The sequence below is a fragment of the Hetaerina americana genome, unplaced genomic scaffold (genome assembly GCF_022747635.1).
Source record: "Hetaerina americana unplaced genomic scaffold, ioHetAmer1.1.p SCAF_1, whole genome shotgun sequence".
Lineage (NCBI taxonomy): Eukaryota > Metazoa > Arthropoda > Insecta > Odonata > Calopterygidae > Hetaerina > Hetaerina americana.
This window is the reverse complement of record NW_027286069.1, coordinates 10,996,935-11,112,839: the sequence shown is the minus strand read 5'-3', so window position 1 is coordinate 11,112,839 and position 115,905 is coordinate 10,996,935. Positions and strand designations below refer to the sequence as shown.

The 115,905-nt window shown below is 40.3% G+C and overlaps 1 protein-coding gene across 2 annotated transcripts; it reads left to right on the top strand.

Moving 5' to 3' along the window:
- Positions 1-10,161: 10,161 nt before the first annotated feature.
- On the top strand, positions 10,162-94,678 carry LOC139700033 (uncharacterized). 2 transcript variants are annotated; one of them, XM_071598483.1, is made up of 9 exons: positions 10,162-10,226; positions 67,377-67,547; positions 77,754-77,867; positions 81,863-82,277; positions 84,425-84,663; positions 89,144-89,452; positions 89,932-90,225; positions 92,305-92,496; positions 93,622-94,678. In XM_071598483.1, exons 2-9 carry the CDS (start codon positions 67,445-67,447, stop codon positions 94,086-94,088), a joined length of 2,133 nt encoding a protein of 710 aa, XP_071454584.1. In that variant the 5' UTR covers positions 10,162-10,226; positions 67,377-67,444; the 3' UTR covers positions 94,089-94,678. The 2 variants fall into 2 exon arrangements, with proteins under 2 accessions (XP_071454584.1, XP_071454593.1); XM_071598492.1 differs by lacking the exon at positions 10,162-10,226 and adding an exon at positions 47,821-47,914.
- Positions 94,679-115,905: the final 21,227 nt, after the last annotated feature.

Below are 115,905 nucleotides of genomic sequence, written 5' to 3'. Positions count from 1 at the left end.
CAGATAAACCAAGACTCTCAATTGCTGCTTGGCAATTGTTTAAATGTGCCAGTGTGAGGGTTTTTGTGACAATAAAAAATTGAGTTTCAAGCTATCATTAAATATTTGTTTTTAAAAAGCATTATGGCTGTAAAAAGCAAAAGCAAGTGGGACGTTGTGAATGGGGAGCCTGCAGCATCATTTACAACCATGAAATTTCGGACAGCTGATTCAAATGTGGCCATACCAACTTGGCTGATGATAAGCATTTGGGATGGCCAAGAACTAAGATAACCATCGACAACATTGAAAAAGTTCACCAAATGGTACTAGACGACCATTGAATTAAGGTTAGAGATATAGCAGAGGTTATGGACATATTGGAAGAATGCATTTGTCATATTGACTGAAGGATTGGACATGCATAAGCTACTCATGGGTTGAGTCCTGCGTTTACTCATCTTTGACCAAAAACGTATTTAAATGAAATTTCCAAGGCCCTGTTGGAGCAGTTTAAGCTGGGCAAGTCAGATTATTTCGTGTCGATTCATAACTGTAGATGAAGCTTGGATCCACCACTTCACTCCTGAGAAGAAAGAGCAGTCAAAACAGTGGACTTCAAAGGGTGAAACGGCAATGATGGTTCTAATGGCAATCTTCATTGGTGGTGATGGCAACTGTTTATTGGGATAGCCATATAATTGTGTTCATCGGTCATCTTTTAAAAGATAAAGCAATAGTAGGAGAGTATTATTATCACTACTTGACGAGCTTAAGGCAAAAACCGCAAAAAATGACCGCATTTGAAGTATGCTCACATGCTCTCACTTCGGCAGTCACCATGTCTAAAATTCATAAATTGCCCTTCAAATTGGTTGACCACTCACCCTATACTCTAGATCTTACTCCCAGTGACTTTTTTCTATTTCATAACCTTAAAATCTCCCATGGAGGACAGATTTTCATCCAATGAGGAGGATTGCATGCATAAATGTCTATTTTGCATAGAAAGGCATCAACTATTGATTGGAACCTTTAAACAAGTTAGAGCATCACTGGATAAAGTGTATCAAATCAAAAGGAGACTATTTTGAAAAATAAATTCAAGAAAACAAGTCTCGTTTATTTGTTAGATCAGAAACATTTCAGACTACCCTCCTATACCTCTAGTGTATTTTAATGTGTGGTGATCAAAAAAGAAAGGGTTTGGAATTTTTCTATGCCTAACATATATCCAAATATTAATGAGGTATGACAAAATAATATGTAAAAATTGGACTTTTTACACTAGTATTTATAACTAATAACGTGGATCTGGATATGGACCCTTATTTATTAGTAAATTTTATTTTGGTGCAGTTGCTTTGGTGGTGGTTAGAAAATATGGCCTAAAAATTAAAACTCCTAAATTTTTTGGAATAAACCATTTTTAATTTTTAACAGTCCCCTGCCTGTTAGGCTGAGACATTTTGCCAACATCACTCCAGTTTATTGTTCCTTTCTTAATAATTTATTTGCTCCAACTAAGCTAGGTATTTGTTTCCACAATCACCTCATTTGAGTAAAATCTTTCCATTTCTTCAAATTGGAGAATCACCTTTGTGAAAGCAGCAAAGTGCCAGGTGGGGAAGAGTGGGAGTGGTATTGGTTCTAAGGGCTATGCGGGCGGTAATCCTTCCTTGCCAGACAGGTTGCGACTGAAATGACAGACATTGATGTGTCTCACAGCGATTAGGGCAGAGGGGCCTCATGCCCAGTGAACAAACTTCTCTTGGAGAGTGAACTTTAGTATAAATCCTGGAGTAGGATGGAATCAGTACAGATAAAGTACACTAGAAGCAATAAGAAGGATTTCATGGTATTTTATAGTAGCCCTAGTCTTAGAACTGGGTTATATGGATTCAGTTCCATGGTCAATTCAAAAGATAAGGAATGGTTTAATAAATTTTGAGCCACTATATAATATTAATGTGAAAAGAAAATTCCAGGGCATAACATTTTATAAGCTCTTGCCTAATCGTAGAAAAAAAAAACAAGAGGAAAAGTAAAACTTGTATGTTACACTGAATGGAAAATGTGAGAAAATACCATGCCAATATTTATCCTTAAAGATTTCAGTGCAAAAATTGATGAGAAGGATTTCCTGCAACCTGGTGACACAAAGAAATTTACGAAGGTACCTGGAAAATACCAGGAACAGGAATTATGAATAATTATAATATTTTATTGTTCACTGACCATACGTCATCCGACTGACATCTCATGTAGGTATAGGAGTCGTCAAATACAAAGAAAATTACAGTTACATTTTGACTCTATGGACGTGCTTAAAAAAAGAGCATATACATTAAAAGTGAATATAATGCATTATAACTGCTTGATAAACAAATAGATCATGTGCCATGTGTGAGCATGTCAGGAGATACTCGTCTTCGATACTAGATATAAGATCTAAACTAGGACCAAAATGTGACTCAGATCATTGCTTAGTGAATTTGGTTTTTAAAGTTGAGTTGTATATCTCAACATGTGTGCATGAAAAGTATAAATTCTTGCTTGACAATATTAAACTTATATTTGAGAGCTGTTTCCCAAAATAACTAATTGTTCCAAAAAAGGCAAGTAGAACAATTTGGGTAACAAATGAATTCAAAGCAGCTGGCCAAAAGCTCAAAGAGTTAGGTAGGATGAATGAATTCACTGTGGGAAAGATCTTTAAAGATGTACCTCAAGCCTTTGATTGTGTAGACCACCCTTTGTGGTTGGAAAAATAAGAACACTGGAATAAGGGGATATCAAACATGGTTTAAATCCTACCTCAAAAACAGAAAGCAGGTATTCAAGGTTATAGGTACCTACTCCAACAATATACAAAGCAGTTACTTATCCACTACAGGATCAGTAAACTTTTGTGTGCTGGGAGGAAGTTACTTGTTCTCATACTGTTCTTAATTTATATGAATGATTTAACAAAGGAAAGAATGATGAAATATTCTTTTTACAGATGACACAAATTTAATACTAAGTAACAAGAACAACCCTTTACTGGAGTATAATGTTAATAATTCTCTAGCACTTCTAGGAGACTGGTTCACAATAAACGAGAGAATGATAAATTTTGAAAAAACAAACTATACAATTAAAAATAATAAACCCCTGAAATGGATCTTTACATCAAAGATAATCTTTTGAAGAAAGCAGTACCAACTTTTTTAAGGCTTAATAACTGATGAAAACTAAAACTCAAATGATCATATTAGGCACTTATGCAGTAAAACTTCTGGAATTTCCTAAGCCCTAAGAAACCTAGCAAAGGTTGTAGATCATTCAGTGTTAAAAACAGCCTACTGTGGTAATTATCACTCTCAAGTGTGTTATGGAATTATCTCTTTGGGGATCTGTTAAGGGTGTTGACAAAGTCAAAAAGAGTTATTGAATAAATAGCTGAAATTCCAAAAAGAGAACCATGTAGACCTTAATTTTGTAAATCTTGAAATCTCATCTGTGACATGTTTGTACATATATCATGGATGTGCGTATGTTCGAGGAAACATGTCTATTTAAAAAAATGACTTTCCATAGATATTCCACAAGACCAAGATAGAAGGTACAGGTATTACAGTATTCCACTTCTTTGTTGAAAAAAGGACCTCTTTATGATGGCATTACAATTTATAATCATTTTCCAGCAGGCATAAAAGATAGCGACTCATGTCAGATGTTTAAATTTAAACCTTTTTTAATCAAGAGTTGTTTTTATGACCTAAATGAGTATTTTTCGTCATGGTATGACAAGTTGCAAATGTTTATTTATTGTTATAACTATTTCTCAAATGAATGTATACATTTTTTGTATGTTATATGACATCCAATATTTTAACTTTGTAAGATAATGAGATGAAATAATAATAAATAAATAAAAAAGAATGAATGAGAAAACTTCAAGAAAACCAATGGGTTTAGAAGCCATAAATGGAACAGGGAAATTTTAAGAGATTCTGTGCAAACTACTAGGTACAAACCAGATTGAAGAGATATACATATGTGAAAATATGTTACAATATTGTTTATTTCGGTCAAAACATCAGAATGATCGCTAGACTGATAGCTGTCTCCTATGCTAAGGAAGTGCAAAATGTTACAGCTAGTGTGGAAATCCTGGTAGTTTACAAAATTCTAGTTATTTTGTTTGAAAAATAGTTTAATATGATCTTTCATTTATTTAATGTGACTTATGCATGCCAAACTATGCAGCATTATTATAATTCTGCCAGTGAACATAGGCCTTGTATGGACACCTATTAAGCGGTACAACGATACATTTACTTGCCTCTCCTAACAACACAACTTGACCTCCCATACTACTTTCAGCTTGTCTTCAATTTTGCATACTATCTTCCTCCCTGCATTCGGCACAACATCCCTTTCCATTTTCTAGCTTTTCATCGTTTGCCTAATTATCTCCCTTTTATCACAGTCTTCAACATCATTCCTAATTAAATGCTCTACAGTCATTTTTCCTGCCTCCTTTGGATTTCTCCCAAAATCCTCTCTCCTCCTATTTCACATCTACATAATACCCCGCAAGCCGCCACAAGGGTGTGTGGCGGGGGGTGTTAGGTCACCACCCGTGAAAGGGAACACAGCCACATGCAAAACCAACACATACAAACTTGTACATGCAAACCCATACCCACAGTGGTGCATACATTCATGCAAATATATTATCTTGCTTTCATTTTACACGCATGCAAATACATATGCTATCATCTAACAAATAATTGCATCTCGGGATGCAGTAAGAAATTTATCCAATAGCATGCAAAATAGAACTTGAAAAACGAGAAGGCAAAATTCCACTACCGCATGAACATGCAACATACAACGGTCCCCTCCCCAAGGACACAGGTAGGGAGTGTGACCCAATGCTGCAGGTATGGGGAGGGTCCCCCCACAGAGAGAGACTTAGGATGGAAGGGGAAACTTAAAAACAGACAAGGCAGAATAAGCAATACTGTAAAGAGCACTACATTATTTGATGGCATTCTAATGCGGAAAAAAGGGTTTTTACAGCAAAACACTCGAGGTTAGTGAAAGTACCTACAATTGAGTATAACTAATTATTCCCTAGAAGCTGAGGGTGGCAAGGGGAATTTTTGTTAGCTGCTATCCCGTATTTTCCGTGGGAAGGAGTCCTTGAGTCTGCTAGTTATTGCCCGAATTTTGTATACTCGATCCAAGCGACCGATGTATGTTGGAGTACGAATAATTTGCGAGACCTCGGTGCTGAAACATGCGGATCTGAATTTATTTTGTAAGTTCAAAATAACATTGAATCGTATTTCTTCTAATGATTCCCACCCCAGCTCCAAAAGCATTGCAGTGACTCTTTTCGTCTTATTGTAAGAGTATTTAACGAAACGGGCTGCCCGGCGTTGAACCTTCTCAATTTCCTGAATAAAGCCTTCTTCACTCGGATCCCATACGCTACATGCACATTCTAAATGAGACCTTACAAGAGCGTGGTAACAACGTTCCTTGACCTTGGAGTCACTTCTGCCGACAATGCGTCTAATAAATCCCAATTTTTATATTCTTGTCCGAAGACTTGACGCATGTTGGTCCCCCAAGTTAACTCTTTAGTGAATGTAACACCTAGATATTTTACCGTATCAACTACTGCTAGGTCAACTCCAGCTAATTTGTAAACAAATCTCGTTGATATATTAGAGAAATATACCTCAGAACATTCCATAAGATTTAATAGTAATCCCCATTTTAAACACCATTTAGTAATGCACTCTAGATCTTGAGCTGGAATTAAACGATCCGCATCCCTAGATATCTCCCGATAAATCACCGTGTCATCCACGAACATCCTAATATTACTTTTCACTGCACGGTTCAAATCCTTAACAAAAATCAAGAAAAGCAACGCGCAGATTACCCTTCCCTGAGGAACCCCCGATGTCACTCCTACGCTGTCGGAACTAGCGCCGTCAGGGACTACCCTCTGTTCCCGTTCTGAAAGAAAGTCTTCAACCCAATTTTTCGAGCCCTTGTTTATACCTGCGCCCTTTAGTTTATGCCTAGCACTTCCTCGTTTGTTTTCCTTTTTGTCCAGTTCACCTTTTCCATCTTTCTTCAAGTTCATATTTCAAAAGCCTTCAATCTACGCCTATCATCCTGCTTCAGTGACCAATGTTTCCTGCCTCGTACATAACTACGCTCCATATCGAAATTACTCTCCTTCCTAGCACTTCCAATTCCGACTCTCCATATGCCACTCCCACCTGATCAGTCTGAGACTTATAGAGGTTGCGGATAAGTCTCCCATACAACCAATGTACTCTTACTTCCATTTCCTTTTCTCGTCTACGTTTATCTTTCTAAATCTTGTTTGCGAGCCATGGTTGCCTTGTCATTTTCCTATTTACTTATCCCTATATTTTCCTCTGCAGTTTTCGATATCCCTTTGTACTCATTTATCTTCTGTGCATAGTACCGAGCTCCCTTTCCTCACTCATGATTCCCTCTACAGCCTGCTGATATTCCTTTTCTGTCGTTCCGGTCAATGCTTCTACATTCCATTTTCCATACCGTCTTCCCTGTTTTATCCTTTTGCACTGGACGTTACATTCCATTATTCCTAAATTATGATCAGATTCTGCATCAGCTCCCGGGAAATTGTTCGAATAAATCACGTTGTTCCTAAATCTGCATCTAATCATAGTGAAGTTTAACTGAAATCGCTCTTAATCCCCATACATTTTACATGTATACCTACGACTAAGAATCGTATTATGGTGTTTAAACTGAGTATTCGTTATGCTTAACCCCTTTCTCCAGCAGAACTCTATTACTTTCTCCAAGCGGGCATTCCTTACTCCTAAACCGTAGTCTCCTTCCTCACTACCTTCTCTCCCTTCACCTACTGCTCCGAACCCCATGAAGAAAATTCTAAACCTGAATCTACCAAAATTTTCCTTCCAGAAATTCTCACAATGACACCCTCGGACTGATTTATGCCCTGACGACTTCTCACTCCCATTTCTTGGTGACATTTAAAATTGAACAATGACAAAATTCGTTAGTTCATATTTTACTCCTACGAATAATATTCGATCACTTGTTTATTCTACGCTAACCCCCCTTCTTCCTACCTTTTTGCTCAATACTATTGCCACCCTTCGCTAGCTATATACAAGGTCTGTATAAAAAGTATCGGTAGCAATTTTTTCCTGACGTGTGCGTGAAGTGCTGAATTAAGACCGTCGGTTTAGTGCGCGCATGATCGTAGATCGTATTGGTATTAATAAGATGACAGTGCACACCATTATTACTGACATCTGGCGATGCGAAATATCTGCTCTAAACTCGTCCCGAAGGTCTTGACGGAAAACCAAGAGCAGGGTCGAGTGTCTGGTTGCGAAGACCGTCTGCAACGTCACCGCGACGATTTCCTAACCCCTCACAGTCCCGACTTGTCACCAGCAGACTATTTCCTATTGCCATAAGTGAAATCCTCCCTCAAAGCACACCACCATTGGACTCTTAAGTGTCTTCATAGAAGCTTACACGCGTACCTTGAATGAACTTTCGGAATCCGCCTACCAGGGAGCCTTCGATTCGAGGCATAAGTGTTTCGACGCCCGAGGGATGTACTTTGAAGAATTTTGAGGCATTGTAGCAACGTCTGAAATAAACCTATTCTTCCGAAACTGTTGCTGATACTTTTATTGCTAATCTTGTATCTGCTTGCGCGCCACAAACTACTTCCTTTCCAGTGAGGCTACTGCCTCCGTCAAAATGTAATTGACCCCTTTCTTTTTTTTTTAATATTGTCCCGTCTTCGCTGAAAATGCGAATAATTCATCAGAATAGTTTTTCTTCGCTTATATATTTCCATTATTTTTTGTTTTTGGGGTCGATTTATATTTTGTACCCACAAATATTTTCCTTAGAATTTTCTTCCATTGTATTCACCCGGAAAATCGATCACCCATTTCTTAAACTCATGGATAGGCACACATTTATTTTCGAAGGCTTTTTTCAATTTCCTCTCTTTTTTCCTTTCCCGACGAATATTTAAACTTCTGCAATGCATTAGCTTGCCCCTTTCAGATATATTGGCATGGGATTACCTTTCAGCGTTCCGTTTTCCCATTCTTTTCACTGTTTTAGGCCAAAAGAGATTCTTCCAAAGGATTACCATTTGCAACTCTCATAACTGACTTGGGGAGCCCACTTCCTGGCTCCTAAGGAGAAACGTTTTGCAGGATGCTTAACGTAAATCAGCGGGGTCTGACGGCCGCGACATCATTGGTGGGAGCGAGGCACAGAATGAGACAGTAGTATTCGGTTTATGAGTCTTTATTTAACCCTTTTCAAGCTATGGGGTTCAGGCACCGGGGAGTAGGGACAAGCGAGAGGGGCAAGGCTGGGCATCTCTGGTGTGTTCGCAGGCTCGACCGACGGACTCAGAGGCAGGCTATCGGGGGAGGAATGGGGAAGGGAATGGTTCCCTGCTCCAATTTTTTTTTCAATTTCAAGTGTTTATTTATCCAAGTTGATGTACATACATTAACAAGTAACAATTGTAACAATAACATTTTATAAAATTTAACATTTAACAGTGCACCTAAAAGGAAGCCCTGTTTCAGGCAACACGCCTCTTCAGGGAAAACCAGGTCCCACCGAAATCCCTGCTCCAGGATCGTCTCACTTTATAAAGCATCGAACTAGCGCGGCCATCGCTCCTTTTGGGGGAGGGCAGATGACATAGTAGCTATATTGTAGCAAAAAGGGGGAATAGGGTAGCAGACATTGTCTTGTTTGCCGTGGTGTACTCCTTCTTAGGAAAGAAGATCGTTAGTGGGGGTTTCCGAGAAACCCGCACTACATCACCATACATTGCCTGGTATGCTGGGGGGTACTCCTTGGGAGAGAATCGTTAGTGGGGGATTCCGAGAAACCCATGCTACATTCGTATTCGTTGACCTTATCCTGGCCTGTGGATGATCTTATCCTATTCAGTCATTCAGTTGGATCACATTCATTACTCGTTTCATAATGTTTTTCGTCTTTCGCCTTCTTTCCTCGACACCCACGATATCGTTCCATAACAGAATGTGCTGTGAGTGAACTTGCACTGCGGGTGTTTCAGTGTGTTTGGTCTGCTAAGTGAATTTTCATCATTACTCTCTTTTCGTAACGTTTCAACAGGCCCCAGTGTCCTTCGGTTACTGCTCTTTCCTCCCATTGCAGACGCCTTCCACAGCGCAAATATGGGTGCGACGCGAGTTACATTCTTTGACTGCTACTCAAAAGACTCTCTCATTTATTCATTTAATTTCACTTCAACCTAGAATATCTGAGCATATCTAATATTTTTATTTTCTTTAGCGAGTGCACATAGTACATAGTACACCGGCCTCGGTGGCGGCGGGGTAACGTCCTCGCCTACCAACCCAGAGGTCGTGGGTTCGATTCCCACCTAGGTGGATTTCCCTCCACCTAGGGCTTGGTGGAGGGAAATCTGCAATGTAGGGTTAGGTGGAAGAAGGGACTATTAGTCTCAACCTCGCCCAATTAAGTCGATAAATAAATAGTACATTTAAGTAATATTCTTCACCCTCCCTCGGCCGCTTCCATATCCTTCGCGTCCCGCCACCTTCCGACAGGCTGACGTGGCTTGGATTTGGCGCTACTGGCACCCCTTCGCCTCGTTCCGCTTCTCCCACAAATTCTGTGAGATCTCCGGCGGAGGGGAGGGGGCTCTAAACCTCCAACCCCCCTCCCCTATTTCCCCCCGGCGGACCTGCGACGGAACGCTCCCTCCGTCCTTTGCGCATTCGAGCGCGGGGGAAGGGGAGAGAGGACGCAAGGGGAAAGGAGGGGGGCGTGGCGGTGGTCCGCGCACGGCATCGATCAGTTTTGGAAGTAGTTTCCCCCGTGGAGCGAGAGAGAGAGGACAGGCTGCCGAGGGAAAAAGGAGTAGTGCGGGAGGTGGGTGAGTGTCGCTTCCCTTCGTGTGCGGTGCCTTCGCTCCCCTGACGCCCAGTGATATGTGGCGTGAGTGATTGGTAGCGAGGACGAGAGTGGGGCCCACCGGGGGTCGGTCTGGCGCTGGGGCCCCCGTTCCCGGTGTCATGGGGCCTAGGTGTCCCCGCGAACAGCACACGCCGCCGCTGGCGTTCGCGCTCTTCGCCTTTGCTGCCGCTCGGAGGAGAGCGCTCCGCCGCTTGGTAAGCCCCCTATAATCACGCTGCGACGCCGGGATTCAGTTTCCGCACGTGCGTCTTTGATCCTGGGGGGGGGGGGATGAATGCCACTATCACTGCTCCACTACCTTCCACCGACGTCTACTGGTACGAGGACAGGTTGTTAGAAATGCGACGGCTCGTCTGGGGCCGTCAGTGGTAACTATTTGTAACCGTACCACTCTTAATTTTCTACGTTCCGAACGAAAGATAGTAATTAGCGTGTTAATGTTTACCGCTTGCTCGGCGAAAGCAATCAAAAGTGAAGGACATGGCCTTGGTAATGGTAAGAATAGCCTTGGTAATGGTAAGAATTTTGACGATGCTGAAACCTCGCTCCTCGTTGTTAATTGCAGGAATGAAGACATCCGAAGCGAGTTCAGAAACGAACACAAGAGTCATACGCGTATGAGATATCATGAATGGTATTGTTTGGATCTCATTGTTTCCCAGCAATGCAACGAGTAGGTTACTACGGCGCTCATTAGGTCTCCTTTTAACGTTATGATGCGGTGTGTCAGGACGGGGACTATGAGTTGCTGCATGTCCATGACAGTAGAATTTCCCCTTCTTACTTTCCAGTTCTGCATGGCCTGTTATTCTTGTTATGGTGTATGGTATAAATGAACGTGGTTAATTTTTATTCACTTTTCTTGTATAACAAAGAATTAGTTCCTTTGGTGAAATCAACACTTATTTTGAATTAAGTCTTCTTCCAGCTTGTATACAAATTTGAACGTTATTTGAGTTGTTTTACTGAGTATTTCTTCCCTTTTCCCTTCCCCTCCCTTGTCACTTACCCTTCCCACCTGGTGCATGCACTATTCCTACCACATCTTTTAGGTGGATCTCGGGGAATTCATGGATGCCACCACGATCGAGTCCAGGGTAAATGCAGGTAGGGCTTGAGTAAAAAGTTATTAATCAGAACAAGGCGTAAAGTGAACACAGTGAAGGTCACCACTTAACCTTTCCCGCTCCTTCAGAGAACCACCTACTACATTACTTTTTTCATATTTTTCGAGTTCTATGCCTCCAGCTCATTCCTTCACTTCCCCTTGTTTTCAATTTACCGTAGTTAGCCTTTGTTTTTTTCCAAACTGTGAGGGATGTCACACGTGGGTTATTCTCATCGTGGATGGTCGCCTACACCTACCTGACGGGAGTCGAGAGCCAGGTCATCGTAAAGAATTTTCCAACAAAACCTAAATCTTGGATGCTGGTTAATCCTTGTACCAATACTTTTTCAGTTTTATTTACGTGTTCTTTATTGATCCCTCAAGTGTTTGCTTTTTCGTGTGCTATAGACGAGCCAACTGTAAGCCAACACGTGCTGGGATGTTTCGCCAGAATATGGTCGTTGATCGTCGCTTATTTATCCGTCAATTTGCCCGAGATCTCGATATATTTTCTTGGGAACTCTAGGCAATATATGAAACATATTTCACGGCTACTACTTCTCCTTGCCTGCTACTTATTTGTTCACCAACAAAAAATAGCGCGTGAGGAGAAATCATTAGCGAAAAATAGAATCCTCTCGAGTACATTCTAATGGAGGTTCGCCGAGAATGTACGTAAGCCCTACATTTACGAACAAAGATTACACAGGACGAGCAGTGGAACCCTTATACGTAATTGTTGATGAACTTCTGAACACATTCATGATATATTATTTAAATCCCTATTGTAAACGACTCACTCTGCCCATCTACATCGACATAAATAAACCGAGATCCACCAAAAATGTGTATGGCGGGGTGTGCAAGCACCAGGTGGGAAGGGTAAGTGACAAGGGAGGATATGGGAGGGGAAGGGAAAAGGAGTAAATATTCAGTGAAACACCTCAAATACTTCAAATTTGTGAACATACTGGAGGAAGACTTTATTAAAAACAAATGTTAATTTCACCAAGGAAATAAGTTCCTTGTTACAAGAAAAAAAGGTAATAAAATGATGTCATTTATACGACAGACGTCCACTATAACAAGAATAACAGATCATACAGAACTGGAAAGTAAGAAGGGGAAATTCTACTATTTCATGGACATAAAAACTCATGGTCTCCGCACCTGAACGCACATGCAGAGATTGGGAGACACCGCTGTAGGCAGCGGACGGCGTGAGTCATCCCCACCCACAGAGACAGAGAGGTGCGATATGGAAGGGGAAGCTTGAAAACGACAAAGAAGGGTAGACATCATTGTACCGAGCACTAGATTCATAGACAGTCCCATGCGGAAAGGGATTTTCCAACTAAACGCAAGACATTAGTGGAAGTGCATGCATTTGAGTGAAACTAACTATTCTCTAGACGCTGTGAGTGGAAAGTGGTATTATTACATTATCTAACTCTCCAGATGCTTTCCCTGTTGGTAACGTCAAGATGTACTTAATGTGGTCCAACGCGTTTCAGAACTGAAAGTTACTCCACCTTCTTTTATCATTGTTGATATTATAATTGAATTAAGTTAGCAAATTTTTATCTTTTTCTCACATTTCTACAGGGTCTGAAAACTGCGACAAAGCATGACTTGTTTACCCCGTCTTTTCGCGGTGTGACAGTGGTAAAGCATGGGGTTGAATCTCTGGGTAGTTCGTTCTCACGTTCCATGCCCCCAGGCAGCGGAAGTAGGGAGAGGAGCTGGAGCTATGTGACACAATCTACGTGCCCTTTGCACTATTTTCCATTATCCAAATGTTATAAATGTCCTCAAATGATCCGACAATTACATTCTTGCACTTAACGGCGTGAACGCGAACATAAATGAATATGGAAACAATAATTTGAAACTAGTAATACCTGGTAATCAGACAGTTATAACCAATGTATATCAAACTACCGCACACTTTTTTCAGCCGATAAACATCATTTCTCGTAAGCCATAGGTGATCAAAGGTCAGTAAGTGGGTACGATTATGATTCTAATGGTTGAAATATTCAAATGAGCTACTTTTCTACTGTGTAAATTGGAAGGAATTGAGGGCGTGAAAATTATTGCGTGAATTCAAAAAGGTTTGTTTAAATTATCTAGAATTTCATTACTTTGAGATTGTGAGATTATGCAGAAAATAACAGAAATCATTTATTTATATTGTTTGTTGTCTGGCGTCTCACGTCCCACGTATCTCCTTGCCCATTTCCCGCCACTGCACCTCCCGTTTTCCACAGGATCATTTCCCCCTCCCTTTCCCGCCAAGTTACCCTCATTCCCGCCTAGTGTTTCTCCTAAAACACCCCCACTGTCCCCATCAAACGTACTTGCCCCTTGTTTCACTGTCTCTCTTGGTCTCTGCCCCACTCGAGCAAAATTAAAGGGCAACCTTGAAGTACAACTTAACTCGCCAAAGTCGGAAACGACGATGAAAGGATACCATCATGATGAACCACTGGCCCAAATTAAATAAAAGAGTGGCCGTGAAAAAACTAAACCAAAGACGTGTTCAAGAGACATTCGCTTCGAACTTTCCATCAGCTGAGTTAACGGGTGACGAATTTCCCTGCAACTTGGCATTTTCTCTCCTAACCTCTGAACATGAGCACAACTTTTTTAGATGACCTGTGATTCATGAGAAAAGAGCGTTTTGGTTCTACCAATAGTTTTCATTGGAATGAAATATTATTTTCATGCTCAGAATCGCTCGAGCCTGGTCTTTCGGCGGCCAGACTAGCCGTCTCGAGGAAGTCGCTAGTGTAATTTTTTCGGTTTGAATATCCCGACTATTATTTTTTAATTCAATTTCTGTTGATATTTGTGGAGAGACTATAATTACCGGGCTCAATATTTTCTTCTTACTCAAGATATATATTCAAATCTCTTTCTAATTTTTGTTTCGATTATTCCATCAAGTTTTTATTTCTACGTGTTATATCTGTTTTCTTTTCGTTAACGCGCTCGGTAACACCACTTCGTTTTCCATTCGGAAGCCTTTTTTAATACAACGCCCCCCTTAGCTGCATTTACATTTTCAGGGGATATTTCACCTGCTTCACGTGGCAATAAAATTCCCTGTAAGCAAAGTTATAACACCAGGCGGGCAATTTTAGAAGTTGAGGTTAACGATGTACTTACTAGCATCTACGGAATTATTTCGCTCAATTCACTGGAGTGAATAGTTCATTTTGAACTGCTCATTCTCACGAAATATTCATCTGTAAACGCTACAGTTGCTTACAGGTCCATTGAGAATTACAGGAATAAAATATTTCTGTTTTTAGATACCAACGCCAAAGATTATGTCGCAATATTTAACCGTAGTCACTACCAAGAGGGCAAACTAAACATATGACTAGAGGAAGTGTTCGAATGTACCTTCGAATTCTGGCCAGTGCTTTGTCCATCCAATTGATGCGGTCGAATCCCAGGTAGATTAATTTGCAAGTGCCATTGGGTGACTTATAAGTAGCTATAATCTTTTTACGAATTAACAAGTTATTTCTTGCACGTAAACTCATGTTAAGGAGTAAGTTTCATAGAAAAGGGAAGCATTCGAGTCTTCAGAACAAACTTCATGATATGCCAATCGTGAGAGAAAATCGTGGTTTCGACTTGGGGTGTTGGGTCTCATGGTCTAATCTTTCCTCCGCACGGGACTCTATTTGCCTCTGAAACAACCCCCAGCCGTACCTACACCCCTGTTTCTTAAAAAAACCAGACCTTGCCGCCCTTTACAACCTGCCCCATCCTCCGTGTGAGACACCAGTTTTCCCCAGACGCCAGCCAAAAGAGCCAACGAACCAACATCCCACACCCCAAGTCGACAAGCAAAGCAGCGAAACAAGTCTGAGCCTCTTGACAATAGCGAGCCTTTGGTACTCGGTAAAGGCCTCTCCCCCACCCCTAGAATCAACCAAATCAGCATCGTCACCGACTCTTCTAGCTTCTGCCGAAATCTACGCTGGCACGCTTATTGGAAATCCCAACCTAGTTCCCATCAACCCAGCCCTCACCCAATTCGTTCCAGCAACAGAAATTGAACCCAAACCAATCCAATTCAATAGAAATCTTCATCAACTTCCTCCTGAGAAAAGTGACCGATAAAAAATTATGGAATCCTTAAAGCCACCAACAAATCTTTCCCTCTCCGAGTCACATGCTCTCATACGTTAGCGTCAACGGAAGACAATATTCACGACGGCTATCCGTCGTCCTGCTAAAGAAAAGATACTACCTTACTGAGACATTGCGGCAATTGAAACGACCCATCTTGTCATGCGCCCCTGCCCCAAGATCCTAACCCTTTATACCAGAAGGATATTCTTTCCTTACTATCCAATTTTACACCCAAAGAAGGTCTCTCACCCAAAGTTTCGCAAGTATGCGACTTAGTAATCCTTCCCTGGCTCTTTAAGTTGGATATAAAAGCCCTGGTCGCGGGGTAAAAAGTAGTCGGTTATCTGGCGGTGACCGGTAGGACGCAAGGTTTCGGCTGTGTTACGCTCGTCGCCACAGCGGGCCTATTGCTGACTTAACTTCGGAAGAGGGCCGGCTCTGCCTGGGTTACGTGTCTCGTGATTGCGTCTATCCTGCCTTTACCCCTTCCTAGGTAATGTTCCGCCAGGCTAATGTTGTCCGTTCTCGCGTTAGGTTACCAAGGGTCTAGCTATCCATGATACTCAATTGCTTATACTTACGTAAATGCTGTAATGTGTCTGAGGGTGTGTATTACACCATGTTTTTCCTAAGACTCGGCGTATTCAATGTGACTTTCCCCGATACCCTTTGTGTCGCATTCGAAATGTCCCTTGCCACAAAAGATGTATATCTTTCTCCACCTAATCCCAAGACCCCCCAAATCTGTATTTGTGTATTTGCTACCAAATCCGGCTACCCTTACCGGATATCTTAAAATCCACAAGACCATCTACGGGGCCCCCGTCTTATCTCCGCCCCTCTTCGTACTGCGTAATCGCCCACGATGAAAATGCTGTCATCTTCTTCGACCCGCTACCTCCCTAGCTACAAAATCCCAACCTAAGATTAATTTCTTTGTTACCATCAGTTCCAAGAAATATTTTATACCGGCTCTCCTGTAATTTGTCTTGCCTTATATGTGGGTGAATGCGTCACCAACAATTCCCTCCGCCAGAATAACCACCGCTATTCTACTAAATCTACCACTTCCTTAATTATCCCTTCCCTATTTGCGCTGCTTCCCACGACCAATGAATCATTCAAAAACTTCTCTCTTTCGGCGATTGAAATCCTTGATTCCATTATATGCATAGAGTTGAGCACGCGCGAGATCTGGGTGCTTAAATCGTTCAAACCTACCGGGCTGAACATCGCCCATTATATATATATATATATATATATATATATATATATATATATATATATATATATATATATTCAAACACGAAATCCCGCCAAACGGCGAATAAATACTCATATATACAGAAACATATATAAGGAAAAGGGATAGGAACACGTATAAAGGACGAACACAATAGAGGTGGGGAAGGCGGAATCGAACGGATCACAAGAGTAAAAATATCTCCTCAACCCGGGACTCGAACACCGGATCTTTCCACTTGCCGGGCGGATGCTCTTAACCACTTGAGCTATCGAGGATATGTAATTTACCCTGAGATCTATATATATATATATATATATATATATATATATATATATATATATATATATATATATATATATATATAATGGGCTGACACAATATAACACAAATAGAAAAGAATAGACATATTTAAAAGAACACTCACACGGTAAATTGTTCGAGCTTTCGGCCCTCTCAGAGGCCTTCTTCAAGAGAGACTGAAAAGATATTTTCAGTCTCTCTTGAAGAAGGCCTCTGAGAGGGCCGAAAGCTCGAACAATTTACCGTGTGAGTGTTCTTTTAAATATGTCTATTCTTTTCTATTTGTGTTATATTGTGTCAGCCCATTATTGTGCCGCTCGTGTGAGTTTTTCCGTACAATCGTTATATATATATATATATATATATATATATATATATAAAGATGTATATATATGGACATATATGTATGTATGTATGCATTGGATAATGAAAATTGTCCACATGAAAATTTATGTTCGCATTAATTCAAATGAGATGTGTTTCCTGTGATGCCTTAAAAACGAGATGTTCAAATCATAAATTTTGCTTTATTTAAAATTTGTTGCTCCACTCTGTCCGAAAGTTCCTACAAATAATTTTCTGCGATGATGTGAGAAAATGATTGGGTATATTGTAAACCTATTCACCCTAGGCAGCAAATGTTAGTATAGTATTCAAACGTGCAAAGACCGAAGAAAGCTGATTATTTCAGTTGGGTAAGAGTGAAAAACCTCAACCCGTAAGATTAAAGGCAGTCCTGCAGGAATTACGGATCTTGTGGTCGCTGAATGAAATTTAACAAATGCCTGAGGTTGTCATAAATGAGCCCTTATCGTCTTTTCCTAAACATGAGCCCTCTTACTCTTAAGTCGTGCTGAAGGTCGATATCGGACCGATTAACAAAGATCAAATCTCAGTCAGAGCGTGGTCACAAACAATTGCACCGGTTTCCGAGTCCCATCGATAAGAGTCATCTACCAATGAGTGAGAAATCACTTTCAATCGCTCATTAATTATCGTCCCCTTGATGATTTATCAACACCCCGTGCTTGCCCTCCCCGGCGATCTTTGTCTGGGCAAGTGCCCCGAATTTCAAAAAGGGAAGCCTCAACACTTCATCCCCATAATTATTTCCGGCTGAGTCACGGTGGTCGGGGAGATTAATGACACGCAAATGGACGCGCGATGACCAGTCACGTCAACCTCAAGTCCTCGGAGAAAGATCAATTCAGTTCGATCAAATTGCTGCTGGGAACTCGTTCGCCGATCATTAGTAAAACTGTTTTTCCATCCTATTTTGACGTATGTTTACATCAAGAGTTGATGCATTTGTAAAATCGGGGGTGGATTCCCGGAAAGAAATCATATATTCCGATTCTTCTCGCGGCGGAAAATTTTTCGGTTGTCGATTTCAATCAGTTTGGCCGACGTGGGGTATCTTCCAACATCGCACAATAAATACAATTGGAAATCTAACATATTCAAGTTTGCGTCTTTAAGTCTCGTTTCGATACGTATTCGAACTCGGAGAGTGCACCTGATGTCTACGTGTTACCATAAGAGAAAAAAGAGGAGGAAAATAAGGGTCGCCTATCATATTAAGATGTCTTAAGACCGCATGACGAAGGTAGTCATTTTGAATCTTTCTGACGAGATGAATTTTTCTCTTTTTGATTTCAAATTCGTTCGCCCTCCTTCCCGATGATTATTGCGACATTTTTTTTTATTCGAAAATTAGTAATTACAGGCTTCCATTATTCCCTATATATTCTCTCGCCCTCCATTCTTCCCTGTATGTCCATGGTTATAAGGATTCCTATGGATATTTTTCAATCTCGCATTTTGCTTAATTTGTCCGAAGTCCCACTTAAGTCAAGCCATTGTGACTTTCCTGGTTCGCTAACAAAAATGACGATACATATCTATTAGCTGAGAAGACACAAGGGGTTTACTCTCTGCGCGCTTAGTTTCTCTTCTGGGAAATAGTTTCTCAGTGATCACTGTGTTTAAAATATTGACCTTCGGGATGATAGCTTTTATTTTTTCGTAAAAGTCCTCTATCGGAGTGTAATATGAATTAACTGATGAGCGGGGGACCCTCAGAGTTCATAGACATTCGGCTTTTGGCCCCTGGGACCAAAAGCCGAATCTTATGTTGCCCTAAAGCACTTCGTCCTTTATTGGCCGTAGAAAAAAATTCTTGGCATTACTCACACGTGACTTCATACTCTTGTCTTCACGTTAGTAAATTCTGCATATTCTTCCTCAAAATTCACCAAACTTGCACTTTCTTCTTGACATGGTTATTAAGTTTCTAAAATACTTATAAATGTGAAATAAACATTTTTAAAAATAAAAAAAAGGCTCAAAAATATTATTCATCAAGAAAGGAAGTTATATGTACTGCAAGTTTTCATAATTAATATTATATTGTGATTATTCGCTTTTATAATTACATGAAATCATAACCATCGTAAATTATCCAACCATGGTTCTTTTCGTGAAAAAATTCACAGACGATATGATGACGAATTAATTACCAAGAATGGGCATTTTGGACGTGAACTGGGCATAATATATTACTGATATAGGTGGAATGTACGGAGATTCACTCATTAAATTTTGAAAAGTGGGGAAACAACGCGGGAAGTTCGGAAGATTGAAAAAACAATTGGCGCGGAACGAATATCAGAAGCATCGATTACCTTTAGAAAATCGTCAAATCACTCGGCAATGTCCGCATTCATCAATCGTTTACTTTTTTCCAGAGTCACTGACAGTTCAATTTAGTGAATAAAATAATACAGTTCCTATTCCATAATCATAATGTTTCGGAAAGAGGTCTAGAAATCTACGCATTCATCTCCAGTTTTGACGGTGATGGTAGTAATTGTAATTACGGGTAAATGTGAGCGTGACGCAAAAATGAATGGAATAATAAAATTGTAATTTTTAATCACCTATTCCAGAATAGATATTAAGACTTCTTTCTTCTAAATTGAATGCGGAACTGTTCAGTGACACATTTTTGAAAAACAAATGTGACCAAAGCACGTCATTCACTACCGAAGTGATAGGCGGTAGGAAAGGATAGAAAATATATCCTATCGGCCATTGAACGTAAAAAATCCGATGCAATGTCAATAGCTGTTCTAACTCGGAGGAGATTGCGCTATTAGGTTGGAAATAACGATACAATCTAGAATTATTAGAGCATGCCTTAGTGTAAGAGCGCATGGAAAAGAAAGGGTACGTTTGCATCTCTTACTCAAGAGTACAGGAAAAAAATGAGCTCTGAAAGAGTACATGCACATATTAAAGAATATGTTGGATCATCCTAACCACACAAGATAACTATCTGGGAAGGAGAAACCTCTAAAAATGCATGCCACTGACAGGATTCGAACCTAGAGCCTCGGGTTGAAAGGCCAGGGCAGAAGACACCGCATCAAACCGATTCACACCGCATCAAACCGATTCGCAATTCTTCAATAGATCTGGCGGTCAGTAACCTCAAACTTGACGTAACTACCTTACTGCGCTTCTTACATAAAAAAATTAAGAAGGGCCAACAAAACATCTCATTCGGAATTTATTAATGAAAGAGTCATCGAATGATAAATTAAAACCTGATGACCAACGAAACCAATGCCATGCGGAGCATATACGACATACCTGTAGAAGAGGAGTTACGACGATGATTGAAAAAAAATCCATTTTTTGATCAAATATTGGGGCATTGTATGACGAGAAGTTTTATTATAACTTATGACATGAACACGAGACAACCTGCAGATCAACGAGCGTCCGAATGAAAGAACACCAGAGAGTTGCGGAGAAAAAAACATCAGCTCATACGCCGTCTCCGACCATGCGTAGGGTGAACCAGGGCATCACTTGGTCATCAACTTTATCGCAGCGCGATAAATGTGACAAGAGAGGCGATAGTGCTATGCTATATTGATGAGGGGCAATCGAGAGAGTAAAAACACAAGAATACTTCGACCGAGAAAACGAATATCCATTACCCAGCGCGTGGAAAAGAGTCATCTGGCAGTCAACCTATCAGAAGACAGCGATTGGACGAGACGGCCTTCTAAAGACGACGAGAATTGCGTCAAACTGTTACCGCCATCGCTCCTTCTTTATAGCGTCTTCCTTTTATTGCCATTTCTCCACGGATAGGAGCTTCTCCTAATACGGGGTTTCCGTTATATTTTGTTGATTTTTCCGAAGTTGAATTATTTTTTCAACTGTTATAACTCGTCATTTTGGGGACATAAAAACCTTAAAATCGAAATAGATTCTGCCATATGCGTTCGACTTGGAGACGCCAACTGGGATGCTGACGAAACTGTTGCCATCGAAAGTCAACAAATGCGATGAAAATCCGAGAACCACGACTCCAGGTAGTGGAAACATCCGAAAGAACCTCCCAATTATTAATTTCCGTCGTGAACTTTCACATTCTCGGTTACTATGATTTTTTTTATTCATGTGAGCGAAATTGCACAAAAGTGTTCGGAAGTACAGGGTGTGGCAACATAAATTCCTATTTTATAAAGAAAAACCCCTTAAAAAAAAGGAAGTAATGTGCCGCACCCTCTTCCACTGCGGTTGGGAGACAGCGACTAATGGGAAGTTCGGCTGAAGCAATGAATCAATGCTCCAACAGTAATTCGAGATTTGGCGAAGGTATATTGGTATATTGTAAGGTATTTTGGCTATACATGTATCAAAGGGTAAGGAACAGAAAACCTTTTTTGAAAGGTTAAAACCAAGTAAATATAATGTATGTATATACGTTCATTTCAGAAACTCTTCGACTTTTAACTTTGTAATCCTCCACAGGCTCTTCTTGGAATCATAGTAGCTTTATAGTTGTTCCAACTACCTCTTTGGATGTCCTAAAACTAGTATATTATGCCAAATCCATTCATATCTGACCTATGGGGTAATCTTATGGGGAAACAATAGTACTGTGACTAAGGCCTTCTCCATTGAAAAGAGGTCTTTGAAAGCTATGGCTACAGTATCTATCAGAACTCCTTGGAAACTACTGTTTTTTGAATTTGAAATAATGAAAATATCATGCATGTCAAGATTTTTTACTGCGTTGCTTGTAAAAAAATCCAGGTTTATTTGTGCCGCACTCATCCGTACATTGTCACCACACTCGCGGAAAAGACAATATATGCACATTTAATTTTAGCAGTCTTGTGCTGTACCTAGGAAAGGTCTCCATCACTCTCCTTTAATTGCTTTTAAAAATGCCAATGATTATAAAAGATAAACTCAGTGAAATGGTTTAAAACTGAACATAAAAGCTGTTATTAATCAAGTGCCATTACAGTGCGGATTAGTTTATGAGTGATAACGTGTGATTGTCGGCTGTGTTACATGTAAGGGAGGTGTACATAGTGCGTCATTGTATCTTTATAAATTTTTTGTTTTCGACTGCTACACGATATTTCATCATTTTTTCAAGTGTGTATTTTGTTGATTGTTCTAATTCTGTTTTCTGTATATATTTATGGCTATGTTTGATGTCACATGCCTGACTATGCCTGCGTTATAAATAAATAAATAGTCGCTGGGGCGATTTTCATTTGGTTCAGTCAGTTGCTCAAGATAACGTTTGCATTGACACGGCGCATACGTGTATGGAACCAAAATGTAGGCCTAAATCTATTGAACGTAATCCGGACTTTGGACATTATCGGTCTATAGAATATGGATGACCATAAACGTTATATTTTGTTTACTTTCGACGGTGTCAAAAGACCGTTAGAACCCGTCACATTTGCGTAAAATAGCGTTAAACCTGTACTCGAGATTTTTTCGAAAATTGTGGTACAAGTCTACCCGAACTTATTTTTAAAATTGCGCCGAATTAGACGTTTCTGCAATGGGTCTGTGAGATAATTTCATGTGCATTAAATATTTATCGAAAATTCAACATATCAATGTGTTTCACCTGCTTCTCGTAGCCAAGTAACCAAAGTTTCGTGTGAACGCCGTAAAGACTCGGCGACATTTAGTACGCCGTCTCTATTTGGTGCACGGTGAAAAATATCTGCCACTAACCTACATTAAACCTCCCCCGTCTCAATAGATGAGAAAACGGCATGATAGAGAGTTTTGCAGCGGGTGGGCCAAAGACAAAATATATAGGCGAAACAGGGATTCCAAACGGAGATGTGGCTCCAAGAACAGAAAACAGATCATAAGATGTGGAAGGTACGGATGGAATCGAAAGAATGGTAAAGGAAATCGATGAACAGAACGTCAGCCCACTAGCAGATGAGGAAATTTCGAGACGAGTAATTCTTATATCAACTAACAGGGAAATATGTGAAATCGATAAGAAAATCAAAGGTTTGCCTGGACCGCAGTGAGTCTACTCTAATATTCAGACTGTCGTTTCTGAGAGTAGCAACGATTCACTACCCTGTACTTCGGAGTAAACACCCACCCGAAGTCTATCTGTAATGGCGCATCATGGACTAGTTTTGTAAGGTAAATGATGACCTGATGCATGCGCGGTATCCGAACCTAAAGAAGTATTTGCGAAAGGGAATGAGGTTTATGTTCATAGAACATCACAGAAACTTCAGCTTGGGGAAAAATTAATTGAATGCTGTGAATGCAGGGGTGATGTAGCGAAACTGTCGTGACTAAATCTTGTTTCATTCAAGAGGGTTACAGCCCGCTGCGGTTGGCAGCTTCTGATAACCCCTGCAAAATCTACCAATCGCAAAGGAACTCGTGAGCATCTTGGAATTTGAGGGATTCACTTAAGTATGCAGAGCATCGGGATAATCAGTGTGAAGAAGGAACTTCTATGGAAGGGTAGCGAGGGAATCACTATTGGAAAGAAAGAAGGTCCCATCCCTCCCGTATTCTATCCGTATGAATGAACCGCCGCCGGAAGTGCTACGTAAATTCCTCGTGCTTTTTCGTTCGGGGTCGAGAATTAATGACAAACGCGAGCCTTCAGGGCTGGCGCACAGGGATTAGATAGGCTCCTATGGCTCATCATCGTCATTTGTTAGACCAGTATTTTTTGTAGGTTTTGAATGGACACAAACTTAAAACGAAACTAAAATTCCTAGCATCGCCAAGGATGACACACCGCGCTCACCTCTCTTTGTCTCCCGCTATGTATTTTCAAAGTTCCCTGTGCTCAGCATCGTCCTAACATTCCAAGACCATATGCTGTTTCAGCTCTTCTCTGTCTTCTTCTCTGCTGCTACCATCTGTTCCGCTTTGCAAGGATTTAGCGTGATGGCCACCGCGAAAGCAAAATACAATGAACCAAGTCCTTGAACCTTGGAGTCTGGGTTCGTATTCATGTTAGTGCTCTTTATAAGTTCTTGGGATAGATAGTTTGCAGAGGTTTCTCGTTGCTTTCGTCAATAGTGTTGTTAACGTGACACAATCCTTAATGGCCGCCCAACATAGATCAGACGCCTATGCAGCCTCCTCACACGCTGCGCGGACTATCTTCCGTCTGGCTCCTACCCTTAGACCAATCTGACATGACTGATCTTACCAGGAGCAGTTATCATTGCCTCCTCCAGCACAGCTCTCTGTGTAATTAGAACGCACCAGCCCTTCCACCTGAGGTAATAGTCAATGGGGAGGGACTTCTATGATATGGGTGACGTACTAAGACTACTGCCATTGTGATGTTTTGCTTAACTATGATTTTTTTTCTTGTTACATGATTTAATGTAATTTCAAACGTTTATTTGTTGATCAGTCGGATTTTAGACTCTACGAAACACTTAGACGGTAATTTTTGAAAAATAAACTTATTCCTGCATATGGTTAGCTGTTAGAATTGAGTCAGTTGGTTGTTTGCCTTCATAATTTTTAAATGCTCAATCTTTCCCAATTCTGTTGTTGAATTTTAACAGTTTTTCACTCTTATTTTCATTGTCAGTTTTCAGAGTGATGCAGAATTGAAAATATAAGATATTTTCTCCAAAAAGTGATTTTTAATATCATGTGGCTGTAATGGCTAACTTCTGTCCCTTGCCTTATGTTTTTTTTATCTATGTATGTTTCCCACAGTATGAAAAAGCGTTGCTCAATTTGAAAGGAATACAATGTTTCTTATGATGAATTAAATGACTACCTGAAAATATAGCGATATTTTATAAAATGCAGTGATTTTCTTATAGTTTCATGACGTTAACTTCTTCATAAATTGTGGAAAAGATAACTTGAAAAATTGACAAAATTTATGCAAATATCCTGGAAATGTCCTGTAATTATATATTGTATTGAGGCCAGTACCGTACTGTAGGTTCAGAAGATGCGTCACAGACAAGTCATAGGTCACACTAGGTTATACGAAAAATGCATTACCAGTGAAAATTGCTCCAATTCATACAAATGTTATAATTGTGCAAATATCTGCCTGAAAGTATTGATCAATTTTTCTGCTCTCAAGTTTCCCATTCTCAGCGATGTTTGAAGGATCGACAGAAAGGCAATTTTGAGAAGAAAACGGAGTTTTTCCTAAGGGACCGCAGCAAAAGTGCCTAACAACAATAACCAAACCAGACCAGGCTAATAAAATCAAGGCCTCAACATAAAAAAATCCAACTGTTGTAATCTCCAGGGTTCGTGAGGTAAAAGCGTCACGAGATGGTTTGGATTCGTTATCGTTCTATAGTCATATGCCCAACGAGGTTAATTTTCATTCTATCGATTGAATTGGTGGCGTCGTGAGACCTTCCGTTACTCCACTGAATATGTATTCCTCGGTTGCCTTATTTCTTTTGGGGGAAAGGAGCCCGGAAAAATGTAACTACGTACAATCACTTGAATCACTTTATATGTACAATCGCTTGAATTAAAATTAATAAAAATTATAATATAATAAAAAATAAATTTAAAAGCTAATACAAAAACAAAGGTTCAGAACTGAGTTCTATATTTACTCGGCGAAGGTGGTTTGGCCACCGAAAATTCGGAATACGTTAGTTTCATTTGTTTGTGTTTTTGTTCGCTAGCGCTACCTAGCTTCTCAATTTAAATTATATATATATATATATATATATATATATATATATATATATATATATATATATATATATATATATATACATTCAAACACGAAATCCCGCCAAACGGCGAATAAATACTCATATATACAGAAACAGAAAAGAACTTAGACCTGCAAAGTTAGACATAGAAAAGGAACATGTCGTAGAGGAAGATAGCTTAGGCCCAAGCATACTAGACGATGAGATAGAAAGGGCATTAAGGGAAATGAAACTAAATAAGGCCGTGGGGGTGGATAACATTCCCGCGGAACTATTGAAATGTTTAGGAAAATGTGGGAGGAAGAGGCGATATGGTCTGAGTCGTAGTATTTATGAGGAAGGAATCTGGCCGGAAGACTTGGTGAGATCAGTTTTAGTCCCTATTCCGAAAAAGGTGAAGGCTACATCATGTGAGGACTACAGGACACTAAGTTTGATATCCCACGCAGCTAAAGTTGTTCTCAGGATCATAAACAAAAGGACAGAGAGTAGGGCAAATGATTACTTAGGGGATGATCAGTTTGGGTGTAGGAAGGGGAGAGGTACGCGTGATGCCATTGCAGTAATGAGATTATTAATCGAGAGGAACATAGAACACAACCAGGAGGTATTTGCCTGTTTCGTAGATTTCAAAAAAGCGTTTGATAGAGTGGATTGGGAAAAACTAATGAGCATATTGCAGAAAATAGGAATAGATTGGAGGGAAAGGAGGCTAATCCGCAACCTGTACATGTCTCAAACTACACGGGTGCGAGTGGGAAACGGGGAGTCCGGTCGGGCAGTGTTAGGAAGAGGTGTAAGGCAGGGTTGCCCATTATCACCGTTGCTGCTCAACCTGTATGCAGAGGAAATGATTAAAGAGGCATGGGAAGAACTCGGGGTAGGAATGAAAGTGGTAGGGGAATTCGTAAAATCAGTTAGGTTTGCTGATGACAGAGCTTTAGTTTGTCAGTCAGCCAAGGGGTTGCAGGCATTGCTGAGTGAATTGGAAATTCAGTGCGACAGGTATGGGATGAGAATCAATATTAATAAAACAAAGGTTATGCGATTTTCTAGAAAGAAAAAGGCTAAGCTAAACATTAAAATAGGAGGGCAAAAACTAGAGCAGGTAGAACAGTTTACGTATCTCGGAAGTGTTTTGGACCAGCACGGTCAAAGTAGTAGGGACGTAAGGAGAAGAATTGCGCTAGGCAAAGAGGCTTTCACAAGGAGGAGGGAGTTGATGAGAGGGACGTTGAGTAGGGATATTAAGAAAAGACTCGTCAAAACTTTGATATGGAGCATAGCTATGCACGGTGCGGAAACGTGGTCATTGAAGCAGGAGGATAGACGTAGATTGGAGGCTTTTGAAATGTGGGTGTGGAGAAGAATGGAGAAGGTGAAATGGACCAAGAAGAAAACAAATGAGGAAGTACTTGGTATTAGTATGGTGGGCGAAGAGAGGGGTTTGTTGGGAGAAATCCTATGGAGGCAGGAAAAGTGGGTGAAGGGGGTTTTGACGGGCAGTGGGATGTTGAAAACTGTAATAGAGGGGAGAATGTTAGGCAAACGAGGAAAGGGAAGGAACAGGATAGGGATGTTGGACGGGATGAAAGGAGGAAGAAGGTACTCAGAGATGAAGAGGGGACTGATGTAGAGTGGGATACTGGATTTTTTATTTTGTTAGGAACCTCAAAATATTTTAGTAGCTGTGTCCATCCAAAAACCTACCTTAACCGGTATATTACGTAATAATAATAATAAAAATAATATATATATATATATACACACACACACATACAAGTATACTTGTATATACATATATGTGTGTGTGGTCGTGGTAGTCCAGAGGTAGACCATTTGACTACTGATCGGAGGACCCGGGTTGGATTCCCGGGCATCCCTCTCTGTGCGCTCTTAGCTCCACCCAAGCTGTTTTATTTTTCTAATACCAGATCTTGGTATCCTAAGACCGAGGTGTTAATAGGGGACGTCTCATTTGAGAGCGCTACCTGAAATTATTAGCGCACCGAGTTACATAGGTTGAGTATCGGCAGACGTTTGGGCAGGAAAGATGCGCTTCCAGTCGGCGATTCTCCGTTTAGCTTGTGGATCAAAGTGGATTTTTGAGATCGACTATCGGGGAATCCGTCACGTGACCCACGCTTCTTCGTGCCATCGTCGCAATTGTCTCAAGGCTAAGCGCATCCAGCTAAAGAGTCCGATTCAGATGGGTAACGCGCTCGTCTGCCAACCCAAAGGTCTAGGGTTCGAAACCCGCTGAGGACATGAGTGTTGCGTCAACGGTGGCGAGGGGCGTCTGCTTAGCGAAATAAAATGCTCTCCTGAGTAGCTTCCCCTTTGCGCGGCGCGTGATATAATTTCTTCCCGCGCCCAAGGTGTACACCAGGTGAGCATTGCGTTGCTCAACTCTGAATAATTTGTGTTTCTTCCTCCAGCTCCATTCTATGGCTCTCAGTTTCCGCGTCTTCCCTCGCACCATGTGTTAAAGCGTACGGTCGATGATGGCCGGCGGGTTTCTGAAATATTCCTTCGTTTCCTGCTATTCTTTTATCTGTAAAGTGAACTGAGTGCTTAATTACAGACTGATTGTGCATTCTGGTGCTGTGAAACAATTTGCTGCTCGGAATTCAGCCAGTGCTGCCTTAAGTGGAATCCGGTGGGTTATTCATTGAGAGAGAGGAGAGAAACCATACTTACCGCTACTCACCGTGGGTTAATCGGATACGGCAGCATCCTAGAAATAAAGTGCTCTTTATCACTCGTGTGTACCCCGAAAGGAATGAAAATCGAAAAAAATGAAATGGATGATAGCTTTTGAGAACCCTTGTTGTTTCCAAAACTGACAAACTTTTACTTTAATTGCTTGCTACTTGAAATAACTGACCCTCCTCATTTGTCAATCAACACCTTTCATTGTCAATCAACGCCTATCATTGTCAATCAACGCCCATTACATAGAAGAAGCACGACTTCAGTGCAAGGAGAGGAAATCACAATTCTTGAAGCGAAAACTTAAAAGAAGTAACTAACGGAATTTCGTTGTACTTTTTCTCTTTGATACTTTTTAGGGTGGCAATAGAATAAAGGAAGTGTGGAAAGTTTTATAGGAATACACTAATTTTCATATAATTACAAAAATTTGCTAACGAATGCCTTAGTAGCATTTCAATAAAATTAGTGTTTTCCTACTCAATGCAGCTTGGTTTGCCTAGACGTTGCCTTATCAATCGCCCTTCCCACCCGGTGCTAGCACCCCCTGCCGCACACCGTTTCTATACCTATTCGGCATGTTTGCTTTTATTCTAACTATTCTTCGCTTGATTTCGGTCGAACCTCTTCCATTTCAAGTTATACTGCTGTCCAAATAGAAGGAGGATTTCCCTTGTTCTGGTTTCGATCATTGAATTGTGATGTGTCTTCTCCCTTCTGCCTTCTCTCTTCCACACTCAAAGAAATAAATTTTCTTCTTGTTAATGCTCATATTATATTTCAGAAGTGCTCTATTCATGAATGAATGATTAACCTCCGGAATATTTTACCGGGAGGAAAGCCATCATGCCACATTTGAAGGCAAGGCTGCATCTTCTAGGGAGACTAATGTGGTGGTTTCCCGTTGCCTTCCACATCGCAGTACTTCGGCCGATACCGTGCGCTTCTCTCTCGCCCGCAGATGTGGCAGCTGATGCCGGGCCGACCCACTCTCACTGCGCCACCAGTGCCTAATTGTGAAACTGCTGCCTTTCACCATGGTTTCAGGGGTCAATTTTTCTCGTTGTATCGTTCCGAAATACCATTAACAAATATTTTTCTAAGCTGAAAAATAATTAAACCTTGAGAAGGATAAATATTATTAACAGTCTCGTAAACTAACCATTCGAATTAACAATTACGAATTACGATTACCAAACTAACAATTCGAACGTACATTTAAATAATGCATTGAACTGCTTTTGAATCTATTCATTCCCTCATGCGAGTTGTTAAAATGTAGTGGAAATCTACGCATCCGAGACGCTTTCGTGAAACGTATATTCGCTTCACGGAAGGTGTGTGTGGCGTTGTTTTAATAAGGTTGTGAGGAGTTCGTGGGAAAGGCCGAAGTGGATTCGAAACATCTCACGCCGATTAGAGAAGCATGAGGAGGAAGTATGCTTGCTGAGGTAAGCGCGTAATTGTGTAACCCTTCAGTGACAGCATGTTGACTAGTGGATTATGACGATTGGCCATTGCCGCCGCTTCTCACGATACAGAGTCGTGATGCAACGTCGCAGTTTGAAGGTCAACTACTCCCCATTGACGCATACCCTAGCCAGGTGTGAGAGCATGCGGGTTACTCCCTGTAACTGTTGGGGGGGGGGGGAGGGAGGGGTGAGAGACTACCATTACATTTTGGGTGCTTTCCATTCATTCATCTCTTCATCTGCGCACTTCAGATCGTGTTCCATTCGCTTCTGCTCCTGTGCACACCATAGTCCTCTTCAAAGGACATCTTAAACTTGTTTCATCCGCGCTACTAAAAATTTGGCGCCGATTGCAAGTTCGTCTGCTCTAGTAGGTAAATTTGTATTGTCGCAAAGGTTAAAGATCTGATAGGCAAGAATTTCTGTTGTGACGAATTAGTTATTCGCGGTGACAGAAAAAACGGAGAAAACCATTTCTTCCTTTTCTGAATAACCACTTGGTAATTTTCGTAGCATTGGCATTTCTTTATGCCATTGGTATAAACATTTCCACTTTTGTTATTAAGAATTGCACTAGGCCCAGCATTGGATTTCGTAAAAATCAAAACCAAGAGTTCACTACCTTTGTATGATGAAAAAAATTCACTGCCTAAAATACCGTGAAATTGGGATTTCACGGTATTTTCATTTCACGCACGTCCCTCGATGTCTTCAATTGCATCATACCTGGTACTTAAAGAAATATTTACTAAAGTACAATTAATCGCTACTGAAAATATCGTCTATCTTCACGATACTTATTGATGCAATCATGTGAATATGTATGAAAATTTAAAAGTTATTCTATTGATAACAATCCATTATACGAATATGAATAATCGTATGCTTTACTGTATAACTTTGATTTTGTAAATGGGTAGTGGCAACTTTATTAGCGGCAAAGGAATCGAGAGGTAGAGAGAGAACTTGGGTCAATGGAGAATAGGCAACATTTTGGGATAATACGGCTCAAGATTTACGGGACCTTGTTTTCCATGTGAACTTCAGCTCTCTTTTTATTTGTATTATGAAAGTTTTTAGTATCAATAGCAATAATAAAAGTTTAAGTTTACAGTTATTTGTACCTCATGCTAGAAATAAATTCAATGACTTGCATATTAGGTACAAAAATATGTGGTCACTATGTGTGGGCCCCAATGCTTCAGACAAGAGCCTTTGATGTTCATTTACTTCAATGGAATGCATCAAATATTTTGACACCGTGATGGAGTACAGGCTTTATTGCTGAAGGGGCCTTACTAACTAAGGTAAAAACTTTTCAACCTGTACTCGTAAGTCAATCAATCCAGTTAAAATGTCCTCCCTAAGCCTACGTCCTGCTTCCTACTTCTACCTCACATCAACCATCTGTTTTACCAGTTAGGCCCCCACCAAATTCACTCAAGGCACCATCAGGGTTCAGGACAACAGAAAGGAAAAGGCCAAAACTTTGCACTGGTTCGAACAAATCGGATAGAATTAGAAACTCGGGGGTTGGCACATATGGAGCAATCAGAAGATAGATAAAGGAAAAAGGGGAGGAGTTTTTGAATATAAAGAGAGAGATATTAACAATGAAAAATGAAGAGCATAGAGTTTGGAAGACATCATTAAAAGAAAGTGAAAAGATGGAGAGAGGAAAATGTAATTCGATGGAAAACCTTATATCTGAGTAGGATTGGTTATAATTCTCATTCGCCGATAAGCAAAAGTCATATTTCTTCCCATCTTCACAAGTTTTTAATATTTACATTTGTTTTTGACATGCTAACCTAGGCTATTTACTATTTGTTAATCACCATAGTTGTGCAACTACAAGATCCCTGGGCTGGAGGAAGAGGAAATGTCTCATCTCGCCCAGTTAGAATACTCTTTGACTAGTTGAGCGAATACCCTAATTGCAATCAGAAATACTACCTTGATCAAAAAGTTCCCGGAATAACCACCGTGTGGCGCTCCCATCGTTCCGATTTGAGTTCTGTTTTTTTTGTTAAATTGGTACATCTGTTGTTGATATTCCCTTTAAATCTTAGTGTCATAACTTGACATTTGCAAAAGTTACGGTCGGTTTTCGGTATGTCCATCAGTGCTTCCTGCGATTTTTCCATTACTTCCTCTCGGCTGCTAAAACGCGTTCCCCGTAGTGGTTTTTTAACTCGATTGAACAGAAAGAAGTCACAGGGAGCCAAATCAGGTGAATTCGGTGGCTGTTGGATGGTATTTGTTGCATTTTTCGTCAAAAAATTACGAATAATGATAGCACTGTGCGACGGTGCGTTATCATGGTGCAAAATCCACGAGTTTTCTGCCCACATTTCTGGTCTCTTTCGGCGAATTGCTTCACGCAAACGTCTCATAACGCCCAAATAATACTCTTTGTTTACTGTCTGGCCTTCTGGCAAAAATTCATGATGCACTACACCGTTGTAATCCATGAAAACCGTCAGCATTGCCTTCTTTTTTGACTGAAAACGACGTGGTTTTTTTGGTCTCGGCTCATTTGGTGAACGCCATTCACTTGCCTGATGTCTGGATTGCGTGTCGTACTCATAAACCCACGTCTCGTCTCCAGTAATGATCCTTTTGATGAATGTGGGATCGGATTCAGCCTCGCAAATCATGTCTTTTGCGACGTCAACACGGTCTCTTTTTTGCATGAAATTGAGGTACTTTTTGCTACACGACGGAAACCCAAATCATTAACCACAATGTCTTGGGCGGATCCATAGGCAATGTTCAAGTCCTCCGCTATTTCTCTGATGGTTAATTTGCGGTTATTGACCAACATTTCTTTTACTTTATCAATTTTTTCACCGACTTTCGATGTCGATGGTCTGCCACTGCGTTCATCATCTTCGATTGACTCACGACCACTTCTGAACCGCTCGTGCCACTGGTAAACGACCGTTTTTTTTTAGAGAATCGTTGCCGAAACACTTTTCCAACATTTCCAACGTCCGTGCGCCACTAAATCCGTTTTTTACGCAAAATTTAATACAAGTTCGTTGTTGCAAATTTAAATCCATTTCTGCAATTGTAAAAAATCGCCAACACACACAGAGATAGATGTACTCTTGGCTACGTAACTTTTGCAAATGTCAAGTTATGACACTAAGATTTAAAGGGAATATCAACAACAGATGTACCAATTTAACAAAAAAAACAGAACTCAAATCGGAACGATGGGAGCGCCACACGGTGGTTATTCCGGGAACTTTTTGTTCAAGGTAGTATGCGTAAATGATGTTAATCAAGCATGAATTTTAATAGTATATAGTCTGTGTAAAAATCAACTGAGAGGCTGAGTCAACTCCACCTATATTTGCAATCCATGGTGTATGATATATTTATCTGTGCAGGTTTTACAATTCCAGTTTCGCGGGATGAGTAGCACACGAGGCATGCCATTCAAATGTACTCGTTTCGGCTTGTTCACGGTGAACCGCGCAACCTGAATGTAAAGCATCCTGTTTCCTTAACGGAAGGAGTATTGCGAAAGGGGTACGGAATGGGTTTACAGCACTGTTCACTATCAATGTTGGAGGCAATAAAAAAATTTGACGAAGATATGATCAGAATATGGTTATTTGGGAACCTCTAATAAAACTTGCATCAATCCTCTGAAAAGTAAAGCGATTATCGTCGGAAACATGCAATATATTTTAAAAGTAGCTGTTTCATGAGTTTAATCACACTTCTCTTCCTTGAGTGTGATCGCGTGTGATTTTTAATGCGAATGACGGAATAATTGGCGGGTCACCGGCGATGGAGTTACCCTCGCAAACCCTGTTTGTGCGTGTCACTGGTTCACGAGGGATTGTGACTGACGGAGCGGGTGCGCATGCCTCGTTTAGTCTTTTGTCTATTAACCTTTAAAATCTCATTTATTTCGGTACGATTGGCGGGCCACTGGCGTTTGAGTTTTATGCTGTAAACCCCGAGCTTTCATTAGCAGTTGTATACTAACTTAGGGCAATTTTTCTTTTGATTGGCCTTGGAGTTATACTTTATCGTACACCCAACTCCTAATCTGCATGACACCAAATATCCCCAAGTTCTATTGCAATCTAACACCTTGGGCGCGTGTTGATTGTAACTTTCGAGGACCACAGTGCTACCCTTATCCAAGTGTGAGGCTGTGCAAAATCTACATCTACATTGTACCCCGCAAAACGTCCTTAGGACGTGTGGAAGGAGGTTGTAGGTCACCAGCCGTTGTACCGACATATATTCCCACTATTTCATCGGGCACCCCACGATCCACCAAAAACCGCGTGGAAAGGAGGCGACCGAACACCAATCATTCAACAAGCGTACATATACTACGGGTATGACATGGTTAGCAGCTATACCTATGCCTACACAAAGAGGACGAGAAAAAAATTAAAGGGCTCAAGTGCACATGCAATTAAGACACTCATTACCATTTAAAAAGGATAGAGAGTAGGGCCAATGATTACTTAGGGGATGATCAGTTTGGGTTTAGGAAGGGGAGAGGTACGCGTGATGACATTGCAGTAATGAGATTATTAATCGAGAGGAATATAGAACACAACCAGGAGGTATTTGCCTGTTTCGTAGATTTCAAAAAAGCGTTTGATAGAGTGGATTGGGAAAAACTAATGAGCATATTGCAGAAAATAGGAATAGATTGGAGGGAAAGGAGGCTAATCCGCAACCTGTACATGTCTCAGACTGCTCAGGTGCGGGTGGGGAACGGGGAGTCCGGATGGGCAATGTTAGGAAGAGGTGTAAGGCAGGATTGCCCATTATCACCGTTGCATCACAAAAACTAGAGCAGGTACTCGTAGAACAGTTAACGTATCTCGGAAATGTTTTGGATCAACACGGTCTAAGTAGTAGGGACGTAAGGAGAAGAATTGCGCTAGGCAAAGAGGCTTTCACAAGGAGGGAGTTGATGACAGGGACTTGGAGTAAGGATATTAAGAAAAGACTTTGATATGGAGCGTCGCTATGTAAGGCGCGGAAACGTGGTCATTGGAGCACGAGGATAGACGCAGATTGGAGGATTTTGAAATTTGGGCGTGGAGAAGGATGGAGAAGTTGAAATGGACAGAGTAGAAAATAAATGAGGAAGTACTTGGTATGGTGGGCGAAGATAGGGGTTTCTTGGGAGTAATCCTATGGAGGCAGGAAAAGTGGATGAAGGGGGTATTGACGGGCAGTGGGATGTTGAAGACTGTGATTGAGGGGAGAATGTTAGGCAAACGAGGAAAGGGAAGGAACAGGATAGGGATGTTGGACGGGATGAAGGGAAGAAGAAAGTACTCAGAGATGAAGAGGGACCTGATGTAGAGTGGGATGTTGTGTTTTTCTGGGGGTCACAAATTGTTGAATTAGTAGTTTTGTCCTTCCAAAAACCTACCTTAACCGGTAGATTACCTAATAATAATTACCGGTTAGTATTCTGCACATTCCGGACGGACAATTCACGAATGCAATAGACTTTATATACATTCACTTACACCCCACTTATCACAAGGGCGTACGGATGCCTCACTTGGAGAGTGTTTTGTGGGAATTTAATCATGTATACCCCTATTTTCGACAGCGTGTGCCTATTATTTGCTCAGGAGTTCCCCCTTTATTGTTGTCGCGAATAGTGCGTGGAATAAGCATAATACTTGAATCAATCAAGTCGACTGCCTAGCTCTCTAATTTTGTGACCATTGACGACCCTGCCAATGTAATTAGGAGGTCTAGTCATATATCCAATGTTGGATGCAAAGCCACAAGCTTTATATCTTTTTAATAAGTTTAATCTAGCCCCAAGTCTTCGCATTTCTAAAGATTCCCACTCCAGATTCTGTTTTAAATGTGTGACACTTTGTGTCCTTTGGTACGAGTTTTCCATGTACGAGCCATTCTCTGTACCAATTCAATTCTGTAACTAATGTTTTTTGAAATGGATCCAAAATGCTCGCAGCATACTCAATGTGAGGTCTTCCTAAAGAAAATAGCACCTTTACATCACTTTTTCGTCGCCACACTTTCCGACTATACGTTTGACGAATGATGGCTCTTTTGATTTCATTATTTTTCTCTTCTCCTTTATTATTTATTGATTTAAGTACGATTAACTTGTGCGCCACTGACGCAGGAGTTCCTCCTCGCAAGCCTTGAGCTGCCGGTGTGATTGAGACTCACGCAGGTTACGGTGTCCCACAAACTCGAGTGGGAGTGCGTGACTACGATTGCATTCTGTGATTGTGTGCTCGAACCCTCTTCCGAAGGTTATCATTCCAATCTTTGATATTAGCTGTGTACAAAGTATTGTTTTAGAATTGAAGAACGGCTTGTGAACTTATTCTAATTCAAATTTCACGCATCCTATTTCGTTTTGTGCCGGAAACAATGGTGTGTGTCCCAACTTTTGCAGAATATTAGAGAGGGAGAATATGGATTGCACGTAATCTGTCTTATTTCAATTGTGGAAGGAATAGATATCGATGGGTTTTTCATCTTGACGACTCTCATGCCAATTGAAAGATAGCTACCGTATTAACTTCAATGCTCTTGCGCTCCTTCATCCTCCCCTTCCTCAACCACAGCCACCGAGAGTATGCATACCTACCTCTCCGTGGCCTACGCCGCCTGGTCCCCTTCGCTTCCCCCCCCCCTCCCCCCGGGTCGCCGCATGAAAATTTTACCCCCTTCTCTCTCCAATCTTAGCACTCAAACACTCGACTAGACGTGAGAGCATGGTTTCCGGTTAGAATGCTCGCTATACGCCTCGGAATATCTCCCCTGGATCTGGATACGAGATCAGCAGGGCAAATAATCACAGCCCTCTTGCCGTATTTTCACCGCACGGTGTTCTTTGTCGTTAAGCCTTGTCTGAAATCCTTGCGGGCCTTCTATTGAGGCCCACTAGGATTATTATTTTTCCTTGATGGAGGACCTCCATTGAAATAATTTACGGAGGGTGCCCAGTAAAAAAATACCGAGTTCAAGGGAGCATATCCACCGGGGTTTTTGTTTTGATCCCATTCTTTCTCCATTTCGATCTCCTCGCGGAGAGCGCACGGCTGACGTGGAACGGTGTGGTTTCAAAGCGGAAAAAGTGTGCTCTCCACTCGATGGAATACGCGAAAGATAATTCGACGGCTGACGTGGGTGCGCGCGCAAGGTTCATTTTTCTATTAATTATTAATTTAATGCATATTACCTGATGATAATGCATTTCATCTTATCACGTACTTCCACCTATTTGATTCGTAGTAAGAAGTTAATAGTAAAGTAGTCTTTACACGATTAACAGTAAATTTTACTGTTAATACAAATGACATGTGAAACTCTTTTCATATCGAGTTCATTTTGTTCTGAGTGGTTGTCAGCTGTATTTAGAACGATGTCAAGTCACGTGTTAAACCTCTCACATTATAAAATTTGTTGTCTCAGGTGTAACTTTATGGAATTTGCGTAACAAATTGAAATGCAATGAAATAATTGACTTTGTAATTACACTCACTTTATTTTTAAAAAACATTTGAAGTGTTTTTAAAAATTAAGTGTTTGGAATTACAAAGTCAATTATTTCATTACATTTCACTCTCACATAATATATTTATTCCATAAATATAGGTATTTTCTGGTATCTTAGACACCAAAAGAAATTTTAATTACACCACGACACCATGGATCTATTCCCTCCTGACCTGATTTCTGAAACTCTGGTTGGAACAGGGGATGAGCTGTTGTTGCTAGCTACATCCGAATATCCCGGAGGGAGTACAAAAAGGGGAAATGAATAGAGCAAAGGAGCAACACCATTGAGACGAAGCCCACTTATCAATTCCACAGAGTAGCCTCACACTTAACATTAATGATTTACGCACACCTTAAGAGTGGATTAGAAGTGTTTGGTATGATTAAATCAACACGAAAATTGTCAGAGAGAGGGAGAGAAATGATTCTGTTTGTTCTATTTACAAAAGTAGTAGTAGTTTTCATGGCATGCGACCGACAGCTGAGGTCATTTGCGCCATTAGGGATGGACAGGAAAGGATGAAGGGTGGAGAGAAACCCGGCGTCGGCATTAGCCTACTCTTTACAAAAGGCCCCTAGGGTTCCACGGCTTAACGTCCCATCCGACGGACGGCGTACTCACTCAAAGTGTCCTTCACAAAGCACCTCAAGTAGGGATCGAGATACCCCTGAAAAATATTCAACACCGCCGGGATTTAAACCCGGGCCCTCAAGGTGGGAAGCCAGTACGACAGCCACCGCAAAATCTCGATCCCCCTCTATTTACGAAAGAAAGCATTTTTGTGGTCTTACATGCTGTTTTAAGTTTCATTATTTTGTAAAATTTATTAAGCGACCCACAATGTCTTATCCTGCGCGCTTCACCATTTCGGAGAAGCAGTGCCAAAATTAGATTTACCTGGCTCCTTGGGGGACCCCCGCTAGGATACGCCTGGGGGTTTGAATGAGAGGAGTTGACTGATACGACAAATGTTTTTGAAGAGAGAAAGGAGGATATTATTTTTATAAGGTAGAAGGATAGGTCTGTCTGTGCTAACTTGTGGATTAGGCCTTCTGTCCGGACACGGTCGAAAGCGCGTTTTATGTCCAGAAAAACCACTTGTGCTTGCTTGTGTATGTTAAATCCAAAAGTAATATGCTCCACTAATCTTAGGATTTAGTTTGGACCAGTTTGCTCGGGTCTCAGTATGTTAATTCCAAGTAACTCTTCTTGAAGTCGCGTTGGAACTAGTCGCTCTAGAATTTTCCCCATGCATGGCAGAAGGCTAATGGGCCGGGAGGGATCTTGTGGGTCTTTTCCACGTTTAGTCAGCAAGATGATTTTAGCTTGCTTCCAGGCAGAAGGGAAGTAGCAGTGGGAGAGAAATGAATTTAAAATGACTAGAAGGTGCTGGATGAAGGATTTTGGCAGGTTTTTGAGGTGGCAGTAGGAGATGAGGTCGGGGCCGGGAGCGGATTTGTATTTAGAGTGGTTGATAATTGACTGCAGTCCTGATAAGGTTGTCGTAGGGATAGAGGGAGAGGGGGTGCATGCAATGGATTGGAAGGTGGAGTTAACAAGGTAGTCGAGAGGGGAGGAATTCGGGTTCTGGAATACTGACTCCAAAACGTTAGCAAAGATTTGGGCTTTTTCTTTGTCGGAGTAGGCTAGTTTTCCTTGGTAGGAGAGCGGAGCTGGGTCAGTGGACCTTCTCCTGAGGGATCGAGGGAGTGGCCAAAAGGAGTTATCTTTGTGTGACAAATTGGATATCTTTCTCTCCCAGAGTGATTGCTTGTATCTACTCAGATGGGAAGTGACCAGATTTCTAAGGACTCTGTATTTGCGACCGTCTACAGGGTGGTGATTGCGTTGCCAGAGCTGTCTGGCCTGATTTCTTAGGTTCATGAGCCGCAGTATATCTGCCGGGAGAGATGGACCAGTGAGGTTTGCCGGATCAGGGCGGAGGGAAGAGGATTTGGCGATTGAGTTAATTAGGGAGGTGAACTGGTTGATTGCCGAATCAATCTGATCGGAGTCCAACCCCTGGACTACTGCGACCCACTATATATACGGCGTGTGAAATTCACATATCAGGGTAGGGGGGCCAGTTCCTTGGAATGGAGCGTTTGGTGTGATATGAGTGGAAACTGTTATAATGTAAGTATTGTTGTTTGTTGGTCGGTTTTATATGTGCAGAAATGTGGAATTTTTTGTCCCTAAGAGTCTCATCTACTTTGTGTTGGAGATGTGGGGCGGCCAGGGAAATAATTTTAATTGGGGAATTTATTGAGTTTTGATATGCGGCAATGAGATTATTGTACTCATTTCGTATAAAGTGACAGAGGAAAAATGAATGCTGGAATGTTAGTACGTTCAAGGAAGGATGAAATTAAGGAGGTCTAGCCTGAAAGTGGGAATTTGGTGCGTAGACCATTGGGAATTATGCCTAATTTTTATGAATTATGCCTTTATTGTATTCACAGAGAAAAAAATCCTGATAAAGAAACTCCTGAAACCTCTGTTATGGCTCAGATATATCGATGATATTCTCCTTCTTCGGCCACATGATACTGATTCCCTGAAAACGTTCATTACCGACCTCAATGCTTCGTCCTCTGTCCCCTTCAATTCTATCGTTTACTCCTCCAAAATTACCTTCCTTGATGTAAACGTATCATTAGTATTCAAAACATTCCACACTTCTGTGCATATGAAACTGACCAACAATACTTACATTATAACAGCTGTCACCCATATCACATCCAACGCTTCATTCATCATTCCCTTTCCATAAGAGGGCACAGAATCTGCAATCACCATGCCTTCCTTGATAAATTCCTATCAAATCTACACCATTCCCTCCTAAACAAAAAAATCCTGAATCCCTTTTCACAAAAGAATCCTGAATCCCTCCTAAACAAAAGACTCCGAAGACTGGATTACACTCCCAAACCTCCCTCCGCCGCAGAAACCCACCCTCTTTCAATTCCCACCACATACTTTCCTGGCCGAGAGTCTCTGAGAGTAATCCTAAAAAACCTCTACACTATCCTCAAAAACCATAATTCCACCACCAACCTTTTTCCCAAATGTCCCTCTGTTACTTTTAAACGCCCCGCACACTTATCAGAGCTCAAATCCCCCGCCCCGTCCCAAAGCGACTCCCATGCCCTATCAAATTATTACATCAGGCGTTTCGGCCTCATTGAATACCCTCAGGCCACGTCGACCTTTTTTCGAATATGGACCTCCACTTACTATCACGACGTAACCAGTGACTTTAAATCCCCGCTACAGTTTTTGAAATGGTCAGTTAAAACTGTTGCCATTTGATTATCAGTCCTTTCACAGGCTGGAAAATGAGAGGAACTTATGTCATTGGATTTTATCGTGGTTATCCTGTAAAATTGTCGTCTCTCCCAGTGAAACTTACTACGTCCAATCCTTGATTCCCCGTCACAGTTGTTGGGATTTGTTCCTCGTTGGATGTGAAATGGTGTATGGCACTCCCCCAGAGTATATTGTGACCTTAATGGTACTAACCTTTGAAATGTACATGGTCGTAAGGAGCTATTGCTTCTGCCATGGGCAAACTTATACTTTGTGTTCTATAGGTCAGTGAACCAATTAACTTCAATAATGAAGCAGAGTAAATGGAGTGTAAGGCCCTGAGGCAATTTGTAGGTAATTTTAAAATATTAGATAGTAGAGCACAAACAGGTGTAAAACAACATTTTAATTTAATCAGCGCAATTAACGTGCATATTTCACGTTTCATACACTAATTTATATTTTATTAACTACCTGAGTCATTTCCAGGCATACTCGACGATGAGATAGAAAGGGCATTAAGGGAGATGAAGCTAAATAAGGCCGTGGGGGGGACAGCATTCCTGCGGAACTACTGATATGTTTAGGAAAATGTGGGAGGAAGAGGCTATATGGGCTGATTCGTAGTATCTATGAGGAAGGAATCTGGCCGGAAGACTTTGTGAGATCAGTTTTAGTTCCTATTCCGAAAAAGGTAAAGGTTACATCATGTGAGGACTACAGGACAATAAGTTTGATATCCCACGCAGCTAAAGTTGTTCTCCGGATAATAAACAAAAGGACAGAGAGTAGGGCAAATGATTACTTAGGGGATGATCAGTTTGGGTTTAGGAAGGGGAGAGGTACGCGTGACGCCATTGCAGTAATGAGATTATTAATCGAGAGGAACATAGAACACAACCAGGAGGTATTTGCCTGTTTCGTAGATTTCAAAAAAGTGTTTGATAGAGTGAATTGGGAAAAACTAATGAGTATATTGAAGAAAATAGGAATACATTGGAGGGAAAGGAGGCTAATTCGCAACCTGTACATGTCTCAGACTGCTCTAGTGCGAGTGGGGAACGGGGAGTCCGGATGGGCAGTCTTAGGAAGAGGTGTAAGGCAGGGTTGCCCATTATCACCGTTGCTGCTCAACCTGTATGCAGAGGAAATGATTAAAGAGGCATGGGAAGAACTGGAGGTAGGATTGAAAGTGGGCGGGGAATTCGTAAAATCAGTTAGGTTTGCTGATGACAGAGCTTTAGTTTGTCAGTCAGCCAAGGGGTTGCAGGCATTGCTGAGCGAATTGGAAATTCAGTGCGACAGGTATGGGATGAGAATCAATATTAATAAAACAAAGGTTATGCGATTTTCTAGAAAGAAAAAGGCTAAGCTAAACATTAAAATAGGAGGGCAAAAACTAGAGCAGGTAGAACAGTTTACGTATCTCGGAAATGTTTTGGATCAACACGATCAAAGTAGTAGGGACGTAAGAAGGATAATTGCGCTAGGCAAAGAGGCTTTCACAAGGAGGAGGGAGTTGATGACAGGGACTTGGAGTAAGGATATTAAGAAAAGACTTTGATATGGAGCGTAGCTATGTAAGGCGCGGAAACGTGGTCATTGGAGCAGGAGGATAGACGTAGACTGGAGGCTTTTGAAATGTGGGTGTGGAGAAGAATGGAAAAGGTGAAATGGACAGAGTAGGAAACAAATGAGGAAGTACTTGGTATGGTGGGCGAAGGGAGGGGTTTGTTGGGAGAAATCCTATGGAGGCAGGAAAAGTGGATGAAGAAGTTATTGACCGGCAGTGGGATGCTGAAGACTTTAATAGAGGGGATAATCTTAGGCAAACGAGGAAAGGGAAGGAACAGGAAAGGTTTGTTGGGCGGGATGAAAGGAGGAAGAAAGTACTCAGAGATGAAGAGGGACCTGATGTAGAGTAGGATACTGGATTTTGTATTTTGCTAGGAATCACAAAATATGTATTTACCAGCTGTGTCCATCCAAAAACCTACCTTAATCGGTAGATTATTAAATAATAAACCTGAGTCATTGTTCTATAAATTAAGTATTTTGGCCCTCAGTAAAAGAGGAGGTTGCGTCTTCAAAAAGAATATTTGACAGAACTTAGGTAATACAAGGGCAATTAAGTATTTTCAGGCGTGGGGAGTTTATAAAGAAAGTATCGCCTATGCATTTAGAATAAAAAGAGCTTCAATATATTTCCTTTTTGCATCCTTTCGAGAAATGGCGTCTTTCAGTTTATTCAAGATTTTAATGTTTCGCAGAAAACATGTTAATTTTAAGCTGATAAATGGAATAGGGCCTAACTAAAGGATAAGAAAACAGCGCAAAATACTTTCCATGCATCATCAGCCTCAATGAAAACAGGCGTCATGGCTAAGAAATGCGAGAGTAATGAGAACTATTGCTGAAATAATTTTACAGGTATTTTGCACGGTGGGGAGTTGGAAGGTCCTTCTGGTTTCTCTGGCTACTCGCCTTCATAATTTTGTCCCTAATTGAACAAGGGCGTGAATAAGTTGATAAATATATGATATAGATTTCTGTTAATGATAGTGGGATAGTATTGCGTTAGAATTAACGGTTCATTATCCTGCCGAGCGTCACCGCACGCCATCGGCATTTTTTTTTTAAATACGACTGATCAACATCCCATTTCCGAAGTTGAGCACCGAGGTGAAATGAGTCCTGTCCACGATAACTGATAAGTGTCACGAAATAAAACCGCAGGTTACGTCATTGAATATGTTTCATCCGATATTTGAATCACTAATTGCGGTGAAAAGAATATGAAATGGAGTTGAGGATATCTTACTCATTAGCATGAGTTCTAGTAGTAGAGATAAAATTCAGTGGGAAAGTTCGATCTCTATTTATGAAATGCAATGTGCTTTTACCACAGTGTATTCAAATCTTTGACCAAGCGGATATGCAAGAACCTATCGGCTGTCGAGTCGAATGGGGTGCCTGGAACGGGTAGGAAAGTGACGATCTAACCCTGGCGCAATCATTTTATGCGTGGTCGTCACGCAAGCTAAACAAATGGACGCCGATTCTTTTTTGCCTTCTTTTTCTTCCTAATTCTGCTGCACATGGCATTGGAAAGTTCCTGACAAGCTAATTATGTACGCTTTGTACATAATTAGATGGTCAGGAACGCTACGCACTAATTATGTGAGCAAGTAATTATGTACATGAACGATGGAAAAAACAGTCAAAGAAATGAAATCGAAGAAGGCTGAGGGAACAAATGACATCACCACAAAACCACTCAAGCTTTTAGGTAAACGATGAAGGGAGAGTTGTTATGAGCTCATTTGTAGTATTTATGAGGCAGGAATTCAGCTGGAAGACGTTGTTGGATCAGCATTGAAACCCATTCCACAAAGGAAAACGCTGCAGGGCTTGAGGAATACCCACCAACGGATACGTTTCATGCTGCTTGCGGCAAAGGAAGCACTTAGGGTGATCAACATAAGGAAAAAAAAGAGAGAATGTGAGTGAACCCTTAGGCTGAGGAGCGCTTAGAATAAGTTGGGGTTCAGGAAGGGGATGGGGAGAGTGATGCCATAGCAACAATGAGTATAACCAGGATGCATTTGTTTGCCTCGTAGGTTTTGAGAGGGCGTTCGGTCGAAAGAGCAAACTGGGCAAAATTAATGAATGTTTTCAGCAGATTGGATTAAACTGGAGAGTTAGAAAACGTATCCAGAATCTGTACATTCTTTCGAGTAAATACGGGTTGACTGGATAGGTTGACGAAGTTTTACATTTCTCAGACTGTACAAGTTCGGATGGCGATCGAGGAGTCGGAATGGGAAGTGCGAGGCACTAACCTTATCTCCTTTACCTGTATCGCCCCTTCTTTTTGATAAATATGCAGAGTATATGTGGCAATGGAGGTATGGGAAGGGCTGCTGGAGACTGGAGGGGAGTGAAGTAACTCCGTAAATCAGTTGCATTTGTTATGATCAAGCGTTAGTTAGAACCAAGCCGAGGAGTTACTATCATCATTCAGAGGATGGTAGAATCAGTATAAGAAATGAGAAGAAATAAATAAATAAATAAATAAATTCTCATTTATGAGAATTAATCATGAGAAAGCGTATTTAAGATTTTTCGAGAAATAGGGAAGGCCAAAATAAAAATTAAAGTTGAGGAATAAAACTAGAACACGTAAAACAGTTCATCTATTTAGGAAAAAGTGTGGATGAGGATGAACAGAGAAGTTTGGGCAAAAAAAGAAGAATTGCGTTAGCTAAGGAAGCGTTCACGAAGAAAGGATTAATGAAAGGCACCTTGGGTGGAGATGTAAAGAAAAAACAAGTAAAAACTTAAATGTGGAGGTTAGTTTTTGTATGACTGAGAAACTTGATCGTCGGTCAAGAGAATAAGGAACGCAATGGAATCTCAAACCTGAAGGGAGCTGCAACCATATGTGCTCCCATTTCGTCCGTTTTATCTCAAGTTTAATGGGAAGTACTCCTTGCTAAACATTCGCATTTACCTTCAAGCTCTGCCGGCTGCGGCCATCTTATCTAATGAAGATTCGGTGGGTCAACGGATGTGAAATACCCGATCAGATGCCCGCATCCCTCGGCCCCCTGTAGGTAAAACCTACTGCCGGCCTCTCACAAATGGCAATCCCATCCCGCTAGCCCTGAAACGGAGACGCCACTGGATCTTGCACGGAATAAGATAAGTGCATCGGATAATTGGAGATTCGTCACCGGCTCACACTGCTGCGAATGAATAAGTGCAGTATATTATTTATCTCGAAGAAGCTGCAGTTGTTTTTCAAATTTGCTGACGATCTCGTTCTGAAGGCTTGACTTTTCGGAGTACTCAAGATAACACACTTCACCGTCAGAGTTCGGCGAACACGAAAGAAGTTTTAAAACCACTCGACCTAATTCATTATACTGGGTCACCTCAGTGCTGTACGTACTTTTTTGTGCCATGAAAATATCGATTATTTTTTTTAATATTCCGGGAATAACTCAGTTCCTCTCCGCTCAAGATGTCCACGTGGAGGTCACTTTTTAAAATCAGTTCCATTTATTTCCCGCCGCGGTGTTAAATATTCTCCTTGCACGTTTTTATTTCTTTAATGTGGGCTGAAATTCGTCGGAGAATTCTCCCACTTTGAACGAAAGTCTTCGATTCCTGAAAATAAATTATATAGAATTTTTGCTGCGCTCGTCGGAGTACCGATTAATTTCTGCGGAAATCTTAGGAACGATTATTTAAGAATGCAATTACCGCTCCTTGCCTCAGAAAAGCAAGTGTCGATTATTCAACTATGAGAATTTTTGGTTGGAAACTGAGAGTACTCGTATCTTTGGGTATAATAACACTTTTCACCGAGAGGCTCATTGGATTTCTTAAAACCTCTCTTTAAAATATAAATTCGTCGTTTCTCATTGAAATATTCGTCCTCAGACATCAACTGCATTTGCGATGTACCAAAACAAGTAATTCTTCATCGCGCAACGAAATTCGTTGTATCAGTTAATTTTCTTCGTGATCGATAATTTGTAATTAGATGGCCAATTAGTCATGATTGCGTGACATCAAATGTTAATCGTCAGTGCGGAGGATACACCGAGGGAAGCAGATGAATTTCGCCGAAGAATTGGCGAACGAAGATAGGCTAGTCTGCCCGAATGTTGATGGGGTAATAATTCAGTGAAATGCTTCACTGATGCTTTTGTTGAGCGAACGACTACGGATACCGATCGTTTGGATGCATACAAACGCGTCGCGAATGATTTTTATCAACTATTTCCCAAGTTGCAAGTCTTCGTGTGAGTCGATGAAACTATATCGAAGACGGTTGTACGTATTACTAAGGCACAGAACTCTGAACCTCCTAATTTCCTCGCTTAAGAAAACGTTTAAGATCAATAACGTAATACAGTTGAGCGTAATCGCAATGGTATTATGCTCACTCTAGCGGTGTGTGTTGCAAGGTCATGTCATTACTCGCATTTGTTTCGATGGTATGATACCTAACCTTAACTCCGAAACATTTTGCGTGATATCGCGGAGCGAAATAAAAAAAAACAAGTTTTCACCGGTATTTGAAACTCCTCGTTTCCCGTGGAATGATAATTCGAACTCATCGCGGAGAAAACTGGGAGAAGCAGCTTACCATGCAGTATCCCATGATTATACAGATATTTTTACTGATAAATAAATGTAAGACGCTAAATGCTAAAGCGAAATTATAATAATTTAATCGCACTCTTAAGACGTTACAAATTTGACAGATACAAAAGCAACTAAGAAATATCAGGAAGGGAGACATGGGGTATTTGAAAGCGTTAGAACAAAGAGGCCGTTGTTCTCATTACGAAATTCCGAGTGGCAGTGCATATTTATGCACATTTTTTTATTGTGGAGTGCGCTTTCGACATATGTCCCGTATATTTTTTCCCGACGTCTGCTTCTCATTCCAGTCGTTGCTTTCATACGTTCCCATTCCTCGCGACACGCCTGACTCGGATTACTTCGAAGAGAGATAAAAACAAATCGAAAATTCCCTCTTTTTCCTCTCACATGGGCGCTGTTTCGATTTTTTTGGAGCGAGGAAGTGTTAAGGAAGTCGCATTTAAATTATAGCCGTCTCATCGATTGAAATTCTGGCGACTTGTTCGATCGCCTCGCGGATGAAGGGCGAATAAAGTTTCTTTTTTTTCAAAGCCGAGTTTGCCACGCTGGGGTTTTGAATCAGCCCGGTGCGCTATTGGAAGAAGGGACCATTTGGTCTCAATTTCGCCCAAATAAAGACCACTATCTATCTATCTATCTATATATCTATCTATCTATCTATCTATTTCAGCCTACCATCGACGGAGCCTTGGCACTCCTAATCTAGGCGGATGGATTTTGAGAATACTGCTCGCTCTGGAACCTCCAGCGTATGGGAGCGATTCAATGAACGTGGAAAGCCTTCGCACTCGCCTGGCTGCCAAAGAATAAATGATGGTGAGGAGGCGTTTACCACTTGCCGCAGTCTCACGTCAACCACCAACGGCGTGTGGCGGGCGCTGCTAGGAGGACACTGACCTTTAATTCACAAGTAGCGCGTGGTTGCGAAGTGTTCCGAAAAGAATGGAGATGACGAAAAGGCTCTTCTGCCGGGTGCTTGTTGTTAATTTTCTCGCGTTCGAGAATCACGCGAGGAAAGCAAAAATATTTTATATTTCCGGGTGAGAGTTTATTTTATCAATCAGGTCAAACATACTTTTGGCCCGGTGGCCAGGAGTAAGAGCTATCGGCTGCTGACCAGAAGGATCGGATTCAAGCCTGGCTGACACCTCTGGATACCCTCAACTTCTCCCAGCTTGTCTCGGGTTACAGATCTTCCTGGGAAACCGGATGCGGTGGGTGCTGACCCTGCCCCACCCCATTGCTGCATGCCTGTGAATTTAACACATCGTCAAAAGGCAGCGCAAAAAAGTATGAATCGTAAACATTTTTTGGAAAAATATAATAGGAACCTCGTACATTTATCCATCGAAAACAATTGTTATAGTTTTCATAAAATGAAATATTTACACAAAGCATAATTTTGCAATTCTGGCAAATTTTTTTTCAATAAATCTTATTTTCCGTAAAGGTCCAAAGAATATATAACGAAAAAATCGTATCACAATATTCAGAAAAAAAACTTGTTTAAATGAATCTCATCGTAGAACTCAAAATACGAAGCGAATTACATATTTCTTGTCAAGTACTCGGTGAAAAATAAGCACAACCAATGACATTCTCATTCCTGGAAAGTATTCCAGTCTGGCATTTTCTTATCAAGAGTGTCTTTATTTTGGGGCGAAGTCAACTGTTGGGAAGTAACCGGCATAGGGCTCTTCCGCCACGCCTCTCACCCCACTCTCTCGATACTCAAGTGTTACACCTGTCATCCCCCGATACACGCACACACTTCGGTGGTCTTGACACTATTTTCTTCCAGTTTCGATTCTTAGCAGCTCGATACCATGTTTGGTTTCGATGTGCGAAATTCTCATAACGGCGATGGGGTTTTCGTTTTCCATTGAGCCAACGGCGATGAAGATAACGCGCACGCGGCTTCGTCCCGCCTTCTTTACGTTCGTCGATTAGCGCAAATTGTGTTTTGATGCGTTTTAGATCGCTCTAAGAAGGGGAGAGAAATAGTTGCGCGGTCGGCCTCTGCCGATACTCTTCCTGCAACACGAATGTGTTTCCCTTCATCGAACAGGGACCATTTTGTCCACGACGCTAATAAAGTCTGTGCAAATCATACGGTCGATCCCCAGCGTCCGGTGTTGACATTAGAACTTAATTGTTTAATTTTTCTCTCTGGTAACAAGTACAACAGAGTAGCTGATCTGAGCAAGATAAGCAAAGTGACAAAACAATTACGTACTTCAGGTCCTGAGAGGTGGAAATTGAGCATGAAATGGAACATTGAGATGGAAAGAGAAAGACTGGAACAGGTGAAGAGGCACAAATGTCTGGGAACAGAGGTAACGGAAAGTTGGAGGAATGAAGAGGATTTTAAAATAAAGATAGCTATGGCCAAGGAAGCTTTCGACAGGACAAGTAAATGTTATGTAGCGGAATGGACATTGGGCTGCGAAAGAGACTAGTCAAGTGTTATGTATGGAGTGTTATTATCATATGGCTTTGAAACATGGACTGAGTTGAAAAGGGACCGGAAAAGGCCGGAGGCGTTTGCGGTGTGGGTATGGAGAAGAATGCTGAACATTAAGTGGACAGACCGGGTGAGGAATGAAGAGGCGTTGAGGAGAGCGGAAGAAGAGAAAAGATTGCTGAAAACAATCGAAAAAAGGAAAAGAAACTGGCTTGGACAGGTGCTGAGAAGGGACTGCCTCTTGAAGGAGTTGCTGGGTGGAAGGGCCAGGCGAGAGAGTGCGGTTGAGGGTGAAAATAACAAACGATGTGGAAGAGGATGTGGTGATGGGTATAAGGAAATGAAGAGAAGGGTACAGGAAAGGAATACATGGCGGAGAAGAGGCCTCCATGGACATGCCACCCACGGCAGCCATTGTTTATGAAGAAAGAATTTTAAATATCCTTGAACAGCAAATAAGCCAAATTGAAAAACCTCTGCACCTGAATAATTCTGTAACTGCGATTTCCGAATTATTTTAGAATTTATCAATCCATAATAATAGATTAGAAATACTTTTTTACATTTCATGTTAGGCATGCATTCTAATATCACTGAAATATTTTTAAAAATATCTTAAGTTGCATGATATTTCAGCAAAAGCATGCAACTGAACTGAATCAGAAATCGCAGCGAGAAAAATGCGGCCGTTATTCCAAAAGCGCTTTTTTTAAGAAAATAGTGCCTGTCTGACATTGTTGATAGGGCCGATAATTTCTCGAGAAAAGGGCGGGGATTATATCTTACGGACTTACGAATCGGGGGATGGCTTAAAGAAACCGAAAATATACACGTGCATTGAAGGACGGCCCCTAAAACTATCAAGCTTGTACCGATCAAACCAATGGCTCGTTTGAAGACGGTTCCACGCTGTTGGGCGATAAGCTGGCAGCGTGATGTGTTGCATGGGACGGGTGAAAGCTGTGCAGTTTCCACCTGTACGACGGTCAGTTTTCACGTAAACTTAAAGAAAGGGCTCGCGGAGAGTGTCTGCTATCAATGAGAGCGAATTCGTGGCGAGCCTTCCTTATCCCTCTCCAGGCCCGAGACTAGGACGAAGAGTGGCTCGCCGAGGTAGCTAGGTCTCCCGCGGAGGGAAACATTCTCAAGAGAAATCAAGAGCTGACAAAATTCGCATTTTGTCAACTCGGGTCGTGACAGCGAGATTGGAAAACAAGGAAGATATCCTGCCAAGTGAGTGATGGACTGTTAATTCGAGATACTAGGTGGCACTCCCTCGAATTTATCAATTCACATGAGCCATCGGCTGGTACCACTCCCTCCAATCTCTAAGGTTGACGAAATTCAATCAGGTAATAAATAACGAATCTATTGAATTTCGCGGCGATTACCCATTTGCTGTTTTCCAGGTATTCAGAGAGAGAGAGAGCGGATCATATTCCCAAGGAGTTGCTTCTCTTGTAAAAGTTATTCATGTGACATGTTGTTCATGTGAACTTGCTATCAACACTTAGGATTTCCATAGGAACGTGACATTTCCCCTACATCATCGATCTGCGACACCCTCACCTCGCACCCCTGGCAACCACGTGAGTGTCCGTTTCAAATCGATTTTCTCGCCTCCCGAACTCTCTGCATAAAAAGGAGGAGGCCTTCCGCGCCGAGCCGAGACACTCTCTCCCGTGGCTATCGTGACCGCGCTCACCCGAAGGTTTCTCGCTGAACGCACCCAAGAGACTTCGTGCGCCACAGAAAAGCGAACGTTCGACTAACGGGTAGTGTAGAGCACCACTGATGCATAGGCACTGCATTATTAGGTATTTACCCTAACCCAGAGAAATATTTGGTGACCACCTTGGTTTGTGATTCACGGGATATGCACGTACTTGTATCTCATTAAAGTTCCTTTTGGGACGATTTGTTTTAAATTTACGAGGATAATTTTTATCGAAAAGTAATATAATGGATTCATGTTCACTCTGAAATATTATGCACATTTCATGATCTCAAATGACTATCGAAATGTATACAATGCGAGTTGAGGGAAACTTCAATTGCTATATGAGTAATAGTGTACACCCACCAGAGGGAATTTTGGCGCTCGGGACACCGCCAAAGCATTGGATCCTTGGAATGCCATGGCAGGGGAGGGCCCTCATCCCCCCTCCCCCACCCGCACACCCTGCCACGCTCCCCCATGATCTTCGGACGATCGTGTGCTCTGACTGAATATACACACATTCCTCCTCGCAGCGACTCTGCTCAAGAATGGTTTCCGTAAGAGTATTGCCAATAAGTACAACGAAAAGCGGCTTGCGGGGTTGACACCGCGCTTTGCATTGATACCGAATTCTCCTTATAACAATAGATTTGATAAAATCGTTAGCATGCTATAAGAATTAAAATTATAATAATAAATTTCTGGTAAATCAGTATTAAAACCGGAAACCACTCGAGATAGATTAGTGGAAACCTAATTCCGGACAACTTTCTGTAGTAAAGAAAAATTTGCTTAAGCAAAAACTGCCGATAAAGAAATTTTCTTTATACATTTGGGATGGTTTTGAATTTGCATAGCTGTATGCCTCAAGTTTGGATAAAAATGAAATTTGTCCAGTAGACAGAATCATAAGACTCGCAGAAAAATTGGAGGACTAAAACATGACACTGTTGCAGCCGTTACTTGGTGGAATTTCTCCATTGTATAGATAACAGAAACACAGCAATTCCACAGTTAATATTTATTGACCTTATCACCGTATTCCACAATTAATTGATAGTGTCAATAAATATTATGCGTGGAATTGTTGTGTTTCTGTTATCTATGCAAGGAAGACTAAGATAAATATAGTATATAAGTTGGAGGGCACTATAAAAGGTAATACAGTTCACTTCTTTGTTAAGTGTTTTGGATTTTGGTGGTCGGAGTGATTAAATGAACAATTACGTTAGGTGGAAAAGCAATTACAAAGAAGCGGGAGTAGATGACTGGCAGTTTAAGTTAAGACATAAAGAGAAGACGAGCGTAAATTTTTTATGTGGAGCGTAGTTTTACATGGTTCTGGAACTTGACCGCTGAGACAGGAAGATAAGCGTCATTGCCTTAGCAATGCGGAGATGGGGAAGAATGGAAGAAATAAAATGAACGGAAAGAACAAATTGAGTAGTTACAGGCGTGATGGGGTGAAATTCGAACATAATAAAGAACGGATAGTAGCAATTTTCCACTAGATAAAATAAATTGTACCTGTGCAAATATCATGAATCTTATCTTTTGGAAAATTGCTGCTATCCGTCCTTTATTTATTAGAGCGGGAAGAAAAACCAAAGATGAAGTTCTAGGCACAGAAGAGGGAGAGAGACGGCTATTGAGATGGTAATAGGAGCTAGAATGCTGGGAAAGCGAGGTAGAGGAAGGGAAAAGGAAACTCATGTTGGATGGAATTAAGGGAGTTAAATCGTATGCAGAACTGAAGAATGGGTATTAGTAATGTGCCTGGTGCCAAAAGATATTTTTTGTCATGCCATTTGGCGCTTAGGAGTGCAGTAGAGTTTAGTCCCAGGGTCCATCAAAACTTTCCACAACCGTAGACTAATCCGTAGTAATAAATGAAAACATGTAAACTTTCTTCACTGCGTGGAAGTCCAGAGTTAGAGCGCTGGCCTCATAACCGGATGGCTTGGGTTCTGGCTGAACAAATTGCAGTGGATGATAAGCAAACGAATTCTGGGAGGGTTTTGGAAAAGTGCGCGCGCAGTCATGCCAGCAGACAGCTAGGTGCAGAGAGTAAGTTTGTATACCAGTCGGCCACATATTACCTGACGCTCAGTGTCGCGACAGTGGTGCTCATCTACCAGTAAGTACAGAACATTGTGGGTTGCAAACCATGACATTTGGCCTTCTAGGGAGTAAGTTTATTATAGATAGCCATATCAAAGAAGCTCACCTAACATTGCAATCAGATAATTCACGCTCATCATTCTAGTCATGCACATCTGTCGAGGTATAGTCGTGAAAAAGCGTCGTACATATTTTAGATTTGGGTCATCCAAATTTATTCTAGGGCTTAGGAGATATCCATTAGTTAATCATGTAAATTTACTCAGTTTAAATTTTCTTAAAATAGAAATGTAACTCGTTTTAAGTTTTTCTATATTTTGACTGCGGACTTGGTGAATATGTCTACTGCGTAGTGGACTCAGTACGATTTAAATAAGGTCATTTGAGCTGCTCCTGCAAATCGAGTGAGCCTAAGGCGGGAAGCCTGACATCGCGTCAAATATTCATTAAATACAAACCACAGAAAAGTTAACTAAGGGCTTTTGGGTAAACCATCAGTTGTAGTCACAGTAACTGTTCATGAGCATAAATGAAGCGCTCAAGAATTTCACCAAACAATAAAAAATGCGAAACACGGCATACTGGCGAAATCCATAGGTTTGACAGGTTAAGTTCAAGCGATGAAAACAATCTGCGGATTAGGGAAACAAAAATCCTTTTTACGGCAATGTCTTTCAGTAAGGGTGCGCCAAGTTGAGGGAACATGTTCGCTCGGCATTGGTCACCGAGGAAGTGGACGAATTTTTCGGGTGCACATTAAACGCTGATGCATACAGATTGATCGATAAATATAGGGGAAAATTAACAAAACCAATGATCGTATTGAAATTTCCTTAAAATTAATGACGAGGGTAATTTGAACAGTTCTCGGAATGGAATAGAAATAAACGACTTACCTTGGTAAAACTTTTATTTTTCAATGTAGTCTCCCTGTACACTGATGCACTTGGTCCAGCGATGTTACAATGCTTTGATCCCATCTCGAAAATTAGATTCCTTCATGCTTGCAAAATACCCGTCTACTTCGGCTGTTAGTTCTGTGTTTGAAGAGAATATCCATCCACCGTGGAAAATTTTAGCTTCAGGAAGAGATAGGAATTTGATGGAACGAAATTAGGCGAATAAGGCGGGTGTGGCGGCAATTCGTATCTCAGTTCACGTATTTTTGCCTTGACTACGACATTTGGGTGTAGACGTGCATTCTCTTGATGAAAGGTGACTTCCTTCCTGGCCAAACCTAGCCTTTTTCTTGTATCTTTGGCTGTAGTTGTTCCAGAAGGTTTGCGTAGTATTGTCCAATAATTGTATGATCAGTGGGAAGATAATCCATCAGAAGAATCCCTCTCACATCCCAGAAAATTGAAGCTATCACCTTTCTTACTGATTATATTACCTTTTCTTTCTTTGTTGGTGGTTAATCAACACCTTTCCTCATCTTTGACTACTGTTTTGCCTCTGGTGTATCGTAGTGGACCTAAGTGTCATCTGTGGTCACCAACCGGAGGAGAAAAGCTTGTTGGTGGCTCTTAAAATGGGCCAGACGTAGTTAGGAAATTTCCATTCTGATTAGTTTCTGATCCTGCGTATAGAGCCGCAGCACCCATCTAGCAGATAATTTTCTCAAGTCCAATTCCTCTGTTAAAATATGATTTGCCCATTCAGATGACATTCCTATAGCTTCAGCGATTTCTCGCACTTTCAGTCAACGATCCTCCACGACCATTTTATGCACTTTTGCAATAACTTCTGGGGTAGTGACACATTTTAGCTGACCGCAACGTTGATCATCATCTAACCTATCCCGACCAAATTTTGTCCACTTGGTTACAGTTGAATATGAAGGAGCAGAGTTCCCCAGAGTTTTCTGAAACTCAGCATGAATTTCCTTTGCTATCATAACTTTCTTTACGAAGTATTTAATCACTGTTCAATTCTCAATTTTCCATCTTCACAAATCACTAGACAGACACAATGGAGAGGCGTCCGCACCAAGGATCTCTTCGCAGAGCACTGACGCGTCATGTGCTTGCAAAGGATGACCTATTACTACGCGAGAAACTCAATTCGCTAGCGTAGATATTCAGTGGTGATTCTGAGGACATCTCAAACTATCCTCGTATAATAACACACGTTCGTAGACGTAAACCACATACGGGTGATAAGCACGCAGATCCCAGTAACAAGCTCCTCAGACCTCTCGCAGCCAGTCACGAATACTGACGTGCAATCCAGTCCCAGCGAATAGCTTCGAATGATGCGCAAACCCAGTCAAGCTACCTTGGCTTATCTTCTGTTTAAGATGGAAGCGACTCTCGCTCATGCTCGAGCTTGCCCAATCAAAGAGCATAGAAGTGTTCTTATTTGCGCTGCTACGGAGATGGTCTGGTGCGCTAATTCATCAGTACCCTCTGGTCTACAATATGAATTGAAAGGTGTCACAAAAGGTGAGATCTTATGAGTTCTCTTTTCTTGTCGTTTACCCTAGCGATTAGATCACTTTTTAGTTCAGTGTCCCTGGGAGCGTTTGTCGTTTTCCGGAGAGTCAAAGGTTCCTGATGATAATTGATATTACCAGCATAAATGAAACCGGTTATATCACCAATGTGTATATATCACCAACCACCATGTGATGATATGCTTTACCTTTTAAATCTTGTTTGCATATATTCATGTAGGTGCTCTTAAGGGTTGGTTTCTTTAAGGAATGCATTTTAAAATCACGTTAATAAATACTTTTAATCAAAGTGAAATTGCTTAAATTTAAATGTAAATACATTTGTGGTGAGCTGATCATGTTTACATCGAAATGAATTTAGAGCAAGTGTGTGTGGAAATAAATTTAGTTAGTTGCATCTGGATAACAAGTATTTACACGTGATGCTGTTATCAGGAGATATTTATTTGGTAGTTGTATTCATCCAAAACCTACCTTAACTGGTAGAATACCTAACAATACTACATCTAATATATATATATATATATATATATATATATATATATATATGTATGTATATATTTATAGTGAATGGCAACATAACTTCCTTTTTTAAAGAAAGGGGTATGAACGAGCCAACTGAAATTTTACAACGACGAATTTCTGGCGTCAGCCCTTCCACTGTCCCGCCAGCTGCGACGATGACGCAGTCTTAAACCTATACAGCACGAGGATTGCGTTATTGCGATCATGTGTCCTATGGAGTGATTAACTGACCTCCGAAAGTGTGGCTGTTTTGAAAGGCTTTCGTTCGCAAAAAACTATTATTGCAGTCGTTTTGAGTTACCTCGGTAGCATAATTGGTGCTAAATGTCCGCCCGTCCGGTGTGCGGGTGGGCAGTTAACCAATGCTCGCTTGACGCATTATCGCGGCTGCATTTCTACTGTTTCCAGGTGGTTTCGGGTGGCCAGTCCCTCTCCCACCCCCCTTCCACTCGTCTCTATGCGAGGTCCTGCATGAAGGGAGCGACCTCGCGACATTTTCGCGATTTTAATTCGCTCTTCACGACCCGGAAGAAACTTGTACAGCCCTCGAGAGAGATGCTGCCACTCACCCAGGTGGAAGAGTGCTCCCTATTGTTTCGCGGTCGACGTCTCACCGCACTGCGACATTAGTGCCTGCACGAATGTGGGTGCGCAGGCAACTGGACTGGACGGGGGGAGCGGACGGGTGGTGTGATCATTGTGGAGGGAGAAGGGGTTGTGAGCGGGTGGAAGAAGGAGGAGGTGCATATTCCGATAAGTAAGTCGGAAGGAGCTCACGCAATCCACCGGGCCATAGAGCACTTGGAGAAGTAATCTTGGGACCAACACTGGGGACGGCGGTTGAGGGGACTCTCAAAACACGAATTTCCACATTCGAGTTTTCTGCGCGTGTCCATTAACGTAATCAGTCCGTGAGGAAGGGGGATGGTCTTGCTCATGCTCCTGACCTCGTCTCGTATATCCGATAAGTTCAAGAGCACTTGAAGGTCTCGTCCCAATGCTCGCCCTGGTGTTTCATGAAATAAAAAGTAGCAAGAATCCGCGTTTCTCGTTAATTTTTCATCGTAACTTCAATGGTGGAAATGAGAGATGACATTCATCTTCTAAGACTGCGAACTTTCTTAGATGAAAACCAAGTTTTATATTCAGCGTATAATGTAGCAACGTCATACGTTTCGATTTCGCATTACGGTTACTTTAGGTGGAAGCCCCGCTTTTCTATTTTATTCTATTGCGTTATTTCCGCGACATTGTCGTCCCAGAAATGTTACCCACGGGGTGGACTATCATGAATATTTACTGACGCGAAACTGGGCATTATTCCTTGGGAATGGTTCCTGTTTTGCGGATTGCGCAAGGAACACCATACTTCGCCAACTGTTCTTCACAGCCTTCCATCCTTATCACAACTGTTATCACGTATTTCAACATAACCTGGCGCTTGCAGTGTTTTGAAGGATACTTGGAGTTAGGTGCAGTCAGGACGCGAAATTCACGCCTCCTCGATTAATTATTTTGAGGGTATTTCCTGCTACTTCGAAGAGGCACCAGTGATTCTACTCCGCCCTCACTCTGTGAACGACTTAAAATCTCAACTCGTTTCTCTTCTTGAAGTTATCCCGCCACTGTATCTTTCTTTCCTTTCCGACCACTTGGGTCGTCGCTTTCTTTCCTAATGGTGCGCTTCACCTGTGTCGTCACCAATTGCCCGCTGCTAGAGCTGTATTGTTTCCGATTATGATTTAAGAAATATCATCACGGTATTTGTGCCTACTCTTGTAATGTCAGAACTATTGAAAATACCAGGTATCAATGCTGGGAATCGGAAGGCGGCTAAAGGAAACAATTAACTTTACATCGGTTTGATTTCTGTATTGGTATAAAGGTAAGCGTCCAGTTCAGCGGTACCTAAGCTATATATTGCCAATTATTGTAAAAATATCGAGGACTACTATTCCCCATTCTTTCCCATGATTCTCCCTGTTTTATAGGCGTATGTTCCAAAAAGTAAGTAGGATATTTTTTATCCACCAACGCGGACCGCTGGAGTGGGGTGAATTGTGGCGGCAAAAGTGGTAGGAGGCCTTAGAAAAACAACGCGACCCGCGTCAATTGTCTGTGGGCCGTTATTGTATGCTGATCGCTGATAGACTGGACCCAAATTTGAATTTTGTTGAAGCAAATCAAATTTTGTGTGAAGCTCGGAAAATTGGGTACGGAGACCATGACCATGACGAAGATGTTCCGGGAGAGTAGAGAGGAGGCTGAGGACGGGGAACTACCTGGGCGTCCGTCAATTACACAGTGCTAAGGGAATGCGTAAAGGGTGAGAGACGTGCTCAATTCGATCGACGCCTGAGTGTCAGAATGCTAGCGGAAGGGTGCAACAATTCGAAAATCGCATTGGATTGTATTCTTAGCGAATATCGCGTCAGGAAGGAGAACTTAGCCAAATGGAGGCTGCGCAACGACAACGCGCAGTCCCACGCCGCCTTCCTCGTGTCCTCGTGCAGAGCCCGCCATCGGAGGAAGCAAGGCTTCCGTGGTTGTCATCTCACCATATCCGTGCACAACCGGGTGTATAAGAACAGAAGGGAAGATTCAAAAGAGGAACGCCACCGTGAAACTAAGGACTTGGAATGCTAGGGCGATGCTAAAGATAGGGAAAAATATCAAACGACGGATGGAAAAAGGAGATGTAGACATATTAGGGTTGTGGGAAGCGAGATGGAAATATAGGGGGGATTACTGGACATTTGAGAATATCGGGGTTTAAAAATTTTCTTTTTCGGTGAAGCAACTATAAATGGTGGTTTTTTATCTTGATACGTTAGAACTAATGCTCTTTCCTCAATTGGAAGAAGCTGAACCAGAGAACTGCATTGGGCAACAAGATGGGGCGCCGCCTCACTGGCATAACTCAGTACGCAATTGGTTAAAACACGTTGTACCTGACCGCTTGACTGGCCGCAAGCGTTCGAATGAAAGAGCTTATTTCGCATAGCCTCCGCGGCCACCCGATCTCACGCCATGTGATTTTTACCTTTTTAGGTTCGTAGAGGATCATGGACATGTGTCTCTTCTACCAGCTCACCTACCTGGCTTAGAAAACAAGTTTGAAGGAGTTTTTGCAATTATTACTTCTGACAACCTGATAAAGGTTTGGGAAGAACTCGCATATCGACTCGATGTGTGCCGTGTGACAAATCGTTCTCACAATGAACACTTGAAGATAAACTGTTTGAGTTGTCCTTTTATTTTATGTATAACTCATAATTGTAAGTTATACAGGGTTCGTCCGGAAAATAAGTGTACTGATTTTTTCCCGCCGCTCCAGGCGCGCCCAGCACCGCTCTGACGGGCTGCGATTGGAGGGGGGTATGTTGGCAAGCGACGCTGAAAAAGGCAGTCGGCTCTGAGCTGTGGTGTAGTGAGGAGCTCTGTTAACGCGAACCTCCACGCTCGACCCACGTCACGGAACGCGATGCCGAAGTTTTTGGAGCAGCGTTATTCCATCAAATTTGCGGTAAAGCTTGGGGGGAAATCGTCTACCGAAACTGTCGGTATGATTAACCAGGCTTACGGGGAGTCAGCCATGTCCAGAAACATGATCTTTCGGTGGGACAAGATGTTCGTGGAGGGCAGAGAAGAGGTCGACGACGAACCACGGCCTGGACGCCCATCAAAGACACTCACCGACGAAAATGTGCGAAAAGTTCGCGATGTACTGAACTCTGATCGTCGTCTTAGTGTTCGGATGATAGCAGAGCAGTGTAATGTGCCAAAAACAATAGTGCACTAGATTATTAGGGAGCAATTACAGATGCGAAAAATTTGTGCAAAGCTGGTGCCGAAAGTGCTCAGTGATGATCAAAGACTCAATCGTTTGGAAATCGCGACACAACTTGCGGATCACTGCAAAAATGATCCACATTTTTTAGAGAACGTTGTTTCGGGTGACGAGACATGGATCTTTGAGTACGACCCGGAGTCGAAGAGACAAAGTGCGGAGTGGCACACCCCATCATCACCCCGTCAAAAGAAAGCTCGCATGAGCAAATCTCGGATCAAGGCGATGCTCATTGTCTTTTTTGACAAAAGGGGAGTCGTCCACTACGAATTTGTACCTGAACGACAAACTGTAAATGCTGCATTTTACGTCCAAGTGCTCGACAGGCTTCGAAAACGAGTCGCCCGCGTCCGGCCAGCGATCAAAAACATCTGGCGGCTGCATCACGACAATGCGCCGTCTCACACCGCGCTTGTCGTGTCGGACTTCTTGGCCAAGCACGGCGTGGCAACGCTGCCGCACCCGCCCTACAGCCCGGACTTGGCACCACCGGACTTCTTTCTGTTCTCGAAGATAAAGAGGAGTTTGAAAGGAACGCGATACGGGACTTAGGACGCCGTCAAAGAGGTCGTGACGACGTGTCTTCGAGAGGTTCCCGATGATGCCTTCGCGGGAGCGTTCCAGGAATGGGAACACCGCTGGAACAAGGGTATCTACTCACAAGGGTCCTATTTTGAGGAATATTAGCTTAAGATATGTAAAAGTGTAATAAATATTTTTTCCTGAGCTCAGTACACTTATTTTCCGGACGAACCCTGTATGTAATAAATACTAACAAGTTTTAAATCCCCGACATTCATTTTGAAACTGCCTGTAGAGTTATTGACGTGAATATTACTTGTATTGGTCGTGGTAGTTCAGAGTAGAGCGTTTGACTACTGACCGAAGGGCCCGCGTTCGATTTCCGGGCAAGTATCTCTGGGCACCCTCAGCTTCACCCCAGCTATGTGATGTTTAGGGTACCACATCTTCCTGGGAAGCCGTAACCGGCACAGGGAAAGTAACTGGCCCCTTTACCCTGTTTTGTGAATTTCACATGCCGTCCGGCTTAGTACAAGGTGAGCTCTACCATCAGGGTTATTCTCTCATCGTCACCTCATTTTATTTTTCAAAGCATTGTTTCATTTGCTGGTCATTCCCGTTTTGGGCGACAGGGAGTGTGACGTTCGTCAGGAGGCCACCGAAGGAGCTCATACCGCAACTTTGGCCCCTTATCCCCACCGCACATGAGCCATCCCTTAACCCTCCTCGAAATGGGGCCCCGTACGTTTCCTGTCAGATGATATCCGTAGTTCCTTGTAGATGTTCTTCCTCCCCATACGCCATCATGAATAGTTAGTCTCTTGCGATCTGGCACACTGCCTTCCCGACGGTTCAATTGCGTTTGAAGGAGTATTCTCCTCTCCGCTCGACAGCATGTGTCCTCCCTAATCATGCACTTTTTTAAGGAGTTGCAGTAGTTAGCCACGTAGTTCGGGTTTATTGGGCCCCCCTTGCTCTGCCGTGAAGCGCTCTTTGATGCTGATCTGCGCGAGCGTGATGAGGAAGTTTCTGATTCGGGTGGCTAGCTCCGTTTTATCTACTTCTACGACACCCGCGCAGATCGTTTGCCCCGGGAAAGTGTTTTCGAGCATAAACTTCCCAAGTTGTGAGTTTACCAGGTCCTAGATCTCGGCAACCTGCCCACATTCCATGATTATATGTTACCGCCCCTGGGCATCTCGAGCACTCATCGCTTGTTCTCATACTGCATTAATGAAGGAAGCGGCAGTCCGCCAGCCCGCCGTGTGCGAAACGGCAGGCCACTTCTCCGTCCCTGCTGAAGGAAGGCGAAGCGTGGAAGGTTCCCCAATTCTGTACTTTGGGGGGTTTCCCCCCTAAGCGGCCTGGTCTCTCTCAGCGGCTAAAGTTTGTAGGCAACCTCCCCGTAGGCGGCACGCCTGGGTTGGGGCAGTAAGCATTCCCTGCCGCACAGCCTACCCCGGAAGTACGCCGTCGCTTCGGTCGGCGGTGGCAGCCATCCCGTCGGGAGCATTGCGCACCTCCATGAGGTTCCAGGCCTCATGCTCAGGGGAGTAGAAATGGCCCGCGGAGCATCCCTTCGCTGTATCCTCACCCGTTTGGCCCAGAGTTCTTGTTTGTCCCCTAATAGATACCTATGAGCTTAGAGGAGCTAGAAGGTGTGTATTTTGGTCTCCACTCCAAACAGGCCCAGTCCTCCCTCCCGTATCGGTGCGCACACGGTGACAGTCGACCCAATGGGTCCCCCTGCCACATTCTAAACGGATGGGCTTGGTTTGGAGCTCTCTTGCCGACTGCTTAGACGCGTTTGTCGTTTGTAGCCGGTGCCACAACTTGGGTGCCAGGAACTGGTTGGTGACCCTCACCTTTCTCCTCAGGGAAAAACCGCACTCACCCCCTTCCACCTCTCGATCCCTTCGTCTAGCTCCTTTTTAAGGCGCGCGCGTGTCTCCCTCTGGTCGTTACACAGCCAAGCCCCTCTCCTGCTCCACCGGCTCCATTTTCCTATCCTACCACCTGCCGCACCACAACCCCGTGGACTTCTCCTTATTCACGGCCGCACCACTCTACGCGAGGAAAACGTCCTCCGTCGTCTGAAAGTCCCAATCGTCCGTGATGAAGACGTAAACGTTGTCGTCGTAGGCGGAGATTGGCAGCCTTCTTTCCCCGTCCCCAGGAATCGACGTTCCCGGCAGCCGCTTCTTAAACGCCCTCAGTAAGGGTTCGATTGCAAGAGTGTAAAGCTGCCCAAATAGGGGGCAGCCCTGGCGTATGCCTTAGGAGAAGGGAATGGGGGGGGGGGTCAGGCTTCCTCACAACCTAACGAGCACCGTCGCTTCATCATAAGGGTCCTGATTCGGTTGGCGAAGGCTTCCCCGAATCCCATGGCTGTCATCGTGACGAGTATGAAGGCGTGATCGACCCTGTCGAAGGCACCCTCCTGATTCAAGGAGAGGACGGACAAGTAATTGTTCCTCCTGCTGGCATATCTCATGACGTCCCTGACGGTCGACAGGCTGTTGTGGATGCTCCTTCCGGGGACGGAGCAATCGAGTTCGGGGAAGACAACGCTTCCCATGGAGCCGTTGTTTGGTGGAGATGACTTTCGCCAGGATTTTATGGTCCATCGTCGTTAAGGACATGGGTCTCCAGTTGTTCAGCTGGCTCTCATATCCCTTCTTGTGGTTCAGGACGAGTGCTGCCCTTCGCATCGAGGGGGGCAGAGGTCCTCTCCGGAAGCTTTTGGTGGCCATATCCTGGAAGGGCCCCTTCAGGTGCTACCAGTAAACGTGTGGGAACTTGGCCGATAGGACGTTATGTCCCGGAGACTTTCCGTCACAGAAGGAACGTAAGGGCATCTCGTATTCCTCGGCCGTGACGTCTTCCTCCGTGTATTCCCGCTCCTCATTGGGCGCATCCAGGCCGGTGGTCAAGTCGGTCGTGTACCTGGGGTCCAGGGAGTCGTGTGGCCCGTATTTTCGCGTATAATGTTCCCGCACTTGCCTAAACAGGTCGAACTGTGTGTGAACGTTTCCATTTTGATGGAGGAGGCGTAAATGGAGTTCCCCTACTCCTCTCCAGTCTCCTCCCACGCATTCTGGAGGTTCTCCGCGGTTGTAATGAGACCGGAGCGTTCGCCATGTACGCGTGTTCTTCCCCGACGTCATCCTCTAGTATGGCCACGACCGTTTGCCATCTACTCAAGAAGGTTTTCTGTGTCTCCCTTTTCTCCCTACTCCGGACGGATCTGACGTTTAGAGTCATGGTGCGAAGAAATGTTTCTTCTGAACCACCCCGATTGTGGGTGACAGTCATCCGCTGGATGAAGGATGAAATACTTGAAAGAAAAGGTCGCACAGTATTGGGATTCTGGATTGGGAGATGTATGAATGTTCGAACTATGGGTCGTAAAAGGTAGGAAGGAAAGGGAAGCAAAGGAGGGTCAAAACAGAGGTGCTGGGGATGATTCCCACCGCGTACCACAGCATCATACGAGTTCTTCCTCCGAACCGCTGTCCGCAGGCTCTTTATCGGCCTGGCCATACGTATTTCGAGGGCCGGGTCGTTGATGACGTGGTTCTACCCCAATAGTCGTAGCTTTTTCCGGTCGGCTCTATGGCCCCAAAGAGGGATCGTGCGACCCTGTGTGTTTCGGTTTTCCTTTTTACGTCGACGAGGAATCCCCGCAGTTTTTCCTTCGCTTCTCGCCGATAGAAATCGGCGACGATTTTAAAACCTTGTGAGTCCGCTCCCGTCCTCCCCTTTTTGGCCGCCTTTCTCGTGCCTTTTCAAGAGGAGTCTGGAGGCGAATGTGTGACACCCTGCTTCCGTTTTCTTTTGACGTTGGTCCTCATCTCTCCCTGTTCCATCGTGGGATCCTGAAGATTTGCTCCTTCCCTATCCGGCGCCTTGGCATCCTTGATTTCGTCCTCAAAATTGCGTTCGATCGTTTTGGCCGCGTGCGCCACCGCGATCCCTTCTACATCCGCGGCCTGATCTGGATAGTCGACCTTCCCCTCCTTACCGTCATCTCGTGCGGGAGGAAGGGAGGAAACGGGCATGATCCCACCTTCCTCAAGCTTTCCCAATTTCGGCGGTGACGCATCATCCGCTTGGGATTCAGTAGCAGAGTCGACCTTCGAGTGCTCGCTCTCCGTTTGGCCTCACGCACTGAGTCGGGTCGCGAAATTCACCGCGACCGCGTCCCCCACCTCCTCGTTCGGCACCAACGCTTTCGATGCCCCGGATGGCGGTGCCATCCTCTCGGTCCCTTGGGCAGGTTGTTTACCATTGGTGGGGCATGTGTTCACGTATTATCTGACGTTGCCACAGGGGAAACATTTCAAATCCGCAAACTTGACGTAGATGCGGTATCATCCCTTTCCAAATTCTAGGAGGCATTTGGGTTCCCTCGCGCCGCACGAGGAAGCACTGTCTTCTCCAATTTTTAATATAGCCTAGCGCGGGATTTTTCGAGCCTATCGAAGGGCCTGCACGGGGTTTACGGCCCCCCCTGCCTGGCTCACGATTACCAAGAGGTCTGCCTCTGGAAATCCAGGAGGGACGTTCGAAATTACCAGCCTCTCCACTTTGCTGGTCATCCGGCTTGCGATTGCGAAAGACTCTTTGATCACCAACTCGCCGCATTCGTACATGAATTCCTTCACTGCGGTCTCGTTTTTCAGGTATATGCATATACGGCCGTTTGACAGGTGGGCGGCATGAATACTGAAACGAGAGTGGAAGGGGAACTCTTCCAATCAGTTAGATTTTCGGATGTTCGAGCCGTTGAGCCAAGATTTTGCAATAATTTCTCAATTCATGGCATAATTAGTGTGATGGGTATTGGATGAGAATTAACCATACGAAAACGAAGGTTATGAGATACTTCAAAAGTGGGAGGACGAAGATAAGACAATGTTTTAGCCGTTACTCGGTGGAATTACTCCATTGTATAAATATTAGGAACCCAGAAATTCCACAATAATAATTATTGCCCTGTTATCGTATTCCACAATTTGATTGTGTTAATAAATATTAGCTGTGGTATTGCTGTGTTTCTGTTTTCTATGAAAGGAAGACTAAGATAAATTTTGAAGTTGGGGGACAAAAGAAAAGTTAAAACTGTTCGCCAATTATTTTGGATTTTGGAGGCCGGAGAAATGGAATAATTGCATGAAAAATTGCGTTAGGTGAAGAAGCGAGTACGAAGACAGGATAAATTTAACAGAATTCGAGAAACATTTATTGATATCATGGAAAAAAAGTATTTCCTAAGATTATGTGGAAATGGTATGCCACTATTATAAGCCTAGGATGGAATACCTAGGATTCCTGATATGGGCAGAGTTGTGTGCTGACACTTAGTTTCCTTGTCTAAATCAATTCTTAATTTTCAAATGGTTTAGGCCAATGTCAGAAAAATAATTGTGATTAATATGTTGTCCATATGTACCAATGTCAGCAGACATCAGCGCAAGATCCTTACCGTCACGATATTGAGGTGCTTGTGCGTACATATTTTTCATGCCCAGGGCGATCATCAACCCTTGACTGCCTCGCGGAAACTTGTCATTACTTCCTGTAGGATAGCAACTGCATTTAGACATGCGGGTTGTGGGGCCGCGAAACTATTTACAATGAAACACTTGCCATTGTGGCGAATGCGATTGTTGAATTTCTAAGAAGTCCTTCAATTTATAAGGTTTAACACGACCTGGTGTATTATATACACCATCAGTGCAACTAAATGCTTATCACATTTTTTGTGAAAATTACAGTTAAAATTTATTAGTTGAAAGTCAGTATTTAATATTTTACCATAATTGCGGTAAGTAGAAACTAATCCAGGTTAGTCCATTAGTGCGAGTAAGAACAATACAATCTCTGACTTCAAAAATGTGTTCAAACATTCTGAAGTAGTAGTAGTTTTGAAGGGAGGCGACCGACAGCTGAGGTCAAATGCGCTATAGGGGATGGACAGAATAGGTTGAAGGGTGGAGAGACCCGTCGTCGGCATCAGCCTACTCTTTACGAAAGGCGCCTAGGGGTCCGCAGCTTAACGTCCCATCCGGCGGACGGCGTACTCACTCAAAGTGCCCTCCACAAAGCACCTCAAGTAGGAATCGAGATACCTCTGAAAAATATTCAACACCGCCGGGATTTGAACCCGGGCCCTCTGGGTGGGAAGCCAGTACGTTAGCCCCCCACCATTCTGAACTTACCCTTCATACATTCATAAGAATAATGCTGTATTCTGAAAAGAATTTAGCGATGAATTGACACCCAAGGCTTGTTAAAATGCAAGTATGCCATTTACAAATCATATCCACTTTTCACAAAGACAAAGTTTCGAACGCATACAAAATCTCTTATAAATCTGACAAGAGATTTTGGGTCTGGAGAAAGCTTAAGTAAAAGGCTTCCCGTCGTCCAAAAGAATAGTATTAAGTACCCATTTTTCTTCTATTATTGTCTCCATGATTTTTCCAAAATTCGTAACTGAATAAATCGCTGGGATGTTAATCCTAAGGTTTACCAAGGAAGGTACAAGGTTTCCCAGGAAGAGAGAATAATGACGTTATTACCTCTGGTATTCACCAGCTGCCTCTGCCTTTTCAGGTGAAACATAGGAGAGGGTGAGTGGTCCTACAAAGACGGGCGGGTCGCAGGGCGCTGGCGAGGGAGAGATGAGGGGGCTGATTTCCCGAATCGCCCCTCGAAGCAACGCATGCCTAGCCACCGGGTTCTTCGCCACTGTCTGTCTACTCGGCCTTTTCGCCGTAATATGGGGTAAGTGCCACTGAAATCTGAGCTATATATGCATATATTATATGTATAATATCTATTTATTATTTTTATCGGTAATCTGCTGGTTAAGGTTAGTTTTTAATGGAGAAGCTACCAAATGGTACAGCGACACTTCCCTTGTTTCTCTTAACAAAATCACAAGCCGATATGCAACCTTACAATAGGCCCCTCTTCAATTCTTCATGCTTCCACCCTTAATTCCATTCAACATCCTATCCTATTCATGCCTCTTCCTCGCTTGCCTAACATTCTACTTTCTGTCTTCTGTATAGCAGTCTTCAACGTCTCATCACCAATCAATACGCTCTGCATCCACCTGCATTCCCTACCTCCTTTGAATTTCCCCCTACAAATGCCCTCTCCTCCCCCACCATGCTTAGCATTTCTCCGTTTATTTTCCTTTTAGTCCACTTCACTTTCTCCATTCTTCTCCACACACATTTCAAAAGCCTCCAACCTACGCCCATCATCTTGTTTCAACGTCCATGTTTCCACTCCATACAAAACAACGCTCCATATCAAGGTTTGCTCGAATCTTTTCCGAACATCCTTACTCTAAGTCCCTGTCATCAGCTCACTCCTCCTTGTGAAAGCTTCTTTGCCTAACGCAATTCTTTTCCCTTTCTCTTTACTACTTCGACCATTTTGGCCCAAAACTATTCCGAGATAAGTAAATGGCTCCACCCACTCGAGTTTTTGTCCTCCTATTTTAACATTTAGCTTAGATTCCCACTTCCTAGAAAACCGCATAACCTTTGCTTTATTTACTTATATCATCATCCTATAACTATTGCACTGAATTCCCAATTCATTCAGGTATACTTGCAACCTCTTGGCTAGCTGCCAAACTATAGCTTAATCATTAACAAAACTGACTGATTATTTGAGATCACCATCGTCTTTCATTCCTCTTTTCAGTTGTTCTCATGCTTCATTGACCATTTCCGCCACTTATACGTTGAACAGAACGGGACAGCCTAGCACTGTCCATCCAGACTCCCCATCCCCCATTCGCACTTGAGCAGTCGGAGACATGTACAGGTTGCGGATAAATCTCTTAGCCCTCCAATTTACTCCTATTTGCTATTTACTCCTTCTGCAATACGTTCATTAATTCTCCCAATTTCAATTTATCAAATACTTTCTCAAAATCTACGAAACAGACAAAAACGTCCTGATTTTGTTCTGTGTTCCTCTCTATTAGTGAACTCATTACTGCGAGGACATCACCTGTGCCTCTTCCCTTTCAGAACCCAAACTGATCATCACCTAAGTAATCATATGTCCTGACCTCTATCCTTGGATAGATGATCCTTAGAACCACTTAAGCTGCGTTCGGTATTAGACGTAACGCACTGTAGTCCTCGCATATTGTCGATTTTCCCTTTTACAGTATGAGGACTAATACTGGTCTGACGAAGTTTCCGGCCGAATCCCACGCCCTCATAAACGCGACGAATCAGTCGATTTCTAATTGAATATTTTTTCTAAACCTTAAAGTAGTTCTGCGGGAATGTTGTCCACCCCCACGGCCTTATTTGATTTCAATTCCTTTAATGCTCTTCTCGCCAGCGAGCAAACCTGGACCTAAGCTATCCTCATCTACTTTATATTCTTTCTCAATATCTAAGCTCGCTGGTCTAATTCCTTTATCATAGACGTCCTATTTCCACCTCTCTTGGATGTTTTCTGATTCAACTAATACTTTTCCTTATTTATCTTTGATTGTCTGCAATGATTTTTCCTTCTTACTTCCTTAACAGTTCCAACAGGTTTGTTCGTAGGTTTCAATATCCCTCTTTTGATGTACGTATTCCTACTTTTCCTCTACAGTACCCAGCTTCCTCACTCCTGATTTTCTCTACAGCCGGCTTATACTCCTCTCATGCCAATCCCGTTAATGTTTCTATGCTCCATTTCCTAAACCGCCTTCCCTTCTTTATCATTTTGAATAGAACGCTGTACTTCATACTTACAAGATTGTAATCCGAGTCCGCATCCTCTCCTGGGAAACTGCAAAGTTATCACACTATTGTTAAATCTGTGCCTAATCATAATATAATTCCACTGATACCTTTCTGGTTCGCCTGGCATTTTCCATGTATATCTACGCCTTATATGGTGTGTAAGCCAAGTGTTGGTGATAAGTGACTCCTGTTACCTGCGGATCTCTATTGCTTTATCCCCACGGTGATTCCTTGTTCCTGAACCGTGACCCCCCACCTCACTACCGTCTATCGCTTTGCCTACTGTCACATCCCCATCTCTCATCACGATCAGATACGCGATATCGTCACTATCAGAGAATGCCCTCGATGATATCCTCTAAGTGATCGCATGCCCTATCGTCTTCTCCCAATGGTTGCTTGTTGGCATGTACCTGTATACCTGAACAATGACCAAGTTGGTCGGTTCTGATTTTACCGCTACTAGTAATATTCTATCGATTGCTTTTTCTATACGCTTCTTCCTACCATTTGATTCTATATGATTAACACCCATCGCTGGCTCTCGTCCCCTGTATAACTATCATTCGAATCCTCCAGCTATCCTATTTCATCTCTCAGTGACCTTTAACATATATAATGCCTCTTCGTATTTCTCGCTTCATATTCTTTAATATTCCTGCCCTCAACATTGCCCTAACATTCCAAGTTCCTATTCCAACTAATTTGGCCATTTTCTGCGTTTTCTGTGTTGCTTCGTTGATGCTTTCTGTGATGCCGGTTTCCCTTGGCAAAGGAATGCCGGTTTCCCTTGGTAAGATGTCGACTGCGGAAGCTTAGTCTCCCCCGCCGCAGGGCACGACACAAGGCCGATTAGGCCGAGTCCCGTAGTTACCAGGACTAATTTTCTCTTTACTGTCCATAATTATATTCTTGGGATTAATAATTGAGGTGGTTTTCCGTTGCCTCCCTCAATAGTGTTTCTAACGTGACGCCATCACTCTATGGCCGCCCCACTGTGATCAGATGCCTTTGCAGCCACCTCACTACCGAACAGACGCTACGCGACTAACTTTCGTCTGGGTCCTAATCCTACGACTGATCTGACATGGATGACCGTATGTGGAGAAATTATCATTGCTCCCACCAGTGCAGCTCTAGGGGTACCACTGGAATACCGCGGCCCACGGTGGTAGTCCATGGGAGGGAATTTGGACGTACCTGAAAATGTTTTAGATAAAAAACCTAATTTTTTTAAAGCAAATTAATTTTTTTCGCGCAAAGATGTCAGTACACGTTTTACTCAGGATTAAAATTAAAATCCATTCGCTTCAACTGGGAGGGACGAGTAAACTGCCGCATTCTTTCTCTATCAATTGTCTTTTACAAACTTATGTTATGATTTATGCCCACAACTGAGCAGATGCCTCGTACATTATAAACAACTACTGAGAAATTTGATTGTCTCGTATTTTCTCAGAAGTTAATTTTTAAAGGGCATTATTTTTTCATGGGGCCGCTCGAGGGCTTCTACCGGTAGGCTGGAAGATATCCTCAGAAGAGAGGGGACCGTACGAAATCCCGCTGTCTACGCAAAGGGCCGTCCCATACACTGGTCAGTAACCCAACGAGGTGTGGCCCTGGGAAACCGGTCCCCGGATTAAGGGTCAGTGACCGGTAATTGAACGACATGCTGAAGAGTCCAATGTATGTCTATCAGCAAGGTAGTGGCACATGTTACCGTCAAAATTTAGATTTCAAATGATTCACTTAATGAGGACCGACAATTTTCATTTCAAAACAAGCATCCTTTATCTAGCAATTATTTAATTTGCAAAGATATATTATGATTTATGCCAACAGCTGCGAATAAGCTTCGTACATTGTGAACAGCTGTCGCAAAATTCGATACCCACGAATTATTTCTTGAGGAGATGGCTTTTGAAGTGTATCAGTTTTTTCAAATCCGGTGTTCGTTATGCCATTAGGCTTCGCATCTAAAGCTCGAAAACCAACCGAATAATGTCACTGTGTCGGTTTTCACCATCGATTGAAGTACGATTTAATACTGTATGCTTATCAAAGTCTCTGAAGAGCGATGTAATAGGATTAGAAGCCGGTCGTGTGCGTCAATAAATTGTGAATTCCGGAATTGCTGAGTTTTTTCACCATTCCTTGCAGTAGAAGCTGAATTTACTAGAGTTGGGAAAAGGAGGTCCTGGTATTTTAATATTCAATGGGCTCGGCCCATCTGCAAATGAAGAAGGCCGTTCGCCCAGCGGACTTCGGTTGGTTTTCTTTTAACACTCGTATTTGGTATTTATATGCCGCAGTTGCACAACTACGTGGCACTCGGCGCCGCTGGCCTCGTTGGAGCCCGTTTCCAGTCATCACGACAAGCGGATAGCAGAAGAAGCCAAGGAAGGCCTTCCTCCGAAAATTCGGTCTGGTCACAGAGGAGGAGAATTCCAGACAACCAGTTGTTAGGATTCTTATGATATAGTGCAGTTTATGCTTTGCGTGCCTTGCACTTCTCAGAGAGTGTGTGTGTGCGATGGCTCCGTGCCAACAGATGGCCGAGTGGGCCTCGTGCCCAAGAGGATGCGAACTAGGAGGGGACCAGAGCCCTCATCCCTTGCCCACGCCCAGCCTTTACCCTCTTCCCGAACCATCTCCTCGGCTTTAAACGGCTACTTTGCACGACCGCAGTCCTCCAGAGGGAAACTGGACCGATAGATAGGGAAATGGGACTGCGGGGAATGAAAGGGGGTGCGGGAGACCCCCTGCGTAGGAAATAGTGGGACTGCAATATTCCGTGTGATGACAGTGGAGGTGCTCTCTATGGAGTAAGTGACAAAACCGTTATGTGCGGTAAAATTACTGCACCGATGATATGAACCCGTGTTATCGACATTCGTCGATATAATGATATACCTGTAATGTAATTTTACGGGTAGTAGGCAATACAACGTCGGTACCTTGATATTTTCTTTATAATTTCGTTGGAAAATAAATATCGTACAACAAAAAAACAATGATGACTGTACTGGAAGGGAGAGAGCTAGGCAAGTAAGGGTAAAGAATCGACATTTCAAAAGGCATAAATGGAGGTTGTTAATGTGAAGAGCTGTAGAATGGTACAGTGATAGTGGAATGCAAGTGGTACACCTTTTACGCAATACCTTGGAAGAGTTAAGCTCCCCAGTAAACCATATGTCATAATATTTTTAAAATTGTTTGATAAACTTAACAATGATATATAGTTGACTAATTATGTTATCATTAGTTGCATTTATTTAACTTATTAAATGAATTAAAAACGCTTTAAGATACGAAACTTGAGGTGTTACTTCTCGCTAATAGCCGACTTTCGCGGGGATTGGAAACGTTGCGCAGAGGTCGAGTCCCTTATCCATGAGAACTTCCTCGCGCAGTCCTTGCTAATTACTCCACGTAGATACTGTTCTGCAAGTAATTGTCATATTCTTTCGCTGTGATTAAATGCTGTCAAGCTATGATGAACGGTTGCTGTACTGAAGAGCCCTAAACACTACCAAATCTTCATGGCGTGCAGTTTTCCCACGGTTTTTAAGTGTTTTATGATGAAAACCTGCAATGACCTAAAACCTGTGAAATGTGTACCACGAATAAATTCATAGCATATTGACTTAGAAAATGGAATTAAGATAATTGTTTAAGAGCTCAATTCAATTGTGCGTTAATTTTTCCCGCCGGTGAACTTGGATTAAGACGGGAGGAGGGGAGAGAGGAAGAGTGGGGGGCCAGGGGCGTTGGGAAGGGAGAGAGTGGGGGTAGGGTGGGTTGGGGGAAGGACACGAGGCAAGCTGCGTAGCTGAGGGGACGAATAGGGAGAGGGAGATGGTATGGCGACCTGTGGGGATTGCAAAACTCCCAGTGGGGGTCACAAGAAGGCATGGTGGGGAGGGTGGAATCGGTCCCTCGCCCCCCTCTACTTGATCTCCATCGCTTTTCTCCTCAGCCGCGGCAACTTCCTGATTTTCAATAGCTGATAGACGTAAGCACCGTTTAAAACGGTCTTTACCACCACGATTATCCCATTAGTTCTATATTACGGCGGCCTTAATGACCATCCAAATGGTGGATGTTACAAATTCAAAGAACTGCGGGAGATGCGCGAAAGTAACTTGTACCGAAGTCATCCGAATTACAATGCAACAATTTCAAAGTGTAAAAGACATTCGCCTTGACCGGGATTCGAACCAGAATCCCAGTGAAGGGGAAATATTTTTACACTTTGAAACATTCAAGTTGCGGAATATACACTAGAACAGGCAAAGCAGTTTACTAATACAGGAAATGTTTTGGAGGAAGGTGGGTGGAGTCGTAAGGGTATAAAAGGAAGAACGGCCTTAGGGTTAAGAAACTTTCACAAAGATGCGGGAATACATGAAAGGAACCTCAAGTAAATTCGCAAAGAAAATATAAAAGGAAACAGCAATTTGGAGCCTTTTTTTAATTTACATGTATGGTATCCTGTAATCGGGGAAAGGGAATACTCAAGTGGATGATATGTAGATGATGTAGTTTTGTACTTGTATAGCTCGGAACATTGGTCGTTTAGGCAAGAATATTCACGTAGATTTGAATCTTTTGATAAGTGGATGTGGTTAAGAATGGAAAAGTAAAATGGACGTAATGAAAAACGATCGATGAAGTTCTAGGCATTTTAGAAAAAGGCGGCTGTTGGAAGTAATTCGGAGAAGGCAGGACAAGTTGTGTCAGGAGATATTGAGAGGAAATGAAATGCTGAAGACGGTTAGAGATGGGAAAAATTATGGAAAAGGGGAAGTTGGGCGAAGAAAAGATCAGTCATTTTAGGTGGAATTAAAGGAGGTAGGAAGTATCCAGAGCTAAAACATTGGATTATTTTAATGTGTAGCGTGAAGTTCCAGGATACAGGTGGATCTGTATTCTGTGCCATGATAGTCAGGGCATAGGACATTATTGTGTATGGCCAAGGTCCATCAAAATACTACTTTAAGCTGGTAGACTTCCGCTGATAATAAGATTAAACAAACTTAGGAAAAGATGCTAATGCTTATGCATATTTTGGTGCAATGTTTTTATGCTCACCATATCATATAAAACATATCCCTCATGGCATAATGAGGTAGTTTAATTATCACGAGGTGAGCTCTATTTTATTTCATCTCATCAAACTTTTCTGGATCGGCGTATTCACGGCGTGGCCAGAAGGTGATACCTTAGGGTGGAGATGAACTTTCTTCACCGCCATGGACTTATTTTTCATGTGGAAGCATGACTGCCGCTGGAAGTCACAGATATTTACTCTCTTATTTTGTTCAACTTGTAAAAAACAAAGATTATGGGGAAGTCCAGAAAGAAGACAGGAGGCTTTTGAAATGTGGGTGTGGAGAAAACTGGAAAAGGTGGAATGGACAGAAACGAAAACAAACGAGGAGGAAAGGGGATTGTTGGAAGAAATCCATATGAGGCAGGAAAGTTGGATGCAGAGCATTTTGATTGGAAATGGGATGTTGAAGACTGTGATAGAGGGGAGAATGTTGGCAAGTTTAGGAGAGGGAGTGGACTAGAGGATTGGGTGGAATTAAAGGAGGAAGGATGCGTGCGGAAACGAAGGGTTTATTTTAGTGTGGGGGTCAGATTAAGTCTTGGAAGAGGCTAAGAAATATACTTAGGGTGTGTTATGCTTTTGTCCTGCCAAAACTTAACAATTATTTAATAGCACACCAATCAACATTTATAACCAACATCACACTCGTGATTTGTATCTAGTTATTTGGTTAAATAGATTTCAGGAAATGACAAAAATTTTTCTGAATAAACATTTCAATTACTCGGGGTTTTCACATGAGTGATCGTTATATGCAATAGACTGTCCCTATGTGTCTTGAGAAGGAAGTCATCATGGGCGGGAATGATGCCTGACTAAATCCGCCTGGTGACGACTGATCGTATCCTACCGTAGCCTTTAAGTGGAGAGCTGTGAACTATTTGAAGATAGACGTTATCTACGACGCTCAGGTGATAAACCAAACCGGTCACACGACATACATCAAAGAAGAAAGAAAGTCCCCACACCCAGAGAATACTAGGAAGATAGATACACTTACAGGGCGGGAAGTTCTCCTTCATTTATGGGCACCCTACCAATTTAAGAAGGACACCAAATTTTTCTTTGCGTCTAAGGCAGTGATTGACCCACGTTTATCTCGGGTACCTGATTCTGCTCGACAGCAAGACTTGAGTGGTTTCAGTATATTGATTCGAGAAACAAGCTATTCCGCGACATTACTCTGGTGGCTATATTAGCAGAGACACTAGTTACTAATGCTCATTTAAAATTTGGATCGGACATTCATTTTTTATCACCCAGAATGAAAATCTCCCTCCCCAGACTACGGGAGAGAGGGAGATCCCCGTCTTAAGAATTCCCCCTCCCTCCAAATTCTCTGGACGTGAACTTATCGGCAGACAATTAATTACACAGTTCACCAGCAAAGAATGGGTGGGAGGAAGAGAAAGGGAGGCGAATGGGCATATTGGGCGCAAAGTAATCACCTGAGGTTTTGAACTGGGATGACACGTATTAATTTAGAGAGCGCTTTGCCAAAACTTTGTCATTAATTTTCAGTAAAATTATTACAATAAATTGAGAAATCGAACTAGAAATTTGCAGCTAATTCTGGACATTTTCACAGTACATCAACATTCACTTCCACCTTCAACTATGTTAAAGATAATAGAAAACGATTGTAAAAACCGAACTAAATACATAAAAAACAAACCTATATATTCGTTTCATATTATGCGTAGAATCAATTTTCTCAAATTCTCCTTAAAATATGATTCTCACCGTATTAACGTTAGGTAAGCTTAATTTTCGGTCATAAGGGTCATAATCTTATCCTTAAATTTCGGTCCTAATCAAAAGGGATGACGGAAACTGGAATCAATTATAATGTTTGTATTGATGTTAAATTATACCCATATTCACATTCGGAGAGTTGTCAGTGCAAATTGGAAACAGCGCCGGAAGAGAGATATGAGGGTAGGCTGAAAACTAATGCACACATTTCAATGTAACAATTTCAGAGTGTAAAAATCATTCGCCTTGACTGGGATTCGAACCCAGATCCCTCAATATCCGGTCGAGTGCTTTAGCCACTCAAGCTACCGAGGCGTCCTCTTAAACTCTGAAATTTTGGGGCTTTTAAAGGAACAAGATGTTGTGACGAAATACCGTACATACAATGTCACCGGCATTCGTAGTCGTGCGCGAGGCGCCACAGTCCACGAGGTTAAAGCCAACTTTAAACACTTATGGTGTTTTCACTTTGACACTCTGAAATTGTTGCATTGAAATGCACATTAGCGGATGACTCCGTTAAAAGTTACTGTTGCGGCATCTCCCGCAGTTTCTTTGGAATTTGTGGAGACGGGTTCTATTGCTATATCAACGCGAGTTAATAGCGTGACTTAAAAAGTGACTCCAGCTGGGATTCATTGTCGTTTAAAGGTTGTTTATGGTGACGATGCTGTTGATAGGTCTACTGTAAATCGATGGGTAATAACATTTCGTGGTTGCGAGCCTGGAAAAGCCATAATTGTTGATAAAACACGCAGCGGAAGTCCGATCACTGCCACAGACGATGAACATCACAAACTCGTCGAAGATTTCATTCAAAACGACCGGCGAATCACACAAAAGCGTATCGCAAACCAAAGCGGTCGAGTTTGTCGTTTTAAAGGCAGCCTGACCCCAATAATCTTGCAACATGACAACGCTCGTTTGCCTAGCGCGCAACTGGAGAGGCTCTGCCAAACCTGAAACTATTAATTTTTAGAGGGGGAGTATCGAAAAAAATTCCTGCGATGTTTCTATGCTATCCAACGCAGGCTAACGGTTTTAACGAATTCGGAAAGGTGTAGTTAAAAAATATTGCAATCGCTTTGATCCTTCAATGCATTTTCGCAAGATTGCATAGGTTATCATTATTTCAATAATTAATAAAATACTGCCGAAGTAACGGAGAGTTAGATGCTTTAGTTCAAATACTTAAAGATTATACCAATTCGCTTTTAACTTCATTGGGCGTGGAAAATGACGTGAAGGTGATGTGAAAAATGTGTATACGAGTATGTACCGGAAGGAGAAAAAGCATTAACGAAAAATTCTCATTCGTTGTTTCGCAGTATATTGTTTTTTCCTTTACAGCCCTATACGAGCCGGATTTGTCAATTCACCGGGGAATGAAACCCAGCCAAGACAGCGTTGACTTTCGTCGGGAAATTGCGGAACAGCTTGCCAGAATTTCAAAGGAACTTATAGGTACGTATGCAATGATTGAAATAGCGTTTAATCTGAACTCATTCTGAATATATCAGTGGAGAGGTTTATACATGTAAAAGTATTTAACACAGTATAAACACTAAAGTTTATTGAATTAGAAGCAGGGTAGAGCCCACCTCGTACTAACCCCTATACGGTGTGCAATGTATACATTAGCAGGGAATGGATTTACCGCCGTTGTTTTCCCAGGAAGATCTGGTACTTGAAAATTCGCACAGCTGTCCAGTACATAAGAAGTTCAAAGTCATCGGAAAGAAAACTAGGGCCCTCTTGGTCAGTAGCCAAGCACACTAACACGCCGCTAATCCATTGCGGACTTTTGGACTACATTTAGATTTCAATCATAAACACAGTAATCAACCCGAAGGTCGGTTTGGTAGGTGATGGTAGAGTTCACCGAGTACTAAGCCCGACGGTGTGTGAAATTTACATATGTCTGGGTAGGGGGGCCAGTTCCTTTCCCTGCACATTTAGATTTATTGGGTTAATTTCAAAATATCCTTTAGTATTCATGCAAAAATCAAGTATTAAATGTAGAGTCAATTTTAATGCAAGGTAGCTCTTCTGGATATTCTCTAAAAGCTACACGTCTTTGTTGTTTTCTCATATACGACTTTCTAATTACAATAAATGGTGTTATAATATTTACATTTTCTTGCATATAGCACACATGTAATTAAGGAAGTTTTCCACTGTATTAATGACTGTTGCAAACAGCCCATGCACTATTGAGCACTCTGGGTGGCCACTTATTTCCAATAATGCACGATGGACAAGCAGCTCTTCCCCGATTTCTCTTAGCTTCTACCTGCAAAGCTGCCACAGTCCGTGAGTGCGATCATAATTACGAATAAGTCATTAGATAGTTCGTAATTCATTTTGCTGCAAACGCGCTACAACATTTTTTTAAACTCGCCGGACACTTAAATTTCGTAATTTTGAATTTGAAATAAAAACCGAACTCAACAGGAAATGCTGGTGATGGAGAAGAATCCAGGACACCGATGTACGAGGGTCATCCGGAAAGTAGTACCCGTTCGTGCCGCATGAAGTGCTGACGACGCGAGTAGCCGCTGGACGAGGTCAGATAGCTTCAGTGGCTTGTCTGCCTTCTCTGAGCCAAGTTGCGTGACGCTAGCATTGCCTGTGTTGTTTCTGTGATTGTTTACAATGTTTAAAAAAATTGAGAACGCCGCCAGTTGTGAAGTGAGGGCAGTGATTAAATTCCTCAATGCAAGAAACGTTCGCCCATGTGATATTCATCGCCAATTAAAGGAGGTGTATGGAGACAATGTAATGGACGAGTCGTCTGTTCGGCGGTGGTGTCGCAACTTCAACATGGGGAGGGGGAACACACACGACGATGAGCGTTCGGAGAGACCGTCTGTCATTACAGACCAACTGGTGAGCTCAGTTGACGAATTCGTGAGGAACGATCGACGCGTCACAATTGATGACATCTGTGAGCATTTTCCCAATGTTTCTCAAACAATTGTTCATGAAATTGTTAAACACCATCTGCATTATGCAAAAATTTGTGCAAGATGGGTCCCTCGCGTATCTCAATGAGCTGGCGGCGAAGGACTATGCAGCAGGAATACAGAAACTTGTCACACGTTATGACAAATGCCTTAATTTGCTTGGAGATTATGTTGAGAAGTAGTTTAAAGTATCCTCTTTCAAATAAAATTTTTTATGTTTGTTAATATTTACTTTTGTGTCTTTATTTCACGAACGGGTACTACTTTCCGGATGACCCTCGTATGTTTGTGCGGCCTTGGGACGCGAGCGTAACTGATTACCATCTATGTCGAGAAAATCTTTTAAGTATATTACTTGCCTTAATTCCATTCCAAAATACGAAAACCCAAAAAATCAGTTGGCCATCGAAATTGATGATATTCATAGTTTACAGCTAGGTCAAAGTTTACAGTGTAATTACTTGAATTACACTGTAAACTTTTACAAGTAATTCAAAGTTTACAGTGTAGTTCTCGATAGTGCTTTACCGGACAATTCGTTGAAAATTAGACATGACCACGGAGACATTTCCGTTGAATTTAACACGAAATAATACGATTATATGGCGCATAGCAGACTTGTCAATTTGTACAGAAGGGACACTAGCACAGAATATTCATGATTTTACGAAATTTTCCCTGCAGTTTGATGAATCAATATAAGTTGGCAACTGTTTTAGATGATTGCACTTGTTCGAATTCTCGATGAGAAAGTGTTGAAAGAGCTTGATTTCACTCTGCAAAGATATTCAGAAATAAGTATCTTGGGAAGTTGCCTTGGAAGAGATCGAGGAATTCGTTGAAACAAACAACATTTCATGGATAAATTGCGTTAGAATATGCACCAATGGTACGGCTGCAATGGCAGGAAGGGTCAGAGACTTGTGTCCTAAGTTCAGTCTGAAAGCGCTGTTGTTTAAATATTACACGGTTTTATTCTTAGAGAAGCTTAATCACGTTATAGAAATGGTTATTGTGGTCTACTATTGACCAATTCAATGGCGCTTATTTCAATTCTATATGATTAAATGGGTTCCGAGGGATGACCTCCTTAGCTGACCTATTTTAACTCGAAATGAACTTGATCGAAAAATGCAAGGACCGCTTGAGAATACATGGAGTTGCACTTTTTTTTACAAAATTGATGGGTTCAAAAAATAAATTCAACTGTAGGAAGATGTGGTGGGAAATGGTTTCCTTGTCATTTTAAGCCGGTGCTGTCTTTTGAATTCTTAAAATGAAAAACAAGAACTTACGAATAACACAAATTTCAGGCGTAAAATGGTGGAAATCCTTCATGATGAGAGAAGACATATGGCTTTTCCTCGTAAAATTTGAGCATATTATGTAGTGGATCAACACATGATTTCTTTCAATTGACGGATAAAAAGAAATTGAATAGGGTTCGAAATCCATTATCTTCTTCATCAGATCACATGCCGTTCCATTTATCAGTGATAGAAAATGATTAGACTGAAAAAGTGACAGTTCCTTTTGAGTTGAGCCTGAGGAAGTTAGAATATCCAAATTCTGGGCAACTTCAAAAAAGGAATTTCCATCAAACGGCGAAAAAGCAATAAACATTCATATAATTTACCATTTGCAACAATGCATGTTTGTGCAACGGATCTCTTCTGTGCCCATCGTCATGAATTCAAAGATAATATCTTTGAAAAGTAATCATCGTGAATTACGTGTAGCTCATTCGACCATAAAATCAGGAATAAAACAGTTGTGTTCACAGAAACACGCTCAAGTATCTCGCTAAAATGGAAAGGCCAGTGGCAATGGAATATTATCGATAGTTATACTCCTTTCAATACTGAACCCATTTTTATGCTATTAAATTATTATTATTAGCACATTTACGCACGTTAATTCTCTTTTGTGTGATTAATTTTAATATTGTATTTTCTAAGCATAATTTCATAAAATAAGTTCACTCAGTCATATCTGACAATTTATTCATAGATATAGTATAAAAACTGTGTAAAATTCTCTAAAACTCACTGCGGGTGCATGTTCTTCCTTAAAGATGGCCCCTGTTGCTACGCGTTCATGTATTTGCTTAAGGATGCCATTATGGCATCCTACGTGAAATGGCATGATTCCTTGAAAGTCGCCGATGTCATATCTGGATGCTATCTGAGTGTAGGGCTGACGATGCCTTGACATATAGCATCGCTGAAATAGCATCGTAAGATTTGATTTCTGACGAAGAAAAAGCAATTGCAGCTGACCCCATAAGAGGAAGTCGGCAACGCAGTTTTTTTAAACTCTAGTTTTATCATTCGATGGCTATGATGTATGTAACACGAATGACATAAACACTCATGTATTTCACTTAAGAAAAAGTTTTCTAAGTATTGGTTAAAGACCTCCTGGACCAATGCTGCTCATGCGATGTGCACGTATACCATGTACTATGTACCAGTACTGCTTCTGTGTTCGCAGCTCCAGAGAGGGAAGGATTGGGCGACATCGTCCTTCGACTGAGCCGCATTGTGTCTCGTCTCGACCCGAGATATGAGCTGAGCGACGAGGAGGCGATACCTAAGGAGCCGAGGAATTCGTCATTGGCCGGAGATGCGCGAGGGACGGTGGGGGCCCTGGGGCCCGGATGGGGCGGCGACGGCAGGGAGCTGGTGTGTGGTGAGCACTACCTCGGTGAGCGGCACGGCTACCCGTTCTTCGAGACGGGGTTCGTGGCGAAGGGCGGCTGTGCCGGAGAGCGACCCCTGCACCTGGTTGTCACCATCCTACTGGTGCTTGGGGAGGATGGGGAGAGGGACGAGAGGAGATTGGAGACCATCCTGAACGGCGTCAAAAGCTATAATTCGGAGATGAAAGTGCTGGTCGCAGCTCCAAAGTAAGTTATCTCCCCACGGGAACGTTTTTCGAGTTAAAAAATTTGCAGGGGCACTGCCGAAAATTCATTCATCACAGGTTAAATAGTCCATGTCCAATTATTGAACTGCAGGTATTCATCCCACTCGCAGCATGCGTTGATTCTCTGGATGTAATTTTCTGTCTTAACAGTTTGACACAACATAAACAAATGAAAAAATCGCTTTATGTGACTAGAAAATGAAGCGAATATTCATATAATAAAATTCCGGACTCCCGGTCCCGGTCAAGGCAAATGATTTTTACATCTGGAAATTGTTGCATTATAATGCGCATTTAGCAGATTCCTCTGTTAGAATTAAAGTTGTGGCATCTCCTGCTGTTTCTTAGAATATTCAAAATGCCATCGGGTTTGGAATAAATTACGTGACCATTATCCTTGGTATTCAGTAGAGGATTGGAGAATGGAAGTGAACTTTTCCTGCCAACACCTGGAAAATTGGCACAACTCAAAACCCATTCATAGGAACTGATTTAGTGTCCAAATAGTGGGTTTTCATCCATTCATTTGGGCACTGATTCACACTCGTGTGGGTTTTTCCAAGCTTTTGCGATATCATCTGTTGCATTATTGCTTGTCTTTGTATTTTTTTCAATCAAAAATTAAAAATGAAGAAAATAATTCAACAAATAATTAAATATTACAATAGAAAAATGTTTATGAATGAGTTACAGTAATGTTCCTGGTGTCCAACAATTATCCTAAGTAGAAAGTGCAGCTATTTTATCCTTCTGAGGCAAATGCTTTAAAGGAACCAACCAGCATTATTATAATAAGGTCTGTTTTTCTTCAAAACTGTCACTTAAATCATTGGAAAAGACTCCATTTGGCCTGTAAACTACATTACACCAACAGGTTGTGAATGATTGAAATTGCAGAGTGATTTCGGCGGAGTGCTCCTCTTTTGTTTAAGTGAAAGCAATATTCAAAATGATCAGGAAGGGGAGTGTGAAAGTGAAATGTTGAGCTTTAACGGGAGTAAAAAGGAAAGAGTACCAAGAAAAGCTTAATAAATATCTCTATGTGGATAGTGGAATTCAAGAGATCAGTGTGAGAATATGGAGAATTTTCTGAGATAGGAGAAAGTTGAAGCACTATAGAAGGAGATAAGAGAATTGTCAGTAAGGGAAAACTGTACCCACTATAAGAGATTAGATAGAGAAATTGATTATAGAGCCAGAAGAGATTCACAGAGGGTGGAAAGAATACACAGAAGAGCTATATGGTAAATATATTAGGTCAGTCAGTTCACAAATATAAAGGAAATGTAACATACATGTAGACAAGGGTCAATGAATTCTAGATAAAAAAATAAAAAAACGTGTAAGATGAAGTAAGTCAAACCAGGTTATAGTAATACATAATATCCCATCAATCATTGAAAAGTATAGGAACAAATCAAAAAAGGGATTGTATGCCCTCTACTGCAGTACATACACACGAAGAAAGAATTTGATCAGAGTTTACATAATTTTCATTGCATATATTTAAAGATTTTTTACTGTTGTATCTTTTGATATAGATTTTCTCAAAGGTATTGTAAAGTTATGTGGTTGGCACTTTTTAAGATGCAATGTGTTTTCTACTTGCCTGAACTAAATGAAGTTGCTCATTTCTGCAGCCTTTTTGATAACCATCTTTTAAGAAGACACTTGTTTTTATTGTCTTTTGAAAAAACATTCAAGCTCAGCTATCATCATTCAGAGACCTTTAATGTTGTTTCAACTTCAAATCTAGTAGTGTTGAGTTACGGAATATGAATGTCAGTTCAAATGAGTAGATTAGAAATTAAGAAATGACAATGGCTAAAAAAAGGAAAGCTTATGAGAAGAAAGGAAGAGGGAATGAGACCAAATGGGTTTCTACATGAACATTTCAATGGGAAACAAAATTCTATGAATAGATTTGGTGAACAGAAACAAAAGTACCTAATACCACATAGTCATGGCAAGTGAAACTGTAGTGTCTTTCCATTGTGTCCTAAACTGCATTATTGTCTTAAAAAGTTTTACAAGCATCAGACAGCCAGTTTCTAATCATTTTTTCAATACGAGTAAATCATATATGTAATATAATTTCACTAGTGCTGAACATTTTCATTGCTGCAGGGTGACGGAAAACATGAACACCTTGGTTAAGAATACTGGAAATGGAGTTCTCTACAAATATGGAAAAGCCTCACCTGGAGAAGCATGGAATATGCTGGCTAGGCATGCCGCTACCCCATTCGTACTGTTTGCTCGTGGCATGACACACTTTCATCCAACCCATTCACGATTGCGACGACAGATACGCGTTATGTCCGGAGCTGTAGTTGTAGCTGGAGGAGCTGCAAGAAATGAAGAAGGTACCTGCAATCAATTTAATTTAGATTAAACTACTTTTAAATTATAATTGTTTTACATGATTCTACATTTGCATGGCATGTGTAACTCAGTTAAAGTTGATTAATGACTTTCTGTTAATACATAATTTTGAATTCCTGTGAAGAAAATGTACTTTCAATTGGCTTAGGTAAGTACATGAGTGTTTTGTGGTGAAAGTAATTTACTTCAACATTATTTGGGTTAAATGCTGAATTTTCAATGTGCTGCACTTCCTAATAATTCAATCAAATGCTCTCATACATATAGTGATAAATGCTCTATTCTTCATCAAAATTAATAATTATAAAGCTATCATACACAAATTGAAATTATGCTAGTTTAAATATTTCCAAATTTGGAGGTGATGAACAAGATGTGTTAAAATATTTTGTTATGATACGACTGAAAATTGACAGGAAACTGTCAGTGCTCCAGAATTCCATTGATAGCCATAAAATATGAGAATGTAATTTCTGCATTCAAAACGTTACAGCAGTGTTATTTTTGCTAATAAAACATAATGAACCAATTTTTATTGTCTATCTTGGAAACATTGCTCAGGAAATGTGAGAATAGTGTTGAAGAAAAACCACATTGTTTCCTCATACTTTCAAACACTCACACATACCCAGCAAACTCAAAACTTTGGAACCCTCGGGAATATCCCTCAACGCCACTCTGGGCTAGGTAAACATACGCTGTAGAAACCTTCCCCCAGATCTAAAACGGTTACTTCAATAATTAACCCCTTTAACACCAAAGCCCCTACAATACTCTTAGGAGATTTCAATAGCAAAAACATAATGTGGGTCTGTAGAAACACCAGTGACCTAGGAAGAATTCTGCTAAAATTTACGCAAGAACAAGACATCAATACACAAGTTCCCATGGAATTGACACATATATCAGAGTTCATAAACACAGATATATCAGTGACATGACTATCCCTACCACATTCCTGCCAAAGCCATTCAACACTATTCTTCCGACCACCTTCCCGCCCAGTCCTCTGCGCTGAAACTACTCCTCATATATCCCTTCTGCTACCTCCTGAATGCCACATCTGGGAGAAATTTAGGAAAAATCTAACATCCCTACTTCCTCTCTTACTCCCTGACATCTACCCCACTTCCACTTGAATTGGAGAAAATTTATCTACCCTAAATACCCTTTTATCCAATTCCCTTCAAGCTTCCCTTAAACTCGCTCCAACTATTCCTCTTTTATCTGCAGCCCTTCCTCCTCACATAAAAACACTTGTGAAAGACAATTCCAAAATTATTTTTAAGAACACGATACACACACCTTAAATCACAATTCAACACACTAAACAATGCTGCCAAACATGAATTACATAAAAACAGAGCAAAAACATGGAATACTAAACTAGCCTCCTTATCAAGAACTGGAAAATAGCAAGGAATATAAGAAACCCAACCAAAACTTCCCCCCCACTAATTGTCAGTAACATAACACTTAACACTGACACAGAAAGAAGGAAGGCCTTGCTACAAAAATAAGACACACGTGCATAAAACACCATCAAAATAGTTCTAATAAACCTGAAGATATCATTGTGGTATCGCTCCTGTATTCTCCAACCCCCAAACATGTAACCTTTACTACCCATGGAGTTTCCACAATCCTTTCCAAACTACCCAATAAATGCTCCTCTGACCCAGATTACATCCCTACCAAGGCACTTAAATTTCTTCCCCCCCTCATGTTACCCTGATTACAGACATATTTAATACCTGCCTTGCATCATCTTACTTCCCTTCATCCTGGAAATCATCTGACGTTATAATGTTACCCAAACCCAGCAAAACTCTCACTGAAATCAATTCATACTACCAACTTCAATAACCTCTACTCTAGGCAAGATACGTGAAAGAGTAATCCTTGCCTGTCTAAAATCTCCCCCTTTTCCCCTCTTCTCCAGTAAACAATTCGACTCGACTGAAATGACCTGGACTGTTCATCAAATTAACAGATTCACTGAATTAGTTACTGCCAGTTTCAATAATAAATTAGTCATGTCAACTGTCCTTCAGGACTTTAGCCAGGCTTTTTCCCGAGTCTGGCATGAGGGACAGCTATTAAAGTGCTGGCTGAAAAATATCCCCATGTATCTTATCAACATTATTCAATCCCTACTTCAAATGGATCCTTTTCCATTTCCCACAACACCTTTCACTCCTCCTCAACCCTTTAACCAGTGTTCCGCAAGGCACTGTCCTCAGATCCCTCCTATTTAACATACGGGTATTTATCGATGACATCCCCAAAACCAACCCAATCCACCCCTTTCTATAAGCTGATGATGCAGCCATTGCCACGCAAAGCTGGTGCCCCAGCAAAACCGACGAAGCTCTGCAGGCCCATCTTTATCTTTTTGAAGCCTGGCTTTCAGAGTGCAGGTTATGGGTCAATACTGAAAAATGTACCAAAATCTGTTTTTCTAACACCCGATCCAAATTCACCCACACCTACCTCACCCTAAACCAAAAAACCCTTCGCCAAAAAAATTTGGTTACCTTCCTTGGAGTCATTCTGGACGAAAAACTCTCCTCAAAAGCACATATTGATTTCAAACTTGCTGAAATATATAAATCTACATTTGCTCTCCAACCACTGTTAACCCATTCTTCCTTGACTTCTCTAAACTCCAAACTGGACATCTTCCACTACATTCTGCTTCCACAACTCCTGTATGTCTCACCCATTTGGTCTACTATTCCTCCATCCTCCGTGAAATGCATCCAAATCTGGCAGAACAAAATCTTCAGATGCATTGGGGGTGCCCCCAGGTATATCCCGAACAGAAATAAATATACAAAAAGAATTGGAGATACCATCAATAGACTCAATTATCACCAAATTCTTATTCAACTATGCTAACTAAATAAAAACCTCCAAAAACCCTCTCATAGCCTCCCTCTGGTCCACCTCACACCCAAAAGGCTAACGTCAATATCTCCACCAAAGTCTACCTCAACCCTTCTAATCCTGCAAGATTAAAAAGTGCATCAAAGTTCCCTCCGCCAAAACCCTTTACCTGGCACTGAATCTTCCTCCTGCTTCATCCCCAAAAAATCCCAGCAAGAATATAGCACCTAAATATACTCCAGCTGGCTTTGGCACAGGATCCCCTAACCTTCTTTACCTACTTCCCCCATTCCCTGATTAATAACTTCTCCAATCTTGGCAATATCCCATCCAATAACCAAGGAATCTTACTGTCAACCTCCACACTATTTTTGCTGTACCTTTCCCTTTATAGAGCAAAAAAAATCCATTAAATAATAACTAGCAAAAAAATGCTCCTTTACTTAAGCCCCCTCCCAAAAGTTCATCACCAAACTTACAAAAAAAACACATTCCGGCAGTTAATTTTCACACCTCCCCAACAGTCTTGCTGCAAAAGGAACTACATATGTTTCAAGGGAAGATAACAGGATTACTCTCAAGGACTCGGACTTGAAGGGAGCTTGAAACGACATATGCAACCAGGTTGACGACTAAGCATGAGGGTTGCGTGTCGTCAATGATAAGAGTGCATTGTGAAATTATGTGTGCCCCCTCCAGCAGGGAGAGCTCGCTTTGTTGCTCTCGAGGAAGGAGGCATTGGAACATCCAGACGCCCTGGACATACTCTAAAAGAAGCACCCTAGGCTGGAGCGAAGAGGGGCAATTTGCCATTCCCCTTGGCCACCATTGGTGGTGGCAATCTTGCCCATGATGTTAGTGGGCCATCTCCACAGCTGTCGGGATGGGAAGTCAGGCCAGAACAAATTATTGTTATACCAAAAATTGCCCCCCAGATGTTTACTGAATAACCTCCTCCATTAAAGCAAAATTTAAGGTGGCAGCCTTTGCCCAAAGTCTCTGATTACCGGCAAAACATATGGGTGTATCCATCTCACACCTCGACAGTGGTTCTTTGCAGTATACTCGCAGCAATCTTCATTTCATGCAAAAGCATGAAGGGCTGAAGATGTATCATGTAACCGACATTCAAGCCAAAAGGGTTAATACTAATACTGCTGAATTTGTCCTTAACTCCGACCAAGGGTTAAAGATAGTACTAAAAATGTCCTTTGAGTTATGACTATTGGTGTCAACATTTGAATATGAAGACATTTTTCCTTAAAAAAATGTTAAAAAGTATTATCAGCAACCTTTCAGTTAACCATAACTGGGTGTATTTACATAGTAAAAAAAATGTTTTCATGAGTTGTAAGAAATTCATTTTAACAGGATGAGAAATGGCTGTGTAAAGAGGTGGAGTTTCATTTAGACTGCAGCATTATAACCAGACAACCTGCAGCACCTCAAGGAAAACAATTTGCACTTTTATCTTGCTTTAGTGTGTGTGTTTTACCTTGTGTCTATCCTCTTGATATTTAGTGCTATATAAATAGTTTGGAGTTCTAATCAATTCCTCTCTTCTCATTTAAGGAAAGTGGAACATGGGATGTTTGCAGTCACAAATGAAGGGATATTCACTGCGATACACCCGAGGTTATCATATATCAGCCCGAGACTGTATGATTTGTGATCACCTAGAAGGACCTTTTGTAGCGAGGACATCTTTGCTTCATACTCATCCATTCTCTCATGTGGACTCAAAAAGTGATATTAGTATTTCATTCTTGGAGGCAGTCACTTTTGCTGATTGGTTTCTAAGATTGAAACAAGCAGGTTTCCTCACATTGGGGTGTCCAGACGTCATGTACTACGTTTTAGGTGGTACTGGAATGAACAGGGGTGAGCTATTCTTAATTAAACTTAACTATCCTAAGCTCTAAGAAAAAGAACAAATTTCTCTAAGTTCACCAGCACAAAATTCAATTAACTGAAGTAAGCACCTCTGAAGTCTTTTCAAATAGGTCACTATTTAAGGATGAGTTTTTGATAATGCTAATCCTGAGTTTCATTCCATCCTTCCTCTTCTTAATTCCTTCTATACCATGACCGCAACTGCTATCTCATATGGTGAAAAGAGTTTCAAAAGGTTAACAACTCATGCTTTTAATTTATAATAACATCATGGCATAGCTTGTGCTACCTTCAAAATCTATGATTGGGTACATGAAATATTGGTGCAAAATCTTCCTTACCATAATTGGATTTCTCATAGCAAATTTCACTGAGTTTGAAGGATTGACTTCAGAACAATTTATTAGGATATTAGTAAGATTGTTTTTTTAGTTCCATAAACTTCACATTTTCCAATCTATTTTTAGGTCCAATAAACTATCAAGCTACTTGGCTGTGGCTAGCAGTTCAATGGCAGTTAACGGCCATAATTAATCCTCCTTTTTCAAATCCACTTGAAACAAATTCACCCAAGTCCATAAACTTCTCCTGTGGTGAAGTGGGACTGTCATGCAAAGTTTCTAAGCTGGCCAAAAAAGGTTACTTGGTGCCACCCTGCTGTGCCAGGCAAGTGGTGGCAGCCCTTCGTGCATTTGACCAATTTTCAAGCAGTGGGGGCGGTGGTGATCCAGTCATTCAAGGACCAGACTCTTACACAAATGGTAGGTGAGGGAGGGAACTCAAATGCTTAAAAAAGATACTGTATACTTTATATATCATAATGCTCATGCTGTAAATTAGTAAACTTAAGGTGAGCTGTTGTTATCAAGGAATAAGTATGCTAAGTTCTCCATTATAGTTAGAAAGCATAAATTGAGGTAGGCCAAACACTGCATTCATAGGTCTACCATCTGATTGCTACAAATGTATGCAGGCAGCCTGAATTTTCATTACTAAAGGTGTATCGCATGGAATTCAAGGATTTCTACATCTTATATGTAATGATTATGAAGGATCCTATAACTAATTGCCTTGATACCCAATACTTCCATTGCTATTTTGCATAAAAATTAGTATGTTTGGTGATGCTCATCATTTCAGTCATATCTCTCTTCCCACTGAGTGAATACATTTGTAATTCCAGGGAAGATTAATTATTTCATTCTTATTAATTTTTTAATTAACTGATAGGTTTTCCAGCATTTATTAATCAAATTATTCATGTATATGTTTTCTCTACATGCACGTACATAATGGTAGAACACTCATGAGTATGAATATAATGAATAATAGATAAACTACTTTAAACACAATCAAAAAAATAAATGCGACACTTACAGAAACTTCTAAAGTCATAGTGGCTGCACAACCACCATCTTCAGAAGGAAGACTAGGTAGGAGTGAAAGAAGGGGTAATGAAAGTGGGAGTGTGTGACAAGAGCAGTAAAAATGAATTGTGGATGGGAAGGGGAGTAGGGTCATGAGGGTAAAGGATATTATGGGTACTGAGATAAGAAGAAGGTCAAGGAAGGTTGTGGATGGGATGAAGTTGGGAAGGCAAGTAATTCAATGGAAACATGCAAAGTAAATGTGTGAGAGATGGGCATATAGATTAGGTAGGTGTAATGATTGAAGCTGGACCTATCTCCCTCTATGCCAGTGATAGGTGTGTAATATTGCTGGACTGAGAGCTCAAAAGATTGAAAGGGAATCCTGCATAGCTTTAGTGAGCTACCAGAGGATGCATTTGAAGGTTAATGTATCTAAAACAAAGTAATAGTCATGCTTCAGAAGGAAAATGAGAATAATAGCAGCCTTTGGTGTAAATGGTGCGGTTCTGGAACTATAAGTTGATTTTTATGGATTTGGAGAATACTTGTATTCATGTAAGATATTTGCTAAAGAGATTAATGGGTACAAATTCTGAAAAAAATATTTTTGGGGATTAGGAGTATATTCATCACCAAATGAATGTTTCTCTCAGGCAGCAAAAAAGGTAGTGTATTAAAGTGTACTCCTCACATTATTGTTTGGGATCACGGCTTGGGTAATAGAGAATAAGTATAAATATAAGCAAATGCAATGGATGCCCAGTACTTGAGGAGAAAATAGGAGAGATAAGGTGAAGAATGAGTGAGGCATGAAAGCATCTGGATTGTATGTGCTGATGATGGACAGGTATGAAATAATTGTGCTGCATTTGTTATGTTAAAAGCATTTATGAAAGTCAAACAACAAGACAAATGTTTTAGGGAAAAATAAACTACTTGAGGAGTATATCGATAACATTTTGGGTTAATATTGTCAAAGAGACTCTCCAAGCAATGTTATCAGACATCTCATAGAGTGTATGTATACCACAATGTATTGGAGGATTGTGGTGAGTTTAAATGAAAAAATACAAGGTCAGGGCAGTGCGAAAGAAATTAGTAAAATGGTAGAAAAGGGTGAAGGTTACTTAAAACAATTGAAAAATCAGACTTTTTGCCTTTGCCTAACCAGGAAGTGAACGACGTGAAGGGTATGTATGTCAGCACAAGGCATCAATGTTGTCATATTTAGAATCCAAATCCACTACAACTGGTATACCAACGTCATCTCATCCATCGGCCTAACTTGTATTTTGTAATCTGAATTATTTATATTATTCCACATTAGCATAGATATTTAAGTGGGCATTGAGTTATTCATTTTGACTTTATGGAAAAATACTATTTGTAAAAGGCTAGATCCTTAGAAGTTTGGTTAAATGAAATATTTTACAGTGAAAACATTTGTTGATATTTTACTTCCTTTCTTAGTGCTCAGGTATGAATTAGAGGCTGGATCCATTCTTGGTGCAGTAAAAATGGGTAGTTTCATACCATGGGATATTGATGGAGATGCAACTTTTGAATCAAAAGATTTTCCTTTATATGTAAGGGGGAAATCCTGGTTCAAAGAACGTGGTTTTTATTTATCTTCATTTGAAGATCCGGTTCCAATGCATAAGGGTGAGTATTTTGAGATATATTTATCTTTTAAAATTCATTTTTTTATTTTTGTTGTTTTTCCTTTAACTGCCATTAGACGTTTTTCATATAGTCAAATGTTTTAAGAAAAAATATTGATGTAATCCTTCAGCTTGGCCTTAATTTCTTCAAATTGAAATCCTAAGTTAATCTATCTTATCTAAATTTTATGACCAACCATTCATAATTATATTTACCCCAAATAATTTATCATATCTCATGGCTTTAACCCAAGATGTTTTAAGAAGATTAAAACCCTTTGGCAATATTAGAACAAAAAATACATTTATTTTTTGTAATATTATGATTTTTTAGAAAGGACATTAGCCTCTCATCAAGTACAGTAAAGTTCCACCTTTACGCTGACTGCCTATAAGTCTGATGTCAATAATCCTCAATGTCCATAAGTACACATGTGAAAAAAATTCAGTCTGGAGTTAATTACTATAATAGTTTTTTGGTACCATTTTTATGTGCTACAATTAAAATGATGTATTTTGGCATGAATTAAAAATTGTTTGAATCAATAAGTTACCCAACAATGTACAATTTAGTTAATATTCCATACTATTATAGGCATACTCTTAATTTTTTCCACCTTTACTCTTTGTCAATATCTAAGAAAAATTATGAATAGATTTCTTTCTTTATTATTAATATAAATTAAAGAAATAATGGATAACCCGAAAAAATAGAATAATCTAATAAATAACAAATAATAGGATAACCCAAAAATTATGAATAGATTTCTTTCTTTATTATTAATATAAATTAAAGAAATAATGGATAACCCAAAAAAATAGCAGTGGGATTTTTAATGTTAATTAATGATATCTTTCCAATTAAAGATGTTTCTAAAATTGTTAAATTTATATTTTGATGATTATTACGGTTTCAATTTTGATCAAGGTAATTTTATAGTACATAGTATTTAAATTAACCAGATGGTTTGGTTTTAAATCAGGGACTGGGAGGTTTCAGCAACGGTTCCAAAAATATTAAACTATGACACTGGCTTATGTATTTAATCCTTTTGCAAACCTCTTTTGACAACAGAAGATTTACCTCTTCATCAAATTTTTTTACTTATCATAATGTCTCTTTCAGAATCACCTGAAACCTCAGTGAAAACACGGGGCTACTTTTGTCTCAACACACCAGACATATATATAGAGATGTGGGGGTACCACAATCTGAGCATGGACATGGACTCCACACCAGAAGCACTCTCGGAGAGGAATGACTCTGTAGCAAACAAACCTTGGCGAAGCTTGCCAGCACCAAACATGCCCCCAACAAGGATACATTTAAAAACCCTGGGGGATTCTGAGGGTGTGTGGGCTCGTGTAATCACTAACCCTGGTTTGTATGCACGCAATCGTTATGGACCTAGATTCCTAAGACATGCCCAAAGCTGGGTCAACCTTGGTTTGGGAGACAGTTGGCAGAGCTATGCCAGATCTGCTGGGGGGTGGTGGGGTGGGAGCCAGTGCTCACGGACGTACCATCATGCATGTCTCGTTCACTACCCAACGGATGGTAATCTGAATTTCTACGATGATGAAGGAATGTGATATTTTGCAATCCTGATTTCTTTGTGAAAGGCTGTCAGTCAGGAGGGTAATGCATCCATTGTGGAATCATGATGATGCTATTTCCTTCTGGAAATGCAATGAAGTGATAATGCCATTTCCTTTGTTGAATGAAAAAATATTTCCAATAGAGTCAGATGAATTGGATCTAATATTTCAAGTGAAATGCATAAATCAAATTTTCTACCTACTCTCTTTCTAAATTTTTTGTTCTTTGTAAATTGGCTGAAGCTGTGAATTGGGCATAGGAGACTCAAACGTCCAAGTGCATACAGTGGTACAATATGGAATTACTGTTCACCATGAGCTCTTGGGTTAAATTGCTGTGCAAACAAGAAATTTTGATGAGTGAATTGGAACTTTAATGAATTTAAAAAAATTGTTTTCAGAAAATGGTTTTAAGTTAGAGGTGGTATATACTCAGGTTGAGTTATTTAAGTTGACCAAGTAAAGGTGTGACATCAGTAACTTGGTAGTAAAAGAATAAAGGCAAGTATACAACCATTTATTTTTTTAAGGAATCTTATGCTCAAATCCAACAGAAGGAAGATTAATAAAAATGATTTCAGGTACTTAAATCATGTTTCATAGCTTGATTGATCTCTATGTAATGAAAAATCAACAAGTCATGCAATGATTAGTGATCATCAGATTCAAATATGATTTTATCTTAGTGAAAAAGAAAACGTGGAATTTTCTTCACGATTCAATTATTTGTGCTTATTTTCTGAAATAACTTGTTAAGTATAATGCAATTATGCTTAGCACTAGTGTTTAGTGTTAGTGTTTCTAGGCAGGAAAGGCTGATGCTCTTTTGTGAAAGCTAGTTGTCTCCATGTCAATTGTTTTGCCAAAGACATATTTTTTATTACAAGAAGAAAGAAGAAAAGTGAAATGATTTCTTTTAGTTTTTTATACTTCCATGATCATTCACTTTTATGAGTACTTCTCAAAACTATGATACCTATATATGTGTATTTTAAAGAAATTATTCTGAATGAAGCGTCATATTTGCAATTCTGTAAATTGTGCATGAGATTTTAAGAATGACTATGGGAATTCAGTTTAAAAATACAAGAGCATGTCAAAAAGATTTAGGCTTTATGTCTCATGTAAAATCGCCTAATTACTGGTGCTCTGGTCACATTGTCTATTGATGTTATAATTTTTTCTTTGCTTGAAAAATGATAATTCATTTATATTCACTTTAATCTATATACTTACGTACAGGTAGGGTGCCCTCTTCATTTTCATTTATTTGCTTTATAAAGAGTTTATTAAAGGGTCCTAGGAATATGATTAATGGGTAAACATATTAGTGATGGCCAGTAATATTTGTGTAAGATGCAGGAAATCAAATTGCTAGATGTGAGTTGGAAGGAGGAGAAATGAAACGAAGTAAAAGTAGGAAGGTAATGGATGCTTGAGTACTTCTTGCCCATTATGTTCAATACCAGAGGGTATGTCAAGTGGGTTCCTCAAAAAGAGAGAGCTTCCAGATGTAGAAAGCTTCATCCCTTCAACCTCACCATCAGCAGTTGCATTTTACACCTTCTACACTTGCATCCAACCCCTTGAGCTCCCTCATCTTTAGCTCTTATTTAAAGGTTCAAAAAGGATTGACTATCACTGATGTTTTTGTCAGCAATCATAAAATTTGATTATCAACAATACTGACATTAAAATTTACAACTCTTTGTACATTCTTCATTGTTATTTAAACAACAAATATATTTTCATTGATTTCAACGTATCCTCAGAGCAGCTAATTAATTTTCCAAAGGAACATGAACAAATGCAATGCAATAAGTGCATACATATGATAAAATGTAGGGCACCCATATTCAAAATTGTTCCAACTGCTCTAATACTATGGAGAAGGAATTAAGTTTACAAACCACAGCTCCTAACATAATATTACTGCAACAAAGTAAATGGGTAAACTACTAGTACTTTTCGTTGCCAGTGGACAAAATTATGGCTGAAAGTGAATTTGCACTTTTTTGAGAAAATGTACAAGTTAATTGAAGTTACTAATGCCATATTGGAATTTAGCATTTAATCAAGAAGATTTTAATACGTTATCTCTATGCAACTGAAGTTTAATTTGCCTGGCCAAAATGTTTCTTCTTAGAATTTGTGAGAAGTTCATCCCTTGGAAGGTTGAAATGTCTGCCAAGAAAATTATGGTCTATATAATGCTACTAATTAAACTTACATAGTATGAAATTTCTGCTAATTCCATTAAAGTAAAATATTGTAAAACGAAAAGTACTTAGATTTTCAGATAAATGCCCAATGTAGGAAAAAAATATTTCCTTCCATCCTTTCAGCATGATTACAGTAATAAGCATCAATGTCAGTGAAACTAGTATTCTATGCCCTTCACAGCTTCTCCTACTCCTTTTCTTGAGAAATTAAAATAATTTGTGATGTCCATTGAAAAGATATTGCAATCATAGATATTTCTATACCTTTGTTAAGAGGATTCAGAAGTTTTAATGCCAGTAGAAGAATTAATGCTTTCATATTATGAGTTTATTATATTGAAATTTACTATCATAGTACTTTCGGATAAGGGTAATTGAGTTTGCCTTTATGAAACCATGAAGCACGCCACTAAGGAAAAAGTATTGAGTATGGATGGTCATTTCTGTATTTTATTAAAAACTTGAAAATTTTCTATGGAAACATTCAGAATTTTTAAGCTTTGAGTGAAAATTTGAAATAAAAACATATTCATAACAAATTAAAGCAGATTTTTAAAATGTACGGCAAGATGCTGGTTCCTATACATTGGGAGTTGAATTTTTCAATGAATGGAACTTAGAAACATGAAACAAAAAATTGCTACATGCATTCCTTGTATCAAATTTGCACCCATGGATTATAGGTCAGATTTCACCTTTTTCAAATAAAGTTCAAAGTTGTAGTGCTAATTGAAAATGGGTAGCGTGCCAAGTTATTGGCACCAATAAGCAGGATAGCCCTTGTCATCTTCAAAAGCCTGGATGCATTTTAAAACTCTTCAGTTGCTATAGGGGACAGCTGTTGTTAGTTGCTGTTCTTTCTCCAGAAGATATATTATATGATTTAGTAAACTATAGATAAAAAAGCTGGGGAAAGCTTAAATTCATAAAAAGAGCTATTTTAGGAATACTGTTATCATGACTGTTCCCCTTCATTTGGATCTTGATCCCGAATAAATCTGGGGTTGCACAATGTGTAATTCTTATGCCCAGAGAAGACAAAAGGTGACACAAATGATTGAACAGCTGTGTTAAACCACCTTTTTCCATTTATTAACCAATAAAATGTTAAGAGGATACTCAATGGTTAAAACTACAGTTTGTCAAGCCAAAGTGACCATAAGAATGAAGGAAATAATGCAGCCAATGCTATCTGCATACTGTAATGAAACAGGTCCGTCAAAATCCTCTTCATGATTCTCCTAGATTTGTCAATCTCTTCTTTTTTGATAGTAGTACATTATATTATGAGATTTTCATACTCTGTGATAATTTTGGTGCTGCTAAATATGTGTATACTGCCTTAAAATGGCTTTGAGCAAATTAATACCATAGTACCATTTAGTGCTTTATTTTATCTGCCATATTCACTCATTTTTATAGATCGAGTATTAAACGGAAGTTTACTAAAATGTGCTTCGGCAAGGAGATTTGCTTCCATTTTAAAAACTCATAGATGCATATAGTGTTTTTCAAGAGAGGTATACATTTACTCTTTTGTTTTTTGATGCAAAAGTTACTATGCATGTTAAGAGCAGAAAAAAGAATATTATCTTCATGAGATAAAAGTTTTGTTATTAATACCAAAGTATCATTGTAAGAACCTGCTGCCTCAAGGGAATTTTGATATAATTAAGTCAGACTTGTAGTCAGGTAATATTTGAATAACTAAACTGTAAGTTGTGATTGTGTGCCTTCTTAGACCTATTGTAATGCTACTATAGACAGAATGATGATGAGGTAGGTGTACATGTGTGAAAGCCTTGCTGTCCATCTATTTTAAGGGCTTCCGTTATTACTTAAGCAAGATTTAAATGACAATCACTGATATGTTGACTATTGCATAATACTGCATGAAAAATACTTTAAATGCACAGTAAATAGACAACTGCTAAGTCAATCCTTGTATTAAACAGATAATAGGTGATTTAAGCATTAGCCGTCCATCCTAATTGAAGTAGTTCCTCAATAATGGCTGAATATAATTAAATTGAAACAAATATACTTTTACAATTGCTTTGTTGAGCATTAAAATCCAATTAAAAATTACCGAAATGGATTCAGAAGACAGAACTTTATAGACTCACTTCCTCTGCCTCTTCCAACAAAATTTGAATATTCTATTTACTTTCTTCTTCTAAGACACATATGCTGGCCTTGTTAACAACTTAAATTGCATGGTATTTTATACGCAATATTTACAAAATTGTATCTGAATTTTCCCTCAGTTGAATTTTTACCATTAAAATTCTTTTGCTGTAATATAAATAACTTGGTTTTTAATCACTGTGGGACAAGTCATCAGAAAGTATTTTTTATTGCCTTTGTATTCGTGAACATTTCTTCACTTTATTCGCAATGCAAGAGAGTTCTTTGTCCCAAATTATGTCAAATATGTGACGGTGAAATCAAGGAACTTCACAACACATGGAATACTTTCCATAATTCATACTTAGTTAATATCAGTCATAAAACATCAAACAAGAGTGCAGTCTACTTCATCTCAACTGAACAAACAAACACATGTAAAATTGGCTCATGGAATTAAAATTGAGTTTGTAGCTAGAGTAATGAAATGGAAAACAGTAATTAGTTTGTGTTATTTAGGTGGCTACTTTATGTATCTACTCATATTGAGGTACTAAAGCAAATAATGACCCTCATTCAATTTTTAGGAAATTATCAATAAGAATGATGCAGTAATATAATGATGGATGCAAATATGTTGCTCCAGATTTATATTTTAATGTGGCTTGATCATTTAGGCAAGTTGAGAATGATTGATTACGGACATGTCATTCGGAAAATTTCCAGTTTCAAAAGGATTTAATTTTTGACAGTTGGAAAATGTTGTGTAATAATGAAATACACATCACTATACCCACAAGTCCCTTGATTATTTTGATGTGGATTGGCTTAATAATAAGAGTAGTATTAGGTGAGGTGTCATAACATTAATATAATGATCATTTGTCTTCTCTTGCCTGATTTTGAACTTGTTCCTAAAACTAGGGTTACTCTTTTATGAGAATAAAATTATCTTAGGATTATGCAATTATGGCTAGGAGAGATAGTTAAACAATGTAAACCTCAATTATATAGCAATAAGATATCGATGAAGATGTAAATTTAGGATTTACTTATAATTCTTAATTGATTAGAAGCGTTTACCGAGATAAAGATCACTCTAGGAGATGTTTTAATGGCCAATAAATGGTGAAAAATTATATTATGCTGAGAAAATAGTCTTGTATATCCCTTAGGTTATAACTGCTGATTAATACTATCCACCCTAGTATGTGAGAATTTTATATTATTTTACTTGTATATCGGAGAAATCCCTCAATAGTTACATGATGCTATCTCTGTTGCCAATAAATATGTTTTAATACCATTCTCTGGATTACAAAAATGCTGTTGAACTTAAAGTAAGAAAATAAAGGATGGACTGAATATGAATGGCACAGCAAAGAAAAAAATTGCATACATTGCAATGCATGTAACAGCATCCTGCTCTTCAAAGTCACATTCATAATTATGATGGATTATTATTCCAGAACTTATGGTTAAACAAACATTTAAAGATGGAGAATGAGAAAATTCTTAGACTAACTCTAGGATATATTCTAGGACTTCATTAAAGATATATCAGTTTTTTCACTAGAATCATTTAACCCCTAATGACCCACAATACTGTGAGTATCAAAACTGATATTACAACATGTATTTGGCTGGCATATTTGATTTCAGCATTGCTCCAAAAACTATGCTAAATGCTAAATGACAGAATGAAAAAACATGTTATTATGTTATGGAGCAGAGGATTAATCATAAATTAAGAAAAGTGGGCATCATAAAGTAGACTAAAGTGGTACAAACAGGACATTATTTAATGTAACCAAAAACACTTAAGTACTAATGCTGAGGAGATTTATCTTTGGTCAATTCTCCAAACACTGCCCTGACATACCTATGTATATCAAAATCTTAATCTTTTCTCAGCTGAATTTTTACTGGAAAAGTGGATTTCAATCAATGAACATAAGCATATTAAAGTGAACAAACATTTAAACAAACTATCTGATATTCAAGCTATCAGATTCATTCACATGATCAGTTTTGCTAAAATGGCCTATGTAATATCTTTCATTAGTTTTGTTCAAAATGGTCTATAATGTTTTCCATTTAATAACCTCAATATGGCCTATGTAAAAGTTTTGATTAATTTTGCTTAAAATGGCCTATTTAATATTTTTTATTAGTTTTGGTAAAAATGGTCTATGTAATTTTTTCATTAGCCAGTAAATGGCAATATGCCACATTGAAATTCTTAAATTACTCTGGGATGAGTGCTTATGTGTAACCTAAGTAGAAAAGTGAATTCTAAAAATAAAATTGTTGTACATTATTTTGCACATTAATGCAGGTTCATATTACTTGACACTGTTCATCAGATAAGGTTCTCCATTTTTATTTTTAAAAATATGAGAAGAAAATCATGGGTATGTTATAATGGTAACCCCATAGTACAGGTGTCCCACATTGCGGCCAATTGAGTTAGAGGTGGATGGACAAAAATGAATGTAGAGACTTTTATTTGCATGTGCCTTGAAATTTTTTTCAATCCATTTACATATATTGATGAAATTCTCATGCGAGTCTCTCTGTCTGAGGAAACATTAACTCTCCAAATGATATTCATCAAGTATAAACAAGCACAGCACAAGACCCTCCAAAGTCAGGGTCATAGATTCTGCTAACCAGTTCCCATGATTGTATACTTTCTTATGAGAATTTGTCACCACCCTCAAGGGCTTTTCTACAAAGAAAAAACTCATAAATTCTATCTACTGGTTACTAAATGGAGTAGGCACGTTGACAGTGGTATTTCATACACCAATAATGGGTGATCTTTGGGAAAATACACATGCTTCTGTAATAGTTCGGAGAATTATTGGATGCATTTGAAAATGTCTGATAGAACCTGTACACACCAATGGATTAATCAAGGAATAATTCATAACTGATTTACTGCCACTCTATTTGGCACAGTCCAGGCTCCTGGGGGATCCAGGGACCAATCTTAATTGCGCAGCCCCCAAAAGCTTGCTAATTTGTTAATGTTGCAGCCTTTGAACTCAGCGCATGCCAGCAAATGTCTGTCCCATCATTTTAACATACCCATGGGCACATGTGTCTTTGAGCAACACCTGTGATCCTGGCCAGGGAAAGGAGGACTTGAATTCTTTCAAGAATCAGTGTCCTCAGGGTCCAGTCTCTCCGTCATTTCTCTCCCCTTATCCCTGCCTCACACACTGAGACTCACTTGGGCAGACATGTTATTGTTTCTTTTCCTTTCTTGTCTTTTTTTCCCTTCCAATTACCAGATATGACAAGGCTGCATCCCAATCCCACAAGGGTGTGCATGCTGCTACCTACCTCAAATGGTTACATAACAGATTTTTATGGTTCAGTTGGCTGGCATTCTTTTTTATAAAATTGCCCCGAAGGATAACTGTGCCTTAAGAATACCAATTAATTTTTTATCGATTGCCTTCTGGCATCAGCCATTTTGGTTAGGAACATGCAATTCATCTCAAATGTTTTTGATGAAACTTGAATGGATAACATTTACTGAAAGTATAAATGAGATGCAATGTAAAAATGGAACATTCCATTGCAAAATGGCTTTGTTTTTAGGCCAGGACGCATTTGATGATATCCGTAGGTCATTTTGATGAAATAGTTTAGTCAAAGGTTGCAAGCACATTATCAGGATCATTCTGGTATCAATCCCACTATTTACTAGTACCAATCCCACTCTTAACCTGTGACATCAAAAGCAATGTCCTTCGATCATTTTTAGACAAATCATTGCTTATTTTAGGGTAGCTATGCTGACAGTCAACCTCAAATTGTTTAAAATTTAACATAAAGCAAAAATAAGTAATTTTTAGGAATACATGATGAAGTGCAAAAAAATAAATCATTACTATCGACTTACCATGATTTTCTATGGATTGATAAATTTCATTATTTTTAATGCTTGTTGCAACAAATGAATTATATTATACCAAAAGGTGCCCATGAAATATTCCTCACGGACCAAAGGAAGTAAGAAATTTGATTCAATGTTTGGTGCACAAAAATTATGAAATTATTTGTTGGACAGAATGGCATTAAAGGTAAACAGTTCATGACCTAATTAACACATTTCCACATTTTTTTATATTTAAATGAGCTAATACATCAAATATGCACATGTTATATACATTATTGATTCATAAACATTAAATGGGATGAGGAGAATTTCCCTCAGTTTTTCTAATTGTAAATGTTCATTAAAAGCTAAAAAAAATATTTAAATTAAATAACATTGATGCAATTTATAGAGTACCTACATGATCAGTGAGTAACTGCAAAGGCATTGGAAATGGAGTCTAAATTTGGCAAATTTTGGATTAGGTGCCAAATGCTGAGGGAGAGCACAGTGAAACCAAGGACTGTTTGTCAGTATGGTGGTATCATACACCAAAGGAATACAGGAATAGATTTTTGTGTGGCTCATTAAGAAATATTGCTGTAAATGGTTTTCATCAAACTGGGATGTTGATTCAATAAAATGAAGGTAATTCATAATTCATAAAATTCTCTTTCCTGAGTATTGAGTTCAGATTTCACTCCCTCAAAAATATTTAGGTACATATTTAAATTCAATTTTGAAAAATTTGGAATTCTAAGTAATTAATCATTTTTCTGTCATCATGGCATCATAGATTTTAAAATGTGTATGTAAGCAATGAAATCAGTTGGTAAAATCTCAGGATACCTTATGATAGCGAACACTAGCGGTGACGACTATTTGTTAAATCATAGACTATTTTTCTGCCTGAATATCGATAGTTTTAATCTAATACAGCATATAAACTATGCAAATAAGCATTCCAAAATATTTTTCAGCTTATATTATTGGTCTATTATTTTTATATGCAAGTAATGTGTTGGTCTATGCATTTGATGCTAAATTACTTAAGCACAATGTAGAATTGAAGCTTAACATATGAAAGAGCAAATTAATTTTTTTTATTAAAAAATCTTGAACATTTTAGCAATTGTGTTTTAGTAGGTATAAAAAATGATTTAGGGAAGGATAATACTTCACACCTACAAAACTAGACAAATATACATGTAGTCTCATGCTGTTACGGAATAAGGACTGCTGTTAAGAAATTTTATAATTTTAGCCGGCAGGGATCTTTTTATTAAAAAGTAGATGGATATAGTTTACACTGACTGATCTCTTGATTTATTATGTCCACCACAAAATGCTTAATTAGGTAGATGACATACGTATGGTGCACCTAATATAGAGGCTTGTGAAATGCTTGGCTGAGGAACCTAACCTTCATCATGTGTGCTTAGTAATGGATATATAGTATAGTGAAACTGGAGGATTAAAACAGACCTAACCTTGTAGAGCTGTGTTTTTGTGATATGGTAGGAAATATTAGCAGTTGGTTTGGGCATAAAGAATGGTGATCTCTGGTATTAAATGGATCATTATTGATTAAATAGTTAGGTATCCTAGTGAAATGAACCAAGTTTAGAGAAAAGCATGGTTTGTTTAGCTGCCAATATTATAGTTAGTACCAACATGAAAATATTTAATGAAGAGTACATAGTTATATGTCTTTCAGAATTTTTGTAATTTTATGTGACTTGTAACATATGTATGTTATTTTATATTCCATTAAAAATTGTATTATAAATTCAATTCATCAGAATTTGTCCACAAGGTTTCTGTAGGCAACTATTGAAATATTGTATTTCCAATCTCTGTTGTTATATAAATAATCGTGTGCATTTTTATTTTGAATGTGTTTGTTCAAATAATTAAAATTATTGTAAATGATTTGAAACAAAAATAACACCAAACCAAAGTTGATAATTTAAAGAAATGTTAATGTAATGAATAAAAACATCATTTTTAGATTTTTCCAAAATCAAGTTTTTTCTATTCTGTGCTTCAAAACATTTACAGTTGAACTTGAAATGCACAGACAGATACAGAATTGGGCTGTGGTATGGCATGAGCTAATAACTTCTTTTGAAATGAGATATTTTTACCATCCTGGGCCAAAATCTTATGTTTGTAAGTCAACGATAAGAGCCCTATGAAAACCAGGTAGTATTCATAATTTTCTTGTTTACGTATAGTGACAATTACTGTTCACATGTTGGCTTAATACCTTGATTGTATTGAGCAATATTGAATACCATATTGGCATAATATTACAGCAAGAAGGGTAGCGTATTCACCCTTAAAAAGTTTTCAATAAGCCTATAATGAACTGTCATTACAGCTCTTAGTCAGGACATAGCATGAGGCATTATTTAAGAGGGTACCGTATTATTTCTAAACTCACTTTTATGTAGTTTTATCCCATGGAAGAGATCATAATGGCCTAGGTGGGAGTTAGTGAATGTTTTCAACTATACAGTTTTGAGAGTGACCTCAAACATGCATGCAAAAATTTAACCAAAACATTCCTAGCAGTGAAAATTACAAGACTGATGCAGGGTTAGCATTGTTCAAAACTAACAAAAAGCAGCACTCATATTTTAGGGTAAAAAATAGTGACAATAATCTTCTTAAATATACTTAAATGATGTTATAGTGAGCACTTGCTCTTTGGCCATTCTTGGTCTATTTCAAATCTCATTACACCTTAGACTTTCTAAGCACAAAATTGTAACTAATTGTCAAATTAAGTTTTCAGAAAGTAAAGAAAAAAGTACTAAATGGATTAGCTATGTAACATTTTAAATATATAACTTGAGAAAAATATTAACAAAGGTATTCTTAATAATTAGAGAGCACCATCAGTTGGTCACTGGAATCTATCACCTATCATTATATAAAGTAATCAAACTTAGCCTTAATTTGCCTTTCAGTATTTCCATTCATTTCTCATGCTTCCTGCTCCCATTTGTGTCATCAATGATGCCCCATTTTCCTCCTTTCCCATCCGTGCTATCCCAATGCTCTCTCTTCTATCACAGTCTTCAGAATCCCACTACGTATTAAATGAAGAATACAATGTATCTTTCCCCTGTCCTTCATTTACGTACAACTAGTTTTAACGCTCAAGCGTCATCAACAGGTACAAATTAATCTAGTCGCAGTCCATTTATATACCATTCATGAGGGAGAAGAGGGGTGGGTGAGAGAGGGGGAGAAGGAGGGGAAAAAATGGGGTAGTGATCGGCATTGATGGGGAGGGAGGAGAGGGGTGTTAGAGGGAGGGAGGAGAGGGGCTTATTCCAAAGAAACTGCGGGAGATGCCGCAACAGTAACTTTTAACGGAGTCATCCGCTAATGTACATTTCAATGCAACAATGCGGCATCTCCCGCAGTTTCTTTGGAATTTGTCAAAGTGAAAACACCATAAGTGTTTAAAGTTGGCTTTAACCTCGTGGACTGTGGCGCCTCGCGCACGACTACGAATGCCTGTGACATTGTATGTACGGTATTTCGTCACAACATCTTGTTCCTTTAAAAGCCCCAAAAATTTCAGAGTTGAAGAGGACGCCTCGGTAGCTTAAGTGGCTAAAGCACTCGACCGGATATTGAGGGATCTGGGTTCGAATCCCAGTCAAGGCGAATGATTTTTACACTCTGAAATTGTTGCATTGAAATGCACATTAGCGGATGACTCCGTTAAAAGTTACTGTTGCGGCATCTCCCGCAGTTTCTTTGGAATTTATGACTTCCTATTTATTAAGAAATAGGATATTGCTATTCTATCTATTCTCATTTATTATCTAGGCTCAAATTAACGAAGCCCATACAATTATGTACTGTTCTATGGCAACTAAATCTATCTATCTATCTATACCCAGGTTTTGAGCTACCAATACATTGTGGTACCAACAGAACTGCCTCCTCAATGGGCTCACAAGTCACATTAAAATTACGGACAAAATCTGGTTTGAGGTGATCAATTGAGGCATCATGTCCACAAATACACATTTCAAATGTTTTGGAGCCAAGATGGATGACTAGGAATGGCCCATAATAAGGAGATTCAAAAGAGCTTTGGATCTTATCATTCCAGCAAATTCATATGATACACTTGGCAGGACTTTGGAAGTAAAAATGTTATTGGAACCATGGAAATTGGATGACTAAGCTATTTTGAAGCATAGGGGTATAATCTGCCAAATCTTCATAAATGGAGACTGCTGGTCATTGTACCATATGCCAATGGTCTCATCATGGCTCTGCCATCAGCAACATATAATGGCTGGTATTCCTATGGTCACTACAGTGTACCTACTGCATTCATACCTTGAGCTTTGTCTTATTATGTTAACAAATAATTAACAGTTTATTTATACAAGTATTGGATATTTTCCTTACTGAACAAATGCATCGGCATTGTCACACATTTAAGTATCATAAGCAAATGGATCTTACGTTTAGTATGTTTGAGGTAATTAAATATTCTTTTGGTATTTATTTATTTCCTTTTGTAAAAAATGTCCCAAGATGAATATAATCTGGCCCTCCAGCCTTCGCTGCATAGGGCATATCTTCATCTGCTCCTAACTTCTTAATCCCATTATGTTTTTAATATCCCCTCTCAAAATGCATGCAAGCCATGTCTTTTTTGGTTCTACTTTCTAACAGCAGAGCACCCTCCTCTGTGTAGCTATCGTTTGAGGTAATCAGACTTTCTGCGTAACGTACTTAAAAAATTCCGCCTCCTCCAATTTATTTCCTTCTTAGCAAGTATTCACTACATCATCTTCTTTGCCCATTCTCATACCTCTTGTATTTATATTTATTCCAAATTCAGGTCACAATAATACCACTCTTTCCCTCATCTCCTGTTTATAAGTTCTCCTCTGAATTCTATCACAGTCTGGTCATTGGCATATTTATTTGTCATAATGTTTTCTCCTCAAATTATTGCATCTTTTGTGTTTCCATTGATTTCCCCAAAGGTTTGTACCCATGAAAATAAATTGAAAAGTGTTGACGACTTGGAGGATCCATGTCTTACAAATTTTCCAATATTCACTTCTTCTGTTCTCTCATCATCAACTCTTATTACCACTTTTGAACACTATACTCAATTTAATATTTGATATTTCCAGTCAATTGCTATCCCTTTCACCACCTCCAATGGTATACTCCAATGATCTCTATCAGGTGTTTTTTTGGAATTGATATGCCAAGCATATTCATCCCTCCTAACTTCCACCATCCTTTTCTGAATAATTCTTAAACAAGCCATTGCATGCCTAGTTCTTCTTGGCCTTAGTCACAGACATGTGACTTTTTTCAGTAATCCTAGCTCTGCTTGGTATCAGTTTTAATACAGTTTCAACAAGATAATCTGGCTAAATGCACTTGCTATATATGCAAAAGACTAGTCAATCTCTTTATTTCACTATTCTTAAAAGCCTGCAGTACCTCCAATGGTAGATTACTGTACCATACCTCAATGCTCTCCTTCCTCTAAGGTCTTTAATGACTACTTCTACCTCCTATTTCCCTATCTCCAGTCCTTTATTATTTTCTCCATATTCCCGGTTGTTTTCTAGAAGTAAACTATCTCCATGACCCATTTCAAAATCACAGTGATCTTGGACATTTTCTGTCCAAATCTTTTTATATTCCTCTATACCATCAGACCAAAAATAATATCCACAAAATGTGCAAAATGCATACAATATTTAAAAATGTATATCAAAATATCATTTAATTGGAATAGCGAAGGAACTTAAGTTGTAAATAAATGAAAGGACTAACTTTGTAGTTCCACACGAACGTTCGTGTGGAACTACAAAGTTAGTCCTTTCATTTATTTATAATGAATCGGTTCCATAAAGTTACGACAGAAACCATCAATTGAACTTAAGTTACCAAAAAATACTGTTAATATAGTAAATTGTGCTTCCATTCCAGCTAGTAATTCGGTTTTTACTGTTCTTCAAGAGTGCAAATAAGTCACATTTAACAATTAAATATAAAATTTTAAAATAAGCATATTCCTTCTTTTCACACCTTCAGTTAGGCCGCCAATAGCCTTATCATTGCTGGCGCTCGACGCGCCAACCGCCCGTAAAATGCGACCGGCATGAGATCGACGGCAAAGATCCTGTGACGACGTCGATGCTACGCCCTCTTCGAACAAAACCGTCATTTTTCAATTTCGACAATTTTGATTGACCGCCGTTCTTGATCCCGCACCGGTGGTCGGTTTTGGCCAAGAGCCGGTGTAGGATGTAGTCTGCCAGGGGATATCATATGCTGTCACTCAACGATGATGATTATCAAGTTCAACTCTTTTAAGGTGTCCATCCTACGCTGTTCACGATCTATCGGCTCAACACCGCGTTGGCCCTTAGATGCTTTCATTCCTATTCTGTCGATTCTAACACAACGCTTAAACGGCTGAGTGAAACGAGATGCACTGTATATCATGCCTATTATTCAGAAAATAAAATACGCGCTTGAAATTAGAATTAAAAATTGTTTGAAAATATATGAACAAAAATATAATTGACAAAAAAGTTAATTTTAAATTACGTCACGTCAAAATCAATAACACTACCCAATTTATGTCTCGTTCTCCTCCTAGGCACCAATACCAAGGTTAACAAAATAGTTTATCATTACATTTAAAAAATAAATTAAGCAATTAAAAAAACCCACGATCACTCTCAGCCCCACGTAATGCCATCCAATGGATGAACTACTCTTCAATGCTCTTCCGCAATTGCGGCATCTCTAAGTGACCCTGTAATGCATTTAATAATAAATGCAATCTATTAGCTATCCGAATCTTTATCATCATTAAACACACCACGCTTAATCATCTCCCCACCTAGTTTCGTTCCTTAACCTAGCCCGCTCTCCGAAATTCTCCCTGTAAAAGTACCGATGATTTTTCACAACCTTGTCTCAATGCCATGCGTATGACTTCCCATTCCGTTTTCCCCTTTGCTACATTTACTGTGCAGTCCGGGACATATATAGGTTTCGAGTATTTTGATTGTCCCACCAGTCTACCTCTATAGCGTGAAATACTTTTTTTTTTAGCTTTGTCAGCTTACGTGTACTATGTCGAACGTCTTCTCTAAATCTAACAAACCCACAAAGCTTCCTCGTTTAATTCTTAATCCCTTTCTGTTAATGTTCTTATGAGTAGTACATTCGCGTTTCGTGCTCACATATCCTTCCTAAGTCCTGACAGATCTTCTAAAAGATTGAACAGAAGCTAAGTATTGTATCACGGACTGACATGCAAACTAGAAATATATATATATATATATATATATATATATATATATATATATATATATATATATATATATATATATATATATATATATAGTATGGATGTTATGGATGGGAGTGAACATTTTTTCGAAAGATCTATTTTGTATTTTTCATTTCATTTCCATACATAAGTGATAATTAAAAAGACATTAATAATGCATTTTAATCGTGAGAGTATTATGTAAAAGGTATAATTGTACTTGTATACTAATTAAATGAGAGAAATTTGTGCACCACTTTTTTCGGTTTTATATTATGTACCTCTTAGTAGTAGTATCATCTGTGTTTGTAAGTGCTTGAACGGTTTAAGCTATTTCGCACCGTGATTTCAACCCAACAAAATTCATAAAAATATCACACAAGAACCACAATGGAGGTGGCATTGCAATCCGCGAACTGGAGTTATTCTGCACAAGTGTTATCTCGATTACCAAGCCAGGTTCTTTATGATTGATTTGATCAACAAACACGATAACGCATTAAACTTTTACAACTCTTTAATTAATTAATGTTCTGATTTTTATTACTTCTCTAAATTATTTCACGGTGCTAAAAGATTAGTATACATTTCGCGCACTACTCAATTGGGCGAGGTCCAAATTTTCGTCATAAGGCGTTACATGTGGAAGATGGGGTCGCGCAAGTAGAAATGCGTCAGGTTAGCGTCAGGTTATTTATAAAAGGCTCCATTATTGGCAGAAAAATATCACGCAGATATCTGTTTAGCAAGAACTCCGAAATAGGGATTCAATCTTGTGTTATAGGGAAGCAGATTCTCGAGGCACTCCTCCAACATTAATATCCAATGCCCAAACATCACAGGTCCCAGAATTACAGTAAATTTATGTATCTGTGATATTATGCAAATGTTTTTACATTGTAGATTTACTGGGTGAGAAGGTGCTAATGCCTCATTTGCCGTGTTCCCAGGAGTCCGCATCTCCAAACTACACATTCATTTACAAATCGTCGGTGCTTTCTTACACAAAGCCTTCTCTGACCATGAAGACCACCACAAAATTTATTACATGTCTATGTTTCAGAAAAATTGATTAAATGTTTTTTTTAGATTATGGTCACGGTTGATTTTAAATGACTTGCTAATTGATTTGCGTATTTAAAATGCGGGTCCTTGACCGAGAGGCAATTTCAGAACCTTCAACAGAGAAATGGAATATTATGAAAAGGAAATATGGACGGACATATCTATACGCACAAGAAGTGAATTTAATCACAGCTCTCTGACAGGCACACCCTTCAAGCCATCCGACTGTACATGCGAGTGATGTGTTCTGGTATTTTACTGGAGAGGAACGTTTATGAGACAGGCTTTTGGTTACTATGGTCTAGTTATTTATTTTAAAGATGAAGTAAACCTTTTCAAACGTCTTCTAATCTCATGGAACTATGCCTTCTGGAATCGGATTTTCATAAATGAATTCAAGAACGGTGCGACGCTGGGTGCTCGCCTTTATAGAACTGATACTGGATTGCTCTTTCATTTTGTTCGAAGAAGAAAAACTTGTTCGAATACAGAGGAAAACTAAACAAGTCTCAACAAATGTTGAGCAAATTACAGCAAATTTTAAAATTTCACTTCAATAATTCTAGGTTGGCAACAAGCCATACTGCCTCCCCGTTCCCCGTTACTGTTGTGTCAATAAACCCATTGCGTGGCAACGAGCCATCATTATTTAATTCAACCCAGAACGCATGATTGTAGCGTAATTTTACCTCATGGCTAAGACATCAACAGGAAATTTACAATGTACCCCAGGGCTAAAAAAATCGGAATGAATTTATGATGAGATAAATATAATTCATCGAATCAGATGGACCTGCAAATGCAAGCTTTAAATCAAGTGTCAACAACCTGCGGTGAACCGAGTGTAAACCGATACTCATCACTTGGGGGTGCAAAAAGTACAAAGCCGTTTTTGAAACTGCCATAAGATTAAAGGGATGTATGTGGCCACCAGCACATCAGAACTTGATAGTTCAGTGAAAAAAGAAAGAATGAAAAAACTCACTGTAATTCTTTTCTTTGGTATTCATTGGAACATTCTTTTGACCACAGTTTCTTTGTATTTTATTCTAATTAGCAAGTTACCTGAAACAAATATTTACAGAATCTTACACATTCACGCATAACGTTAAATCACTTATAGGATTACAGCGGAATAGAATAAATGTTTCGTTGACCCAAGTCTCGCCATGATAACACAACCTACGTAATTTCACTTGCTCGTTGGGAATAAATAAATTCTTATTTCAATGTTATTGATTGATAATTTAAAATATTTTATTTAAAACGCAAAATTAGACGTGATCAAATATGTCGGTGTAATTTTGATTCGCGAAATGAGGTGCAGAATTAGTTGATGGATATACTGTCAGAATGAACCATAAAGTTGATTTTTTGCCAATCAATTCCACTTTAGCCATACCTTCCGTTTCCCACATCTGTGCAACGATACGCTGACATTCCATTTTACTGCGGCTCACTGGTTTCTCTTATAAAATAAGGAAACTTTAAAAAATGTTGCTCATCAACGGAAGGCATATTAGCAGGCAAATCCAAATAAATGCATCAATATATTTAGCATCATAGAGCAAAATTGCTGTTTATGCATACCAACTGTAACCTTTTGTTACATCTACCTTCTTCAAACCTCTATCCTCTTCGCGTGTTGAGTTTGGAGAACGTCACATCCTTTTCACGTGGACTAAATGACTACAGGAATTAATTTACAAGACTCTTTAATTGATGCCAGCAAACATATGGCAACGGAAGAAGGGAAAATTCCTAATCGGCCCTGAAAATTAAATTCTAAGTAAGTGCGACTATTAATCATTTAACGCAATTAGCATTTTTCTATTAGAGAAGAAGAGGAATCATTATTTAATATGAATTGTGAACTCTTCAGGAGAAGGAAGTATTTGATCTCCAAAATACAGGGAGGAGTGGAATAAGTTTAGAAAGACTGATATTTAATCTAATCGAAGCGGACAAACCACAGCATGACATGCTCGAAACGAATTCTAAATTCATGGGACATGGGCAGAGGTGTCTCCGAGACTCTGAAATCGTAAGGTGGATAGAGAAATGAATCAACCAAGGTGTCTACCGCTACTGCGAAGAGTCTGATCCCATGTCCGATAAGCGGAATAAAAACTCTTTCCCTTTCGAATGGTGGACTATAAAAATTCGCGTTTTACTGCTGGACTATGGCAATATACGCCACTTTTACGAGACACGTGGGGATCCCTGCAAATCAAGCGATCCTCACTTATCGGGCCAAAAAAAAGGAATGACCATTTTGGCGAAAATTTGATCGTACCATTACAGACGACGGATTTCAGAAAATATTGAGAAGACAACATGGATGTGCACTCAACATGATGCATCAATTGGCGAGAGGGAGTTAGACGAACATCCATTCATGCTGAATGAGACCAGCCCATCGGGACACGTCTTCGCTCGTCTCCCACGCTCACATAGCTTTGTGAAAGCGCTTGTGTTCTGGTGGGGGAATTTTCGAACATGTCTCAGCACAGATACATCTGGATTTGCGCAGAGAAAAGCTCCTGTGTGCGTGTTCCCATTCAAAGTCATGGAGGAAAGGAGAGGCTATTTGCTCTGCGCCCAAGATTACAATGACGTATGATCCTGACGGTAGATAGACATCCAACCTGGGATCAGGGTTCCCGTTAAAATCTGCGAGAAATGATGAATGAAGTAGAGAATATTATCTTCACCCGGAGACTTCATTGTACAGGTATCTATGCGAAATTTCGCACTAGCATATAAAATTCATCAAACTCGTCTCGTTCAAAGAAGATAGGTAGGGCTGGTGAGAAATTGTGAGGAGATGAATGTTAATGTCGAGAAATCCCAAGAAACTGCGAGAGATACCACGGCAGTAACTTTTAAAGGAGTCATCCGCTAAATAAGCATTACAATGCAACCATCAGAGTGACCTTGACCGGGATTCGAACCCGGATACCTCGATGTCCGGCCGGGTGCTTTAGCTGCCGAGGCGTCCTCTTGCACTACGAGATTTTGGAGGCTTTTAAGGAACAATATGTTGTGACGAAATGCCGAAAATAGATGAATAAATACCTATACAAACATGTATGTACGGTATTTCGTATTGCTTCTTATACATATATGTATGTATGTACGTAATTTCAAGGTGAATGATTTTTACACCCTGAAATTGTTGCATTTTTAGTGTTGGGATTGGAGAGACAGTGGTGTGAGCCGGTCAACCGCACCAGGGGAGGTCGGCGCTTCTGGAGTCCGAGCGGTAACGCACAGAGTTTAGCTCCTACTATTTCGTACCGTAGGAGATGTCGCATAGAAACAATGGACGGTAATGTTGTGGTGACACTGCTTCTGTGACCTCAAAGAACACTACTCATTGCATTATATACAATTCTATTAATTCTATTGGACCGCACAGTTTCAATGACGTTGGAAATGTGGTATCTACTGCAGTGAATTGTTTCAGCAGACCCACTCTATTCCTTTCCAGACGACGCAACATCCCGTGTAGTTTGGCACGAAAGATTATCATCGTGTCATTTAAAAGCTGCGTGTCGCCTCTCCGGTAAAGGTGCCTTCAAAATAACAAATTCGCTCTCATGAAAAATCAGATGATACACTGAGTGTCCAGGAAAATCCTATGCTTAGCACAATGTAGAACGGAATGTTCCCAGCCTGCTATTTCTGGGCTAGGTGATAAGTTTACCGACGATTCTCCACTTGGAACGTAGGCGTGGGGATGGTGTATGACGATTCACACATTATTTTATTTAACAGTTTTGTCCCTGAAACTCTTTCTTTTCAAAAGTGATTTTTTATGCTTATGGTGATTTTTAGATTTTTAAACGACTAATAAATTCTCATGGTGACTCTCAAGATATGAGTTCCCTCGCCACTTCTGGCACTCTTGATCAGGTAGATTAATTCAGGGAAAACCACAAAACTCCCAGGAAAAATAAAAGAATTCCCATGAAAAAACTCAGGGAGTTCTTGATAAATGGATATATTGAGCTACGAAAGAAAGGGAAACACTTCACTTTGAAAAAATAAACGAGTAAATGTTCTCAAAGTTCCACGAAATTGTAGATGATAAATTCCACGAACAGGTTTAGTTTTTTGATCACACTTTTGACTCAGTTATCAATAAAATTAAAGCAAAAAAATGAATGCAGAAAACAATAACGTGAGGAAAAAGAGAAAAAATAGCCAACAGGCCATAAGAGCGTCAAGACAGTAAGAGTAACCACACATGAATATTCATATTTTTTTCTCACAAGCATGTGAATGCTGTGGTTTCGGCCATTTTCCGTTTATAGCCGTCGGATGTATGCGTACTCTCCTCCTGTGATTGGTTGATTTTTGGTCTCGGCATTGAATGGGTTCGTTTTTTCTCCGCCAAGCGATTGGAGCGTTTCGGAAATTTTCCGCATGACGACCGAAAACTCTCTCCAATCGTCCAAAATCAGGACCTAGAGATGCCTAGTGGTACAAGCGAAGTGGCTCACTTAACCAAAAGAGGCAGAATCAGAGGAATCATTTTGCAGGAGATATTTCTAATTGGTTGGCTTGACGTTTACCCTTCCGCTATTGGCTACTTCATACTTTCTACCTGCTTTCACGCTGCTCAAATATCTCATTCTCTTCCTTCCTCCTCCCTGCTTCCTCGACATTCTCCCCTCTATAAGGGCCTTCAACATTCCACCACCTCTCAATAGCTACTCCACCCATTAATTCTCCTCCTACGAACTCGATTGCCAAATTAGATCACGTTCAGCGTAGAGGAGCTAGATTTGAGAAAATCTGAGTAGCGTATCAAAATTACTAGAGGAGCTATGCTGGGAATCACTCCCGGAGCGAAGGTCAAATTTCAGATTGTCTCTTGCATAAATTGCAAGGATGTGTCCTTAGCGATGATGTTGAGAATGTATTATTAACCACATTGTACAACGGTAGGAAAGATAATGTAAATAAAATTAGAGAGATTAAGGGTGGAACAGACAGATTTAAGATGCCATTAATCCCACGAAGGATAAAGGATCAGAATAACGCTATTAGACCGCACTAGGGGGGGAAAAGTGTTTTGGATCAGAAGCAGTCTGGTGTGTATCAACCCCCGCCACACTCCATAGCGGTGCTTGCATAGCGGTA

What these genes read in the sequence shown, in the direction of transcription:
- LOC139700033 (XM_071598483.1), top strand. Translation starts at nt 67,445, where the DNA reads ATGAGGGGGCTGATTTCCCGAATCGCCCCTCGAAGCAACGCATGCCTA. An exon ending in TGGTACTGGAATGAACAGGG is followed by an intron (nt 89,453 to 89,931) that starts GTGAGCTATTCT and finishes ATCTATTTTTAG; the next exon opens with GTCCAATAAACTATCAAGCT. An exon ending in TCCGGTTCCAATGCATAAGG is followed by an intron (nt 92,497 to 93,621) that starts GTGAGTATTTTG and finishes TGTCTCTTTCAG; the next exon opens with AATCACCTGAAACCTCAGTG.